The sequence below is a fragment of the Zalophus californianus genome, chromosome 8, assembly GCF_009762305.2.
Source record: "Zalophus californianus isolate mZalCal1 chromosome 8, mZalCal1.pri.v2, whole genome shotgun sequence".
NCBI lineage: Eukaryota > Metazoa > Chordata > Mammalia > Carnivora > Otariidae > Zalophus > Zalophus californianus.
Window position 1 is genome coordinate 16,113,215 of NC_045602.1, and position 120,736 is coordinate 16,233,950.

Below are 120,736 nucleotides of genomic sequence, written 5' to 3' on the forward strand. Positions count from 1 at the left end.
TGCTAATGCAAGGCGATTTACATACATCATCTCCATAACCTGTCTCAAATCCTTTTTTAGAACCAGACTAGTCATAAAGAATCTCGCATTGTCATACCCATCCCGTAAGGTAGGTATCAGCTTTCCCATTTTGCAGCTAAGATTCCTGAAGAACAAAGTCAAGTGACCGACTTGAGGACAGAGTTCCAGGAGGTGGCAGAATTGGGATTGTACCTGGGGGCTATGGCCTGAATGTTTGTGTCCCCCCCCTCAATATAGGGTATTAGGAGGTGGGGCTTTGCGGGTACTTCCTTAGGTCAAGAGAGCAGAGCCCACATGATTGGGATTAGTGCCCTTGGGCAAGAGACCCCAGAGAGCTAGCCTATCCCTGCTGAGATGTGAGATTACAGCCAGAGGCACTGGCTATGAACCGGAAGGTGGGCTCTCACCAGACACCAAATTTACCTGCGTCATGACCTTGGACTTCCAGCCTCCAGAACTGTGAGAAATACGTGTTTGTTGTTTATAGCCACCCGGTCTCTGGTATTTTGTTATATCATCCTGAGCAAACTAAGACACTGGGTCTACCTGACATTTGAGTCATGATCTTTCCGGAACATCGTAACTGCCTGTCCCAGTCAAAATGCCCGAGAGAATAACTTCCTTGGGAAAGTGAGTAAGAGAGTAGTCTTTCCGCTTCTGAAAACTGGAATGCCTGCTCTCAAATTCTGCTTTGACAGATTGAATCACCCAGATATTACAACGTTCCAGAACCTAAGAAGGAAAGCTTGGGAGGAAGGAGTGTACTTACATTTTTCCATAGCAGAGAACCCTGAGAGGCAAAGGTTGTCCATTATCATCATCCGTGAGTGTTCTGGTGACCTATTGCTCTGCTAATAAGCTCAAATCTTAGTGGCTTAAAACAACTACAGTTGACCCTTGAACAGCGTGGGCTTGAACTGCATGGGTTCACTTATACACAAATTCTTTTCAATAAATGTAGTACAGTACTGTCCGTGTATCTTTTCTTCCTTATGATTTTCTTAATAAGTAACATTTCCTTTTCTCCAGCTTCCTTTATTATAAGAATGCAGTATATAATATATACAACATACACAATATATGTTAATCAACTGTTTATGTTATCAGTAAGGCTTCTGGTCAACTGTAGGCTATTAGTAGTTAAGCTTTGGCGGAGTCAAAACATATACAGGGATTTTCAACTGCATGGGGGAGAGTCAGTGCCCCTAACTCCTGTGGTGTTCAAAGTCAACTGTACAATCATTTTATTATCCCTTTTCCCAGTTCTGGGGACAGGCTGGGCTCAGCCTGATGGTTCTCGCTCAGGAGAGGAAATTCTGTCTGTCTGGAAATTACAGTCAGATGCTGGCTGGGTTAGTCATCTGGACAATCTCCTCACTCACACAGCTGGTCTGGCTGATGCTGGTGGTCAGCCGGGACCTAGTGGGATCTGCCGACCAGAACACCCACATGTGACCTCTCCAGGTGACCTGGGCTTCCTCCCAGCATGACTGCTGGATTCCAAGAGAAAGAGCGCCAAGAAAATAGGGTGGACGTGTATGGCATTTCTCTGACCTAGCTGCGGAAGTCACACAGTGATTTCTGTGGTGACTTCTGCTCATCAAGGCAGTCACAAAATCCCATCCAAGTTCAAGGAAAGGGGACAAGTGTCAAGAAGAGTATGCAATCAAAAACTAATGATGTAATGTATGGTGATTAACATAACAATAAAAAATTATTTTAAAAAAGAAGAGTATGCAAGATGGGATATGCCACAGGGGTCATCTTTATAAAATACAATGTGCCTCATGGCAGGCCCTCCTGGAAGAATTTTCTATTTGAAGGAAAAAGGTAACGTGAATTATGGCTCGGACAAGGGCTCCTCCCTGTAGTCACGTCTGACGGTAGCTCCTTCGGGGAACCGACCACAAGAGACAGGATTGGCAGCAAGATTTACTGCTCTGCCAAAGCTGTCATCAAAATAAATAGGATTAGAGCTGCAGTGACTTCACCATCCGGACTGTTCTAATAACATGTAATTTGCAGCCATGCTGTGACCAGCAAAGCCGCCAGGGCATGTGAGTGGGAATGCCTGGCCCCCTCTGGGATGGGTGCATTTGCTGGAAATCTTGCAGGCCCTTGACTTTGTCCACCAGGAGACAGATCTTAAATCTTCCCATTACCAGCTTTTTTTTTCATGCCGACAAAAGCTCTGCCTTCCCCAGCCCCCTCTCTGAGGTCCCAGTCCCAAGCCAGGGAGCTCTAGAAATCAAGTCAAACCAGTTGAGAGCTTTCCTGCTGGAGACCACAATTGTGCTGGGGCCTGGCTCTCAGGGGACCTATGTCCAACTTCCAGGCGGGCTTGGTAACCAGCCACGATCCAGTCTGGCAGCCCTGTTATATGGTGGCGCCTAAGCCACAAGCTACAGGATTCGGAAAAGACCTCCTACCTCAGCTGGCCCCAGTCATTTCCCCACGGCCCCCTGACCCAGCCAGCTGCTGGCTACCTTCTGGTCTCTCTCACCTCAGCTCCCAATCCCTGCTGTGTAAAGCACAGCCTCCTCCTAACCCTAGCACCCAAGGCCCTCTTGGGCACCTCCTCCCTCCCAGACTTGGTGTTGCTCTGGGCCCTGCCCCTTCTGGTCTGAGCAGTGAGAGGCAGGAATGGCCTTCCACAAAGACCACAGATCATAGAACGCCTTCATCACATCCTTGAGGCTCAGGCTCCTATGGGCCCGTCCTGCTCACTGGAGGCGTGGAGTGAGACTGCTGGTGAGCTGAGGGACTGAGGAGGCCCCTGGAGGAGATGGGTTGCTGCCCCTGACTGTGATTTCACTGCCTCTGGTTTGCCTCTCTTGCCCCTGCAGATGCTCATCCCACTGTGGGCTCTTCTGATCTGATCCCACAGGAGGTTCCCCTATCTAGTGAATTGCCCTTGATCTCAGCTCCCCACCTGTGAACTCTCAGTACAGAGCAGCAAGGAAATCCAGAAGTTTCCTAAAGTGCTGGGTGGCTGACTTCACCCAGAATACCCAGATCTAGAGGAAGGTTAATAACAACTACGGCACTTACTGAACCAAGTACAATATCAAATGCCCTCTTCTCTCCTCACTATTTAATCCTCACAATAAACCCATTTACAGGTGAGAAAACTGAGGCTCAGAGAGGCAAAATACATTTCTCCCTGTGTCATGCTGATAAATGTGGGAGCCACTACATGAGTCTAGATCTGTTTGCAATACTCCACGAAGTGTTTCTGACATATCCTGGGCCTTGGCAGGCAGCCCCTGCACCCATAAAATGACCTGACTTGGGAGCTTCCCATCCCATCTTCAGTCCCCTTTGCATGGGACAGAACCAGAACCAGGGGGCTGGGGCAAGGGGCGCCTGGCAGAGTGGCAGGCAGGCTGGTGGGCTTTGGCGGGTAAGAGGAGGGGCTCCCCACCATGGGAAGTTGTAAGGGGAAGTCTGCCTCAGACACTAAAGACCCAAAGGTGAGGGTCTCCTGAAGATGAATCTCAAAGGCTAGAGGTGCTGCTGTCAATTTTGGACAGCTTAGCTAGACCCCAGGGGAAAAGCCCCTCCCCGTGACTGCCCCTGAAAGAGCTCCTTCCTCTTTCCTTCCCCCTCCAGGAAGCACTCCCTTCAGCAGAAAGTGCATGGACTTTAGGGTCAGGTCCGTGATGGGCCCCTTCCTAGCTGTGTGACCTCAGGAAAGTGTCTTAACCTCTCTGCACCTCAGTTTCTTCCTCCGCAAATGAGGATACTATTACTCACCTGACTGTTGTTGGGAGGATCGGCGATCTCGAGCACGAAGCCCTCAGAGCCGAGCAGATGGGAGGCATGACCATGCGGCATGATTGTCCTGACCCCCTCGGAGGGCAGGACACCGCGATGGGGTTGATCCAGACCAGTTGGCAGTGCGGAGGAGCTGCTCCACGACGACCAGGTGTGGTCAGGTTTCCGCGCAGGCGTGGACGGGGCTCTCGAACAAGCCCCAGGGGCTGGCTAGCGCGCACAGGACAGACCTCCGCAGCCCGCACGGAGCACCTGCCGTCTCAGGGGGTGCCCCGATGCGGTTTGACTCCAGGAGGAGAGGGGCCTGCAGGAGCAAGAAAGACAGGCCCAGGGGAAGGGCAGGGAGCCGGGCAGCCCCGTTCAGCAGGGTCAACGCCAGAACGAGGCTGGGAGGTGGAACTTAGCCCAGCAGGCTCCAAGGAGAGCACAGGGGCTGCTGGCCTGGGGCGCAAGGGGACGAGAGCAAGGGCTTCAGGAGCCTGGCCTGACTAGGCTCGGTGAGCAGCCAACAAGACAGGTTGGCAAGGGGGGGTCGGGGGTCGGGTCAGAGATATCCCTCAGGGCTCAGGACTCTGAGGCCTGGGGGGCGGGGGGAGGAACAACCAACCAAGAACAGCCCCCAGGGTGCCCGGTGCTTTTGTCTATACCTTCTCAAAGTATCCTCACACCAGCACTTGGTTTTACAGATGAGAAAATCAGGCTTGAGAAAATAAATGGCTTTGCCTCCGGCCCCAGTTAGGAAGAACCAGAGCCAGAATGTGAACCCAAGGCTGTCTAGCACTTTCCTTTGAACCAGGCAGACAAGAAGGAAAAAGCAAGTGGGCCCCCTAGGGTGAGATGGTGTTTGTTGGGAACCCAGCCCCAGAGAGCTTTGTGGGAGAGTTGGTGCGATTGCCCTGCCCTCACCCAGGGAGCCTGACAGGGGCTGGGAGGGCTGGACAGGAAAGGCAGGTTTCCTGCGGCCTTGGCCTCGGGCTCTGGGGCAGCCAGGCCAGACCAAGAAGATCCGGCAGAACAGGCCCATTTGCGGCCGCTGCTGCCTGCCAGGCCAGCCACTCACAACCCCTAGACATGATCACCTCCCCGCACCCCCGCCAGCCCCTGTCCCCCGTGATAGTCTCTGATGTGTCAGAGCTTAGAAAGCTACCTTCTTCAACGACATGGAGGAAAGGGAGGACCGGGTTGGTGCAGCCAGGGTCCCCTGGCCACCCTCGCCCCTCCCGCAAGTGGGCCAGGTGCTGTCCTTGGGAGGGGCGGTGACAGCACATGATGATCAGCCCTGCCACATCCACTCATGGGAATGGGGGAGTTCCCAGGAGCCCCTTCAGCCACCCAAAGGCGGTCCTGGGATCCCACATAGGGGGACAAAAGGCATGGAGAAGCGGCTACCGCGGGGCCCTTGGAAGCCTGGTTTGCACAGAGGCGTCCATCAGAGGCCGCCCTGGTATTGGGCCCTCGATGGATCCCCCCCCCCCGCCCCCGCCATGGCCAACTTCCCTCACATGGGGCCCAGCAGGGGCTAAAGGCCACGTTCCCACGCTGCTCCTGCTGGAGTCCGGCCAGACCCCAGTCAGCGCCTTTCACTGCCGTGCCAGCTCACAGCCCGGAGCACCTCAGGGTTTGGTCTGAGGGGAATCAGGCCGTCTCAATTACCTGCCAAGAGGTCTCACACAATCAATGCCTCTTTATTTCCTGAAAAGCCCCACACTCACAGCAACAGCCCTGGTCAGACCTGCAGTCTCTTCCCTTGCAGGCAACCCCCTGTGGGGTCCTGGAAGGGAAAATGGAGAGGTGTCCCCCTCGCACCTGCACCAAGTCCTTGACCATGCCCCCCAGTGGGAGGGGCTCAGAGAAGGGGATTTGAACTACCTGGGGACCTGAATCCATTCATCCACAAGGATGCTTGAATGTCCACCACCTTCCAGGTGCTGTGGTAAGCTTGGGGTACAGCAGCGATTAAGACAAACCGAGTGGCAGCCCACGGACCTGACATGAGCAAGTGGGTTCTCTGGCCCCATTTCCACACTGTCAGTAAGAGGATCTTTAGGGGACCATCCGGCTGGCAGTGGTTGGTTACTATGTGCTAGCCTTGGCAAGGCCAGGCCTTAATGATGGGGCTGATTAGAAGAGATCCCAGGTAGCCCAAGCCATCTGGGGGTTGGGGACGAACTCATAGGCTGCTGTGGTTAAACCCTAAGTTGCAGATGGGGACCCTCTGGGTCCCTTTAGTGCTTGCTTGGCTGGAAGACACTGACAATCAAAGATAAGCAGACCTCCAGGCCCACGGTGCTCCACCCAGGGACCCCTCACTGCCATGGCCAGGTCAGGAAAGGATCTGCCCTCTGGCCTTTCATCTGCCATTGCCATGGAGGAAGGCACTGGAGAGCTTGAGTTCCCTGGAAGTATCTAGATGAAGCTTTCCAATAGGAAACCAAAGCAAGGCCTCAGCCGGTCAAGGCTTCCCTACTAGGTGGGACCAGGCAGGGCTAATTCAAGGAAAGGCTTCTTCCGGCTTCCATGATAAACCGGCTAGTGTCCTGAAGACTGGGCATTCTGGCCTCCTTGCTGCCTCTCCCACCTGACCTTGCGTGCCACAGCCGTCATCCCTCCATGGGCGGGCTCCTGGTGAACTGAGCCTCTTCATGCCCACATGGAGGGACCAGGGTAAGGCCCCAGGGTACAGGGCTCTCAGGCATGGGAGGGACAAAGACCCCAGAGAGTAGGGACAGAAGCTGTCAGGGCAGAGCTGTGGCGGGATGGCCCACCCCAGAGGGACCCACTCAGGGGAAGTCTCCAGAAGCCAGCACAGGGCGTCTAGAGGGACTGGAAACAAGCCCTGGCCTCTGGGTGCCAGGACCTGTCTGACCCTGGGCAAATCAGGAGCTTGTCAGAGCCTGAAAATGAAGTGAGTCAAGGAGATAAGACAGTGCATCAGCCAGGAATCTTATGGGCCTCGTGAATCCCTTCAGCTCCAGGGAGCAGCTTGCCACCTCCCTTTCTTCATCACACGGGTAGAGAGCACGCCGGTGCCTGCTGGGGGCTCCTCCAGCTGTGTGGTGTGAGACCTTCACCCGTGACCTCACTGGAGAGCGTGGGGCAGTGGACCAGGAGCACCCAGGCCACCACGGCAGCCTGGGGAGAGGTGCCAGGGCTGCCCCTTATCTGACGTGTGGCCCGGGCAACTTCCTACAGCTCATCCATAAAATGGGCCAGTAATGGCTGTCCTTCTCCAAGGCTCTGGGACAAATCAGGTGAGCCAAAGGAAGTGGGCCTGTTGGGTAAACAGCAGGCTGCTATGCCTGTGTGCATGCATGCACACACACTCACTCACACACACACACACACACACATACACACACATACACACACTCACACAGACACACACACACACAGGAGGAGCTCCCGCTTCTACTGTTGGTGTTATTATTATTTGGGCCCAATTATTTGTTCTACGACATGCACAGTCACAATCAGGATAGCCTTCCCATAGTCACTGTGTCCCCTGAAATTCATATGTAGAAGCACTGACCTCCAGTACCTCAGACTGTAACTGGATGTGGAGAGCGGGCCTTTAAGGAGGAGATCAAGGTTAAAGCAGGCCCTAAGCCAATCTGGCTTGTGCCCTTGTAAGAAGAGAGAGAGACACCAGGAAAGGCCATGTGAGGAACAAGGAGAAGGTGACCGTCTGCAAGCCCAGGAGAGAGGCCTCAGGAGAAACCAACCTGTTGACACCTTGATCTTGGACTTCCAGCTTCCCTGTGAGGCTGGAAACTGTGAGAAAATAAATTTCTGTTGTTGAAGCACCCAGTCTGTGGGCGTTGTTGTTCCGGCAACCCTAAGACAGGAATACACTTAGCGAAGGGATCACCCCCGTGGGGCCTCCTTGCTTGTCCTGGAAGCTCCTCTAAGGTCTTCTCACAGGTGACATTTCCCTGGACCTGGCTGCTCCCTCAGCCCTCCCCCTTTCTCCTCAGCCCCGGCCAGGCCATCAGCCCTCTCAAGCATCCCTGGCACTCAGGGCCTGTCTCCCACTAGCAGCCTAGCAGCCGAGGCCCACCCCCACCCAGCAAGGCACTGTTCGCCCCTCCAAGGGAGTCTGGGGCCAGGTGTGGGCACCTCTCACCTGTACCACGTCTGGGCCCTCAATCCACCTGGCCTTATTCTCTCTCCTGGCTCCCAGCCAGATTGAGAACCCCTCCAGGAGGGCTCAGCAAGTATTCCCTGAGGTTGATGGCTCAGAATTCTTCCAGAACACCAACTGGGGTTTCCATTTCTCACCTAGCTGACCAGGGTATCCTGGTGACAAAGGAGAGGCGAGATGGATAGAGGAACAGGAGAATGGGCATGAGGGCCCATCTCCCCACAGGCCTGGTCCCCACGGGAGGCAGGTCTTCTTCAGCAATCCTGTGGGCTTAAATCAGAACTGGGAGCCCTGCCGGAAATGGCAACTGCTTCTTGGTGGGATCCCTGACTGGCTGACCTCTTGGCCCTACAGGTGGCCATTCTCTCCGAGGGCCCTCAGCCTGAGGTCAAGAGCCTCACTACTGCTGGTGGAGCTGGGGCCTGTGGACCAGAGGCTGCTCTGGCCACCAAAGGGTTATGACCAGGAGGTCATGAGAGAAGGCGGTCAAGCTGATGCCCAGCACGGCGTCCAGAACTGAATTGACACCAGGCCCTTTTGTACCAGACTCACGGCAGGGAAAGGCTTTCTTTCTTTCCTCAGCCCCTGAGAACTGTCTCTGCCCTCCCCTCTCAGGGGGAGCTTCCTTTGAACCTGGAGACCTTCCTGCTCTGCCTGAGTCGGTCTCGTTCATCCTGGCTCCACTGCAGGGAAGAGATGGGGGAGGGACTGCTCAGGATCTGGCCAGGCGAAAGGCAAGGGTTTTCCTGCCTTGGATGGATGGTTGCTTTGATGTGTCCGCTCATTCATTTGTTCAATAAGAATTTATGAAGCATCTTTCTGTGCCAGCTACTGTGCTAGGCCCTGGCCCAGGGTGGGTGAGAAAGCTGTGGAAAGGGCCCGTTGTTTGTGCAGGGGTGGATGACTAACCCAAGGGATGAAGCAGCCCTTTCTCCAGAGGCAAGTGGGTGCCTGACAGTGAAGAAGAGAGACACACACATGCACCCCAATAAAACTCCTCTGAGAAGCTCTTTGTGGCTGGGCTGGGTCCCAGGACAGCCTGTTTGTCAGGGGCCAGGGCCCAGCCCCACACTGTGCTATCTTTGTGTTCCCGGGTCCACCATATGGGAGTGATTACTCTGCGCCGTGCCTGCGCGGGGGTGAGGAGGGTTGGGTGAGCAGGAATGAGCATTCCATTCAGTGATCTCATGCTTCCATCCCGCCCCCAGGTAGTTCCCCCAGCCGTTGAGAGGGCTGACTCTGAACAAAGTGGGGGCTGGCAGGGATGGGACAGACTTCTCCGTTGGTAAGGCCAAGATCAATGAGAACATTTGAGACACTTCATCTTCTCAGTCAGGCCCAAACCCTGGGTTGTCCAAAGGCCATACACTTTGACTTTCTACCTCCTCTCTGCCTGCACCCATGTGGCGGAATGTGGCTGGAGAGAAACACGCACTGCGTGATGGCACCCAACTGACAGAATTCTCAGATGGGCACCAACATGGCGTTCTCCCTATACATCTCTGGCATTTTCACTCTACCTTCTCATCCCCAAAGGCCACTTACTCCTCAGCTGATCACTTTATCCTAAATGACATTAAGAAAATAGACATGCTTCATTCTCCTACCACTAAAGCCATAAGCCTCCTTGGATCTGTACCCATCTACTCAGCCCAATTCCTATCTAAAGCCAGCTCGGTCTTGAGCTCTGGATGCCATCTTTCTTGCCCCCTCGAGATCTTCGCTTGTGAAATTCTCTTTTTATCTTCCTTTCTCCAGCATAATTTTCCCTCTCCACAGGATTTTTCCCATCAGCATATATAAATGCTCTAGGAGCTCCCATCTCTTTAAAAGCAAAAATCAAAACAAAAACAAAAGAAATTTAAAAAGTTTCCCTTGGACGCCCCATCTCCCCCAGCAGCTTCTGCCCCAATGGTTTGCTCTCCATTACAGTGAAATTCCTTTAGGAAGATCTCCCCACCAGGGGCTCTTACTTCTTCACCCCCGTTCTCTCCGTGCCCACCCCCAATGGGCTTCCATTACCAACACTGCGCTAAAACTGCCTTGTCAAGATCTCCAGCAACCTTCACATTGTGGAAACCTGTGTCACTTCTTTGCCAACTTGTTGGATCTATCCGCAGTGCTGGAATGATTGGCTGTGTCTCCTCATTGAAATGTTCTCTTCTCTTGGTTTCAGGGAAAACCACCTCCCTAGTTTTCTTCTCCTGTGTCTCTCTCTCTGACCATCTCAGGCCCCTTTGTTGGTTTCAGTCAACCTCTAAACGTTGTCATGTGTTAGGGCCTGGTCATCGTTCTACTATTCTCTAGACATGCTCTACCTAGATGATCTCATCCAGGCTTTAAAACCATCTGTATGTGATACCTGCTACACTTGTACTTCAACTCTGACCTCTCCACTGAGCTACAGGCTCATATCTACTTGTCATCTCTTTTGGATATCTACCAGGCATTTCAAAATTGACACAGGCAAAACAAAACTTTTGCTTTCTGTCCCCACCCCAATCTGATCTGTCCCGTCTTCACAACCGGCACCCGCACACACTCAGTCTTTCAAGACTAGCAGGCCTCCTGGGTTCCCCCCTTTCTCTTCCGAGCCACATGAGATTCATCGCCAAGTCCTGTAAATTCAACTCAGTGTATCCTGGTCCATCCTTTCTTCCCCATGTCCATGACTGCCCACCTCCCCCCGTGTGACTGTTAGCCTCCTCTTGTTCCATCCCACCACAACAGCCAGGATGATTTGAGAAGATTTTAAATAGGAGCATGGCACTTCCCTATTGTAACTTGAATAAAACCCGGATTCCTTGCCACGGCCTGCAATTCTATAAAAATAGGGCCCCAGCCTGCCTCTCTGACCTCAGCTCTCCCCACTCCTCCTCTACATCAGCCTTCATCCTGCTGTGCAAACTTGGAGGGCAGGGTATATTGTCTTCCTTGGGGGAGTACGGCAACTCTTCCTTAAAATAGTCTCCCCCAGATTTCTGCCAGTCTCCACTCAAACATCGGCTCCTTAAAGAGGCATTCTCTGACCCCTCCAGGCTCTCGAGGCTCTCAGTGGTGTCACCAGGATTTCTTGCCTTTACAGCACTTAGCCTCATTGAAATGATCTGTTTCTGATCTGAGTATTTGTTTGCTTGTTGGTTGTCTCTCCCCCGACCCAACTAAGGTGGAGGCTCCACGAGAGCAGGGAGCTTCTCTATCATGTTCATTTCCACATCACCTGCATCCAGAACAGTGCTTGACACATTAGTGGGTACTCAATAAGTAACTGTCGCATAAATGAACAAATGGAGACCAGGCAGTGGAAAGAAAACCAAAATAGAATCTGACACGATCCCAGCCCCCAGGCATTCAAACATGGAGGCCCAATGGAGACAAACTGGCATTTATCACGCAATATGGTAAGCACTTCCATAATTTCCAGGACCAGTGCTGGGGGCGGGGGGTGGGGCTAGAAAAAGCACCTATCCGGAGTGTGTGTGAGCGTGTGCAGGGGCTGGCTTCCCAGGGAAGCTGTGTCCAAGTTGAGACCTACCGGATGGTAGGCTGTGCAGGATCGGGGGAGGTAGAGGAGCGTGTCTCAGGCAGGGACACCTGACCATACAAAGCAGGAGGAGAGGAGAGCACAGGGAGTGGGTCAGAGGATCACCCCTGCAGACCACTGACCTGCCCGACTGCAGAAGGGGTGTTACTTCCTCCGTGGGCTGCTTGAAGGAGGGGAGGCCATCATCTGATGCAGAGCATTCCTTCCTTCATCAACCCCTTCCACATGACCCACTGGGCTCTGACAACGTGCCAGGACCTGGACTAGCTGCTGGGGAGACAGAAATGAAAGGGCTGAGGTCTCTGTGGCTGAAGAATCTGAGCTGAGCTGTGGAGGTAAAAGAAGTCTCAGCCAAAGGCCACACCACGAGACTGCAGCCACTCTGCGGAGGGCATTTCTGGGTTCCTCTGCCACACACATGCCTGGCCTTTGAGGCTGAAGCAGGGACACTCCTGCCAGCCCTGCAGAGAACATGTCCCCAAGCCAGTCTCACCGCCTGTCTTTCTGTTTCCGTGCTCACACGTGCAGGTATGCACATCACCTTTGCTCTGGTCACACGCACACACCCACACCTGTCCTCATGCCCTCATACAGGTGCCTATGTCCTCACACACCCACCCACCGCCCCCCCCGGGCAAGGAACCCCATATGCAGGTCTCCACAGCTCACACAGCACGCTCCAGCCCTCCAGAAACTCCCATGCTACTTGGAAGGACCCCATGGGTTCCAGAAACACTTACTCCCCAAAACGTTTGTAATATTACAGACAAAGCAGTACAAGGTAATGAAATCAGAACCACATGTATGCTATATGATGGGGTTACTCAAGCAGGCCTCTTGGAAAAAGAGAATTTGAGTCAAGTCTTTAAGTCAGTTATGGAATGGTGAAAATGGATAGAAAAGAGGGTTTTTGGTTTTTTGGTTTTAGACACACTGAATCAGGCTACAAAAAAGATAATGTATTGATTGACTCGTGGAACTGAAAAGTCAGAGTTGTTCTGGCTTCAGGCAGTGTTGGATCCAGAGGCTAGAATGATGTCTTTCTGTATTTCCTAACTCGAGTCTCCCCATGTGGGAAGCCAGACTGATTTTAGCAACTTAAGTGGATAGAAACGATCTTTGCCAAGAAATCCAGCAGAAAAAGCATGGAGGACTCTGATCGGTCTTGTCTGAGGTCACCTGCCCATTTCCGAACCAGTCCTGATGGTCAGAGATCTGGAGTTCTCTGACTAGCTAAGCCTGAAGCATGTATCTACTTCTCAAGCAGCCCAGCCCCATCCAAACCACCTGGAATAGGTTTCTTAAGGGGAAGAAAGAAGGGTCCTGTTATCAGAAGTGAGGAATGGCTACTAAACAGATAAACCAACAGAAGTCAAATATCCCTTCCTTAAATTTCAGTCCCTCCCTCCATTATAGCATTTTACACTTTTAAACTCTTCCACATAATTTATCCAGTGTGCTTATCAGGAGATAATCTTGAGCCAGGCACAATTACCACCCACATTTTACTCTAGATCAAGAGCACTTCCAGACTTGATTGAACTTGATTTTTCTTTTCTGCTATAATAGAGAGTCAACTTGGAGTCCATTGAGCCATCTCCTCTTTATAAGGACAAGTGAGCTTGGAGCTCCCGGTTAAAGCTTCCCTCAGAAGCAGGAGGTGGGGGATTAGTTCTTGACACTGAGTTTGAGGTGCCTTTGGGACATCCGGGTAGAACAACCCAGGAAGCAGTTGGGTATATGAGCCTGGAACATCCCCCACGATGGCCGGACACTCACTCCCATGCTCGAGGCTTCTTTCAGCCTATGCGTTAAAGGGGCCAGTCAGGGGGCACCCATTCCGAGGACAGTGGGGTCAAGGCCCTGAGCACAGGCAGGATGGGTGGCTGGAGCAGGGAGGGGCTGTATAAAGGAGATCTGTCTAGTCTCGGCTCTTCCATGCCAGAGAGCCGAGATCAGCATGGGGTCGGCAGGGGAGAGGATCCATCACGGACATCACAGACCACCCCTCACGTGAGTCCCTCCTTGGTGCCTCAGCTATCACCTCCATCGCTCTGCAGGGCTGTGTAAGCTGGTTTCCAACGAGGGTCCCCAATGACTCACACTCAGGCCATGAGGTAGTCCCCCTTCCATGCTGAATCCAGGTTGGCCACACACTATTCAATGGAATGTGGCAGAGGTGATTCAGTGCGGGTTCCAGCCTTAGCCTTTAGGAGAAACAGCAACTTCTACTTCCTCTCTCTTAAGATCCTGGAGTCACCATGGAAGACATCTGGCCACCCTGTTGAAGGGACCATGTGGAGAGTCCACGTGGAGAGGAAGAGAGGTCCAGCTGTTGAGCCTGCGGATGACTTTGGCCCCAGCCTTGATCTGAATGCACCTGCATGAGACACCCCGAAGTAAGACCAGCAGAAGAACCAGCTGGCTGAACCCAGCCAATCCACAGAACCACGAGAGAGAATTAAATAGTGGTTGTTCTAAAGCCACTGAGTTTTGGAGTGGCCTGTTATGCAGTGACAGATTAACAAGAACATTCTCCCTTTGGGGAGATTGACTGGTATTCCTGAGTCTTGTGCCCCCTTCCTCACTGCCCCCTAAGACCTAACAGGGTTAAGTCAGGTCTTGGTTAATGACCAGGTGAATTATCATATTGATAACCATTCCAAGCAAGCCGGCCAATTTTTAGGACAAGTCTAGAAATGGATGCATACATGCTGTCAGACTCTAGGACTGAACTTCCAAAAATCACAAAACACCCAGTTCCCACAGGGCTGGAGACCAAGACGGGGGACTGTCTCGCCACCCAGCTCCATCTCTGAGTGCTAGCCCAGAGAAGCAGATGGTGAAGCTCAGGTACCACTCAGATGCCCTTGCATGGCTCTGAGATGGAGGGCGTAGTGGAGGGATAGGAAGTTGAGCCCCCTCCCAGCCTGGCTGACAGAGAAGTGGGCCAACTGAGCAGAGCCCCACTGGCTTGCTCAGGACTAGGTCCCTCCGATATTGTCCCACCACCCCAGACCCAGTGCTTCTGCTGCAGCCTCCATGCTTCATCGGCCCCGGACCAGCTCTTTGCTGACTCCTGTCTTTGCAGGCCTGAACACCGTCCCTGCAACTATGGTCACTTCTCTGTGCTCGGGACTCTTTCCTCCAGATCTCCAGGCTCACAGGGTCATTGCCATATGTGGCTTGTATTCACTGAAATGTGTCATGTGTGACTCTTCTCCCACCACTAGACCCTGAGCTTCTAGAGGGCAGGGCCTATGGCTTCGTTTTTCCCTCTAATACATTCATTCACTCAACAATCTATCTGCCAGTGCCTGTGTTTGGTACAGAAGGTGAAAAAGTATTGTGCTTGACCTGGAGGCGTGTCTGGTCCAGTTGGATGGACAAGCGTGGATATGCGCAGTTATTACTAATATAAGGCTAGGATGAAGGTGTGTACACGAGGCAGTGGGGACACTGAGAAGTGCCCGGGTCAGCCTTGGGAGAAGCAGGCTAACAGATGAAATTCCCTAGGGGTTATTGCATGCCAGGCTCTGTTCTAAGCACTTCACTTATTTTTATTTATGTTTTCATTATTTTGAACTGCTTAGAAGAGTCAACTATTATTATTTTAGAATAGGTAAATACAAACAAACTGTACAAAGTTCAAAAGGTGCTAATGCTACCCGAAGAGGCTCCCCAGAGGAGCACATCCTTGCCCATATTTTGTGCTTTTCAGACAGACTATATTTTATGAATCTAAGTCTGCATGCACAAGTGTCCACATGCACACACATCGCACACACGCAATCTTTGTATAAGCGGTTGCACAGTATCCTGCATTGGGTTTTTTTAAATTTATTTAACGTATCTTAGAGCTTGTTTCATACCACTGTAGAGATACCTCATTCTTGGTTAATGACAGCACATTATCATAGTATCCCATTGTATGACTACACTCCAATTTGTTTAACCAATCACCTATTAATGGCAATTAATGCTTTTCTCGAACTGTTCACTACTTCAAATGATGCTACACTGAATAACCCTCCGATTATGTTGTTTTGAACAAGTGTCGTATGTTTACAGGAGACATTCATAGAAGTGGAATTGTTGGGTCAAGGATAAGTGCATTTAGAATTCTAATGGTCCTCCATCTGACATTTCGTTCTTAAAGACACACTACTAAGCTTTACGAAGCTTTTCTTCTAATCTCCTACTGCAACTCCCTTCTGCCATGGCCCAGAGACCCAGGCCGGCAGAGGAGGAAGAGAAAGAAAGGGAACAGCATTTCCTTTAAAAGTCTCTCCTTTTTCCTTATCTTGTAAATATAAAGTTCACATACAAATGTTCTATGTAAATTTCATATTTGTCTATGAAATTCATATTTAGAGTATAAATAAATTTAATAATATTTAATAATGCAAATATTATATATACATAATATAAACATAAATATAAAACTTGATATGGGAGGGTGTGCTCCAGAGCAACTTGCAGCTGCCTTGGGACCACAGGCCTGGGCCGCCTGAGAAGGGGGCCAACATGCGGCGTTTTTTGCTCACATCAGTTTGGGTTGAGCTTGCTTGTCACTGCCTCCAGGAGAGACGGTGCGAGGCTGCCGGTGGTGGTGGGAGAGCCGGACGGTGGAGGGGCCCCCTGGGGGCGTGGATGTTCATGGGGTGCCACCCAGGTGCTCAGGAGGGATGAAGCAGGCAGATCAGGAGTGGGGAAGGTGCCCAGACAGAGAGCCAGATGTCTGCTGAGGTGAGGAAGCAGGAGGTACTCCGAGCCCCCTCTAGCATCCCACGTGGGGCTTTGTGATTAATCCGATTCATCATGATCCTTCAGATGAAGCGACCAGACTTTCACCCAAGCAGTGATCACAGGTGTCAACAAAAAAATCGGTTTCAGTTTCCCGCACTCCCTGAGCATCCCCGCCCAGGGTTCAGATCTGCGAGACCCGGCTGCCCCAAAGGACAGTCACCTTGGGACACCGGGCATCAGGTAGTCCCCGCAGGGCCGCACCTAGGGCGCCTGTGACTGCTGAGGGTGAGCCGCCTCACCTTGGCCCTGTGAGGAAGAAGGCAGATGAGGAGACGGGCCACGGGCAGACCTGAACCCCTCCCGGTGTCCGTGTGTGCATGCGTACGGGTGTGCACATGCTGGAAATACACAGGGGGCCAATAACCGTCTCCCAACTGGACCCTCAGGAACATTCTCCAGCATTTGCTATTCCTCCAAAGTCAATACCTTATCTCAAGTGGCCCTTTGGAGCTTTGGCCCCACGAGTGGGCGAGGCAAGGAACGAGAGGATCAGGCAGGAGAGGACTCTGCCCTCTGTGCTGTCTCTCTCTTCTCCGACTGAAGAGGCCCTTGGTAATCCCGGAATACCTCTCCTGTCTCCCTTCGCAGCCAGTCTGGGCTCCAGACACGATGCTCTCCAAAAGCACCATGGCTCAAGCCTGAGCTCCTACGGCACAAACCCCCGCAGACACAGTGGCTCAAAACAGCACAGGTGGATTATCTTCCAGTCCCAGAAATTGCAAGTCCAAAAACAGGTTTTAAGGGGCTAAAATCAAGATGCTCCTTCTGGAGGCTCTAGGAAGGAATCGATTTCCTGACCTTTTCCAGCTTCAAAATGTTACCTCCTCCCTTGGCTCAGAGCCCCTTCCTCCATCTTCAGAGCCAGCTGGGTAACCTCTCCCAGTCCCTCTTTTCCTGACCTCTGTTTCTGGGTCACACCTTCTCTCTCTGAGGCTGACACTCCTGCTTCCCTCTTATAAGGACCCTTGTGATTGTCTTTAGGGCCGGCCCAGATAATCGAGGATCATCTCCCCATCTCGAGATCCTTAATTTAATTACATCTGCACAGTCCCCTTTACCATGGGAAGCAGCTCATTCACAGGTTCCGGGGATCGGGACGTGGACATCTTCGGGAGTCATTCTGCCAGTCAGAGATCGCTCTGAGCCGTGGCACCTGCAGGCCGCTCCGCACGGTGACGTGCAGAATAATGGCTGACCACGCATTCTTCAAGACTCAGCTCAGCCCAGGACATTTCCCTAACTTTCCCTGGTGGTCCCCTCACACTCCCAGCTGGGCCAGTCACCCCTTCTCTGGGCTTCCACTCTACCCTAGACTTTCCATACCCTGGCACTGACCACAGGGCACTGGGAGTGTCTGTAAGTCTGCCTGGGCAAGATCTGAGCCAGGGCCCAGCCCAGAAGCTTCCCCCTGGTGCCCTGCTGTTCCCCAGGCCCTGTCATCTTTATTTCCAGGGGGGGCAGATGCCCCTTCTAGGGTCTGTCAGCTCCTGCCTTCTTCATCTTCTCTGGTACAGGCCTCAGATGGGGCTATCGAGTCCCCACGAGGAAAGTGGAAAGAAAGCGGAGGCCGTCCTTGTCTCAGCAGTGCTCCCAGCCCTGGGGGGAGCCCACCTCCTAAACGCAGAACCCCAGAGTGCACTGTGAGCAGCTGAGGCCTTGCTGCCAAAGGAGCCCCTGGCTGTGGCTGAAGGGACATTAGCCAGGGAGGTGAGAAAAATCAGGGAGGCTGCATGGAGGAGGCAATCTCCAGGAAGGGGAGAGGAAGGAGCAGAGAAGGACAGACAGGGATGCAGACTAAATGAAAGAGGAGCTTTCCCAGCCTCCTCTTTCTTATTTTTTTTTTTAAAGATTTTATTTATTTATTTGATAGAGAGAGACAGAGTGAGAGAGGGAACACAAGCAGGGGGAGTGGGAGAGGGAGAAAAGCAAGCCTCCCGCGGAGCAGGGAGCCGGATGCGGGGCTCGATCCCAGGACCCTGGGATCATGACCTGAGCCGAAGGCAGACGCTTAACGACTGAGCCACCCAGGTGCGCCGAGTCTCCTCTTTCCACCGAGGTGCAGAGAGGGGAAGGTCTTGCCCCAGGCCCCCCAGTAAGCCTCCAGCAGGGCAGAACGGGAGCCCTGGTGTCCTAGCTCCCAGCCCCCTGCTGTGCCAGAGACCACCCTTGTTCCTTCCTCCGCTGACCCTCCTCAGCCCCCGCCAGCACAGCCCCACTCCCCCTACTTACACACAGACGACGGGTACCTCACTCTTCCCCCGAGGGCTCCACTCGAGCCCCTCTCCTGGGCTCCAGACCTCCCCTAGTCCTCTCCCCTCCCCTTATCCCACTTCCCATGCCCCCCGTCTCTCCATTTTTGTCTTTCCCTTGTCACTCTGTCTCTCTCCTTGACTGTCCATCATGGACCGTCCATCTTTCCTGGGGGCAAAGTTCCAGATGAATCTGAGTAGATTCATTGGACGGGTCTCAAAACTCATGAGCCCCTCCTGGAGCTGGGATCTGTGCCAGAATGGGGGGCAGCAGTCCCTGACAGAGAAGGGGTGGGGAGGGAGCAGAGACCCCAGGATGAGCAATAAAAATAACTGCTTCCTCCATGGCCACGCCCCACCCCCCTGCACCCCACCCCCCAAGAGCTGTTAGTACTCCAAGCCAACCCCATTCATCATGGCTGCACCGTGGGAAGTGTTTGGGGACAGAAAGAACTTTGCATTATAAAAATCCAGGGTGGTTTTCTACGGTGACAAACCTCCCCAAATCTGGAAAGTTTCACAGAGCCACTTGACCCAGAAGGGACCAGTCAGGAGGATATGACTATCATTCTCAAGAGAGACGAGGAGGCCGGCGCAGCCGCAGTGGGTAGGGCTGCCAGGAGGGCGCTGGCCGAACTTGGCCCCTGGAGGAACCCCCGGTGAAGGCAAAGGATGGGGGTGGGTGGGGGGGCCCAGGATGTGGATTTGGGAGCTAGGGGAAGGTTCCTAGGAAGAACATTAACATAAAGGGCTACCTGCCATATCCCCATTCACAGCTCTCTTAGTTTGGGATAGCCCATTAGCAGAGCCTAGGACAAGACTTGGGCTCAACAAGTTTATTGGGACGGTGACCCCAGGAAGAAGTAGGGGTGGCTCGGGAGGGCTGGTTCCTGACATGGGCACCTGGGGCTCAGCTCCAGGGGGTTTGCGTGGAGGAGGAGAGTCCGGGCATCTCTCCATAAAGTCCTCACCGCCCCCCCCACCACCCCCATGTTGAGGGTGGCCTCTGGGCGCATTAGCCACCCTTCCCTTGCAGGGGATGCCTAGTTTTTGTAGTGTCAGAGGAAACCTTCAAGGACAAAAATGCAGACAGCCGCTGAGGCCAAGGCTGAGGCGGGACCCGAACACGTGCCTGGCAGTGTCCACCGTGGCTGTGCCGGACTCAGGCCGATCGCGATGCTGTGGCCCCGCACCCCAGAAGCATCAGCCCAAGCCCACACCCACTGCTCCTCTGAAGAGGCCACCTGGCCAGGGGCTCCCCGCTGCCTTATGCCCACGCCTGCCTTGTGTGGGGGGCGGGGGGCTCCGTGGTCTGGGACGGCAGAGCCCACGGATGGCCACTGTAAGCAGACAACAGGGATCCGGCCTGGATGAAGAGGGCAGGAAAGCGGGAGGGCCAGATGGCTTGGAGTAGGGCATTGAGAAGAATCTGGGGTGTGGCCTGGCCCTCGTGATGGGATGAGGGCCTTGGAGGGGGGGCTCGGAGGGGTGGGTGGAGAGGGGGACATCCAAGCAGCACTAGGGGAGCTGAGGAGGAGGAGGAGAGGGCCAGGGAGTTCCTGCTCTCAGGACGTGCTGGGGGGGCTCATGCAAGACGAATACTTGAGGGTTTCAGGTTAAAGTTTCAGCTTGAACATACACATCTAGGGTCACTTTTCCCCCAGATCTCACTGAAACAGCAAGAGGGGAAGCATGAGGAAAACCAAAGAGGAAAGAACCACAGGCCAACCTGGGAAGCTGGCAGATGAGCAGTAACTGGCCTAACCAACAGAGAAAGGCTCTTCCAAAGCCGGGGGCGGGGGGCGGGGGGCAAAGGGGGGCACGTGGGATGCTCAAAAGGCTCAGAAACTGGGGTAGTGGGACTCTCTGCAGGTGGAAGGGGAGAAGAGGGAGTTACAAGGGGGGATGGGTTGGAGATTGTTTAAGGAACAGTCAGATGCCTGGACCCGTAACCCCTTCTGCATCCTGCTGGGGATTAGGCACAAATGGGGGGATGCTGAAGAGAAGGCAGGGAAATTGGGGAATTCTGTGCATATTGTGACCCTACCCCCAGCAATCCCTCAGCTCCAAGCACCCTAAAATGCTGGCAGATACAGCCTTCCCCTCTGGGCAGGAGGTTAGAAGAGTCTTCTCTGGAAAGCCTGGCCTGCTCAAGAGGAAAACCTTAGTACTGATATTTGGGGCTGTCCTGACAAATGGCACACCCAGATCTCTCCACAGCAAAGACAGTGTTTGGCCAGCCCCACCCTAGAGTGACTTAAGAAAATGAAAGCTCTGAGAACAAAAACAAAACACTGTTGGAAATTAAAAACATGATAGCAGCAGTAGGAGGTTTGGAAGATAAAGGTGGAAGAAAAAGTTGAGGAATTCTCCTAGAAATCAGAAGGAAAAAAAGATGACACAGAAATGGAAAGTAGGAGAGAAAGGATTTCAGCTGTTGGAGGATTGGCCCAGGAGATCCGATATTGGCGGGACAGAAATCACAGAGAGAAGAGCCTGGAGGAAAGGTGAAAACAGACCCGCGCCAGGCACAGCTGTGCAACACTGCACACACCCAGGGCTATGACACACTTCTCTGAGCATTAGGGAGTGACAGAAAACAGGTCACATGCCAAGGAATCAGAATGGCTTTGATTGTCTCATCAGTAGTACCGGGACACAAGAAGACAATGAAGGAATATCTGAGATGGTAGAGGAAATGCTCTCTAATCTAGAACCCTCCATCAGGCCAAATGACCAATAATGTATGAGGATAAAGACAATTTGAGACGTGTGACATCACAATCCCTCCTGGGCAATAGGTTTTCAGGAAACTGCTGGACAATATGTCCCCCAAACTTAAGAGTAAACTGAGGGAAAAAGAAAGGACACAGCAGAGCCCACCCAGATAGGAGGCAGAGAGCCACCCCCAGGAAGGCTGTCCGACCACCAGCAAGCCCACCGGCACTGGGCTGTCTTGCCATCCTGAGGACAGAGGCCTGGGTGAGCCTGGTCCAGATCTGCTCTGCCCTGGACTTGACTTGACCATGTGCTGGTGAAGCTCATGGCTTCTTGTCCTGGTCTGTGGCCACCGGACAGGACTTTCTGGTTTACCCTGCTCCCGAGAACAGGACATAGGCTATAGGGAGCTTATAATGAATGGAAAAGTGTAAAGCAGCTCACTTTTCTGCCAGGTGTCCTGTATGTGGCCCACACCGCAGCCCCACCAGATGCCCTTGGCTCACTCATGGCCTTCTCCAGCAATGTCTCCAGAAAGGGCTTTTGTAAACTCTTGGTGATTCAGAAGCCATACAGCGCCCCAAGGACTCTTTCAGCTTATCTTTTCTATCTTCAACCAACACCAGCAGCCTTTCCCTTAGATGCCAGGTTTGTGTTTGCCACTCTGGTTCTCAATTCTGGCTCTATCTGCCCCCTCTCCCTCACCTAATCCAGATCCATTCTTCACCCTTCTCCATCCCACTCCAAACCCAGGAGCTGACCTTTTCAGTCACCTGGATGGGCTCCCTTGTGCGCTGAGCTCACTGGTGTCCAGTTGGGTCTGGCCAATGGAAGTAGCAGCAGGACGTAGAAGAAGGAGAGTGAGGCCAAGCAGATTGGCCCTGGCCCCTTCTGGTCCCATCACAGAAGGTGGCTCCACCATCTATTCAAGGCCCCAGCGTGGGTTCTCTCCCTCCAGGTTCTGGGAACTGCTTCTTCCTCTTGACTCCTCAGGTCTAAGAGTAGTAATGTTACCAGCCCTGGCTTCCCTTAACTCTGCTCACACCCTGTAGACAGTCTCTTCATTAATCTTTCCCCTGGTTGCCCTGCTTGTGCGCTGTTTCCTGCCAGAGTGCTGATGGATACAACCACTGGACACTCCACTATCTGGGAGGACGTAATACACACAGAAAATCAAACGAAGGGATTGGGGGTGGGTGGGGCGATATGACTGGGGAGTGGCACACAAAAGTATTCTAAGGTACTAGTAACACCACATGTAACACACACACACACACAAGTGCTCATCTCATGATTGTTCTTCAGATTGCATCTATGCATTCAACACACTTCTGAATGTACAATATATTTCACAATACATACAATACAAGGGGCACATGGGAGGCTTCTGGAGGCAATGTCTTATGTCTTGACTTGGGTGATGGTTACACAGATGTTCACTTTAGAATAACTTGTTAAGGGGCGCCTGGGTGGCTCAGTCGTTAAACGTCTGCCTTCGGCTCAGGTCATGATCCCAGGGTCCTGGGATCGAGCCCCCCCATCAGGCTCCCTGCTCGGCGGGAAGCTTGCTTCTCCCTCTCCCACTCCCCCTGCTTGTGTTCCCTCTCTCGCTGCGTCTCTCTCTCTCTCTCTGTCAAATAAATAAATAAATTCTTTAAAAAAAAATAAAATAACTTGTTAAAATATATATCGATGTTTTACGTGCTTTTCTATGTGTGTCTACCATGCTGTTATGTGATGTCATCTCTCTTTTCTTATTCCTAAATTTCATTAAATTCTGCTCCACAGCCTGTATTGGTGGTCTCAGCCTTGTTGTGGTGGTCCTTTGGGGAGCAGAGGGAGCCCAGAGGGAGAGGGGAGTCTGGGCTGAGGTGATGCGATGCAGAAAAGGTGGAGAGGAGGACAGTAAGGACTTCAAGCAGAAGCAGAACACTGGAGGCAGACCGGAATAAACCTCATTGTTCCCAAGACTTCCCCAAGACACTGCGGGGGGGACATCTTGGGGTCTTAACCTTATCTGTGATAGGGACTCAAGCCAATGCATTTAAATATTACAGGAAAGGGTAATCCCATAATCCTGGAGAAGTTGGAGGTGCGCTAACAACTCAGAGATGGGTCACACAGGAGCAAGTAAGATGGTGGATGTGGACATGCTTTATGAGCACCAGCTAGTTTAAAGGGTTAATAACTGTTAGTATTGGCTGGGATTCCTTCTCTGTCCCTTTCTGGGGTGAGTTTTCTAAGAGTCCTAGTGGGGAGAAGAGGTAAACCAATCTGGGATCTGAGTTGCAAACAACACAATCTACTCTAGCTAGATTATGCAGAAAAGTAAGTTATTAAAAGATATAATGAGGCTCACAGAACCCCCAGGAGGTCAAAGAGTCAGACTTGGATGCCATGAAGCCAAGAACAATACAGCCAAGCCACAGAGCAGGAACTGCCTAGAGAAGACAAAATGGTGCCACCATACCACACGTAACCCTGCTCTAGGCATGGCCCCAGAAATTGCCACTGCTGCCCAGAAGGGCCAGATGCCCCCACCACCGTGCTTTCCCACAGAGGACCCCTCCCATGTAGGGATGTGTAAGCAGCAGATCCTGGTCATAGCAACTGCCCCTCGGCAGGCAGAGGAGCAAGTTCTGACTTCTACCTTACTTAACTGGGTGGACTCATAACGTGGAAAATTCTCCAGACATAGGAGGTATATGCAAAAGATACAGGAAGGCCAGAGACATGACAAAGCCTACTGGACGGGTAGAGCAGAGCTGCTGGGTGGCAGTGGTTATTTTTGAGCCCGAGGCAAAGCCAGGAAAGCAGAAGTGAAGGGAGCTGGGCCACCCACGGACTCTGGGCTCCCCATCCTCGGGTCCTGCCTGGCTTCAAGCTCCTATCCTGGGACCGTGCCCCCAAGACCACCCTCGCTGCTCCATGTGCCTGCTGCCCTGCCCGCCCTCCCTTCCGCTGGCCACCCCTTACCCCCAGGAACCTACCATCTTCCAACACACCCTGCTGCGCACACCACACTACCTATGTCCTCGGGCCCAGAAAGCCTCTCCCAGCACCTGACCAAGGGACCAGAGGCTGAGGGCAGTCACGGAGCTGCTGACGGAGGCTGCGGGGCAGGTCAGGAGAAAGGTTTTCGTAGGCTGCAGAGCATTTCAGGTCTGAGGGCAAGTCTCTGAGACGTCTGGCAGAGCTGGTCCCCGAGAGGGGGCCTGGGGGCAAGGGCAGCCAGAGCTCTGGGAACATCTGTGGCCTGATTGGGCAGGGGACGGCCCTGACAACTGAAGGGCCTTGCTGGGCCAAGATGTGCACAGACCTTTCAGGAAGTGGGCACTTCTTCCCCAAAGTCCGTCTGTTCTGTGGCATCACCATCCTTCAGGCTGGGGCCTTTGGTGTAACAACAGGGAGTCAGGGCCCAGAGCAGGAGAGGGAGGTTTGGTAGGGAGGGGAGAGGGGGGGAAGGGAAGGCCACCTTCCAGGGAGCACAGTGTTCAAGGACTTCCAGAGGAACATCCCAGAAGCGGGACAGGTAGGAACCATCCGTGCCGTCTCTAACTCCAGCCCCATCTGTGAAAGAAGTGCCTTGCATGGCCTGAGGTCTGAGATAGGGGCTGGGGGACGTGGGAGAGGGGCCAGCCCTGGCCTGCACAGCTCTACTTCTGCAGGCCTCTGCAGCCCACTCTAGAACCCTCGAACAGGATGGGAGGCTGGCAGCTTCTCCACATCCGCCGGGCCCCCGGGGCTGAGGGCTGAGGCGGCCGGCCTCCTCCTGCCTTCCTAGGATGGGGTGCCTGGGGCCAGGCTGCGGGGGCCGAGGGGCTGGCGGGGCTGTGCAGAGCCAGCCCTTCAGAGGGGCGGAGGCAGCAGGAATGAACTCATTTTTTCCTCCACTCAGGCGCCCTGATCATAAAACCAGGACGCCGAGCAAATGGCCCGAGGTGTGTGTTCTCCCAGTTTCGCTGGGATAATAGTCAGGAGCTGCAAGAGGCTGACCTGGTTTCGAGGGAACGGCTCTTGCTCTGGCACACTGTGGCTCTGCTTCTGCTTCTCTCCGCCCCCCATCTCTCCCGGCTCCACCTGCTTTCGGTGGGGGGACAGGTCTTCACTGTAGCCCCAGGGAGCCCTGGCAAGAGAACAAAGGGGGTGTTCTCAGAGGGGCCCTGGAAAAGCCCCTTCCTTAGAGAGGCTCCACCAGGAGACGCCCAGAGTGTCCAGAGAGGGAGGGACAGCACCTTGCACCTCCCTCGAGGGGCCTCTCGCTTTCAGTCTCTTTGACTCACTGACGACTCCACAAAGATCTAGAATCAGATGCAGCAGGACCCTTGTCCTCTGTCTCTAAAACTGCTTCCTTTTACAGTTGGGGAAACTGAGGCCCAGAAAGGGGAAGGGAGCAGTCACAGTCAGGTAGTGGCAGAGCCGAGATGGCTCAGCTTTCTGAACTTCCAGCCCCATTCTGGTCCCTCCGGCCCCCATGGAGCAGCATGAAAAGCCAAGCAGAGACCTTCAGGAGGGGCTCCCAGGCTGCTGAGAGTGAACGGAAGCCATTCTGCCTGAGGGAAGCCTCAGGTGAGGCTCTCAGAGCCACCTGAAATGGCGTTGCTCCTAAGACTCCCTGGGAACAGCAGGAACCTGGCAGTGGAGCGGGAAGGTCCATGTCTGCCCAGGTCTGGGGCAACAGGGACCTTCCCTCCCCAGTCTGTGGTCCTCAGTTCCTCCAAAGCTGCCCCCCACCCCACTTCAGACCTCACCTCGAACACCCCAGGGTGGCAGGGAGAACACTCCCCTGGCCCTCAAGAGACAGGAGAGCTTCCCATCCTCCTCTGCAGGCCCTGGAGGCAGACAGCCTACCTACCACCAGTTACATGGGATTCTGAGAAGCATCCTTACCAACCTCAGAAGACCTCTACCTGCCTCCCCGACCCTGCTGGTCTCACGGCCTTTTACCTCCCAAACTCCCAGGATAATCCCACCTCCTTCAGGAAGACAACGCGAGGAAGCAGAGGCTTTGGGGGCCCACAGACTGAGGAGGCCTGACTCCTAACTGGCCGCCAATAGCTCTGTGATTCCAAGGTGCCTGGCCTTTATGAGTGAGCTTGCTCAAGCTGTCAAGTGGGGCCATAGCCCCCCAGCCCTGCATGGTTTCAATGAGGACTGGAGAGGCTCACAGAGAGTGGGCTTTTAGATCCCACTTAGTGACTGTTATTATTAGGAAGTCCCTTCAACACCCCGACCCTCAGATTCCCAGGCCCTGCCTTTCCCAGGGTCCCATGGTGCCATGGGGTCAGGCTCTGGCCTCCCTCCCACCCACCCCGCTCGGACAGGGTGAGAGAGAGTGAAGAGGGCCCCTTGGTGTGACAGCCAGACACCCAGCCTTCGGGCCGCCTCAACCATCATATCCAAAAATGGGAAAAGTAAACATTCATCAGCTGGGGAAGGGACAGTGACTCTCAGTAATGAAAAGGAACAAAGCAGTAACATACCCCAACCACACAGGTACATGGCAATAGCTTTAGCCAAAAGTTTCACGGCTAAATGGAGGGAGACTAACGCCAAAGTTTACATGTATGGTTCTGTGTACGTGAACTCTAGACAAGGCAAAGCTGGAGCTCCTGAAAGGATCTTTGGGTATAGATCCTGAATATCTTGTTCCGTGGTAGGTATATGGCAATTTCCATCTGGTGGGACGTATCAAACTATATGCTTAAAATGGGTGAATTTTACTATATGTAAGCTATACTTCAGTGAAGCTGCTGGGGAGGAGCTCCTTCAGCATGGAAAATGGGGTCCAGGCCATATACGTGAGGAATGGTTTCTCTACGTAGAGAACCCTGAGGAAGTGTCTAGTACTTCCCAGAAATAAGAGATTGGGTGACCAGCAAAGATGAGGGAGGGTTTGAAGAAACACAATAGCAAGGCATCCTAGAACAACTGACCTTACAGAGGCCCTACAGACAAATGGACTCTGGCCTCAGCGCAAGTATGCCCCACTTTTCTGCTTGAATCCCACCCTCGATCCCTTTTCTAAAGATTTTATTTATTTATTTGAGAGAGAGAGAATGAGAGATAGAGAGCACGAGAGGGAAGAGGGTCAGAGGGAGAAGCAGACTCCCTGCTGAGCAGGGAGCCCGATGTGGGACTCGATCCCTGGACTCCAGGATCATGACCTGAGCCGAAGGCAGTCGCTTAACCAACTGAGCCACCCAGGCGCCCCTCGATCCCTTTTCTGATACCCTCATTCCTCCTTGCTCTGCCTGAGAGAACCTCATCCATCCTTCATGAGTGATAAAGAGCTAGCCTTTCATGAGTGAGACACTACTGTGTCTCCCCAAAGCCAGCATGGCTCACTTGGGTCACCAGCCTGGGACACAATGGCGTCTCTCTCCTCAGCCTGCTCCCGAGGCATCTCCAGGCCAGCAGGGCAATGTGGGCCCTGGTCTCGTCTCTCTGCCTTTCTGGCCCAGAATGACAGCATCTTCCGGCAACTGTCACTTTGGAGTGTTGGCTCCTCGCTGCTGCCCATCCCCCGAAGGCCCAGCGTGGGAGAGGCGTGGAACACCCCACCGATGCTTGAGAAAAAATGTCCATTTCATCAACACTGTCATTCCTTCGTTTGTTCGCTACTCACCTGGTTCAGGAGAGAAGCCCAGGTCCATCTAACTTAAGCCCAAAGAGTATTTAGCGGGGCACAGAGATGTGAAAATTCGGCCTTTTAAGCTAGGTTTTGCAATAGCTGAATTCCCTCCCCACTCTTCTTCCTCCCCCTCCTCTCCCTGAAGTCTCTCTGTCTCCAAGTATCCTACATATACACCTCCCTCCTCCTCCTTCAGCCAGAAAACAAAAGAACACCACATAATAAAACCCTCATACAATTTGACACCCTGGACTGAGGGAGTCTAGGACTTCAAAGCACGGCCTATTATTTTGTCTGTCAGTTCCAGCTGGGTGTGTATCTTGCCTGTCTGCTAAACTGGCCTTGCCGCCTCACGGTGCCCAGCTCCACGCAGGGCACAGGACGACCCCTCGAGGAAGGACGTGACACCGGATCTGGGTGCGGTCAAAGGGGAGAGTGAAAGAGGTCAGGATCAGGGTTGGGTCAAGGCCGGGGGCTGCTGCAGAAAGATGATCCTTAGGAGCTGTTAATTCTCACTCTTGGTCTTTCTATACTTGAGGTCCCAGAACAGGACCAAAGCCCTGTCCTCCTCCCAGACCCCTGCATGGCCAATCAGCGTCCGCCATAGCAGCTGGGGCGGGAACGGAGTCCTGGTCAGCATCAGCCGGGCTGATGCCAATTAAAACCCAGGCATCCCCTGCCCCTAACCCTGGGCTCAGATCAAAAGACCTTGGCCCTCAGATGAGGGGCTCCAGACCATAAATCTAAAGGAGCTGGGCCTCCAGCTAACAAGCTGCCCTGGCTCAGACCGGAGCAGGATCCCAGGTCCTGTTTCATTCTGGGAGAAGCCAGCCTAGAGTGGGGGCGGAGAGGGGGTGTACAGAGGTCCCCCTCCCCGACCCGCCCAGCCCAGAGAGCCCCATCCCCCACAGCACCAGCTTGCTCAGTCAAACCTGGGGTGAGTGTCCTCGAGGGCACTTGAGAATCACATTCATCCCCTGGGCAGCTCTGTCCCAAGGGGCCTCAAGAGCCGTGATCAGCGCCCATTGTCTGCCCCCACAAGAATTTTAACTGCAAACAGCTGGGGGCCGGAGCCTCCGGAAGAGCAAATGTCTTTACCTCCTTTGATTCCCTGCATACAGAGGGCTTTTTAAATTTTAATTTGAGGTGCCCTTTGACCTGAGTTCCCATTCCCATAGATTCCAGATATTTCCTGTGCCCTCAGATAACCTCCCAAGCCAGCCCCCACCTGACCAGAAGCCCCTGCTAAGGGGGCACTGCCTCCCCCAGCCATGACCCACTTGGAGATGCCCCCCCACCTCGGGTTCCCTCCCAGTACCTTCTTTACTCTCAAGGGCCCAAGATGCCTGCACACCCCCAAACATCTCCCCGGGGCTCTGGGCCCAACTCAGCCCAGCCCCAGGAATCCAGGGACGCAAGCCCTTTCGCTCTCCTGCCTGCCGTGGTGATTTGCACTAAACAACAACAGGACTGCTGGTGTAGCACCCACCCTGCGTCAGGAAACCCGGTCACTCAGGACTAATTGCTCCAAACTTACAGAGGAGGAAACCGATGCCGGAAAAGAAAGGGGACCTCAGGAGCATGCATGTGTGGCAGAGCTGGAGCCATGAACAAGGTCGGGGAGCCACGAGCCAGGTGCCCTCTGGGAGGGAAGCACCAACCGCAGGCCCCCGGGCTGCCTGGCCTTGGAGCTGCGGGAGCATGGGTGCGTCTCCACCTGGTCTGTGAGACTGGGAGGCTAAGGGGCTTTCACCTGGGTGTGCCGGCCCCTCTCCACATGGTGACCAGCACAGCAAAGCACCCGGGGTCTCTGCAAAAGCCACAACGGGCAGAGAAGGGTCAAGGGCAAGAAGGATGGGAGGGAGCAGGGCCCGTCAGACCCTCAGCCTCCAACCCAGTTGCCTTTGGACTGAATCGGACTGTCGGTCCCCACATCGTGTCCTGCGTTGGGCTGAGCTAAGCCGTGCAGGACAAGGCAAAATGGGGGACTCCTGGTCCCTGCTTTCGAGGCACTAAGAGACCAGCAGAGGAGCAGGAACCTTCGTGAAATGACCCCAGGACTGGAGCGTCGAGCAAAGAGGGTCAGGCAAGCTCGTTGCCGGTGAGACTTACCAGGAGGGCCTGGCTACACAGAAGCCTCCCGTAAGTCGCCCACACAGTCCCGGGTCAGGGCTCCAGCACTGCCTTAAAGATCCAGCCCCCCGGGCCAGAGGCTAACTGGCCCCAACGCCCAGCCCCACCGCCAGCCCCAGCCTTCAGCCTTCTCACCAGCGGCTTGACCACATGACTCCTCATTAAAGCCTTCCCTGGTTCCCCAGCCCCTCCTTGTCATGCCCAGTGACTCACACTGCCTTCCCAGGCCCAGCTCACCACAGCTGACATCACCTTCACCCCACCCCTTGCCAGCAAACCCTCTCTTTTCTCTAATCCATCTTCTCCTCGGAGTCAAGAAATGCTAGAACAGGGATGGGTCTTTGGGAGTATCTGGGGCAGCTTCCCTTTAGCGCCGGGGGCCCTGGGGCCCTGGCAGGGGCAGGAGCTCCTTCCAGCATCACAGGCTGTGATGCGCTTCGAACCTGGCCCTCCCACTGAACGGGGCTGATTTAGGGCTGCATTGGGATGTCAGGGGAAAGAATCACTGCTCAGCCAGTAACTAAGCTCTTAGTCCTTACACCTGCCAGGAGGGCCCAGAACCAGGGTCCACACTCCCTGGGGTCTGTGGCTGCCCCTTGGGCACAGAGGTGCCAGGGGCAGTAGGAGATCAAAGGACCAACCCAGCTCCTACCACTGCCCAAAGCAGGGAGTGGCCAATCCTTCTTCCTCAGAGAGATCAGCTGTTTCAGAGAAACCCGAGAGTAGAAGGAGGGAACAGGTGTAAAATCCTACCAGGCAGAGGAGATTGAGTGCACCTCACAAAGGCCTGGAGGGATAGTGTAAGGGACCCTCCAGGGACCGAGAGCTGACAAGGAGAAGCAGACAGGAACCAGGTGTCTGCCACCTCTCAGGGAATACCTTGTGCGTCAGGAGGTAAGAACAGCTCACGGAGCAGGGCTTTTAAGAGTGTGGTCGCTGGTCGCTGGTCCCTGGTCCAACAACATCAGCAACATGTGGGAACTTGTTAGAAATATAAAATGCAAATCCTCCAGCTCCACCCCAGACTTAGGGGTGGGCCCAGCAAGCCTTCCAGATGATTTGGACACACGCTCAAGTTTGGTTCTTCTTCCTGCCATAAAGAATAGCAAAAGCCATTAGTAGGTCTGGTACCTGGTCCGTACCTGCCAGTCCTGGTCCCCGGTGGGGCTCACGGATGCTCCCGCAAGCCCACTCTGCTGGCCCTTGCTGGGATCCCTTCCCTCTAAAGCAGGCAGGACTTCTGCAAGCGGGACATTCCAGAGGGGTCTCATGGCCAGAGATATGCCCTGAAGGCAAGGGTAGGCAAACCCTCCAGGCACACCCTCCAGCCATTTGCCTGCATCCTTGCCACTGTCCATACAAATAGGATGCTGCCTCAGTTTCCCTGACTCGAACGCCAGCTCACTACTAGCCTTAGAACTGGGCTCTGTACCATGCCATACATGGGACTGCTCTCCTCACTTGGGCACCACAGCCTGCTCCTGTATCCCCAGGGCTGGCTGAGGTCATTTGTGGACAGCCATCCGTTACTGTCCTGGGACTGCCCAGGGCCTCCAGATACACATGCACAGGCTGCATACGGAGCAAGGGCAGCTGTCCGAAGGAGCCAACGGAGAGAGAAAATCCAGCCCACACTACACTTACGCATGTCCCCTAGTGCAAGGAGGCATCCACCCATTTGGGGCACCTTTTCCTAATTTGCACAAATGCATGATATGGGCCAGTGTTTGGGCTTCACACCTCCCTTCCCCAAGGTCCCTTCGTTCTGAGCTGGACCTCTGCTTGCCTCTTCCATAGCTCTACCAGCTGGACCTGCACTGTCTCCACATGTCCACATCAGCGGGAACCCAGCCCTCCCAGGCTGCCCACGACTGTCGGTGGCACGCATGCCCTGATTGTCTTCTCTCCTTGGAGCCTCTCGGCTGGACTAGCTGTCCCTACCTTTTCTTTCCTTGCTGCCCATCCTCACTAACTCTCCTGTCCTGTTTAAGATGATGTAATCAGATCCAGACAAAACATCTTTGTCAGTTGAAGTTTGAAGTCATTTCATTACAGCATTTCCTAAGACGTCCCATTCACAGACGTGCTGGAAAGGCTTCCGTATATGGCCTGCCTGACATGTCATCCCTTGTAAGTCCTGCGCAGTAGGGACCCTGGCTCCCTCTGCTCCATAGCAGTCCTCAGAGACTTGGAAATCATGCTCCACACCTGGCCCCACCTGCATCTTCTGTCTTCCTCCCCTTTAACTAGCCCCCCGTGGCTCGGTCTCCCTCATCACTGTGGGTCAAGCTCTGCTCTGCTGATTCTGCTAATTGATTTTCTCCAGACAATTGAACACACACGAGTAGGCACCTAACTTCTCTATTTTTTAACCATTAGTGATTAAGAAAAATATTTCCATCTCTTCTAATATACCATCTCTTCTTTATCCATTCATCTGTCGATGGACATCTGGGCTCTTTCTATAGTTTGGCTGTTGTGGACATTGCTGCTCTAAACGTTGGGGTGCAGGTGCCCCTTCGGATCCCTACATTTGTACCTTTGGGGTGAATGTGATCTCACTCATATGTGGAATTTGAGAAACAAAACACAGGAGCATAGGGGAAGGGAGGGAAAAATAAAACAAGACGAAACCAGAGAGGGAGAGAAACCATAAGAGACTCTTAATCATAGGAAACAAACTGAGGGTTGCTGGAGGGGAGATGGGTGGGGGGATGGGGTCACTGGGTGATGGGCATTAAGGAGGGCACATGATGGAATGAGCCCTGAGTGTCATATAAGACTGATGAATCACTGCACTCTACCTCTGAAATGAATATTAATAAATAATTAATAATAATTAATATTCATGAAATTTAAATAAATTTTTAAAAAGAAAGAAAAATCTTTCCAGGGGCACTCGGGTGGCTCAGTCGGTTAAGCATCTGCCTTTGGCTCAGGTCATGATCTCAGGGTCTTATCTCCCTCTGCCTCTCCCTGCTGCCCCGCACCTAATGTGCACTCTCTCTCTGAAATAAATAAATAAAATCTTATAAAAAAAAAAAAGAAAAGAAAAATCTTTCTAAAATACAATGTATTCTTCTCCACCTCCTGGAACAGATAGATGAGAGCAGACATAATGCAGCCTTTCCTTGGGACCTCTAGATAATTATTTTTTTGAGCCACTATAAAAGTGTTTTTTAGGGGGCACCTGGGTGGCTCAGTCGTTAAGCGTCTCCCTTCGGCTCAGGTCATGATCTCAGGGTCCTGGGATCGAGCCCCGCATCGGGTTCCCTGCTCCGCAGGAAGCCTGCTTCTCCCTCTCCCACTCCGCTGCTTGTGTTCCCTCTCTCGCTGTGTCTCTCTTTGTCAAATAAACAAACAAAATCTTTAAAAAAAAAAAAAGAAAGAAAGAAAGAAAGAAAAAGAAATTCCCTTATTTAAAAAAAAAACAAAACTGTTTTTTAGGGGCATCTGCCTTCAGCTCAGGTCATGATCCCAGGGTCCTGGGATCGAGCCCCGCATCGGGCTCCCTGCTCCGCCGGAAGCCTGCTTTCCATCTCCCACTCCCCCTGCTTGTGTTCCCTCTCTCGCTGTGTCTCTCTCTGTCAAATGAATAAATAAAATCTTTAAAAAATAAAAAAATAAATAAAAATAAAAGTGTTTTTTAGTAACTCAAGTAATTACATGAGTTTGTACTATAGGAAAAAAATGGAAAATACAGATAAATGAAGAGAAAAAAGAATAGTATCACCTGATATCTGACCAGCTAGAGGCAATGACTAATGACTTTTTGTTGTATAACTTTCTGGACTTTTTCCTAAGCAAACACACTTCCCTAGTTTGGGGCTTAAATTCAGTCACTTCTATTTATTCAATAATCACTTGAGCTCCATCTACCCATATTAACAGGAAACCTCATCCCACACCCACTCCCCCACGGAAGTTGGGGGCATACTCAGTCCTAGGAGTAATTCTGACTGCAAATGGCAATCGGAGACACACCGGAAAATCAAGAGGTCCTGATTCCCGTTGCTTCTGGAACAGCATTGTGGTGTCTCTCTGGAGAATGGTCTTGCGCTCTGCCGTGATCTGCCCTTCACCGGGCCCTCAGAGGGGCCCAGCGTCAGGCCGAGCGCTCACTCTCTGAACGTAGCTGTGTTCCCACACACAGCGCGACCACGGCAGAGACAGCTGAGCCCAGGGAGGATTCTACTCTCAGCCACACTTCGGGCCTAGGCACATAGACGCCCTGAAATTAAGCCAGGCCACGAGTTCTGACCCCCCCTTTCTTCCTGGTGCCCTCCCCTGTGGGCAGTGAACCTCCCCTGCAGGGGCAGGGGCACATGCTCAGAGGAATTCCAGCCTCAACATGGAAGGGGCCTTTGTCTCCACCCCTTTCTTCCCAGATGTTCCTTGGCCCCGAATGAGTGAACTCCCTGCTCCTCCGCACAGGCACATAGAGGGGCATTGCCTTTGTAGGCACCCTCCACCCCCCCACCCCCCACCCCCGAACCGGCTCCATCCTTTCCCCAGGGACATCAGGACCCACTAGCCTAACCTGTGGGCAACCATGAGGGGCCACTTGTAGGCAGTTTCCTGAACAAAGAAGTCGCTCTTACCCAGTTGTCGAGACAAAGAAGGAGCTGATAGCAACTTGCATTAGAAAGAAGGGAACGTTCTGGCCTGGTAAACTACCTGGAACCAGCAAATGTGCAGTACGCCCATTCTCCAGATAAGGACATAGAGACCATCCACTTACCTCTTGAGAGACTGAAGTCCCAGTCTCCAGCACTGAATATTCTATCACAGAGCTGCACACTGACGCGTCAGGAATTCCTCTCCTCCTCTCCTGCTGGGAGGAACCGAGCTGCCCTCTGGCCCCAGGCTCCAGGCCACGGAACCCAGGGCTGGCCTACACGCTGCCCTCCTGGCTCCAGGTGCAGCTATGGTCACCCCTCGGGTCCAAGGGCTGGGAGAATGTCGTTTCCAGGCCAGAGGCAGCCACACTTTGTCCCCTGCTGTCTTGGCCAGGGAGGCATCTTGTTGTCAACTCCCAGACACGCTAGAAGCCGGGCTGGGACTGTCCCTGCAGCCAGTGCCATCCCTGGCCACCACAAGGGTAGTGCAAGGGAGGAGCAGTTTGGTATGCATTTATGTGTTGATGTTCTGAGATTATTTGAGATAATTTAACATATTTTCCCCAGGCTGGAAAGGAGGGAAATGAAGAGGTGGAGTGCTTGGAAGCTGGTCATTCCGCTCTCCACTTCCTCTCCCCTTCCCAGCCTCCCACCCCCCACTGCGGACCACGTGTTCGGCCTGAGGGCACCCCTCTGTGCCCCACTGGATTCCGCTAGGGAGCACAGCCTGGTGGTGGGGAGGTAGGGGGGTCTGCGTCTTCTTTCTCCCACTCCAGCTCCTGGGCCATCACTTTCTGCTTTGGGGATCAGGGGACATGGAGGGCAAAGGCCTGACTCAGTGCCACCTGCTGGGGTACCAGCTTCTGAGACGGGGAGGCTGTGAACTCTCCTGTTCACAGCCAAACACACCCAGTTCTGGGGCCTCGGGCTGTGTGGGACAGGGGTAAATCTCACCTAACAAGCTCTACGAGGCGGGAGACAAAGGGAAAGAGAAGGGTTGCTTCGGAAGCTGGAGAAAAGAAGGACTGGGGTCTTCCTAAGGGGCAGAAACTCTCAAGGGAGTAGTGGCCTGGACATAGCAGGGCTGGGGCAGGGCACCAAGGCCGGCTTCCTGGGGTTCTCACAGTTCACAGATGAGCAGAGGCAACTGTGCAAACAATCCTCAGAGGACCTCCCTACGAGAGGCTGCCTCGGGCGCTGGGGGAGCCTGACTGCCCCCCCCCCCCCGCCGCCACTTCTTACCTTCGTGTAGAAGAAAGAGGCAATGACTCAGGGAGTGGACTTGTCTTGAAGCAAAGACTGCCCAGCAAGTGCACCTTTTATTTAAGCGGCAGGTGTACTTGGAGTGGTCTTGGGGGTGCACCTCTCATTCCAGCACTCCATCTGCCTTCTCGCTGTCTCCGGTCAATCCTGCCCAGATTCCTGTGCCTTCCTGCCTCTAGCCTCTCTCCTCCAATCTGCCTAAGCCTGCTGTTTCCTTAATCTTCTTAAAGCACCAGTTTTATTAGGTGTCAGTATTCTGCTCCAGAACTTCCAACGGCTCCCACTTGTGATGAGGTGAAGCACAAATCCCACAGCCCACGTTCAGGGTCTTCTGTGGTTAAGGTGACCACGCAGTCCAGTTTGTCTGGGGTGGTCTGGTTTATGCCTGCTGCCCTGGCATGAATTTTTTTTTAAGATTTTATTTATTTATTTGATAGAGAGAGCACAAGCAGGGGAGCGGCAGGCCGAGGAAGAGGGAGAAGTAGGCTCCCAGCCAAGCATGACATGGGGCTCAATACCAGGACCCTGGGATCATGACCTGAGCCCAAGGCAGACGCTTAACTGACGGAGCCACCCAGGCGCCCCTGCCCTGGCATGATAATTAACAACACCTCCTCTCATGCAAAAGAAGTGTCCCAGTTTGGACAATAGGTGATGTGACCAACCTGTCTCCAGTCCACTCAACCTCATGCTCCAGGCTAATGTCCAACAGTCTCTCCTCAGATCCAAGTCAGTGGTTCCTGATTCTAGCTGCTCATTAGAATCACTTGGGGAGGTTTTAATAAAGATGACTTCCTGGGGTCACCCTCAAGCAATTTCATTAAAACAGAATCTTGAGAGGCAGGGCTCTTGGGAGTTTTTTTAAGTCCCCAGGCAACTCTGATGTGCAGCCAGTGTTCACGACAACAGACCTAAGTAAGACAGGTGTCCTGGTACTCTGTCCCTGAGCTCCTGTCAGACATTTCTATGACTTTTCGGTAACTTGCTCTCACTGTAAATCACCCATTTAAGTCCTACCCAAGCTGCCAAGCTCACTTCTAAGGCTACCTCTCCCTTCATTTTTTCCAGTCCCTGAGCTGAAAGGGGCCTCCCCCTTCACCCCCTCTGCCTCACCCTCCATGGATACCCTGTATTATACTAATTTGGGTCCATGTTTTGCCTCCTTCATAGTCTGTGAGCTCTGTGGGGTGGATCACATCTGATTCATCTCTGGGACTTCGGGGCCTAGACCCAACCTCCAGTAAAGGCTGAGTGATCCGTCACTGTGGGCCCTGAATGTGGGCAGCATCACCCACCACCTGGCTGGGCACCATGCTGCCTCTCCAAGTAATTTTCTTTTCTGATGTGTGTGACCTCTGGTTCATCCGTTCATTCATTCATTCATTCATTCATTCTTGATTCCCTGCACTATTGGAGAGAACCCATTTCCATCCTCTGGGCAGCCCAACAGACCATCTTGCACATAAATGGTACTCGGCAAATATTGATTAATAATCAATTGATGAATGGATAAAGAAAATGTGATGCATCCATGTAAGGGACTATTACTCAGCAACAGAAAGGAATGAATTCTAACGTGCTACAATATAGATAAACCTTGAAAATATTATGCTCAGTGAAAGACGCCAAACCCAAAAGCCATAAGTTATATCGTGTATATGAAATATCCAGGATTAAAAAAAAAGAAAAGAAAATAAATATCTAGGATAGGCAAATCCGTAGAAACAGAAAAGAGATTAGTAGTTGCCAGAGGCTGGGGGAGGGGGAAATTGGGACTAGCTGCTAATACGTACAAGGTTTCTTTGGGGGAGGGGGACCGTTAGAAATGCTCTGAAATCAGATAGTGATGGTTGCACAAACTTGTGAATACATTAAAAAGCGCTGAATTGTACACTTTAAATTTTATGGCATTTGGATTATATCACAATTAGAAATATTGCTAAAAAAAAAAGAAAGAAATACTGCTGATGGGTTTTTCTTCCTTTACGCTGTTCTCAGACATTAATGTGTACAAGAATCACCTGCAATGTTTGTAAAAGTGCAGTTTCCTGGGCCTCCCCTTGGAGCTTCGGCGTCAGTGGACGGACACAGAGCCCAAGAATCTGCATCTGATGGTGGTATTCTAAGTGCCATCACCCTGTTCCCAAAGGACTTGGGTCAGAGCATTTCTGAGCCAAGCTCAGAACCTCAGAAGACAAATAGAATTCTTTAACCTATTATTTCAGAAAAAGAGCTGAAGATTTCAAACACAACCAAAACTTTGTTTTTAGTCTGCTTCTTATTAAAAACAGACTGGGACCCAAAGAAACCCCATCAGGGGTAGGTAATGAAGTAATCATGATCATAATAAAAGAACAGAATGGAAAAACTGCCTGGCCTCCAGCAAACCACAAAAAAATTGTCTTCTGCCTCCAGTGCTCAACTGAGCCATTCAGATGAAAATATCCCACTAGCCACATGGAGAGCTTAATTTGGGGAAGGAGAACTAAACATTAGTAAATCTCCGCTCACTGCCCCTACACAAATACATCCTTACAGACACCCACTCCTACACAGCCAAAAGTCTCAGTTTTGGTATGCGCCCCATGATTAGGGCTTTCTTTGGGGTTACAAGGAAGCAGAGTTGTAAGTTGGTATTAGAATGTGATCAAAAGGAATGTCTGTATGCAATTATTTTGTTTTGAGACCAACGTTCAGAGGCACCGGCTTTAGAGCCCTGACGTGGTCACGTGGCTCGCTCTCACATACATACCCGCACATGACTTTGGTCCCCGCGAAAGAGGGAAGACAAAGGCCTGGGTTTGATCTTCGCTGCTTCTTTGTTACGGAATGAAGTCTCACCCTTAGAGCTCGAAGGTCCCCCCTCCACCACCTCCGCCAGCCAGTCCTGCACCACTGCAAGAGGAAGCCTTGCTAATAACCTCTTGCCCCGGAAAATAGCAGTTAACTGTAATTTGAGAACAGACAGCACTTGCTTCACAGAAATTCACTTAACAAAACTCCAAACTGCATAGGGGTAAATGAGAGGCGATAGCTTTTGGGATGCCCGTCTCCCGAGTCCCAAGTCCCGAGCTCCGGGTACTGTGCCGGGCGGTTCCACACGCATGTCCGCTTTCCCATGTGTCATCCGACGCCACAGTGGAGGTATTACTATCTTCCATAGAACAGCAGAGAATCTGAGGCCCGGGAGGGTTGTGTAACTCGCTCATGGTCGCAGGTTGGTAAGCAGCATTGTAAAAGCAAGTAAAAGATGTCCTCAAAGAAACCACACACACACACACACACACACACACACACACACACACACACACACACACACACACTCTAGGGAGTGCGGAGTCCCGCGAGTCGATCTTGCGGTGGCCGGGTGCTGAGGATGCTGCCAACTGCCTCACACGCACGTGGGAAAGCAAAACCCAGCTGGTCGGATGACGTCTGAAGCAATCAGCCCATTGCCAAGTCCAGCAAGCCACCATCATCAATGGGTATAAAGCCGGTGGGTGGCACTTGGGAATGGGACCATTAAGGCAGATGTGCTCTGATGGTTGCATTACTGGCATCTGAAGTCCCAAGGCTCTGGTCTGGGCCCCTGTCTACCAGCCCAGCTTCTTTTGTGGCTGTCTCTCCCTTTCTGGGCCCCAGCCAAACAGCACACAGCTGTCCCTTGAGAGTGCCATGTTCCTTTCTGCCTGAGGTCACCCTCAAGCAATTTCATTAAAACAGAATCTTGAGGGGCAGGGCTCTTGGGAGGTTTTTTTAAGCCCCCAGGCAACTCTGATGCGCAGCCATGGTCCACGACAACAGACCTAAGTAAGACAGGTGTCCCGGAACTCTGTCCCTGAGCTCCTGTCAGACATTTCTATGACTTTTCGGTAACGTCGGGCCCTTGGTTCCCACTCTCCCCCTGACTGCCCTTCTCATGACCCCAACGTCATTCATGAACTGTGACTAGAGGGAAGCTCCATGAGGACAGGGACTTTGGCTGGCTGGCTCATCACTGCATCCACATAGCCTAGAAGGGTGCCTGTAACACAGTCAACATTCAATAAATATCTGTAAAGAAAATTAATTATCTATCAGACCTCAGTTCACACCTTACTTCCTCAGTGCAGTTTTCTCTGGGTTATAACCCTCTTATTAAGTGCTCTGATTCCTGACCTTTTCTTTATTATATGTGTATATATGTCTGTGTGTATATATATATATATATATATATACATATATAATTATTTGTCTAATGTCTGACTCTCCCACAAGACTATAAGCTCCATAAGGGCAAGGATACCATGATATTCTTAGTGACAGTTGTGTGGTAGGTATTTAATAAATCTGTGATGGATGTGTAAATAGCCAAGCAGTTCTTAGAGAGGTCAAGTCTTTCTGAGCTGCTATTTTCATAATAAAATTCTCAGAGGAACTGACAGAAAATGCATCCGAAATCAACAGATTAAAAAGGCAATAATCTGATTTAAAAATGGGCAAAGGACCTGAATAAATATTGTTCCAAAGAAGACATACAAATGGCCAACAGGTATATGAAAAGGTGCTCAACATCACTAATCATTAGGGAAATGCAAATCAAAACAACAAGGAGAATTCATTTCACACCGGTTAGGATGGCTATTGTTAAAAAAAAAAAAAAAAAAGAATGTTGGCAAGGATGTGGGAAAAAGGAACCTTGGGAATGTAAATTGGTATAGCTTTTGCGGAAAACGGTATGGAAGTTCCTCAAAAAATTAAAAATAGAACTACCATATGATCCAGCAATTCCACTTATGGTCTATATCCAAAGGAAATGAAATCACTGTCTCAAAGAGATATCTGTACTCCCAGCATTACACGTGCATTGCAACAAATATATTTTTATTTTTATTATATGCATAATGGAATATTATTCAGCTACTAAAAAGAGGAACTGTTCACTGAAGCAATATTCACAAGAGCGAAGCTGTGGAAACAACCTCAGTGCCTGTTGACAGAGGTGTAGATAAAGAAAATGTGATTGTATATCATGAAATAATCATGCAACCATTAAAAACAGGAAACGCTGTCATTTGCAACAACATGGATAAACGCGGAGTACATTTTGCTAAGTGAAATAAGTCAGACAAAGAAAGACAAAGACTGTCCCCTTTATATGGGGACCCTAAAGAAAAAAAAAACATAGAACTCACAGACTCAGAAAGTAGAGTAGTGGTGGTCAGGGCTGGGGCTGTGGGGGGAAATGGGGACATTTTGGTCAAAAGCTACAAACTTTCAGTTATAAGATGAGTAAGTTCTGGGGACCTAATGTACAGCTTGGGGAATATAGATAATAATACTGTGGTATACACTTAAAATTTGTTAAGAATAGATCTTGACACACAAACATACACACACAAGTAACCATGACATATTGAATGTGTTAATTAACTTGATTGTGGAAATCATTTCACAATGTATATTTATATCAAGTCATCACCTTGTACACTTTAAATATATACAACTTTATGTGTTAATTATACCTCAGTAAAGCTGAGAAAAATCATGCCTAAATGATGGAGAGCATATTCCTGGTTTCAGAATGACAATCAGTGGGAAAATGAGGTTCACTTAAAAGCCCATCGCCTTGTAGCCACTTTGATGGAGTACATGTGTTCCATTAAGTGAGGGGACCCTCCCGAGATTAATCTGATTTACGGCTCTTGCATTTCCTAAAGCACATGGTGGCGGGCAGAAGATGTGGGCTGTGGGAGTCTGGAAGGATGTATAAAATCTGATGAGCCAAAGACCATTTCATTTGCATGGTTTCGTTTGCAGGGTCTGCTTGGCAGATCCCGATGCAAACCTCAGCTGCACGGAGCAGGCTTAAAACCTGGACATGTGGAGGCCAGAGACTGGGCTGGAACAAGCCATCAATTTACAAACAAGTTCCCCTCAGATCCTCCTATTTTTTTTTTTTTTTATTTGTCACTTCCTATTTGCTGGCAGAAGTTCTGCCCGTGGTACCCACACAGGGACTATCTTGGTTGTGGGTGTGCCGAGAGGCACAGGAGGCTGGGTCCTCTGTGGCTCCAAAAACTTGCAGACCTCCTGGAAATAGGCAGGACTCGTTAGAGCACCGAGCATGCAGGATCAACGTGCAGGCACTAGCAGCTGGTGCTCACTGAGGATCCAGACACCAATCATCCAACACAGCTACCAATTTTCACCTCTGTGCTAGTGCTGACGGGAGGAGGGGGTATCTTTGGAAACAAGATAGATTTTTCTTTTAACCTGCCCTAGTAGTCTGGTGGGTCCTGCTGCCAGGAAGAAAGATGAATAATAAATCCCCTCACTCTTTTTGTAGGTATGAGGGGATAAAATATATACAAAATGTAGCATTTGCCGTTTTAACCGTTTTTAGTTTTACAGTTCGGTGGGATTAAGTACATGTATGATGTTGTGCATCCATCACCATCATCCATTTCCAGCACTTTTTAATCATTCCAAACAGAAACTCGGTCCCCATTAAACAGGAACTTCCCATTCTTCCCTCTCCCCAGCCCCCAGTAAGCTCTATTCTACTTTCTATGAATTTGCTTATTCTAAGTACCTCATGTAAGTGAAATCATACACTCTTTGTCTTTTTGTGTCTGGCTTATTACACTTGGCAGAATGTTTTCAAAGTTCATTCATCCACACTGTAGCATGTGTCAGAATTTCCTTCCTTTTTAAGGCCAAATAATATTTCATGATATGTATGTACCACCTTTCATTTAAACATTCATCTGTTGATATTTAGGCTGTTTCCACCTTTTGGTTGCTGTGAATAATGCTGTTATGAACATGGGCAAGCAAATAACCCTTCAAGATCCTACCGTCAGTTCTTTGGGACATCTACCAAGAAGTGGGATTTCTGAATCATATGGTAATTCTATTTTTAATTTTTTTTTTTTTTTGGTGGAAGTGTTAAGCAAGGTCACCAGCTGGATGTAAAGTGGGTAAGGGATGCGGGAGAGGTGAAGAGGGGGAAGATACAAAATAATAATTTTAGAAAGAGAAAATAAATTTACTAGGGAAACATTTTAGGATTACCAGGCTGTGTGGCATGATCATTTGAGGTTTGTGGTCATCAACTTAAAATGAAAATTACCTCCAGGAACTGTGTGTGTGTTTACATGAATGGTATCTCTCATGCTCTACGTATTATTCAGCAACTTGCTTTTACTACTTCCAATGCGCTATATGCACACTAGTCCATAGTGACTTGTGTCACCATTCCCCCAGTGATGGACCCTGAGGCCATTTCCAGTTTTCACCATGAGAAGGGAAGCTACAAGAAAGCCCTTTACCTGCTGCCTTGGGTACACAGGACAATTGCCCTAAGAATGTACCAGGAAACGGATTGACTGGATCATAAGGTAAGTGCATTTTAAAGTTTAATAGATTCTTTCAATTGCCCTCCAAAGTGATTCTACTAATTTATATTCCCACCAACAAAATATGAGACTAGTCCACATCTTTATCAGCCCTACATCAATCAAACTTTCTAGTTTGCTTGCCTGTTAGAATAAAAAGTGGCTTCCCATTCTTTTCATTTACGTCTCCTTTATTATTGAGATATTACACCCTTTCCTGTGTTTCTTGACCATTTGGATTTCTCCTTCTGTGAATTGTCCTTTCATATCCTTTACACTGTTTCCTTGTGTATTGTTTACTTTTTCATATTGATTTATAATATACTTATATTTTTGAATATCAACTGTGTGCATATTATAACTCTTGCAAGTATTTCCCCAAGTTGGTTGCTGGTTTTCAGTTTCCGTGATAGTGTGTTTTGATGCAGTTGAATTTACTGATATCTCTTCCTCAGTGGCTTCTGTGTGGAGTACCTTGTCTCACAAGCTTTCCCCGTCACAAATCCATAAAAATAATATCTTATGTTTTTCTCTAATTCTTTTGTAGCCATTGTTGTTTTTAAAGATTTTTATTTTTTTCTTAAGTAATCTCTACACCCGACATGGGGCTCAAACCCACGAGCCCGAGATCAAGAATCGCAACCTCCGCCAACTGAGCCAGCCAGGTGCCCCTCATTTGTATTTGTTTTAATTCACCTTTTTATCCCGAGATAATTGTAGATTCACATGTGGTTGAAAGAAATAATACGGAGGATCTCGAGCCTCCCTTACCCACTCTCCCCCAGTGGTAACAGCTTGCAAAACCTAGACATTGACACTGGGGCAGATACAGAACAAGTCCCTCTGCACAAAGAGCCCCCATGTTCCCCCTTTAGAGCCACATGGACTTCTCGCTCTCCTACGCCCCACCCCACTGCCGCCCTATCCTTAACTCTGGCAACCACTAATCTGTTCTCCATTTCTCCAATCTTGTCATTTCAAGAAGGTTCTATGAACGGAATCACACAGTATTCCAATTCCCCTTTGGGAACTGGCTTTCTTCACTCAGCATAATTCCTCAGAGAATCATTCGAGTTGTTTTGGGTGTCAACAGTTTGCTCCTTCTTATTGCTGAGACATATTTACTTCTTGGTGTGGATGCACCCACTTTGCTTACCCTTCATCTGTTGAAGAACATCTGGGTGGGTCATTTCCAGTTTGGGGCTAGTCCATATAAAGTTGTTAGGAATATTTGTGTACAGATTGTTCCAAACTACAACTCTTAGGTCGAATTAAAGTTACATGTTTAATTTTTTAAGAAACTACCAAACTTTCCCAGTGGCTAGACCATGTTACATCCCACCTGCAAAGTACAGGTGACCCAAGTTCTTCTCAACCCAGTCAGAAGTTGAGGTTGTCACTATATTTCCTTTAGCTATTTTGATAGGTGTGTGGTGCTATTTCCTGTGGTTTTAATTAGCATTTCCCTATGGCTCAGAATGTTGAAGATTTTTTCATATGTTCATTTACCATAAGAATATTCTCTTCAGTAAAATATCAGTTCATGTCTTTTGCCCATTTTCTAATTTAACGGGTTGGTTTTTTTAGTGTTCAGTTTTGAAAGGTCCTTATGTATTCTAGATGATAGTCCTTTGTGAGATACGTGTTTTGCAAATATTTTCCCCGCAGTCGGCAGCTTATCTTTTTTTTTTTTTAAAGATTTTATTTATTTGAGAGAGGCAGTGAGAGAGCATGAGCGGGGGGGGGGGGCGAAGGGGGGAGGGGCAGAGGGAGAAGGAGATGCAGACTCCCTGCTGAACAGGGAGCTAGACCCAGGGCTCAATTCCAGGACCTTGAGATCGTGACCTGAGCTGAAGGCAGCCGCTTAACCAACCGAGCACCGCCCCCCCCCCCCCCCGGGGGCTCCTGCAGCTTATCTTTTTATCCTCTTTCCCGGGCCTTTCACAAAGCAAAAGTTTTAAATTTTGATTAAGCTCAGTTTATCAATATTTCCTTTTATGGAGAGCGCTTTTGGTGTCAAGGCTAAGAACTCTGCTTAGCCCCAAATTCCAAAGATTCTTCTCCTATGTTCGTTTGTTTTTCTAAAAGTTTATAGTTTTATGTTTCACATTTAAGTTTATGATCCATTTTGAGTTAATTTTTATACAGGCTATGGGGTCTAGATCGAGGTTCACTTTTTTTGCGTTTGGATTGTCCGATTGTTCCGCACCCTTTGTTTCAAAGGTTGCCCTTCCTCTATTGTGTTGCTTTTGCTCCTTTATCAAAACTGCGTTGGGCATATTTGTGTGGTCCCTTTTCCGGGTTCTCTGCTCTGTCCCACCACCTGTGTCCTTCACACGGACAACACACAGCTTTTCATTACTGTAGCTGGGAAATTGGGTAGACTGACGCTCACTTCGTTTTTCTTTTGTAAAATTGTTTTAGCTATTCTGGTTCCTTTACATTTCCATATAAATTTTAGCATAATTTGTCTCTATCTACAAAAAAATCGTAGTTTTTTTTTCATTTCACAAGCTTTCCTGACCATAGAACCATAAAAATAATCTCTTACACTTTTTCTGTTCTTTTGTAATTTTTAAAAAATGTTTTGTTCTTAAGTACCATAGAGTTTTTTATGATGAATGGCGTGGAGTAGGGTGCAGACTTGATTTTCATTTTTTTTGTACTTATTTCTCTCAACATTTTTAATTGAATATTTTTTCACTCATTTGCTATACCAACTTTATCATATACTAAGTTCCTATATGTTTGCAGGTCTGTTTCTGTGCCCACTGTTCTATTCCATCAGTCTAATTGTCTATTTATTGTTATGTTGTTCTTAATTCTATAACTTCACAATATGTTTTGATATCTGACAGGACATCCCCTTCCCCATTCTTTTTCAAAATAGTCTTTTCTTCTGCATCTTTTCTTCCATGTGAATAATAATAAAACTGTCCATTTTAACTAGAAATCCCAGGGAGATGGCTATTGGGATTCACTGAATTTATAGATAATTTCTACAGTGGATATTTTCATAATATGGAGATTTCCAGATATAGTATATACCCCCCTTTTATTTGAGTCTTCTCTTATGTCCGTTATTAAGTTTTATGGATTTCTCCACATAAGTCTCTCATTTTTTCTTAGGACTAGTCCTAAATATGCTGTGAGTTTTCATTGTGTTGTAAAGAGGATCTTTTCTCACATATATTTTCAAACTGGGCACTGTCGTGTAGGAACAAAGCCTTTCCATGTGACTGTTCCCGTAAGATACACATAGGAACTTTTTTGTGGGAGGCACTGGAGTTCAAAGAAGGAAGCCCAGGGCCAAATGTAGGTCCTCTGCCCCTTAAGTGCCTGGAACTGCCTGGAAGGCTCTGGAATGGAGGGTGAGGAGGATAGCAGAGCTGAGGGGTCTCTTTTTCACTTGCTGAGTGGGGACCCAGCTCATGGCTTTACTTAACTTGGCCTCCCTCTCAGTGTGGCTCCTAGAAGACTTAACTACAGCACCCCACACCCTACCTCCCCTCCCCCACCTTTCCCTCCCCGCTGTGTTCCATTGGCTTTACAGCTTGTCTCTCCCAGGCCAGTCCTGCGCTTCTACCTATCTCTGTGACCAAAGCCTACTGTATGTAGGTCCTAGAGTCCAAACTGGTAAGTGGATGCCATGATCATTAAAAGGTTAAAGGATCATTACACCATGGCATTGATAATGGGGGCCAAGCCACCGACTGACCATTCCTTGAAGACAAGGTGAAAGGCAAGAGGTGAGTATGGAGAAGCCTGATTAGAACTGAATCCTTAGGTCGGGCAGCAAAGGGTTCCAGGGATGAAGGAGACCAGCCCTCAAGCACTAGGGTGTAGGGTGACACCCTCAGTGGGAAGGCAGGCCTACAGCTGGAATTGAGGGGCCTGGCCGGTGGCCTCTAAAGTAGCCACCATCTGAGGTGGGGTGTGGGGAGGAATGGCCTGAGAGCCTGGAGAGCAAGAATGCTGTGAGTCTACATCTCCGAATCAGAAGTGTGCGGGAGGAGCTTAACCGTGTGTGGGACACTCGGCTTCTTTGTGTCCATGTTTGTCTCGTTCAGGATTCATCATGGTGTTGGGAAGAGTCGCAGCCCATCTTGGCTGAGTCAGGAGTCTGAGGGAAGGAGAACCCAAGGGAGTACAGAATGACTATCCTGGGGGCCAGTGTGGAGGTGTCAGAGGGAAGCAGACAGAGAGTCCCTCAGAGGGAATGAAGAAGACTCAGGCTAGAATCTGCCCTACGCTCTTCCTCTCCTGAAATACTGGTTTCAGCTGCACCATGCAAATTCAAGCTTTCTTTAGTAAATGAAGGTTATTCACCTCCTTAGCTTTGTGACCATTGCTATTTTCTCATCCAAAAAATAAAGATAGTAATTCAACAAAGTGCCCCAAGTTGTAGAACGCTTATTTTACGGGAGGTATTGGGTGGTATAATAGGTTATTTTACATGGAATGTGGCTATACCCTTAAATAATGATGAATTTCATGGTGATAAATGGATTCCTTTTTCTTTTTTTTTTTTCCTCCAGTTCTTCGGATTACGTAAGGAGAAAGTCTCTGGTACTTGTTTAAGTTGGGATGCTTTTGCTGCAATAGTCAAACACTCAAATTAAAAGTAAATAAAACAATGAGGAAAATGCATTGCCTCATGTAACCTTACAGGGGAAGGCAATTCCAGAGAAGTTCAACAGCCCAGTGAAGTCATCAAAGGCCCACGTTCTTCTCATCATTCCTCGTCTCCTCATTGGCTTGGTCCTTCGGCACCTTCCTTTGCAGCTACAAAATGGCTGCCCCTGCACCAGGATTAGTATGTATCTGTAGAGACATGTACTTTATGTTCTTACACTTTAAGACATATACTTCAATGTTATTTAAAGACATTAAGAGTAGCTCAAGTTGTGATTTGTTTGTTTTTAAAGATTTATTTATTTATTTGAGAGAGAGAAAGAGAGCATGAGCAGGAGGAGGGGCAGAGGGAGAAGAAGAGAGAGAATCTCAAGCAGATTCCACGTTGAGCATGGAGCCTGATGCAGAGCTCTAGCCCATGACCCTGAGATCATGACCTGAGCCGAAACCAAGAGTCAGACGCTTAACCAACTGCACCACCCAGCCGCCCTTTGTTTGTTTATTTTAAGGCGCGCACACACACATAATGTTTTACTGAAGTGAAATTCACATAAAATAACCATTTCAAAACAAATTGTTCAGTGGGTCACAAGATTGTACAACCACCACCACCATCTAATTACAAATTTTTTTTATCATGGTAAAAATATCTATAACAAAATTTATCATCTTTTTAATTTATTTTTCTTTAAATTTTTATTGTTATGTTAATCACCATACATTACATCATTAGTTTTTGATGTAGTGTTCCATGATTCATTGTTTGTGTATAACACCCAGTGCTCCATGCAGACTGTGCCCTCTTTAATACCCATCACCAGGCTAACCCATCCCCCCACACCCCTCCCCTCTAGAACCCTCAGTTTGTTTCTCAGAGTCCATCATCTCTCATGGTTCGTCTCCCCCTCCGATTTACCCCCCTTCATTCTTCCCCTCCTGCTATCTTCTTTTTTTTTTTCCTTAGCATATATTGCATTACTTGTTTCAGAAGTACAGATCTGTGATTCAACAGTCTTGCACAATTCACAGTGCTCACCATAGCACATACCCTCCCCAGTGTCCATCACCCAGCCACCCCATCCCTCCCACCCCCCACCACTCCAGCAACCCTCAGTTTGTTTCCTAACATTAAGAATTCCTCATATCAGTGAGGTCATATGATACATGTCTTTCTCTGATTGACTTATTTCACTCAGCATAACACCCTCCAGTTCCATCCACGTCATTGCAAATGGCAAGATCTCATTCCTTTTGATGGCTGCATAATATTCCATTGTGTATCTATACCACATCTTCTTTATCCATTCATCTGTCGATGGACATCTTGGCTCTTTCCACAGTTTGGCTATTGTGGACACAAAATTTATCATCTTAACCATTCTTAGGTGTATAGTACAATAGTGAATGCCCATTGTTGTACAACAACTCTCTAGAGCTTTCTCATCTTGCAGAACTGAAACACAATACTGAATTAACAACTCCCAGCCACTATTCTACTTTGTTTCTAAGAATTTGACTACTTTAGATATTTCATAAAAATATAACTGGAATCGCACAATAGTTGTCTTTTTGTACCTAGCTTATCTCACTTAGCATAATGCCTTTAAGGTCCACCCATGTCGTAACCAATGACAGGATTCCCTTCCTTTTTTAAGGCTGTGTAATATTCCGTTGTGTGCATAGACCACGTTTCTTTATCCATTCATTCTTTCATGGGCATTAAAGTTGCTTCTGGGGTGTTTTTTTTTTTAATTTTTTTTAAAGATTGTATTTATTTATTTTTGAGAGAGAGAGAGAACAAGCACACAAGCAGGAACCAGGGAGGGGCAGAGGGAGAAGCAGACTCCCCGCTGAGCAGGGAGCCCAATGCGAGACTCAATCCCAGGACTCTGGGATCATGACCTGAGCCGAAGGCAGACGCTTAACTAACAGAGCCACCCAGGCGCCCTGTTTATTTTTTAAACAGAGAAGTAAATCCCTCCCAGAAGGTCCCAGTAGATTTCACTCAGCTTTCAGGGGCCAGAGCCTGGCCATAATCCCATGCTGACTGACGGGAGGCTGGGAAAAGTATAGCACGTCTAACCCCCCTCGGAGGAGGAGGGCTCTTCCAGCAAGAAAGGTGGTGTGAAGGCTGTACATCACCGGTTTCAGTCACAGTGAGCCTGGAACCTCTCAATAGTTAAAATACCTTGGAATACCTCTGCTTCCAATCTCCCGGTAGGCAAGAGTATCCAGCAGACAATATAATGGTAACATTGCATTTAATTGTGCAGCTATTTATAACAAGTGCTACCGGATATAATTTGCTTTAAAAATAAGTGGATTTAAATTTTTTTTTTAAAGGAAATTGAGGGCACCTGGGTGGCTCAGTCAGTTAAGCGTCTGCCTTCAGCTCAGGTCATGATCCCAGGGTCCTGGGATCGAGTCCCACATTGGGCTCCCTGCTCAGTGGGGAGCCTGCCTCTCCCCCTCCCACTCCCCCTGCTTGTGCTCTCTCTCTTTCTCCCTGTGTGTGTGTCAAATAAATAAGTAAAATCTTTCAAAATAAATAAGCAAATAAACAAATGAATAAATAAAAATTTAAAAAGGAAACTGATCTAAAGAGAAGAACTAAGTAAAGAATAATACAAGGACTGGGCGCCTGGGTGGCTCAGTTGGTTAAGCGACTGCCTTCAGCTCAGGTCATGATCCTGGAGTCCCGGGATCGAGTCCCACATCGGGCTCCCTGCTCAGCGGGGAGTCTGCTTCTCCCTCTGACCCTCTTCCCTCTCGTGCTTTCTATCTCTCATTCTCTCTCTCTCAAATAAATAAATAAAATCTTTAAAAAAATGTAAAAAAAGAATAATACAAGGACTATATGCTGGTTAACTGAACATAATAAAAGAAAAGAATAATACAAGTGGTACACAAAAGATATGGCAAACATCTTAAAGGTGGTAAGTAAATCATTCAGATTTGGGTTGCAGGGGAATGGTGAGGTTTAAATGAAATGATGTATGCAAAGTCTCAACCCGTTGCCTGGAACACAGAAGGAGCGCTCTCAACAACTTGTGACAAAAACCGTGGTTCCCTTCAAGTTCAAATTGCCCCTAGATTCCACAAATAAAATCAGAGGACAAGGAGTTAAATTTGAATTCCAGATAAACAACAAATAACTTTTTTAAGCATATCACACGCAGTGTTTGGGACATACTCGTACTAAAAAAACAGTTACTCATTGTTTAACTGAAATTCAGATTTAACTGAGCAACCTTTGCTTTGTCTGGCAACCCCATTTCACCCGCTTTCCCTGGAAGGAGGAAGAGCTGGATGTCACCAGGCTGCCCTCCACCGGGTAGTTGGCCGGGAGATGAGGGAATGGGGAGGCTCCTTGCGAGGCTGGAGAACCTATGCCCAGGAGCAGCCTCTAGCCTGAACCCTTCAGGCCTGGCCCCCATGTCCCCCCCGACCCTGGGACGGACTCTGCAGCCCCCTGCGTCCCCACCTCCCGGTGGCTGTGACGTGGGAGGGGACCAGGTGGCCTGGGAGGGAGGTGTTGCTGGGGCAGCATGTTATAGACAGCCAGGATCTGATGAACACACAGGAGTCTCCCTATACGACTTTAAAGGCTTACCGCAGGGACCTGGGCCCATAAACACTCAGACAAAGAGGTTTTATGAGTGTTGGGCTGGACCCATCCTCCCCTCACCTCCTCCCCCTCCCTGTCTGCACTGAGACAAGCCAGGGAACCTCTTCCGTCCAGAGAAGGGCACGGGCTTGGCCCACGTGCTCCCAAAGCACAGGGAACTCCGGATGTGTCACTTGTCCTTTCACCACCCTCCTTGGCCATGCTGAGCAAGATCTGATTCCCCCCACCACACACACACACACACACACACACACACACACACACACACACACACACACACACACACACACACGGAGCATCAACTACAGCAAAACATGCCTCATCACCTCCATTTGCTGCCTCAGCTCTCTGAGGGTGTGGGGGACACTTTAAACCAAGAGTTCCAGGCCATCAGTCTCTGGGACGACAGGCCAGCTCATTGGTCATTCCCACAGCTAACCCCAGCAGCCGGGCAGGAGGATGGTGTGGTAACTACGCAGGCCTGGGTACTCGGTGCCCCCTCTCCTGCCACACTTCCATACTCTACCACAGACCCTTCAACTCTCCCGGTCTCCTGGGCACTGACGCTGCCTGCCACTTATATTGTAGGAAAGATGCATTTCAACTCGATTCACCCCAGACAGCAGGAGAATCTCACGATCTCTAGGGAGAAAGACCTCAAAATTCTATGGATCCTCATGTCTGGAAAATGGTGGCTGTGATTCACACCAGGCCAAGAAGAAAGAGATTCCTGAGCCCAGAGCACCTTCTGTTTGTCCCATGGCATTGCTTAGCCCCATTACTCACACCACAGACTAGGGTGACACAGCTACCGCCTAGGGCTTACTCACGCACTGCTTATCCCCTGGGTGTCTGGCGTGGGGGTGGGGGTGGGGGTGGGGGGGTGGGAGGGTGTCCTTCCCAGACAGATTGAAGCCCCCCAGGGCAGAAAGATCTTCTTCCTTGGTGGCTCCGCGGAGGTACAGTAAGTACACAGTGATGACGGCCGGCCCTGCTCAGGGCTTCTGTCTGCAGCATACCTCATCCCAACAGGGTGTGTGTGTGTGTGTGTGTGTGTGTGTGTGTGTGTGTGTGTGTGTGTGTGTGTGTGTGTGTGTACACACGCATGCGTGCACACAGATGTGTATGCCAAGCCCCCAGGTCTAGCCCCACCATCAGCTGTTAACGGTCTTATTATTATCGTGTCCATTGGCTGCATCCAGAGAGCCCTGAAGCAAACACAGGCACTTATGTCTGGATGATGTCTACCAGCCCCTGAGGAGGCCTGGCTGGAAAGGGGGGTCTGCTGTAGCCCTCTGCTCCATTCCACTCACCCCTTCCTTCTCACAGCACCCTCCTCTTGCAGATTGCAGGGGAGCAAGCCCCCACCTGCTCAGGCTTCTCTCTTCTGTCCCCTGGCATGGCCGCTCAGGCTCTTTGCTCCTCTCCCTTCTGGCAGGACCCTGACCCTTGTCCCCAACCACTGGCTTGTGTGGTCAGCTCTTGCACTCCATCTGGCCTCACTCTAAAGATGCCCCGAGGGCGGGAGTCTGGCTTCAGATCCCACCGCTACAGTTCTCCCGGATCCACAGGCCACGCGCATCGCCACAACGGGCCACCTACTATCACGTAGCTGGTGTGAAATTACGCTCAGGACCTCCGTCTGTCTTCACCGTGAGTCCAATGGCCCGTTTACTACCCCAGCCTTGGTGTGCGCCAGGGATAAGGTGTTTGCTGAGCCCCAGCAAGGGGGATGTGGGCAGTGTACGAAGAAAGGGAAAACCCAGCCCTCAACTTGGGGACACAGGAGTACAGTGGGCCCCACTGGCCTGCCCAGCTCATGTTGCCTGGCCTCCTGCGTCTGAGCGAGAGTTACCTTTCCAACTGAGGGCAGCAGGCTCTGAGAGCATCTGTCCCCAGCACTGCAGAGCAAGCGGGCAGGCAGGAACCCTGGGACTTGTGATCTGCAAAACCTCCCCAGCTTATAAGGTACCCCCCAACTCTGCCCCTCCCCCTTCCTGAAAGCTGTGTGGTAGTTCCAGGCAGGAGGTGGGCCAAGAGTGGAAGACCCAGAGGACCCAGGAGAGCCCCCCAGCAGCTGTTCTCCTGAGGTGAGGGACACCACCCCCCATGCCCACTGTCAAGTCTGTGCTCCAGGGAGAGCCTGGTCCTCACAATCTCTGGGCACCCCAGGGTTGGCCCCGCGGCCAGGCGAATGTCATCTTCCTTGCCCCCTTGCTTCCCGCTGATTTCAGACAATCAGCTTGCACTCCTGCTGCTGCAGCCTCGGCCCACACTCCACTCCCACGAAGATGCCTCGGGAGCACTTCTGGCCTGAGAGCAATCACTGAGACACGGCCGTGTCATACAGCACAAGGCTGGCCTGCTCTTCCATCAGGGCAGCTCCACGATCTCAGGCCAAGACATCTTGCGGTGGGGGTGGGGGGGGGATGAAGAGAGATGTGCACGCGGGAGAGTCACAGCCTCCGCATGGAGACCGACCCAGCTGCGCAGTGCTCCTCCGACAGCCCCGTCCTGAGTCGGACGGGCTGCTTTTATGTTGATAGTTAACGTTTATAGCTATTTCTCCGGCAGCAAGTTAAATCGCATCTGCTCGGGCAGACATCCAGGCACAAGGCAGGCAGGCAGACAGAGCAGCCAGGGCCCCGGGGTCCAGAAGCCTGGCGGGCAGGCCTTCCTGCTGTAAAGCTCTGGGTCTACTAGGAAGGGCAGGCTGGCGGAGGGGAGGGGGGCAGCCAGTTCAGTGGTTCAGTGCCCCCAGACAATTCCGCCTGTTCTGCGGTAGCTCTTCACGTGGATTCTGAGTTCTGGGTCTGGGCAAACCCCTTTCTGGGAAAACAGCAGTCAGAACTGATATCAGACTGTGGCTTGTGGGATGAGACAGGCAGGGAGACAGCTGTGACCCAGCAGGGGATCCAGACGACCGGCCCAGCAGGCAGCACAGGTCCCAGCAGTGAGTGGGGAGCTGGTGGGGAGCCCAGCCACGGGATCCCCATCCTACAGGACTGGCAGTGCTAGGCAGGTTACTGCCAAGGGATCTGATCGTAGAATGCAGGGCTCAGAGCAGGCAGGAACCCCAAAACTAGGCCTGAGGTCAGAGTGCTGTCCCTCGGGGTCTCCTCTCCCCACTGGGAAGGCGGTTGGGGGGGCTTAGAGGTCTCCCACTCTGGTCCTTCTGCCACCAGCCCAGTGAGCTTTGGGGAGCCATTTCATCTCATAGCCAGCCCGTGCCTTGTTCCCCGGCTGTGTGGTAAGATGCCCAGAGCCCTTCAACACACATTTAGTGGACACCACACTCCTGCCAGCTTGTGTACTAAGTTCTCGGGTTACAACATAAATAAAATACAGTGCCTTCCTGGTTGTGGTGATTAGGAGCAGCAGACAGATCTGCAGGGGAGCAAGGGTAACAGAATGCAGAGCTGGTCTAGGAGGCACAGAGGGGAGGCCCCAGACTCAGGGTGAGGGTATAGACCCCAAAGGGCCGAAGGGCAGACTGTGGATCCTGCGGGGACCACCATCCCCCCAGCCCAGCCTCAGCCCACCGCTCCCAGGCCCTCCTCACTCTCCCCATCCTTTCCTGGGAAGCCTGCTGGGAGTAAAGCGAACAGGACAAAGAATACCCTCTCTTTCCACACTTACCCCACAGGGCCTATTTCTGGCCTGGGGACACAAGCCCCCCTTCAAGGCACCAGCTGATTGGCTGGGCTGGAGTGATGGACACTAGGCACCTCCGGAAAACCCAGAGTGACTTAGCTAAACAGAACTCCCAGCAGGAGTGACCAGGTTCTCCTGTCACGTGACCAACAGTTGCTCACACCCACCCCAGTTTCCAGATCACATGTATTGAGCTTCATTGAGTGCCTGCCATGTGGAAGGTATTGTGCTAAGTGGTGCTTACAATGTCCCTCAAAGATAGGCAGGGTGTTGGGTTATCATCTAATGCTGCCTAACTAACCACCCAAACACATTGACTTCCTTGTGAATGTGTAAAGTGAGCAGGGCTCAGTGGGGCCAGCTTGTCTGTGCTCCACTCGGCATTAGCTCGATGGCTGCGTGCACTCATCATCGGAGGCCACTCACATGCTGGGTCTGGCCTGGGAAGAGCCAACAGCTGGCGGCAGGAGCAGCTGGGACTCCTCACACCCACCTCTCTCCGTGGCAGCTGCTGGGTAGCCAAGCTTTTTCCATGCACTTGGGACTCCTGGGCAAGAGAAAGCTGGGCAGACACCATATCCCCTTTTCCAACTTAGAATCTGGGGCCGCACCGTATCATTGCTGCCTCTCTTCATTGGAAGCATGCCATCAAAGCCGCCTGATATTGAAGGGAGGACAATTAGATTAACCCTTGAATGGGAAGCATGTCAAAAAATATGTGGACATGACTGTGAACATGTTTTTAACTCACCGCACAAGACAAGGGCTATTGTCCTGTTTTAGAGAGAGGCTTAGCATAAAGTGGCTTGTCCAGTTCACACAGTAATTCGGAATCGGGTGAGAACTCTAAGCCATGGCTCCCAAAGCAAACCTTCCTTCTATCCACCACCTGGCTCAATGACAAAGGACTGAGTTATTGCAGCATCTGATGAAACTTATAGATGATTTTCTCAGGGGGAAAATGTCGATATATAAAAATGTGTGTCTATAAACTTGTGAGGGCACTTCCTCTTTCCCACATGTACAAAGCTACAAGTCACTACTCCTAACAACAAGTAAAAAGCCGGACAGACTGAAAACTCAACACCTCTTCTTATCCTTCAGAGAGGTGGAGCACTGAGCAAACCACTGCCCCCAGAACTGGGAGTGTGATAGGGGAATGCACTGCAGGTGGCAGGGGCAGAAACTTCCATGGGAGCCTGCTGGTCGGGGAAACAGAATGGTGATGGACAGATGGCTGGAGGCTCAGTGAGGACAAGGCTGAGAGAGAAGAGCTGCAGGGGACCCAGTCCTGGGGAGAGGGGTACTTTTGTGAGTTTTATCTCCAAGGGCTCCCAGGTTCCCACAGTGAGAAGCAGAGAAAAATCCCCTTGCTTCTGGCAGGGAGAGGGGAAAGGAACCATTTTGAAAGTTCTTAACAAGCCCTACCCTGGGGGAAACTAGCTAAGCAGAACCTAACCTACTGGGGTTTTGTCAGAGCCTTACTGACCTAGGGGAAGGGAAATACCCAACTCAACCCAGTCTGGTCATCTTGTCCCACCTAAGCAGGGAGGAAAAACGGAGAAACACTTGTGAAGTTCACAGCCCAGAGGCGCAGGCTCACTGAGAGACCAAGACTTAATCACAGGACCATAGAACATTCCCTTCACTCCATACCTCACAACCACATCACTAGAGACCTACTTATAGTAATTTCTTTTATCCAATACATCATGCACAGCTAGCAAGAAAAAGTTACAAGGCGTACTAAGGCAAACAAAACAAAACACAGTTTGAAGAGACAGAGCAAAAGCATCAGAACAGACCTGGCTAGAATGTTGGAATTAGCAGACCAGCAATTTGAAACAACTATAATTAAGATGCTAATGACGCTAATAAATAGACACCATGCAAGAACAGATGGGCAATGTACAGAGATATGGGAATTCTAAGAACCAAAAGAAATGCTGAAGATCAAAACCACAAACAGAAATGAGGAATGCCTTTGATGGGCTTATAGTAGACTGGACAGAGCTAGGCGTCTCTGTAAAGCACGGGGAATGAAGCCGATGGTATTGCAGTAGTGCTGAATGGCGACGGGTGCGGGCTACATTAGTTGCGAGCACAGCTTCACGCTCAGAGTGTCAGATCACTATGTTGTACACCCGAAACTAATGGCATGTCGTGCATCAGCTATATTTCAATTTAAAACATTAAAAGAAAAAAAAAGGAATCTCTGAGCTTGAGAATATCTCAGTAAATTCTGGGGTGCAGAACAGCCTGACCCCAAATCAGGCCAATCGATTCTGAACTCCACATGCCTCCAGCACAGAGCCAGAGCCAGGAGCAGATTCCTGTCCCCACACCTGCCCAGCAGCCTGGAGGCCTCTCCTGGGACCCACCCTGGGGGGCTCGGGGAAGGCCTCGCTTGTGGTCACCCTCGCTCTGGAGTTGACTCTGCAGGTGCACCACGGTGCTGTGTCAACCAGGACCTCACATGGAGGAAAAGGAGGGGTCCCCTTCCTGCTCCTCATGTGGATGGCCTCCAGGGGCCCGAAAGGAGAGAACCAGAACCCAGAAGCCCCTCAAAGCAGCCACCAGTCTCCTTATACCTCGGAGCAGCCTGGCCAGGGTCCCAGGGCAGCCACACCATTGAACAAGGGTCCTCTTGGCCTTGATACAGTGAGGGGTGGTATGGTTGGTCCCGGAACTCCTTTCCTGCCGATCACGCCTGAGGGAGGAATGTGTACATCCCCATCCTGCAGGGGTAGGGGTTGTCAAAAAGTCCTTTGGGTGATTGTAATAAATAACCCCCACTCATCCTTGCCGTCAAGAATCATGTGAGTAGTAGAAGACATAGAGGCTTGATACATGGAAAACTGTGGTACTGTCCCTGGCACTGACCACAAGTCAGTGGGACTTCAACAAGTCCCACTCTGGCCATGTTCCCGGATCATACTTAGGGTTGAAGTGAAGTGGGATCCCACATATGCAGGGTGAATGGGAAGGGCCCCCCTAAACAGACTCTCTGGACGAGACTGACAGTGAGTTTCTTTGGCAGTCCTATGGGTATCCTTTTCAGTGAGTAGGTTTGCCCAAAGGTTTTCTTTTCCCCTTTCATTTATTTGGGGAGGCGATGGTGCCGAAGAAGGGAAGCCTCCGGGGCAAGAGGTATTTGGCTAAGGGGTGGGGAGAACACAGCGCCATGGGGGGATGTGACCTCTTTTGGTCCCCGGGCTAGTTTTTGAGGCTGTGTGGACATAAGGATTAGAGACAAAAACTGAAAAGAGTTTTGTCTCATTTTATTTTTCTGAAATAAAGAACTTTATGACAGCCCGACATCAGCAGCTAACTACCGTAAGGCCCAGGTGACAAAATGTGACGCAGACTGGAAAGAGAGAGGACCTGCCTGGGGGGCCCAGCCCCGAGGTGGTGCCTCAAGGGTTCTGCCAGTTTGGAATGCATGGGCCGCAGAAGTGGAAGGAGCAGGTGTCAAAGGAGACAACAGGCAGGACAGATGCCCCCTGCAGGGAGAGAACACGGCAGTGCCCAGCAGGTGCCACTCATTCCTGAGCACGTCTCACCCAGTGGGGGCAGGGTGACTCTGTGCTGCCCGGAAGTCCTGCCATGCTGTGGAGTGGTGGAAGGCCTCATTTGTGCCCCTAGGGTGGCAGAGCAGAGAAATTTCATCCCACAGGGTTTTAAGAAAGGGATATGCAGCGGGCAAGTGAAGTTGGAAAGAGCAAGAGAGTAAAACCTCACATTCGTTTGGGAAAGCGACATTGAACTTGGTCTTGAATGACCACCAGAAGGGCTGAGACACACAGATGAACAGAAGTCAGCTCATTCCAGGTCGCATATCCAGGGATACATGAAAATGCTCCATTCCAAGTATGGCCCTTGCAGAGTTCCTACAGAAATATTACAAGTCTCTGACAAGGTGTTTTGCAGGGCTTCTGTGGGGTCCCTGTGGCATCACAGTGGGGTGGAGATGCTGGATACCTGCTGGCCTTCTGCTGAGGGTAGGAAATGTCCCCAAAGCCTGGCATGGACATGCTCCGAAATGCGACTTTATTCCTGGTATCAGAGATGGGGAAGTTGGTCCTCAGACCCAACAGTAGCCCAGAGAGGCTCAGGAGGGCAGAACGGGAGTCAGGCTTGGCCTGGCTGAGGCGCTATCATAGGCCCGTGGAAGGCACTGTGAGAAGGAGAACAGCAATGGACCCAACAAGGCCCTGCCCACCAGCTGCACTGTCCATGTGGGGGGCGCCTGGGTGGCTCAGTCCACTGGGTGTGGGACTCTTGGCTTTGGCTCAAGTCATGGTCTCATGGGTCGTGGGATGGAGCCCTACTTTGGGCTCTGTGATTGGCGGGGAGTCAGCCTGAGAATTCTCTCCTTCTGCCCCTTCCCCCACTGGTGCATGCACGTGTGCTCTCTCTCAAATAGATAAGTCTTAAAGGGGGGGGAGGCACCTGGGTGGCTCAGTCGTTACACGTCTGCCTTCGGCTCAGGACATGGTCCCAGGGTCCTGGGATCAAGCCCCGCATCGGGCTCCCTGCTCCACAGGAAGCCTGCTTCCCCCTCTCCCACTCCCCCTGCTTGTGTTCCCTCTCTCGCTGTGTGTCTCTCTCTCTCTGTCAAAATAAATAAATAAATAAAATCTTTAAAAAGGGGGGGGGAGGACCACACTCTCCATTCAGTTGCCCACAAGCCACATTTGACAACTTGTATTTACACTAATTAAAATCAACCAAAACATAAAATTCCATTCCTTAGGCACAATAGCCACATTGCAAGCGCTCAACAGCCACCTTTGGTCGGGGGTTATGTGCTGGATGGTGCAGACTCAGAACATTTCCATCATCACAGAAAACTTTGCTCCAGCACTGGCCCTGGAAAGAAGTCAGATGAAATGAAAAGCAGTGCTCAAACCCGCTGGAACTGAGCCACATGCGGAGGAGTGGGTCTTGGAGGAGGCCATGAGGGCCAGCAACCCAGAGCAGGGCCCACCCCCAGGCCCAGGTCCTCCCTCCTGCTCCTCCTGCCCCTCCCGCCGGGCCCCAGCCCCAGCCCCAGGCCTGACCTGGCCCGAGGCCCATCTGCAGCAGTCCCCATCACCCAGGGGCGGAGAATGGGGCTTGTGGGGACATGCCAGCATGCGGCAGCTGGTGACTGTGGCCCAGCTGGCGTGGGGCCGGCAGGAGCACCCCCGCCTGCCCTCATCCCAGAGAGCTTCGAGGGACACAGACCTAACGCTGGGGACGGGAGCTGGCTGGGGGCTGCAGGCACTTGGATTCTGTTTGCCACCCAGAAGATGCTGGCCACCAGCCCCCCACCCCCCACCTCCCCCCCGACCCCCCATCCCCGACCGCTGCCCCCGGGGTGGGGGGGCACTGTGTGCTTGTTTCAAAACATCTTCAATGGTCTCAGAGCCTTTGATGTCAGAGGATGTCCTTGGCTGTGCTCCCCATGTGCTGTTTGCTCTGGGGTTTTCCTTTTATTCGTTTTTAAATTCATCTCGTTAAATTGGTTGTGTAAAGAGCAAAAGAGGGAACCCAGCGGAGAAGAAAAACGCTACAATTTATAGGGGAAGGGGAGGTGAAAGCCCATCGGTGGCGAGTGGGGCACAGCTGAGAGCAAAGACCTGCTCATCCACCTCGTCCTTCAAGGCGTCAGCGCTTTGACACATTAAAATCTCTTAGAGTCTTTATAGAAGCCGCGTAGACTTCTCCCGGATGAACATAAAACCCTTAGGAGATGCTAATGGAATCCATGTAGAAGCTTCATAGAACCCTTTCAGAAGCCATATAAAATCCTCATAGAATTCACCAGATTGCTCCTGGAAGCCTAAATCCCCACTGCCACACACGCACGCACGCACACACATGCCCACGCACGCACACACGCACACACACACACACGTGCACACGCACTCACTCCCGTCCCCACCAATAGAAAAAGCAAGTCACCTTGAACGGGCCTCCTTTCCTCAGACAAAAGCCACGGGGCAGATTTCTCTCTTGTGTCACCATAGGGGCTGCAGACATCCTCTGCCCAGGGTAAGTGGTTAACGCAACCTATTGTGGCCCGACCAGGGCAGGCATCTGTCTTCAGGCCCTTTGTTCTGTAAACCTGGTCCCTTGGGAAGAGGGGAATCGTGTTCATGAGAATCCCAGGGCTTCCGAGAAGAGAAGGAGTCCCAACACCTGTATGAAAACCCCTCTTCGTGGCCTGGGTGCAGTGCCCTCCTGAATGTGAGCCCACGGGCCAGGGAGGTTGGTCTATATTGCTTACCCAGGTCCCAGCACCTGCTCCTGGGCCCGGCACAGAGCGGGTCCTCAATAAATCTTTGTTTAGGGAATAAATGAACAAAGGTGTGTTTGCAGAAAAGGACTCCAAGGGCTCAGAAGGGCGCCCACCAGGAGGACAAGGCAAACGTGACCCTGGCCACAGGTCAACACAAGGCCTGGGCCAGGCACTGGCTGGGGATCGGGACAGAGAGGTAGACAGAGAGAGACTTTCTAGACGGGGTGAAGCCAAGAAGTGGGATTCCGGAAGCACCAGGGCCAGGTCTATCTTGAAGGCATCTTGGTGATGGATGGCCAGGACCCACAGGGCTGGTCTCCGGCCTGTCCTGGGCATGTGGGGTGAGCCAGAGCTGAGGACCAAGTCCTTGAAGGATGTGGAAGACTTTTCTGGTTATGTTTTCATTTCCTCTCAAGCAGTAAGGCTTGCTGTCATTCTTCGGAGTTGCGTTCTGCCAGAAGCCCCCAAATTCAACCTTCAGGAGATCTGTAGAGGCACGTGGAGATGGGGTCACACTCCACCAGTCTGGCTCAGGAGCTCGGTTTGCCAGAGAGGAAAGAGATTCTGCCTCTTCTAGCCAGAGAGGGCAAGACTCCGTCACTGGGGGCCCCTTCCAGAAAGCAGCAGGGCTGACTCTGGTCAAACAAGGCGAACTCTGCATGTCTGTCTGTCCATCTGCATTGCGGGGGACGGCACCAACTGCCCCAGCAGCTCTCTCTCCATGCCCGGCAGGGCCACAGCCCCTTCACCGGGCCTGCCTGAGCACGGACAGGGGCCCTGGCATCCAGGAGGGAGTCCTTTTAGCCCCATGAGAGCAAAGCAGCCCCTGGATATGTATGTTTTAAAAAAGAAAGGAAAAAAAGAGACAAAAAAAGCAATTCAGGCACCTCTAGCCCAGCACTTTTTTTACAGAAAACATCGAACGTCCTATTTCCGCCCACATTCAAATTCAAGTGCCTGGAAGCGACAGGTAGAACTTAAGTGAGCAAAGAAACCACACCCCAGTCAGTCCTGGTGGCTCCCTGCACGCACAGCCCCCCCGTCCCGTGTGCCAGCAAGGCCTTTGGGCAGCAGGGAGCAGGGCTTGGCCTTCTCAGGAGGTTCCGTCAGCAGACAGAACCTCAGCAGCCGCCGCAGACGAACTATGGGAGGATAAGCAGAGCACATGGGACCATATCACGGGGGTCTTGGGGTCTGCTTGAGTCAGGACTTTGTGCTTCAGCACTGGGGAGCCTTTGGAGGTTTTTGAGTAGGTGACTTTTTTTTTTTTTTAAGATTTTATTTATTTATTTGACAGAGAGAGAGACACAGTGAGAGAGGGAACACAAGCAGGGGGAGTGGCAGAGGGAGAAGCAGGCTTCCCGCCGAGCAGGGAGCCCGACGTGGGGCTCGATCCCAGGACCCTGGGGTCATGACCTGAGCCAAAGGCGGACGCTTAACGACTGAGCCACCCAGACGTCCCAGAGAGTGAGTTTTTAGACATGTGCATTAAAAGTGTTCTATTTAGGGAAACCAAATGTTCCAGTGTGCCTGGCTCCATCCTGGTTTTCCGGTACAGTCCCGATTTATGCCTGCTATCCCCATTAACTCCCTGTTACACTCTCAAAAGTATCCTGGTTTTGTTTACTGGATATTTTATGATCTTATGGAATTATTTTTAATTTTTCAAGATAGGAGCATTGCGGTTATGTTAAAAAAAAAAGAGCTCTTATCTTTTAAAGATACACACTTCAATATTTATAGATGATTGTCTGAGATTTGCTTCCACATAATCTGAGGGGTGGGATGGCAGCAGGGAGTAGGCAGGAGTAGAGATGACACGGGGTTGGCTGAGTTAATAATTGTCAAGGTTTGGTGTGGATACACGGGGGTTCATCATGCCACTCTCTCTATTTCAGGATTTGTTTGAAATTGTGTTATAAAAAGTTTAAAAAGAGGGACGCCTGGGTGCCTCAGTCGGTTAAGCATCTGCCTTCAGCTCAGGTCCTGATCCCAGGGTCGTGGGTTTGAGCCCCGACTCAACTCGTTGAGTCTCTGGGCTTCCTGTTCAGCGGGGAGTCCGCTTCTCCCTCTCCCTCTGCCCCTACCCCCCCCAAACACACCCCCATGCTCTTTCTCTCTCTATCTTTCTCAAACAAATAAAATTCCTTTTTTTTTTAAGATTTTATTTATTTATTTGACAGAGAGAGACACAGCAAGAGAGGGAACACAAGCAGGGGGAGTGCGAGAGGGAGAAGCAGGGATCCCAATGAGCAGGGAGCCTGATGCGGGGTTCGATCCCAGGACCCTGGGATCATGACCTGAGCCGAAGTCAGATGCTCAACGACTGAGCCACCCAGGCGCCCCTCAAACAAATAAAACTCTTAAAAAAAAAAAGTTTAAAAAAAAAAGCATCCCAGACTGGACAATAAATATGGGTCACTCTAGTTCAATCGCCAGGAAGGATTTTGCCCCCAAGGAACAGTTGGCAACATCTAGAGGCATCTTGAGTTGTCACGAAGTGGGCTGGGGGTGCATGCTACTGCATCTCGCGGGTACAGGCCAAGGAAGCTGCTGAGTGTTACCACGCACAGCACGGCCCCCACAACAAAGCATTATTCAGCCCAAAGTGTGAGTGGTTCTGAGGCTGGGGGACCTGGGCTAGTGCCATTGTCTGTAATTTACTTTAAAGCACCAATCCATGAACAGGAGGGATGGTGTGTTTGCGGAGGAGTTCACTGTAATTTACGCTCTAGGGATGATTAGTTAACACTTAAAGGAATTCACACTACAGGAGTGGCTCGCAAGAGCTTCAAACACAGTTATCTTAAATCTGCTCCCCAAAATTCATTAGTTAGCATGAAAGGTGTTCTAGATAATTTCTCATTGGTGAAGTAAGTGATATTCAAAAAATGTGTTTGGCTAGAAAGATGGTACAGGCACCTATGCCTTTACTTGAACAAGCCCCATGGACTAGTGCTCTGGGTCTGTTCCCGTTTGGTTCTGGGTCTCTCTCTGAGCCCCAACCACCCCCCAACTCCAATAGAAGTTTCTGTCTCCTGATCCAACTGGAAGGTGGGCTGGTCCTGCTGATAGCACATAGGCTTATCTTTGGGGCACTGAATTTTTCATGCGTGTGCTTGCTGGCATACCTAAGGACAAAGAAGGGGGATACCCCCAGGCCTAATGGAGAGGGTCAATGATTGTTTCTGTGCCTACTAGCTATTTTTTTAAAAGATTTTATTTATTTATTTGAGAGAGAGAGAGAGAATGAGAGATAGAGAGCACATGAGAGGGAAGAGGGTCAGAGGGAGAAGCAGACTCCCCTGCCGAGCAGGGAGCCCGATGCGGGACTCGATCCCGGGACTCCAGGATCATGACCTGAGCCGAAGGCAGTCGCTTAACCAACTGAGCCACCCAGGTGCCCTTGTGCCTACTAGCTATTAAAAATAGGTCACTGTGGCAGAATCTGGTCTGAAATTTGCTTTCATTATAACATCCCATCACCTGAAGACTCAGAACCCCCACCTAGTCCACGGGGACACCAACGTTTACTTAAGAACCTGAGAATCAGGGAATGGCCGGCCATGTTGACTGAGATCAGGATAATGCTGGTGGTGTGTGTGGGGGTCAGATGGCAGAGGAGACTGGACCTTTTCCGTCCTTCTGCATCTTTCTGATATCTTTCTAATATCCCTTACCACCCTGGCACCAGTACTATGTCTCACACTTCTTCCCATCCACCAGGGTCCCACCCATGTCTCCCAACACCCACATCTGTGGCCTCAGCTACGGCCAGGAATGGTCTTTTTGTGCCCAGGGCCTCCAAGGCAAGGCAGTAAACACCCAGGACACCTCTGGGGCCCGAGTCTGGCCTCTGCGGCTGGAATTCGTCATGGTGGCCAAGATTGGCTTTCAGCTTCCTTTCATCAGTTTCCAGTCCTTTCTTCTAGGACACGGAGGCAGGAACAGGCTGCCTCTGTGTCCTAGAAAGCCAGGGGGCCTGGCTACTCAGTGCCACACTTCCTGCCCCCGGCTGAGCTGGCCTGGTCATAAGTGGTCGCCATGCATCTAGGGGGCAAGGGGGACCATCAGGGAACAGTGAGAGTGGCTGGGAAGGCCACTCAGGAAACCTTCTTTTCAGCCCTCAACAGCTCAGGGAAAGTGAGCTTATCAGAGCACATTCTGAAAGCCTATGTGTCTGGAGAGAGGTGGAGAGGGCGCGGAGCACTGAGTGTTCGAGTGGGAAAAGGGGTGGGCATCGCAGGGGAAGAATGCCAGCATCAAGGGAGGTGGGAGGATGTAGAGAGAACCTTCTAGAGCTGTCACGAGATGAACTCTGCTAACGTCACCATTCTGAGGAGAAGCACTGCTGCCCTAGCCAGTCCCCAACACACGTGTGCGCGCGCACACACACACGCACCCCAAGAGGTCCCCGAGCTGCATTAGTTGGCCTCATGGCCCTTTCTTTCCCAAGGTCTCAGATTACATGTCTGACACGGAGTTTTCCTAGCTGCTAATCCCACGGGGTGCCGGCTCCCATGGGGCCTCCCAAATGCTCCCACTGGCCCAAAGACGAGCTCCCTCGAGGGGCACCTCTTAAAACAGACAGAAGAGTCCCTGCAGGAGGCCGAGACACCCCTGGAGGCGTGTGTTCTTCTATTTATCAGGGATCTCTGGCACAAGGCCATCATGGCCAAGAGTTGCGCCGTGGGGAAGCTTCCGGTGGGAGAAGGGGTTCTAGGCCTCCCATCATCCCCATAGTCCCCTTCCCCAAACCATGACAAATAAATATATACTGTAACAAAACAAAACAAACCCCAAACCAGTATGCTGCTTCCAGGCCCTTTTCCCACCAGCCGAGTGGGAAAGATCCAAGTTCCGCCAGATCCCAGCCCACAGTAGCACTCGGATTCTACAGGGCAGGTGCATGGTACTTGCTCTGGCCTCATCCATCTGGGGTTCCCTGAGCATGGGGACAGGGCCGGGGCTGGGTGTTGTTGATCTCTGTCTTTCCCACAACAGAACTCAGTCCCGAATCCCCTCGCCCTGTCCCCACCCCCGCTCCCACGCGCAGAGGATGTCAATGAGTGTGGGCAGAAGTTAATTGCCTGGCAAGTTTGGATTCGCATCTTTGATCTGCAAACCTGGCAGTGCGGGTAGAGGAGAGAACTCAGGATCTGGGGGCAGACAGACCGGGGCTTGCATCCCGGCTTTGTCACTCACACCGAGTGACCTTGGGCGGTCGCTTCACTCCCCTGAGCCTGGCTGTCCTCGTCTGGGAAGTGGGGACAGTTGTACCTAACTCACAAGGGCCCACATGAGGGGCGATTACCCAACGTGCACAAATAGCCCAGCTCAGCGCCTGGTGGCCTCTTGGCTTCCTCTTGGGGATTAGCCGTGCCCAGTCATGAGTGTTTTAGTCTCGGTTTGGATACCGGGCTTTCTGCGTTACTGGCACAGTAAGCACTTTATGTAGATGCTAATCCTCACAACGGTCCTTTGAGGAAAGCATCATCATCAACAACAACATCATCTTTTCAGAGCTCAGGAAACAGGCCCAAAGAGCTGATGATGCTTGGCCTAGTCACAGAGCTGGTAAGTGGCATCACTGTGGTTCGAACCAAGGCATTCGGTGTCGGTACCTGCCCTCCTAGCTCCGCGACCACACTGCTCCAAGGCCACTCGGACTCAAAAAGGAGATCGACAAAGGGACGTCCTTTGCTGCGATCAGACATAATGGCTGAGTTCCTACTAGAGACTTAGGGGAGGTGGTCTCAGGCCCACCTTTGGATGCTCACTGTGGGGTCCTGGGGAACGGCTCCAGCCCAGGCCTGCAGGAGGAGCTTTGCTGAGACCTGGCGGGGGTGGCCCTGCCCATCACCTCTTCCTCTGCAGCCTCTTTGCCTGCCAGGGCCTTTGAACAATGATTAACTGCAATGGGCAGGCCAGTGCAGGCCGGGACGGGCTCTGTGGGTGAGCTCACCCCTTGCACAACGGCTGCCGCACCCACCTGCCGGGCTCAGGGGCGACCCAGGGGGGCAGGGCCAGGCAGGATCCAAGAAGCTGGGGAGACGGCCCCAGGAAGGACAAGGGACCGCCTGGCTGCTGGTGATCACCACCATATTCTGAGCCCCTGGTCCCCAGCTTGTGGGGCCGCTTCCGGGCGCTCCCGTGTGTCCCAGGAGCAGACTCCGGCCCCAGGGCTTGGTGGGATCAGCCTTGCTGGAGATATTTTTCAAATCCTATCACCTGAGCCTGTCCCCTCCCCTCCAGCCACAGATCAGCATACCCAGATGGGGCTGGAGGAGGCAGGAGCTCACCCTGGGGGTCCCCCCACCCCCACTCGGGGCCTTTGGCTAATGGAGCCCCACATAGCTCCTCAGCAACCCCTCCCCTGTCCTGGCTACACCAGGAAGCATAGGCACACGCAGGTTCCAGGTCTGGCGCACCCACCCACGCGTCACCCCCAGGGCCCCTGCCGCAGGAGCACCCTGGTTCCTGGAGCGGTGGTGGTAGTGAAGTCCGTTTAGACTGGGCCAAAGCTGCCTCCAGATGTGCTGCTGGGCCCACTCCCCCGTGCCCAGCCTCACTGGAGGCTACGCCTATTCCTTAGCTGAATGGACTAGGCATGTCCTTTGTCCTGCATAAAGGCTGTGCCCATTTCAGGTCTGGCTCCACCATTTCAGAAGCCCAGGGAGGGCTGAGCTATGTGGGTGGGAGATAGGGTGAGGGAGTGAAAGATAATTTCTCTGAAGCTCAGAGGGGGTGCCCCCCACAGGGCTGATCCTCTCCCCTGCCTCAATATTCCAGGAAGGCCAGGTCTGCTGGGCCAACGAGGTGTCTTAGCTGGCCTGCGGGTGCCCCCCACCTCCCTACAGTCCCCAGCGGTGGGGGCACTAAGGAAGGCTTGGGCCTGGCTGGGCTGCCTGGCCTCTCCTCGCGATCTGGGGACACCGTGACCGGAGGCTTTCCAAAAACTTTTCAGCAATAAACAAAGGGTGGGCCCCTCCTGACTACTTTTGTCCCAGATGCATCTGCCCAGCCTCAGGGAACTCAAGTTTTGAGCCATCCTCGTAGCGCCATCCCACGCCCGAGCCTGGGTCTCATCCTCTCAGGGCCACGCGAGACCCCTGCCCGCACCCCTCCCGCCGACCCTCTTAACAGTAAATCCTTTTCTTTACTCGACACCCACTCCCGATGTAAAGAGAATAGAACGTGCTCACTGCCCCCAGGAGCACGTGACCTCGTGGCGGGGACAGGCACGTGAACAAATGGCAGAGAACAGGTCAGAATTTCCATGAAGGAGGCCTGTCCCAGCTGCTCTGCCTTCTACACAGCACCTTCTGGATACCGGGCCCTGTTCTAGGCAGGTCCCATGTAGTTACTGGTTTTTATCCCACGAGCTTCACAGCAGAGTATGCCCCCCACTGTAGCTCATGAGGGAAAAGCAAAGAAACTGAGCAATTTGCCCAAGGAGGTAAGTCGCAGGGCCAGGATTCAAACCTGGGCACCTGTGCTCTTAGCCGCCATGGTAGGCCGCCTCGGAAGCGGCAGAGGAGAGAAAGGGATGGCCGGTGGTTCCTGAACCAGACGGCGGCAGAGCTGGGCCTGAGGTGTGAGTGGGAGTCTGTCCGAGAAGGAGCATGGGGCAGTCGGGATGGAAGAAATAGTACCGGCAACCCCAGGGAGGAGACGGGGACAGGGGTCCGTGGACGCCCATCCCCCCGTCTGGTCTGAGTCTCCCATAATGAGCACATATTTTCGTGTTGCAGGTAAAACTGAAACACACGGGATAAAGACTGAGTAGCATGTCAAAAAGCAACACCCCGAAGCAAGAGTTGGCAAACGTCTCTTGTAAAGGGCCAGATGGTAAATATTTGAGGCTTTGTAGGCCATACTTTTCCTGTCACGACTCTGTTCTGCCATGGGAGCTCCAAAGCAGCCACAGACGGGATGTGAACAAATGGGCATGGCTGTGTGCCAATAAAACTTTATTTATGGACATGGAAATGTCACACGACTTTCACATGCCGCAAAATAGGATTCTTTTAAATGTTTCGCTCCTTTGAAAGGTAAAAGGTGTTTTTAGCTCACGGGCTATACAAAAACAGGCAGGTGGGGAGCCATGGGCCACAGTTTGCCAACCTCTGACCTAAAGGCTCACAGAGGTGAGAGCAAATGGAAGCTGCAGAGAACGGGTTACGCGGATTGGCTAGAGCCCTGGAGCCTCAGGAGTGAGGAATGGGCCAAGATTGGGGGGGATCCAGAACCACCCCTGCGGTGCCTCGAGGGCCCTGAGAGGAGGTATTGTCACAGCAGGGTCAGCCCCAGGCTCCGGTTCCAATGTCACCAGGCCCTAACTGTGAGACCCAGGTGTTTGCTTCTCTGAGGTTCAGTCACTTCAGCTGTTAAGATGGAACATGCCATTGACCTTGCAAGTCCTATGAATGGGACCAGCTGGGGTGGGGTGTGGGGGAGTGGCCCTTAGTAATTCATACCACTGTTTTGCAGATTTTAGGCGGGAACTTAGTTCAGATACAGGTTTGGGAAACATCTCCCTGGTGGCCATGTGAAGAATGGGTCAGCCTAGGTGTGAATACCTTCCATTTCGCCCTCCAGATCCCCCCTCCACCTGCTGCCCTGGGCTGGGGAAGCCCAACCGGTGTGGACAGCATCAGCTGACTCCTCCACTTCCCACCCCCCCCACTGCTAGACAGACTCAGCCAACAGGGAGCCCCAGCAGGAGGCGGGGGCTGAGAAAGAGACTAAGGTTCTCAGCATTAACTCCCTGCAGGGTGTCTGCAAGCTGGCTGAGCCCATGAGGGAAAGCCAAGGCACTAGGCCTGGCGGACCTCACTAGTTCTCAATGTTTTCCTACCCCTTGCTCACGTGTTTGCAAATTCTTCTGTTTATCTGAATGTGAGTGCAACCTGGCTGATTGACTCAAAGAGAGTGAGACAGGACAGAGATACCAGTTAGGAGGTGAAGCAATGGGACTGTGAGGGGAAGGAAGAGCTGGAACTGGGAAGACGCAGATGCTCAGGAACCCCAGGAGGTACCCAGGGGGAGAGGATACCCAGGGGCAGAGGCAGGCATTCGGAATGGAAACGATGAGTTTGCAGTAGTACCCGCAGGACACCCAGGTGGCTGGATGCACAGGTGTACCCCAGCCCTCCTGCAGTCCTGATTTTCTGCCCAACCATTAACCACCACCCATTTCATTGTCCCAGGCGAGCCACCATGTTGGGAAGAGCCTGGGAGCCTGGGAGAGGGGTCAATGCATAAATGGTCGCCAGCCCTTTAGATGCAGGGAGAAGGCTCTCAGATCCATGAACTTAGCAGGGAGGAGTGACAGGGCATCTTGGGGCCCTCAGGAGAGGCCCAAGGAGGCCTGCATCCCCAAGGGGCCACGGGTGAATTAAAGCCGGGGCCACCAGCCAGTGATTTGACAAGGGATGCTTCTGCCCATCAGCCAAGGATGTTGAACACGATGAGGCACCTCAATTTGAGATATATTTGGTTTTAAATCTTCCTTTTAACCACCCATCCTTGTGGCTTGTAGGAGGCAGGAAGTTAGATACAGGCTTTCCTCCAGAGGGGGTCCTGGTGTTGGCACATGTGGGGGGCAAGGGGAGGGGTACCTCCTTCAGACCTCTCCAGGGCTCCATCTCCTTCATAACTGCACTGCCTTCTGATTACATTGTCCTTCCCCAAACAAACACTTGATTGAATATTTCTCAGCTGAGTCACTGCTCAGTTTTCTTCTCCCAGGAAATCAAACATACTCTGGCTTTGCCTCTTCATCATTCTGACCATAGTCATGCCTGACCTTCTCCTGGGCTGGGCATTTAGGCTTCTCTGCTCTCTCTCACCCACAGAGCACTGGGCAGTTAGAGTCTTATCTCAGATTCACTGACTTTGAGAGCTCAGCAGTTTGCCCAACACCTCTCTCCATGTGCCCACGATGAATTACCACATCTCCTTCTCTTGAGAGGCTGGCCTGCCTTCAAGACCCCACCCCCACCACCTAAGCCCCAGTCCACAGGTCTGGTATTCATTAGTGTCTAGTCGAGGCCTGATTCAGACACATTGCTCCACAGGCCGCCCAGCGGGCAGACAGCTAATGCCTTAGGCAACCCAGGTCTGACCAACTGGTTGGTCAAGTCGGATGGTCATGGAGCTAACAGGAACAGCTATGTGGACCTCAGCCTTAGGAGGCTGAGACAGGGCCTGTGGAACAGCCCCTTGCTCTGACTCACCAGGTGATACTGAAATCTTGAAACACACAGGAAGGCCTTTTCCCAGAGAGCCTTCCTGGCTCTGCCATCAGGCCTGGGACCTCTCCTTAGGGCAGGCACCCAGCAATCACTCCTGCCTGGTCCGTGCAGACCATAGGGTGTTCGTTGGCTGAGCACTGCTTTCTGGATCATTCTTCTGTGACATGCTAGAGACTGCGGAGGACTTGAGCTTTCCAGAAGATCCATTAGGTGCTCAGCTACTGAACCTACAACTTAGTGGGCATGAAGTCATTAACCCGTAGCTCAGTTGCGGGGGTCAGGGTGGAGGATGGAACGAAAAAACGTTATACAAGTTCGTTCATCTTTGTTTCGGCCAAAGCATCTTCGGCTCAGACTTCACGCAAGAAGCGGGTTTCCCACCACAAAATTCCCCAGGAGCACCGAGGTGTGCCCCACAGACTGCAGCCCCTGGGCTCAGATTACAACTAAGGGCTCCACATCCCATCGCAGAATAGCCCGAGTATCGCAGAATTGGAGGGATGCAAGTCTCCATAGCAATCAGTTGCTAGAGACTTTTTCTTAACACAAAGCATGGACATCCCAGCTCACACAAGATGGTGTTGAACAAGGATGTTTCTGATGAGAATCAGCCACCCTGATTAAGGCTTCTCAAAGACTCCTTGGTGTGAAGAGGGTAAACATCCCTCATGGTCCAGTTCACGTAAGGAAGGGTGACACAGGGGTCCCCATAGAGTGTGTGCTTCATCAGGCATTCTCGGGAAACCCACTGGAAATCAGGAAATCTGACGAGCCCTGTGGAGCAGCCCAGGGCACCTTCACACTCGGGAGCCTTGAGGGCCTGGGGATTTGGTACCAGCTCCCAAGGCTCTGTTTGGGATCCATTTTCCTAAGTGCCCCGAGGAGGGGGGGAGGGGTGTAGGAAACACCTTCCTGATGGGAAGATCTGCTTCCCGTTGGGATTCCCCTGTTGATCTCCCGAGCCTCGGGGTCACCAAGCAGCCTCTGTGGCAAAAAGTCAGATGAGCCTGGATTCTGGTCCCCAGGGTCGGCGCGGCCTGCTGACAGCTCTTAGGAAACTGTGACCCCCAGGGATCGTTCCAACTGCACGCACGGGACACTTCCAGAGGTCAGGGGCCCCGGGGGTCATTTGAACAGGAAGTTCTCAGGTTACATCAAATGTTCCATGTCACAAATCCCCCACTGAACCCCTTTTCAGGAAGTCATCAGTCTCGGTGGCCTGGTCAGGGAGGGGCAGGGTATCATAACTGTCACGAGTAGGTAGCGTCTAGCTGTCCCCACCACCCCCCGCCCCCCACCCCCCGTCTGCGCACTTGGCTACAGCACCAGCTCTCCGCACACCGCCCACGACAGCACAGCACAGGGACAAGGCCCGAACTGACATCACCATCACCAGGAGCTCCAGCAAAAAGCTGAAAAGAGGGCGTCTGGCAAAGGCACCCCGAGACACTGGTGTGAGCGCCAGGGACGCTCCTGCGTTCGGGATGGCGGAGGCAGCAAGGAGAGATGGCCTCACCCTCTTCTCTCTCTGTGCCCATTCCTGTCTCTCCCTCCCTCTGGCTTCTAAGTCCTCCTGCCATGTCCCCAGGCAGCTGCCCCAGACCCGCAGATCCCACCAGGCAGACGCAATTCTTTGTCCCACAGACTGAGAACGCCTCAAACCCGCACCCCGTTCCCACTGTGCTTGAGGAGAATCTGTGGGTCTGTGTAAGGGTGGGTGATGAGGAGCAGAGCTGCTTCCACTCAGCCTCAGCCCTGCCCTGGAAGGCTCCCAGAAACTGCTGGAAGTTTCTAGCGTTACACAAGGGTCCTCCTAGCACTCCAGGATCCGGCTGAGTGACACCTCCTCCTGGAAGCCCGCCCCTGAGTGCGGGCAGTTTTAGAATCAGTGAGCAGCTGCTGAGAAAGTAATGAGGGGGAGCAGAGGACGGAAGAGTGTGTGGGATGAGGAGAAGCCACAGGGTCCATCCTGGGCTCTTGTTCCCTAGGAGGCTGGCTCCACTGGTGTGTGGCCCCAGCTCCCACGGGTCCTTCTTCCAGGTGGCCGCCTGTGGTACAGGCGGCACTGTGGGGACAGGCAGCAGGTTAAGAGGGACGGCTTTCCTGGACAGGACAAAGGGAGCATCCAGAAGGCCACAGGGAAGCTGCCCCCGCCCAGGAGGTGGTGCTGGCTGGGTGGGGGACACCCTCACTAACTATGGAGTCTGAGTTCCCTGCCTGGGGGCCCCCACAGAGCTGACCCCTTCTTCCTGAACCTTCTTCCTGAACCCTCACAGGACGTCTTCCCCGAACAAGGAGGGAGTGCTGGGAATCACGGGCCGCTCCTGGCCCCTGACGCACTAGAGCTCATGACATCACAGTCCCCTGCACCAGCATGCCCATGGGGTGGCCTGCTTTGGCCACTGTAGCACCTGCTACAGGGAAACTGCTCTTGGAGAACCAGCACCCACTTCAGCACTGCCCAGAAAGGCTGGAGCCCCCCACCAACTCACTGCCCCCGCCAGGCTTGGTTTCTTAGTTCCTTATTTTTTCTTATCTCTAGACCTCTCCCAATCAGAAATCCTACCCATCCTCCCAGACCAGCCTTGAGAGCCACCCCCATCCCCTACCCCCCGACACCCACAGCCCTCAGCAGGCTTCTCCCTCCTTCCCTGGCTCCTACAGGGCCTGGAGTCAACTCACAGTGCCAAGTGCTCAAGTCTGATGGGTGTCTCCCCAGCAGGACCGTGGGGTCCCTAATGGTCTATTCCGCTGGGGAGCCTGGGGCTGGGCATCCTGTAGGCGCTCAGTGGGAACTCAGTGATGGACCGAATGCTCAGCTGCAGCCCCTCCGCCCCCTCCCCCTCCGCAGTCCCCACGCCTGCTGGGCTCAGGAATGCCTGCCTGTGGGTGCAGCCCTGCCCCAGGCTTTGCAGGCAGGAGCCCGACTGCACGAACTTGGGGCCTGGTCTTAGCAAATGACCCGCCCAGGGAACTCTCAACCACTTCCCACCGGGCCCTGGCCACAGCTCCTTTCTCTTCGAGGAACTAACTGCTATTCTGTGAGTCAGTAACTGGGGACAAAGGGAAAGGGTGGCCTCATGTGACAGCTACAGTCATGGGGGAAGGCGCATCTGCTTCTGCTTCTCCAGAGAGACCGTCCCCTCCGTCCCCACCGGCGGGAAGGAGGCCCCAGTCACGATACAGGTGCCACACGCATGCAGTCTAACCAGACGGGGTCCTAGACAACCACCCAAACAGCGGAAAGACACTGTGCTGGGAGCAAGGGGACCCAGGAACTCTTGGCTCCCCCTCTGAGTAGTCAATCACTCCCCTTCTCTGAACCTCCGTTTCAAGGGTATGGCCTTGAGAGCCCTAAGAATCCTCCGGGTTGTGATTTCCAGAAATTCATGCATGTGGAGAAGCGCTGAGGGGCAGCCACGTCCTAAAGGATCCACGAGGGCCGTGTCCCAGGCAGCACTGCCTGCCCCTCTGGCTTCAAGGAAGCCTGCAGCCGTGGCTGTGGGTTCCACCCTAGCGCCACCTGTCACTTGCCCGCGACCCAACTCTCTGAGCCTATTTCACGGATGACGAAACCTGAAGCCCAGTAGGGCAGGAATGTCCCCAAGACCTAGAGCGTGTCCCTGAGCCTGCTGGTCTGAAGCTCTGGGCTCCTCGTCCCTCTTCCCCAGAGGACGCACCCTGAAGGGTCAGTGTCCTAAAGAGGACCAGGATGGGGAGGGGCTTCCGGCTTTCAAGAGCTGGGATGAAGGCACTGCCTCTCACAGCCCAGCTGGTAAGGCTAGTTCCTCTGCCCCGGAGCGTTTATGGCTACGCTGGTGACTCCATGTGTCTGGGGTGGGGTGGGGGCTGGATGGGACCACATGGCACCAGAGGGAAACCCTGGAGGGGCGGCTGGGGCCGCAGCCGGCCCTATGCCTTTCATCTCCAGATGCCGGGGGCCTCCCTCCCCACATGGTGCCCAGAAGGAGCAAGGGCCTTCCCCTCCTGGAAGGCGGCCTGAGGCAGAACCGTCAGCGGCGGGGGGGTGGGGGTGGGGGGGGTGGTTAGAGTGGGGTTTCCAGTGGGCTGCACCTCCCACAGCCCTTGAAGATTTCTGCATTCAAGGGCCTCGCCTCTGCCCCGCAGCCCCCTCCCAGCCTTTCCAGGGTCGGGTCTCCCGTTTTGGGTCTCAGATATTCCCTCCGCCAGGCATCCCAGGGCTGGGGTTGGGGGGCACAGATGGGGAGGCCGGGGGTGGCCAGAGGATGGCAGAAGGGCAGAGAGGGCGGAGTTGCGTGTGTGCAAGGGAAACCCTCTCCTCTGGGTTGGAGGGTCTCCTCAAGGCTGACAGTGCCTCTGTGCCCACTGGTCACACCTTGAAGGAAGTGTCTTCCTTTCTAATGACAAAACCAAGGCATGTCCCCCTCACCAAGCCCTCTGCCCACAGAGCTGGATCTGTCCAGAGGGGGCACTGCTTCTAATGTGCGCAGAGATGTTCTGTCCGCCCCGGATGCCCTGAGGCTGGGCTGGGGGTCACCAATCCCTGGGTGGGAATTTGCGTAGGGAGGAAGGTTTGGAAGGCACACAACAGGTGGGAACTCAGTTCACAAAGTGGCATCCTCTCGGAGCCAGAACATCTTTTTCCCAATTTCTGACGCACCTGGTTGTTGACCCCCAGCACTCCCAGCCAGGAGACCAAGGGTTCAGCCAGTCAGCACAGGGCCTGTGAGCCCCATGGCTGCCGCCCGGCCAGTGCTGAGCTATCTTGGGAAGCCAAAGAGAAATGCGTGGTTCGATGTGCCCTCCCACCCAAGGCAAGTCCTGCCCTGTGAGCACCTCCCTCAAGGGAAGGACAGGTGGAGGGCCTGGAGCCTAGCCGCCTTCCCACAACCACATCTCCAGGCACTGAAGCCCTCTGAAGGCCAGGCTGGGCAAGGCCAAGCCCCAGTGGGCTCTGGGATCAGCCAAGCCTCCCGTTTGGGGTCTCAGATAGTCCCTCCCCCTGGCATCCCAGGGCTGGGGTTGCGGGGCACAGATGGGGAGGGCCTCAGCCTTCTCCTCCCTGCACTCTCTCCAGTCAAGTCCCCACCCCCACCCACCCCCAAGCCTCTGTGGGGAAGCCAGGGGAGAGCCAGGACCTAGCCTGCTTGTGGCTCTGACACATGGGACCTTCCCTAGAAACCTAGAATAAGCACCCACACAACCAGCGCTTTGGCTCAGGTGATCCCTAGGGGCCCATGCCCCGCGACCCCTCCCGCGCCTCCTTCCCCACCTCACTATGCTCACCAGCCCAGGCCCAGGGAGTCCAGCGGAACACTTGCAAGAGATGTAGCACGAGCAAAAGAAGGGATGGGGAGCCAGGTCCTCCACGCTCACCCTCCATCGCTCACCCTCCCGTCCCCGGCTCTCAGCCCAGCCAGCAGAGCCCAGGTGTTTCCCATTAAGGCTTTTATTGCGGAGTCTCGGGCTCTGGTTGAAGAAGGCCCAAGGAGCTACCCTATCCTCCACGCCCCCCACCCCGGGCTGCGCCGACACGGTGGGGCCTGTCCTCTCCCACCACCTAGCCCTTTATGGGCAGCCTCTCGCCCTCGCTGGGAGGTCACCCAGGGCCCGGCTCCAGGCTCCAAGCCCATTCCTTCCACCCGTCCTTCACACTGCAATAGCCAGAGCGTCCTTCTGTGGAGCAAAGCTAATTATCCCATGCCCTTACTATTAAATCCACCAAAGGCTGCCCTTTGTGTTTGTGTGTTTGTGTGTGTGTTTTTGTTTGTTAAGAACTGGCTCTGTTTTGTAGCATTGACCAGGTGCCATGGTGTAAATATTCCCACCTCAGCTGATTTCAGAACAACAGCGTGAGGTCACTGAACTCGTGCCCCATCAGCAATCACAGGCCAGGAGTTGTTAACCTCAGCACACAGCCATCTCTACCCCTTTCCCCTTGACCTAGGATGCAAAGTCCGCCTCTACTGGCCCCCGTTGTCCCTCCAGCCCCATCTCTCACTGCCTTCCCACCCCCCACGCAGATACCGCACGCAGGAGGGCACCTGTGGGTCCCTGAGTGCACCCAGCACTTGCCAGAAACACCATCTCCCGTGTGGCCTGGCCAGCTTCTTTGGTAAAACCCAAAATTCAGATGTTTCCTCCTCCAGACTGTCTTCTCTAACTCCCCAAGCCCGATTAGTGCCCTTCCCCTGTGGCCCTAGAACACTGCCCTTGGACATCTATATTATTTAATAACGCATGTCTGTCCTTGCCGCAAAACTGACGGCTCTGCAGAGGCCAGTGCTATGTTCTGGGGTCTCTGGGTCTCAGCCCCTGATCCGGAAGGGGCCTCAAGACTGAGCTGAGGGAGTGAGATGCATGGAGTAGCAAGCTTGGGGCCCAGGGTTCCATGCGAGGAGCTACCCGGGGACTCAAGGCAGCCCCTTGGATCTTTTCCAGCAGAGCCCAGTGCCACCTTCTTGGCCAGCTTTCTAGGAGAGCTGCAGGACAGAGACAGGGGACCTGGCCCATACTGGGGCGAGGGGCATCCTCCCTGCTCCTGGGTCTGAGACTCACCAGGTGCCAGCCCCAGCCTGCCCCCTGGCGCAAAGGGGCACAGAGCTGGCGGGTACTGGGGCCGAAGTGACCTGCTGCCCCTCCCAGTTGTTTGTATCCTGGTGGCCATGGTTTCCTGTAGGGCGGGCTATCATTATTGACTTTGGCACCAGCACCCAGGCATTTCGGGGAGGCCACCCTTTCCCATGCCTGGGAAAAGCCTCAGGGGTGGCTGGGGCAGCCCCGGCCTGGAAGAGCCCCCCACCCCCAGGTCCTGCCCAGGTGGTCCTTTGTGACCAGAATGGGAGAGACAGGAAGCAGTGGTGGTACAGGGAGGGCCCTGGGCTTCCGAGGGAAAAAGACTGGGTTTGCATGTCAGCTTGGCCACTCAGCAGCTGTACAAAGTAACGGCGTGGGGCCTTGATTTCCTCATCTGTAAAATGGAGGTAGTTATGCCTGCCTTTCAGGGCTTTTGTGAACATAAGAGTAACATCCACTGTTTATGGAGTGCTTTCGAAGTGTCCACAGCAAAACGTACTTGACTCACAATTACTTATGTAATCCCCCCGGAGCCCTATGAGATCAGACCTATTAGCCCCATTTCACAGATGAGAAAACAGCAAGTGACGTATAACTCCAAAGCTCCTTCTCCTACCACTATGCTACCCCAGTGTCCCTAAAATTAGAGGGCAGGTGTGTGGGGGGCCTGGCACATTCTAAGCACATGATAGATGGTAGCTCTTATCAATAATTATCCAAAATCCTGCTGTCTGGCATATATCAGGAGATGGAATTTTTTTTTAAAAATCTCTTTCAAAGTTTTATCTGAACCAGAAGGTAGGCAGTTGTGCTCCTGGTTTTCAGATGAGGAAAACGGAGGCCCGAGGTGGTGTGGGCTTCCACAGCCCCGCAGCTAGTTCCCAAAGACCCCAGCTGAGCACCCGGCCCGGGCTCTGGGCCTGCCCTCTGCAGGGGGAGGGCTGGTGTCTGGCTCCTGGGAGAAACCTGGTGTGTCTGCAGGAGCAGGCCAGGAAGAAGGCTGAAAAGACAGGGCCGAGAAGGGCTGACCGTTGGGCCTGGATCGAGAGGGGGCAGGGAGGCCAGCTCCCCACCTCCTCCCCCAACATCCTCTCTTCTGCCCCTACCTTGGGCCACATAACTGAGTTGGGATGGGGGGCAGGGGAGCATGGGGTGCCTGAAGCTCCAGGCCTGGGGCCTTGCACATGTCTCTCTTCTCTCCAGACCTGCATCCTCACCTGGAGAATGCGAATGCTAATAACACCAGCACCACCCCCAGTCCCAGGACATCATGAGAATGTGAGGGGCTCGTGGTTGTGACTCCCCTGGCTCCACGGGCGGGAGCCCAGCTGGAGAGGGCCCTGCCAGGCTGCACTGAGCCACAGCTGGAGGGCACATCTCGGGGACAGCTCAGCCCACCTTGCACACAGCGAAGCCCTGCTCTGCGTCTGCACTCCAAGGCCTGACAGCTTCTTGTCTGTCATACCAGGAGACGAGACTTCTCTAATAGGTTCCAGTGGTAGCACATCTCATATGCATGGCAAAACATCCTAATTTAAAAAGAAAAATACATAAACATTTCATATAGCTTTGAGAACCCATCGTACAGGGAAAAGCGTTTGATAAAATTCTTCCTCCTTCTGTGGACTATGGACAGCCAGCCACTAGCAGATCTGGAACAAACCCACGTCCTCAGGTTCTGTTGTGGCTTAGGAGTAGCCAGGCTGGACCCACCCGGGAGGCTCAGCTGCTTCTGCACTGGGGACCCCTGGGGCCTGGTGTAGACCTTCTTCCCCTGACCCTCAGGCTGCAGGGACCCCATCCCAGGAGGGTGAGCACCAGGGTCTGCATCATCAAAGCCCCTGGGCCTGGTTAGCAGCAGGTCTGGTCACCCTGCCCTGGCAGGATTCTGGAAGGTATGAGGGGTGATCTCACCTCTGGCTACATCTTAGGAGGTGGGGAGACTGGGTCTGGAGGGAGAGAACACTAGCTGGTGATGTCCACGCTGGGGCCCCTGACACCTTGCTAGCCCGTGGTGCTGTCCCTGGTTTAACCACAGTGTCTGTTACCACAAGGCAGCAACAGACCAGATGCTGTCCACCTCGTACCTTACTGAGGCCTCAGGACGCCCTGTGAGGGAGATCACGTGACTGGGAGATGAAACCACCAGGATTCTGAGCCCAAGCATCTGGTTCCAGTCTTTGTCGCAACCACCATGCTGTTCTGCCTTCTCCATGACCCGTGAAGGGGTGACCACATCTGCTCCTCCCCACACCACCTTCACTTTGGGGGTTAACAGGAGCACTAACAGCTCCCATCCTGAGAAGCCCTTAGACCTGCGGCTGCCGCGGCAGGTGTACCAGCCAACGTGGGTCCTGGCCGCTCATAGCATCCGGCCTAGGAAGGGCTCTATAGATCCAGGATTGAAGATGCTCCCCTGCCACGGTCTCTGGGGTCCAGACCACCCGGTGGATGGCAGGGCGGGGAGGGGGGGTTCTGAGGCAGCCCAGGGATGCCACGCAGGCTTCCTCTGAGGCTCACACAGGGCCTCATGCTTGCTAGCCTCCCAGGTCTGCAGAGTTAGCATTTTGCAGCTTGTGAGCGTGAGAGGCCCCAATCTGGCCTGCCCCTGTGGTTGTGCAAGCATTGCCTGGGTCAAGGAGCCAGCAGGGGCCAATATCCTGTTTTCCAGGTTCGAGGTTCACAGGCCTGGAGGAAAAGGTCCTTGTTCTTACTGGACAAAGGTATAATCCGCTGAGCCAGGCCCCAAATGGGGAGTCTTTTTTAATTCACCAGAGATGCTGCATGGGCGGCCTCAAAGCAGGGGAGACAGTCAGCCCAAGAGCCCCCTGGAGCAGGTGTCCTATCCTAGCCTCTGGCCCGAGTCTCTCTCCTCCCTAGGGGCCTGTGAATCTCGGCAGGTTCTCACAGGTAACTTCTCTCCCTCAGGCTACAGGGATCATGCCTTCTGGATCTGAAATCAGGATCTGAAATTGGACAAAGGCAGTATTGATGTATGAATCTAGAAATAAGGAAATCCTCACAGTTGAAGAGCATTTGGGTTGTTCTAGTTTTGGGGGATTATGAGTAAAGTCACCATATCCCTACCATGGAATACGATTCAGCAATAAAAAGCAACAAGCTCCTGATACACCAACAGCTTGGATGGAGCTCAAAGGCAGTCTCCTAAATGAAAGGAGCCAGACTCAAAAGGCTTCATGCTATATGATTCCATTTATAGGACATCTGGAAAAGGCAAAATTCCCAGGACAGAAAACAGATCAGTGGTCGCTAAGGGGCTGGGCGGGGAGGGTCTTGACGACAGAGGGGCACCAGGGAGTCTTCAGGGTGATGAAACTGTTCTATGCTGTACTTGTGAGGGGGGTTACGTGGCTGTTTGCATTTGTAGAAGAACTGTATGACAATAGGAATGGGTTTTCCTGTATGTAAAATAGATCTCAGTTTTTTTAGAAACAGAAAGAAAATTACATTTCCTTTTCTGCCCCTTTTTCCACTCATTTTGACCTCAACAGAAATTTGAATATCAACGAATCTGACTTAGTGGATATTTCCAGCGTGTCTCCTGTGTGCCAGGCCCTCTGCTCTGCCCAGAGAGGGGAGTGGCACCCAGAAGACTGCGCTCACTTGGGGACACCCCCCACCCCCACCCCTCCTCAGCTTGTGTCATCAGCTCGTACCTCCTCCCACACCTCCCAACATGTGTGCCGAGGCCCAGTGCACCCCTATTTCCCTCTTAGGGGACTCTGGATTGCTTCGGCCTCATGCTGACTGATGAAGGTCAGTCGGTAACTCTGTGCTGAAATACTGGAATTTCTGAGACGTTTCCATGGTTTATGGGACTATAATATTTGAAGTGGGAACCTGCAAACCATCCTTGACACCTCCCTCCTCCTTGTCACCCCGCCCCTCCCACGCCCCACACACAGTCAAGGAAGGGGGGGAGCACAAACTAACAGGCAGGTGTCCTGAGGGGGCTCAGGCCTACGTGGTGGTTTATCGATATGAATCCTATTGTCACAACTTTTGAGGAAGGCAATTGGCAATGTTGTGTTTTTTTGTTTTTTTGTTTTTTTCACTGACCCCAAAGTGCCCTGGACTGTTGTGCCCCCCCCCCAAAAAAAAATCAATCCACTGGCACGTCCTGTTGGTCTTCCTTTCTAAATGTCTTCACACCTCCTTTTCCCAAGACCACCGCTCGTTCCAGGCCATGTACCTCTCACAGGGACCTCTGCACCGGCCTCCCAGCTGACCAGCCCCCCATTCCCTTCACCCTGCAGCCAGAGGGATATTTTGCTCCCTCAAAATCATGGGCACACCAGGAGCCTGCGCCAATCCATTAGGAAAAGACAAAAGGCCCATTCGAGAAATGGGCCAAAACATATGAAGAAGCAGTTGCCCTATAAAAAAAAGAAACACAAATAGCAAAAACCCATACAAACATTCCTAAGTTCATTTACAGTTAAATAAATGAAAACCAAAACAACCGTGTGATACTGTCTGCATCCCCCACCTCCGTGGAAAAGGAAAATGTAACTCGTGGCCAGTATGCGCGGTGACCTGTGAGGGGGTGTCTATGCATCTGTCACACGCAGCCTGAGCGTGGCGACAGCTGTGGCAAAGTGGTGAAACTCTTGGAGGGTCATCGTGAGGGACACCCCCTTCCACCCAGAACCCAGTGCTAGAAAGGGGCCTGGGGTGTGTACTCGGAACAGTGCCCTATATCTGTGTCCTGAGCTGCAGTGTGAGAGCTGCCTGCAGAGGCGGCTTCCAGAAGTGGGTGCAAGAGTGAAAGCCTGCGAACAAGATGCCCCCCAGGAGGGGAGAGTCGAGTCAGTAATGCTCTGTCCAGACCAAAGGCTCCGCAGACATTAAGAAGAACGGAGTAGGGCCGAGATGACCCTGGTCAGGGAAAGGAGCTGCAGATCTCCCCCTGTGAGAACCATTCCTTCGCTTGCAACTCTTGAAAGCGCAGGCTTATCCTCACAAGTGTATGCACGGAAAAATTTCTGGAAGCACGCACCAAAAACCTGTTAAATGAAATTGCCTTTGGCGAGGGAGACAGGTGGGGAGGAGGTTTTCTCTTTTCATGGTGTACTTTGCTGTTCTGCTTGGATTTCTAATCATGGGCACAGAGTATTTTAATTTTTAAAATGTCATCGGGAAATATCTGGGTGGTGGGATGTGAGGCCAATTTGGTTTTCTTCTTTGTACTTTTCTATATCAAAAAGAATCAAAATCAATGTGTTTAAATGTTGCAAAACAAACAAAAACTTTCGCTGCCCTGGGGATAAAGTCCACGCTCCTGAGCTCGCCCTGGGAGGTCGTTTGGCGCCAGCGGCAGCTTCCCCTCCGGTCTCCCGACTCCTGGGTCCTCGCCACAGCCAGCCACAGCCAGCCCCATCCGCTTTCCCCACGCCAGAGCCCCTTGCTCACTCTCTTACCTCTGGGCCTTTGGCCGTGCTGTTCCATCTACCTGGAATACTCGGCCCCTCCTCCGCCTGCCTCTTCCTTCCGCCGTCCTCCTCCAGCCTGGCGCCAGGCGCCTGCCCACCCTCCCCCCCGCCGGCAGTCCCGCCCTGCCTGGCTGGCTCCCCAGCACCCTGGCCTCACCTCTGCCAAGCCAGTGCTCCTATTATGCGCGGAGGGCCTCTCTGCCGGCCAGCACCCCCCCGCACTACCTCACAAGGGCCTGGAAGGTAGGGCCAGGGCGCGCGTCCCCGGCATCCAGGGCCCAGCACTGTGCCTGGCACACAGGACGCTCCAGGAAGGGCCGCTGGCCGAACTGACGGATGGACCCCCCGAAGGGAATGAACACACAACACAGCTGGCGCGCAGGCTCATCCCCGCGGCGGGCCTGGTTGCGGCCTGGGGTCCCGGGGCCTTGGGGCCCGCTGACGCAGGCTGGAGGGGCGGACGGAGCAACCCACAGCCGCGCCGCCCGCTCGCTCCACGCCGGCTTCTATTTCCTCTGCGGCAGGCGCCAAGGCCCTGAACAAATATTTTCCTGGAGTGGAGGAGCGGCTTAACTCCCAGCCCTAAGTGCTGGAAACACCGCCGGGTCGGGCAGGTTCCAGGAACCAGAGGAGGAGCGGGGTCTGGCTGCAGCCGGGGGGGGGGGGGGGGGGGGGGGGGGGGGGGGGGGGCGTCCTCGGGGCACGGTGCCCACCCTCCGGGCCCACTGCGGTCGGGCCACTCCACCAGCCCGTCACCCTTCGCAGGAAGCAGCCCACTTGCTCTGTGCAGCTCACGGCTGGGAAAGGCTTTTGCCCTGGGCCTCTCTGCCCATAAATTAGAATCCTCTGGGATCCTGAAGAAAACGTAGGCCATGTGGGCCTCCCTCGGTTTTGCTGAAAAAGCTACAGTGGGGTCTAAAGGAACTAATTAGAATCTCAGAAGCCCTTTTAAAAGCTCCCCCCAACCCCCACCACCCACTTTAACTTTCTTATTGCAGAATAACATACACAGAGTACACTCATCTGAAGTGTATGGCTTGATGATTTCTTTACACATACACAGACACCCTTGTAATCACCACCTACATCAAGCCAGAGAAACTTCCAGAGAAGGTTCCTTTCATGTCCCTGCTTTGCCTACCCCACACCCCCAGCAGAGGCACCACTGGGTTCTATTAACATCGATTAGCTTTGCCTGTTCCCGAGCTTTATATACGTGGAGTCATGCAGTACGGGCTCTTTGGTGTCTGGTTTCTTGAGCTTTATACATTGCCGTGATATTCATCTATGTTGTGTGTGAAGCCGGTTTGTCCTTTTTGACTGCTGAGTAGCATTTCACGGTATGAATGTTATCAGTTTATTCATCCATTGTCCTGTCTGGGGGTTGTTTCCACACTTGGGCTATGGTGAATGAAGCTTCCAGCACACACACGCGCGCTCATTCTACTTGGATTATATGGAAGGCATATGTTTCTCTTCAATAGATATTGCTCCAAAGGGCTCAGACCCATGGGCTCGCTCTCCAGCCACACGCCTCCCCACGCCCCCCCCCACTATCGTCCATCTCTAATGTCAGCCTTTGTGGTGGGTGTGGTGGTGTCTTGCGCTGTGAATAAGCTTCTAAAGACGACTTGACTTTCAGAGCAATACAGCAGCACCAGGTGGCTCCAATGAGCGCCCCAAAGGCAGACCCCCTCTTTGCAGTGAGCCCATGCGTCATGCTGGATCATAATAAAGCGCCTGCCCTCAGGAGGCACCCAGGATAGCAGGATGCCACTGTGGAAGCAAATCCCTCGGTGACATGGTGAGAGGTGCCCGAAGCTAAGGGGCATGGAGGACACAGGGCCTCTCCCTAGAGCTGTGGGCCCAGGCTCGAAGTGAAGCAGGTGTGTGATAGCAGGGCTCACTTAGGGGTGCGTTTGCCCTCACACCCACATTCAGAGTGGGTGTAGAGCTGGCAAGGCTCAAGGATGGCCCGGGGTGACAGGGTGCAATGGTGTTGGGGAGTGGGAGGAGGCCAGGTAAGGGCGGTGCCCACGGCCAGGCAGGGCTGGCGGGATCCCAAGCCCCTCGAGGGTCCCGTGGCTCAGGACCCTCTCCTCCAGCTCCTGCCCCCACAACTCCAGGAACCAGCGCCCCCCTCTTCCAAGGCAGCCCGCCCTCCTTGCTCCTCTGCCTTGCTCTCCAGGCTGGAGAGGGGCAGGACGGCGTACGGTTGATGGGGAGAGAGGAGGACACGGTGCCCTGGAGGTGGGAGCACGGCCCCACACTCCTCTCTGCACGGGGGCCCCCTGCGGACCCATTTCCCCAGATGCTGCTTGGGGTCCACCTACCAACAATGCCTAGCCTGTCCCTCCTGCCGCCCGTTACCCTGCCCCCACCCTGTGACGGGCCGGCCCAGAGGACAACCTCAGACTCCACTGGAGAAGCGCACCTGGGGGAGGGCAAGGTGACGCCCAGCGAAGTGGGGGCAGGCCTCACAGGTTCTGCCAGTTCTCCCTCCGAACCAGCTCTCAAAGCCAGCCCGTCCTCCCCATCTCTCTACTGTCCCAGGCCTCGGCCCCAAATCCCTCTACAATTCCCAGAGCTGCTCCTCAGAGACCCTCAGAGAAGTTGCACGTGACTTCCTGCCACATCCCCGCGTCACCTCTCCCCACACCTGCTTTCATCCAACGGCAACACCAAGTCTCCCGAGTCCCTGCTTTTAGCCAAAGCCGTGCCTTCCACCCGGAATGCCTCCCCCTGACCCCACCCCCCAGCCCCCTGTCTGAGAGACCTCTGTCCTTCGAGACCCAGTTCCAATGCCACCTCCGGGCACCTCCCCTGACCCCAGCGCCACGCGGGGTTGGGTGCCCACCTTCCCCCACCAGCCCACACCGAGCCCTGGGACCGCGACACCCCTGAGAGCAACACTGCACATCTTTGCTGGAAGTGCAAGCACAGGGTGAGCCGTGAGCTGGAGAAAAACCTGAGAGGCAAACAAGGCAGAAAGTGCCATTTAAAGCAGAAACGGGCTTAAAGGAAGAAAGCAACACCATCGATGTAAGAGAAGATGGTTCATTAGTTTAGAAAATAGCTCGAAAGCACTCTTGGTAGGAAATTCCAAGAGTGCCCCATCCCCACACAATGCCCGGACACATGGCCAGGCGACAGGGCCAGGCGCGCAGGGGCTCGATGGAAAGGTGAGGAGAAAAGGAAATAGCGGTCAAGTGCTCCATCCCCAGGAGTGGGGAGGGAGAGTCTTGGGAAAGCAGAAAAGAGGGGAGAAAGCAGGTCAAGCTCGTGGAGGGTAGGGCAGCAAGCTGAGGCCTGAGAAGGAAGAGGTAGAGAAATTCCTTGAGGCCGGGTGACTGAGGAACTTGGAGACGCCGTGTAACCCCTTCACACTGCAGTTTTCTCCCTCTTAGGCTCCCTGTAAAGCCGGCTTTATGACACCTTCCTGCACCACCCTGTACCGGTGGTGCCCTCGGGTCGGGGTGACCCCGGCAGGGGCTCAGAGCAGGGAGGGCAAGAGAAGCTCTGGGCAGTGGCACAGCTTTGCCCTTCGGAGAGGACAGGAGTGGGTGGCCCGGGACACTGGGTCCTGGAACCTTGCAGGTCCCACGTGGAAGGGTCATCAGCCCTCCTGGGTCCTAGTGTCGCCTCAGTGGGGGCACAGCCGGCTGTGGGCTCAGGAGCCAGGCTGCCTGCTTCCGAAGCCCAGCTCCCCTGCTCACGGGCTTGCAATTGTGAGAAGCTGCTTCCTCCCTGGGCCAGTTTTTGTCTGCGAAGCGGGCATGACAACAGTAGCGCAGTCTCAGAGACCGGTTAGGAGACGTGGGTAGTGGAGAGATAATCCAGGGGTGGTGTCCAGCAGCATCTGGCCCACAGTGAACTCAGTCAGAGTAGGAAGTTGCCTGTTCTACAACCGAACCTTCACTGTCCAGACCGGGGCTGGCAGAAAACAGGCATTCAGGGTTTTTGATGTTGAACAAATGAATGAGCTAAGGACTGTCTCAGCCTCCAAACCCAGGGCCGGAGGGGCGGGTGCCAAGGGCCCCAGGCAGAGAGACCTGCTACGGAGGGGCGGCTGAGGGGCCGGGTGGGCGTCAGCAGCCTGGATGGGACTCTGAGTAAGGGGAGGGCAGCCAGATGTCCTTAGAACACTAGGGCTCCTACAGTGCATTACACGTTTTCAACCTCCAAAATTTTCAGTCGTTTTTCCTTAACATGTAGACATTTGTAGGCTTTTGGCACTTGAGACCGGCTGCTGGTGGGCTTTCAGGAGTTGCAGGGTGATGGGCACACAGAGTAGCTAGCAAACTTTGAGTTGGTAGGGAGCTCTCACAAGGTAGGGAATGATCTAGAAGGACAGCAAGAAGGACGGGCTGGGCAGGAGACAGACCGAGAGCCCTGGGGGGAGGTGAGATGACAAAGGCCAGACCCAGGGCAGAGGGGCACACAGCCCTCCCTTACAGCACAGGGCCCGGCCCTAATCCCGCTGCTCCTCACCAACCGACAGCGCAGGCCAGAGCCAGGCACCCTCCAAGAAGAGGACAGGGGAGGGCACGGCCAGGCCAAGAAGAGACTCAACCACCACCACAGCCCAAAATGACAAGTGCCGTTTATTACAGTTACACAAAAGGGCCTAGCCACAGGCTCGGCGCCATCCCAGGGATGAGCAGAGATGAGCAGTCACGGACCCCTTCCCCACCCTTCTCCCCACACCCCCCCTCCCCAGTCACGTCCAGTCACACGCTCCAGGCAGAAAGTCCCAGTATTGAACACAGAGCACAGGTGCCCTTCGCTTGGCGGTGCATCGCTCTGCGTCACGACGGCCCCCCGCCTGGAACGGCCAACAGAGCGGCTGTAAAGGTCAAATTAAATAGGCAAGCACAGGGGCTCCCAGGAGGGCTCGGCCGGGGGCCTCGGGTCCTAGCAAATGTGTGAGGGGAGGTCCGTCCAAGGTGTCTGAGAGGCAGGCCGCCGGGGGGCCAGTGGTGTCCGCCGAGGCTGGGCTGAGCCACCACAGCCTCTCCAGCCGATGAGGAGACAGTGCTTCGAGCTTGGCAACACAGAAATTTCTATCAGGCCTTCTATAACCTTGGCTGAACCTGCTGACCTTCAGAAGAATTTTAGCAAAGACAAAAAAAAAAAAAAAAAACGAAAAGCAAACCAACCAGAGGGACTCCGATCCCAGAATCTCATCTCTTGGGAAAGATAAAGGCACAGAGTTCTTGGCCAAGTTTTCCCAATATCATCTCTGTTTAGAGAAAGAGCTGGTCACGTCCACACGACCAGCACAGACAGAAGCAGCAAAGGGCAGGAGAGTTTGCGTGACTACTTTATATTAAAGTTTATTACATTTGGAAAATCTACTGTACAGGGAAAAACCCATTGGATTAAGTAGAGTTTTGCCAAAAGCAAAAGACTATCACTCTTTGGAACATTCCTGATTCCAGCCCAGGGCAGGGCCACCGGAGCGAATTGAAGGTGAACCTGGTCCTGCGTGGAATGGCTCCGTGCCAGGTGTGTGCCCAGGCCCCTCACGTCACCTTCTGGAAGAAAATGTCCCCCAGAGACATTTTCTGGGGCACCCAAGGCAGGGCTCGGTCTACGGGAGACTCTCTGGGCCCACTGCCCCGTCTCCCGCCCCACAGTCCTCTCTCCTTGGTCCCTGGCCAGAGGTGCCAGGATTCCATTCTCCCATAGCTCCTCTGCTTTACAGCAGCCTGGCCACGGCGGCGGCCCCATGGCCACGGCCACGGGCACCGCTGCTCCAGCGGCGACTGCCCGTGGGCAGCCGGGATCAGCCAGCCCAGCCCCGGGGCCACCCGGCAGACCTTCCATACCCTGTTGCACACATGAGTGACAAACTCAGAGACAACACACAAACTAGGCCTATATGTTGGCTTCCAGATTTGGTTCTCCTAGTTTAAAAACAAAACAAACAAACAAACAAAAAAAAACAAGTCTGAACCCTGATGCTGTCTCCTCGCTGTAGATTAGGGGAAGCAAGACGGGGGTAACCTAATCAATTTACTTAACTTACCTCAGGAGTAACAAAGTCTACTGGGCTACGAACAGAGAAACTAGAGGAAACATGTGCAAAAACAAGTTGATATCTAAAGGAGACCCCCCACCCCCCACCCCCCCGCAAAACAATGTGAATCCGATGGAGCTCTGAACGCCTCTCCCCGCCCCTCGGGGATGGAAACGCCCCCAGATCAGGGGTCTCCGCCAGCAAGTGCGACAGATGTGCCAGCCCCCAGCCAGCGGCCCCATCCAGGGCCAAAGCGGCAGGGTCCCCTTCCCCTCCAGATTTGGGCCTGGGGAGGGGCTGCTCCAGGTTGGAGAAACGGAGTCAGGAGATGCCAGGTGCTGGCTGTGGTGGAAGGGTCACGCGCGAGAAAGCCCCTGCGCCCAAGTGTTCAGGCAGAAGTCAGAGAAGCAGCGTCGAGAGCCCCCAGTGCGCCCCGGGGGTCCGCGGGCAGGGCGCTGGGGGGCTGCCATGGAGGCAGGGCCTGCAGTTCTTCATGGAAGAGGCAAGCGGGGGCCTAGCAAGTGGCAGGGGGAGGAGGGGCATGGTCCCCGTCAAGCATAGAACTCCTCCTGCTTGCTGGGCTTCTGGTAGGCTCCACCGTTGGCTTGTTTTGGCTCCTCCAAGGAGTAGCTGCCCTCGTCCTTCTTCTTCATCCGGTACAGCATGAAACCCACCAGGCACACGGCAAAGATGAGCCCCACGAGGCCTCCAGCGATGACTCCTGTGCGGGGCAGGGAGGCCGGCTCAGCGTGGGGCTCCCGGGGTTAAGCAGCAGTCTCCCCCCACACCAGGCGGGGCCCCCAAGGCGGCCGTGGTCAGCCCCGCTCCAGAGACAAATACAGCCCCCCTCCCGCCCACTCGAGAGACACTCACCTCCCAGCACTTCCTTCCTGTCCAGGAGGCCCTGTGAGGCCTCGTGGTCCACTGGGGGCTGATTGCGCTGGTCAGGCTCCACCGCTGTCCCGGCCATGTTCTCCCCAGACAGGTCGAAGGTGAAGTCCTACGGGGCGGGGGGGGGGGGGGGGGGGGGGGGGGGGGGGGGGGGGGGGGGCGGGGCAGGGACGGTCTTAGGCTGGGGTGGGCCTCTGCCGGCAGCAGCATCCAGTTTTATTTCCAAACCCAGAAGCAGCTTGGGCCTCCCTTGTCACCACCGCCACCAGCTCAGACGCACCTAACACAGACCTCCTGGACCCCCAAAGCCAGGCACCTCTCATCCTATCACACCAGGCCCTGGACTGTGGCAGAGATACCACATCAAGTGATACAAGGCACATGTATTTATATGAAAACAGATAGGGGGACACCTGGGTGGCTCAGTCGGTTAAGTGTCTGCCTTCGGCTCAGGTCATGATCTCAGGGTCCTGGGATTGAACCCCGCATCGGGCTCCCTGCTCCGCGGGGAGTCTGCTTCTCCCTCTCTCTCTGCGCCTGCCCCCCCCACTTGCACGTGCCTGCGCACTCTCTCTCTCTGACAAATGAAAGCCTTTAAAAGAAAAGAAATACACTCATTTTAATGTAAAGTGTAAAATTACCATGACTATAAGATAGAAAGTTAGACCAGGTAGAACTTTTATACTTGCTTGCTTAAGTTTGGGAAGCCCTCTTGCAGGCGATCTTGAAGAACTTTTTTTTTTTTCAAGATTTTATTCATTTGACAGAGAGAGAGCACAAGCAGGGGGAGCAGCAGGCAGAGGGAGAAGCAGACTGCCCCCTCAGCAAGGAGCCCAACACCGGACTCAATGCCAGGACCCTGGGATCATGACCTGAGCAGAAGATGAGCAGAAGGCAGACACTCAACCGACTGAGCCACCCAGGCGCCCTTGAAGGACTCTTTTGCTCTGGTCTCCTATTTAGTCTGCCCTGCTCTGGGCTCGGCCCTGGAGGCAGGGGGAAGGTGGGACCTCGTGACCCTGTGTTCATGGTGGGGGAGGCGGCGTGCTTACAGGACACGGGGTTCGGTGTGCCCAATGACCAAGCCGGTGCCCCCCAGCGCCAGGCACTATGCTTTCCCAGGCAGCGGCAGCTACCCCGAGTGGAAGGAAACACAGACGACTGCAGCAGGGGGCCCTCACCTGCTCCCCAGAGCCCTCCCCTACTGGGAGCTGAGTGGAGACTCCATCTTCCGTGGCCCTCTCGGTGGCAGAAGGACCTCTGGCCTCCACACTGGGAGTGTGAGGGTCAAGCTGGCTGGGTCCCGCCGGAGCCGAGGGCTCATGGTGCCCAGGCTGCATGTCCCTGTGGGGATGGGAGGTGGCCGGGCCCTGGGCTGTGGTGGCTCTCGCTGTCGATGGCCGATGAGTGGTTGGGTGCGGAGTGGTCTCACTGGGTGGGTGGGCGGCCTCCTTCTCCTGGTTGGTGAAGCCAGGCTCCACCTCGGCCACGAGCACTGCCTCTCCCTCCCCGGGTGCCTCTCCTGTGGGCAGGTCGGAGGTGGAGGTGGTGGTGCTGCCTGCACTGGTGGGCTCTGGAGCTGTGGGCACGGCCGTCAGAAGCGCCACGTCCTTCCAGGCGGACGGGGTCTGCTGTGACAAGGTGATATCTTGCAGAGCACCTGGAGGCCCAGAAGCAGAGCTTGTTGGAGCGGGGAAGGCCCAGAACATCTAGACGGGCCAAGCTCATGTGGTGAGCAAGGCCTGCACGAAGACCTGCACTCTGCTCCCGGGCCAGCATTGCAAACTCTTTCGTGCGAAGCTGTTTCCCCAGGGGACAACTAGAGGCGGCGAAACTCCGCTTTGGAAAACGGACAAAGAAAGTTGCCCTTTGCTGCTGCACGTGCCTGGGGAGAGCGTGGTCTCGGGAGCCAAGACACAGCAAGGCCGTCTGGGAAGGAACATTCCCAGTAGCTGCTGAAGCCCGCTCCCTGGGTGGGGGCATTCTCGGGAGCCCGAATGCCTTGTCCCCGGTACACACACCTCTCCGGCCCCCTCCCTGTTCACCTGCCCTCCCCACAGAAAGGCCCAGCACACCCAAGACAGAGGCCGTGTCCTACCTTCCAGCTCCCAGGCCCCTATCTCGGCCACTTTCCCCACGGATGGTCAGAACCCTCTTCCAAAATCCTGCTCAAGAGCACCTCCTCTGGGAGGCCTCCCTGATCACCTCCCACTCAAGGACTTCACTCCCCCAGGGAAAGGGGAAATAGGAGAAGATAAGGGAACATTTATGGAAGATCTACACCCCACCCGGCTCTGTGTTACCTTACAGCTCCCAACAATCTTACGATGTCAAGATATATTCCCATTTTACAGATGAAGAAATAGAGGCCCAGAGAAGTCCACCTTTCCAAAGTTTGCCTGGGGAGTTAGTAGAATATGAGCCCGTCTTTCTGCAGTGGACAGCCCCCGGGGCCTCCTGAAACCACAACATTCACTCCCCCAACCCATACATGCCTTCTTCTTGCAGCGTGGACCCATTCTCTTTCCTACCATTACCCTCCAGACCCAGCCAGGGGGGCTGCCTGACTGCCATCTTGGGGGAGGCCCTCATGTCAGCTCACCTGCACCAGAGCCGGAGAAGTTGTCAGAGTCATCCCCAGAGCCATCCTGATCTTCGGGGGGCACATTTGTGGCCACAATTTGCTGGAAAAGGATCAGAAAAGGGTATGAGGGGAGGCTTGGCCAAGGCCCTGCTACTCTGGGGTCCCTGTCCTAGACAGCTGGGTGAGCTCCCCCACCACACACACACAGCACAGTGAATAAACCTGTGTGTGTGGCTCCGGGACCCCCAGCTTGGGGCAGCCCTCTGGTCCCCCCCCATACCCCCAAATGCTATGATGACACAGCCCTGCACCAGGTGGTGGGGGTGCAAAAACACACCAGAGGGAGCAGGGCTCTTGCCCCAAGAAATTCAGTCTGGTAAGGGAGCCCCAGACCTCTTAGAAGAGCAGCAGAAGACGCCATTACTGGGAACAGAGACTGTGGCCGCAATGGGACCCTGTCAGCTCACCCGACACTGAAAATCAGGTCCTAGGGCCATTGGCCAGGGAGCTTCAGGATCCAAGACTGGGGTTTTCTAGAGCCCCAGGAACAATCCCCCAGTGACCTGACTCCAGAGAGGTGCTCTCCAGGCATGCTGGGCACCAGGGTACAGACATCAAGGGCCCCACAGGGGGAGAGGTCAGGGATGGGCGAGGGATATGCCCACACAGGACAGCCCAGGCCTGACCACCGTGTTCCTTCCCATACCTGGCCTGTTATCTCATCTACAGGAAGGACTGGGCCCAGGCCCCCTTGGGGAAGGAAGGACAGAGTGCCCATTAGGCTGGGGACAAATGAGACTGATCTCGAAGAGACCCTGCACTCAGGAGGCACCGACAAACGGTCTAGGGGCCTGACAGCGACCTGTGTGCAAACGGCTGTCCCAGAACCCTGCCTGCCCGGTGCAGCTTGGAGCGGCTGCAGAGGCCAGAGGCGGGAGCTGCACCTGCCAAACTAGTGAGCTGGCCCGGGAGGAGGCAAGTCTCAGCACACACAGCCAAGCAGGCTACACAGAAGCCTGCAGCAGGGCGATGTGGGGGTGTGGAGGGCTCCCCAGTGCTAGTTCCAGAACGTCAGTTGAATGGAAGACCCAAGAGCCAAGTGGCAGGAACCGTAGCGATGAGTGTCCTGTTCGGCAACAAGTGAGTTCGTGACACACCCATCTCTAGAAGGCCCGGATGTCAGGGGCCCAAACAAAACACGAACAAAGAGAGCAACATAGCTCAGAGCACACGGGGTTAGAGACCCCTGACCTTGGCCACTTACTAGCTGAGTGGCCCTGGGGACAACACTTAACCTCTTAAGGCCTCAGTCTCTCCATCTGTAAAATGGGGACAGTAGTAATATCTCCGTTCCAGGCCTGTTGCAAAAACTCCCTGAGGTTATGCACCGACAGCAGCCGCTGCGGTAACTCGGGGAGTGAGAGCTGCTCAGCATGGGTACCGGGCTTCGGGTGCCTGCTGGGAAGAGGTGGGATGGAGGTGGTGGGGTTTCAAGGAGAGGCAGGACGGAGCCAGGTCACAGGAGACCCAAGGCTGGGCTCCAGGGTGTGAGGCCTCCTCAGCCCAAGAGGCCTCACTGGGTCCTGGCCACAGGCCACGGAGTTTCACTCGAGTGGAGCAGAGCAGGGAGGGGACAGACAAGACCTCTGGGCTCGTGAGGCTGCCTGGGGCAGAGCTGGACCAGGTGGAGGCTCCGCATCCAGGGGCTCAGGTCAGAGGGAAGCTTCCGACACGTGTGGAAACCACCAGGCTAGAAATACCACTGAGCTTCCTCTGCAAGTACAAAACCCAAACGCTACCTCTCCCCCTACCCCCAGGAAAAAGGTTCTGGCCCCAGAAGGGCCCGTCTGGGCTCTCGTGGCCCATGCACATGAACTGGCTTCGTCCCTGTCCTCCCCCTGCACCTCAGGCCACATCCTGCCTACACTGTACCCAGGCGGTGCTTCCAACACCTGTCCCGTCTCCACAGAGCTTCGAAGCTGCCCCTCACCGCCCCCAAGCCTGTGTACCCTTCAGACGCAAAGAATACTGCTCACCAGGCAGGCAGAGAGTGGGGACCCCCGCCCCAACACACTCCCATCCCAGGCCCACAGGGCATCTTGGCAGGGGGCGGGGGGGGGGGGAGACACAAGCATTCAGAGGACACCCACCCACCCACACTCCCTGAGATCCCACTTCCCCTCACCCAATGCTTCTGCCCGCCCTCACCGTTCCCAAGGAGGCCCTAGGAGATGAGCAGAGCACCTCCCCCAATGCACTGCCTCCGTCCCTTGGTCCCTTGGAGAGGATGCTCAACACGGAGCAGGTCAGGGCTCCAGCCAGAGCAGCCTCCGCGGCACCGACCTGAGAGCCAAATCCTCCAGAAGCAGCCAGAGTCTGGGGCCCAGGCCCTATTTCACAGGTGAGGGGAGGCAGACACCGAGGAGGCCCAGCCTCTCACCTACCCCGAGAAGCCCCAACAGGTTAGCAGTTTCCCAAGAATGGGGCCTCTTTCATCACCAGATAAGACTGTGAATCTGCCCAGTCCCTAAAAACAATTTGTTCCCTCACCTCTGCTCAGCTTATCCCTGTGCGATCTTGTTTACACAACAAGCTCTTAAGCAAACGCTTTCTCTGCTGAAACCAGCTCCCTGGCCTCGGGGCAGCCCCTCCCCTCTCAGGGCTGGGTCTCCAGCCAGAGAAGGGCTGCAGTGACCTCCAGATCCCCTCCGGCCTGAACCTTAGTGAGGGAGGGCCTCAACTCCCTGGGGAGGAAATCAGCAGAAACTGCTGAGTCTGAACTTGAATCACTAGTACCAGATGACTGGCATTGTGGGGTGAGACTTCCGGTTTCACTTAGGCAGCTGTGCTAAGAGCCTGTGGTCAGCTGCCCCCACGGCCTCCTGCAGGGCTCTCCACAGCCTTGCCTCTGCCCTGGGTCCCTCGGAGACCACCACGTGGCCACAGCTCAGGGCTGCTTGGGGACAGGTTGGCCCAGCGTGGAACCTACTTCAAGCAGCCTGGGAAGGTAGAGGCAGGCCAGTTCACACCTTGAATGGGGCTCTTTAACCTCTGCAGAGTCCCAGAAGCTCAGCTTTTCATCTAACACCCCAAACCCTTATAGTAAGATCTAAACATTTGCACATTCGGTTTGCTCAAAGTAAGGGCCAATTTGCCGCAGAGCCTTTAGGAACCCACCGGCCTAAAGGGCCAAAGCCTGGTTTGGCTCCAGTGGAGGGCGGGGGTCGTGGGGCAGACACATGGAGGCTGGGGGACAGGGAGTATGAGATAAGCTTAGCCCATCTCCATCTCGGCCACACCCGAGCTGCGTGGGAAGGACTGAGCGAGGGGACCCGGGGCCGGGGCTCCAGCAGAGCAGGGAAGAAACTGTGAGAAACTGAGGCATTCTCGCACACTGGAAGCACTTTCTATCCCTTTCCACCTTTACCCTTCTATTTGAGGAAGGCAGGCCTGAGATTAGCATCTGGCACAGATGAGGAACTGAGACAGACAAGGTGAGGGACTTGCCCAAGGCCACGGGACGTGGGTGCACGTGCTCCCCTCACCTACCTAGCTCCCCATCCCCAGCTCCGAAAGACCCCCTGGCTGACCCATCTGGTTTAAGGTGCCTGTCTGTGCTTCCGCAGCACATGCGCAGACACCAGTCTTGTTGACGCAGCCGCCGGCCCCGGAGCCCCGGAGCCCCGGGATGAGAGTGTCGCAGAGAAAGAATTCCTGATCCCTACCCCAGCAGCTGAGGGGACCGAGGTGCCAGCCCCCACCTCACAGCTGCCGAGGGCTGGGAGTCTGCATCGGGCTGCTGCCGGCCATTCCCAAGAACAGATCGGGAGCCTGTGGGCAGAGGGCTGGCGGAGGAGCCTCAAGGAGGCAGAGCCTCGAGCCAAGCCCAGCAAGCTCCCACCCTGCACTGGCCATAGACAGGGCCACTCTCCTGGGCAACCTCCATCCGAGCAGCCCCCTCACGCTGGCTGGCCGAGAGGCCCGAGGCCGTGTGGCCCGAGGCCGTGTGGCAGCATCCTTCCAAGACATCTCGGGGACAAGAGCTCCATGGTAGGGTCACAAGTCAGGATAGTGAGGGGACATTTCAGAGAGGTTCAGTTGAGGATGGCAGACCCAGGGGCTTCTAACTCCAGACTAATGGAAGAGGCTGCCTGTCCACCTGCTTCCTAGACTCTTGCCACCCCATCAGCTGCAGCCAACAGGTCCAAAGACCTGTGGTTTCCAACCTACACCCTGAGTCACTCACCGTGTGTCACCTGCTGCCTGACTTAAGTGATGGGTAAAGCACGGATCGTTTAGAAAGCATTACTGAGTTCACAGGACTGTGTTACTCTCTCAACCAACACACTGCTAAAAGTACAATATCGTGTAAGGAGGTCACAGACTGATAATAAACAGGGTCCTTGACATCAAAACTCAGGGGATCACCACCTAGGGGCTTTGGAGAGAAAAGACATGGTCTGGTCTGGTCCTAGCAAGCTCCCAGGGCACACAGCCAGGAATCCCACTTCAGGCTTCCAAAAGGGTGGCTGGGGCACAGAGGGTGACTTTCCAGGGGACACTGAGGCTGGGCCTTGAAACCCCCCAGGCAGACCTGGAGAGAATAAGACAATGCTCAGCCCCAAGTCACTAGCCTCGGCAACACTGGGAACCTCAGGAGTGTGGCAGGCTTACACGCCCAGCAGGGAGGAAGGTTTAGGTATCTGTTGATCGTTATTTGTCCCAGTGGGACGACAAAGCCTGGGCTGCTGTGGTAGGAGACAAGTCACTGAATCCACAGCCCTCCTAGTCTAGAGGAAAGCCAAAGATAAAGGGGCTGGCCACAGCTTTTCCTAAGCAGCCAGCCTTGGTGCTGGCTCTAGGGCTGTTGACCGGAGGGGCCCTCAAGCTGCTCCAGGAGCCCAGCTGTGGGGTCAAAAGGCAGGTGGGCCCCAAAGACATGCCAGGACAAATACCTATCATTCCCACCCACTGAGATCCTACGAGGCAGCAGACATTCTCAGGAGGGTTAAGAGATTCATATTTTCTTTAGAAATTTTTACACCCTCAGTTTCTTGGTCAGATCTATGGAACTAAGGGAAATAGGTTGATTCCCTGCCCCAACACATACACACACCCCTAGAGTTCATAACTCTTGGGGCCTGAGGACTCAGAATCCAGGCTTTACCCCCACCTATGCATCAAGATGCCAAACTGACCAAAGGGGACATTCAAACCATCGCCTTTGCCCAGGCCAGGGGCTCTCTTCCTCAGGGTCCCTGTAAATCTCCAGGAGACAATCAGATATGAAGTCTTCTGAGCTCCATCCCTGAGGCTGATTGAGTGGGTCTGGGGCAAAGGCGTTGAAAAAAGCCCCCGATCCTGTAGGTGGGATGCAGACTATACTTGGAGAACACTCATCTGGACAGGAAAACATCTAGCCCGGAGTTGCCCAGAACCTGGGCGCTGGGGGAGGCAAACCCCTACAAAGGTCCCAAGACCCTCACTCAGGTCGTGTTCAAGGAAGAGGTACCAAATAGCAACAGAGCCCCATAAACAAGCCCTAGTGGCAAAGGGATCCAAGATGGCTCTGGAACATTCTCTGCATTTCTGATGCATCCACTCTGCAAACAATACACCACAGCGCCTGCCTGGTCTGCAAAAGAGCCTCACCGGGGAGCAGAGGAAACCCTGACCTTCCAGAGGCATGGGCCCTCCAACTGCTAGCAACAAGCAGCAGGGTACAAAGCTGAGCCTCCGTCCAGCCTGCCCTGCCTGCCCAGGGCTGCAGGACCTCCGTGGTATCTCAGGCCTGAGGCACTGACCTGGCAGCAGGAGCGGGGTAGGGGAACAGGGGCTGCAGAGCTTCACTGCAGTCTTCCTGGGGCATCTGCCTGCCTGACGGGGGCGGTGGGGTGGGGGATGGAGTGGGTGACGGGGGGGGGGGATGGAGTGGGTGATGGTGGGGGGCGGGGGCACGGGGCAGGGAAGAGAATGTTGCAGAACACGCAGCCCCACCCTGCGGCTCACCCAACACCCTAGCACCCTAAGGCAGTGGGGTTTGTGACTGCTTTCCTCGTCTGGGGCACCGTTTGACCCCCCCCCTCCTTTAGCCCTGGCTAACATGGCCTAAGCACGGACCCAAGGAGCCAGGCAGGTCAAACCCAAAGCATCCTGGATCCAGGGTCTCAGGGAAAGGACCCGAGCCAGAGCTGGCGGGGCAAAGAGCCTGAGCAGGGTGGCTGTCCCGGGGCACGTCTAGTTCTGCTCCCTTGCTGGGGGACCTGCGCAGCAATCTGCCTCTCTCAGACAACAGAAGGGGCTTGGCTAAAGTACCCGAAACTCCCTTAGTGCTCTGACGGGCTAGGTTGGCATGTGGGAGCAGCAGCCCCAGCTCCTTGTCAGTGGGGCCGGAGCGGTACAGGGGTGTCATGGTGGCCGCAGACAGCCACGCGGGGTAGAGGGAGGGGCAGGACTACAGGCCAGGGCCCAGGAAGACACGGGGCTCCCTCCTGCCCCAGGCTACCCGAGTGGTGGCAGATAAATCCCTTTTTCTCCGGAGGCTTCCTTCCTAACTTGGGAGCTGCCAGGGAGACGTGCTTACGACACCGAGAGGCACCGATCTCCCAGCTTTGGCCTCAAGACCCTGAAATCTCTCCCACTGAAGACACTCCCAGGAGGCGGGGGCCCCACCAGTGCCTCGGAGCCGCCTCAGCATTTCCGGCCTGACAGGCACAGTGATTTATCAGCTCAGTGTCTCTCTACCAGAACCCAGTCAAGCTGGGACTCGCAGAGGGCGTGATGGGCCTGGCCCGGGGCACAGCAGCTGGGTGACAGGGGACTTATCCTGCCCTCACCCTGAGCAGCCATGAGGACCCCAGGGCCCCCAACCCCCATCAGCACTTCCACTGGGAGGAGCACCTTTCAGGGTACCACCCTCCCCCATCTTCACACACACAACCCACCTGAGCTGTCCCCACACTGCCACTCGGACACAGGCCTCACCGTGTGGGTGACTCCAGGACAGGGCCGGGGTGCAGGGCGGCATCCATACCAGGCTCAAAAGCCCCTCCGCAGTAGCACCTCCCACCACACTAAATGTTGGCCTTTCCAGATGGGAAACCTGAAGTCAAGGTCGCAGAGCCCTTGGCCCTGGCCCATTCTGCCTATGTCAAGTACCCAGAGAGGACAAGGCTGCCTTGAGGGAGGGAGGATCCTGGCAGCCAGGGCCAGGCCCGATGCCCAAGCCAGGTCAGGGCTGCCACCAGCAACCCCATACCCACCCCTCCCCAGAGCTGGCGCCCGCCTCACAGCCCACGTGCTGGGACTCGTCTCAGAACGGGCCCAACTGAGGGCTGGGTGTGGGGCCGCAGAGCTGGAAGACCAGTTCCTCAGCTTCCACCCCCCACGCCCCCACCCGCGAGCGCCCTGGGCTGGGCACTGAGCAAGGCCGTGCAGCCTGGCCCGGCCAGCCTTTGTGGCCAGGGCTGCCCTGGGAGCCAGATAAGGGCTGGCCAGGGGAAAGTGACCAAACCCAACACCAGGAAAACCTGGTTGTAGCCTGGGCTCTGTTCCCAACTACTGGATGACCTTGGAAAAGATACCATTTCCAGTTCCCCATCTGTCCAATGAGTGACGGCAATGGGGCTCCTAGTTCCCAGTCTATGGCTGGGAAGTCAAGGCCGGGCCTTGAGGGGCAGCCAGGTGCAGCGGCCACAGCAGACGCCCCCCCTCCAAGGGGTGCACCACAAACACGGTGCTCGGTGGGGGGAGGACCCACCGTGGCTAGTGGGGAGAAGGGCTCTTGATCACAGGGACTGGGGGTCATTGCTCTCAGCTTCCCAAGAAGGGTTATGGCCTAGGCAGGATGCTGGAGATGTTCTAAATCAGTGGGACTCTGGGATGGCAACTGGCAAACCCAAGAGGACAGAGGGAGCAGCTGAGGCCTCCAGAGCCTTGTCCCTCCCCAGCCCTGGCTATCCCAATAAGACAGCTAAGACCAGAAGCTCAGTGCAGGGTTCCCCAGAGCCCTCCCAGGGGCCCCTTGCACTCCTCTCTAGCTGACTAACCTCCAGATTCCACCAGGCTTGGGGGCCTGACACCTCTGGCACATGGGCTTCTAGAGACACCCTCCCCCTGCTCTGTCTAAATAAAGTATCCTCAAGTTTCACAGAAGCAGAAACTTGTAGCTTTTGACACACCTGCAACCAGTCAGGGTTCCAGCTGTGTATGCAGGGAGGGTGAGCTCTTCATCACCCAAATTTACCCAATCAATGTCCCTGCAGTTGCAGAGTATCCCCACTAAAATGCCTCTGGGAAGGCTAGCGGGTGCTAGTCACTCTCACTAGAGTATAAAGCAGCTCTATACAGGGGAGGGGCTCATGCTGGAAGTGGGGCACTGTGGGTGGGTAGGAGCTATGGAGGATGGGAAAGGATTACAAAAGAGAGGCTGGGCGATGCCAAGAGCAAATTTTTTAACCTGTGTCAGAATATGGTTGCCAGCCAACCCCATACCCAAGAAAGACTAACTTCCCTTTGTTCCCACTTTGGAGCTACAGATGTACAGGGCTTCTCCTCCCACATGCAGAAGAACGGGCTAGCCTGGGAACCTGCCTCTGGGATAAAGTACAATTCAGACTGATTAGGCACTGAGGCTGCTAGAAGCCCAGACAAAGACACAGGAAGGGCAGTGTCGTTGAAGGAGTCCCCTGGGGGTACCATGGCAGAGTGAAACTGGGAGTTTGGGGCCTAAAGCAGCTGAAGGGAGACTGTGGATGCAGCCCCAGGTCTTAGGAGCTCAGAGGCACCCAGGAGGGGGAGAGTAGCCCTAACTCCATGCCCAGGGTTCAGGGATAAGTCAGGGGTGCAGGAAGAACCTCAGGCTTTAACCTGGGCTGGGGCTTACTCGAAAAACAGAAATACCCAAATTAGGCCCTAGGGGAAAAAAATTAGTTATCACAGTGAATATTTATTGTGTACTCTGTGCCAGGCACTAATCTAAGCACTTTAGCTGAATTAATTAATCCTCACAATAACCTTAGATTCTAGGACCATATCCACCCTCCAGATAAAGAAACTGAGGCAAAGCAGACAAGATGTTAGTCCCAGGGCACACAGTCAATAAAGCGCCAAGGAGAGGGTTTGCAACCAGGCAATCCAGCAGGCACGCCGTCAGCCACCCTTCGGTGAGGACCACGTGGCTCTCTTACCCTCAGGAAGAGCCTTCAGTTCCATGGGAGGTGGCAAAGGGGAAAGTGCAGAAGGAAGGACCACAGAAGTGGGGCCCTCCCTCCACCCCAACATCCTGCAGCCCAGCCCAGCTCCTTCTCCTGGGCGACCTTCAGTCTGCAGTTCTGGGGACAAGCCACTGTCACCCCTGCCCCAGTCTGCTCAGCTGGCCTGAGCCCCTGCCCAGGGGCCCTGGTGTCCGGCCTCCTCCCACCGCCCACCAGCCCAGCCCACACCTCCTCGGGGTCAGGAGCTGGCCCCTGGCAGAGGCTCAGGCAGAGGCGAGCGGAGTCTGGCCTGCCAGTGAAGGTTCCAATTTCTGAGAAGGGGCAAAAGCCCTGTTTTCAGACCCTATGATATCAGCACACTGGAGTAAGACCAGCCAGCCACTCACATGAAGTGACGACATGCCCAGGCCAGGTCTGTACTCCTTCCCCCAGTCACAGCCACCAGGGGCTCTCCCCAGGGGACCCCCTACACAGAGTCAGCCCCCAAGCTCCCCCAGACTTACTCCTCTGAGCCCAGGCAAGGCAGAGGCTCTCACTCATGCCACATACATTACTTCCTGGGATCTTGTCCAAAGCCCTCTGTGGCAGACAAAAACCCCCAACTCACAGAAGAGGAAACTGAGGCTTAGGGGCAGGTGAAGAAACATGCCTGAGGTACCCCCTAGGTAACTCCATGTCCGGTGCTCTTCCCAGGCTCCACAGGACACCTCTCCCTGCTCCAGTCCCCGGGGACACTCACCTATACCCACTAGCCCACCAGTTATAGAGCCCACCTGGCCTGCCCGGTCCCACAGCTTCAGGACCCCAGAACCTACTCCAAAAAATAGGCAGACCTAAGCAATCAGACTCAGGCTGTTGCCGTCACACTGGGAGGAAAGGTGGACCAGGGTGTCCCCTGGATGCCCAGCCCCTGGGTAGGGGTCTCGAAGAATGGCCCTGTTTCGCAGCGGGTTGGGGTGGGGGGGTTAGTGAGGTCACAGGTTCTCTGCTCCTCACACAATTGCCAAGACCAGGACCCAGACCTCAGGGCCTTCCCAGGACCTTACAACAACCAGGATGACCCCAGGAAAACGTGGCAACTATGCTCCTCCCCCAGACCCCCAGAGTGCCTGTGGGAGGCAGGTAGAGGACACAGGGGCAGAGTCTGAGAAGCTCCCTTTGCCGAGGTGTGCCCATTCTCCTAGCCTGGCCCACTGCCAGCTGGGAGGTCCTGCTGCCCCGAGAGTCCCTGCACGGCACCCTGGAGGAGGTGCAGTCCCCACAGACGGCAGCACCGCGCCCCAGCAGTTCTCTCTGGGAGAAGGCGGAGTGACGTCAGCCTCTGCCACAGTCTCAGAGGTTCCCAAAACACCCGCAGCCTGCGGCCCTGCGAGCCCAAACCTGATCACATATCCGTCGGGGACACTCCCCAGAGATGGGACTCCAAGGCCCCAGACCGTCTCCCGGGCAGCAGGGATGCTGACAAGCCACGGGGAGAAGAGCCAGTGCTGCCGACACAGTCCAGGCCCCAAGCAGGCAGGCGAGGCCCCGGGCACCAGCGGCCACCATGGTGCAGGTGGCCTGGAGACAGCAGTCCTCAAGTCCCCCAGGGCCATGCTGGGTCTGGGGTAGACAAGCGCACCTTGGCCCTGCAGAAGGTCCCTCCTCGCCTCCCCACATTCCACCCACCCAGGGCCAGGGGACCCCAACGAGGGCCGGCATGGACACAGAAAGTGCCAGGCAGCCCTAAGTGGGAAAGACGGTGAATTCAACATCGTTGTGGCGGGACAGGTCTCTTTAACACCGCTGGAGATCCGCGGTGCCCATGGACACTCCCAGAGCAGGACTGGCCACTCCCACTGCCCCCATCAGGGCACCACCTCCCCAGATACTTCCCACGGCCAGAAAATGACCTGCGAGCTGAGGTCTGAGCTCCTGATTAGAAACTGCTGAGGGATTCTGGGATGAACCCTGTCTCAGTGAATGACCTTTACTGTCCCGGCCCCTCTGGCCTGTCTGCACGGGCCAACCCTCCTGTCTGGTCCCAGTCACAGCCACCCTCCCTTGCATGTGCCCCCGGACCAGGCGTGGACTGCTCCCCACCTACACAGGGCTACGTACACGGCAGGTGCCCAGGCTCTGGGCTTTAGACCTGGTCAAGCCAGGGAGGGCTCAGGCCCCTCAAGGAGTGAGGCAGCCGAAGCGGAGGGAGGTCCTGCCCAGACGCTCACCAGTCCTGTGACACAGCAGGACATCACAAACACCCCAAGGCAGGATGGTCACCTTGGTTTCTTTGCCCCCTCCCCCCATTTCACAGATGGGCTCACTGAGGCCAAGACAGGCCCTGGCACAAAGCCACTCAGCAGCAAAGAGGAGGGGCTGGGGCTGGAGGCCATGCAACAGAGCCTTAGTCAGCCCCGCTGGGCTGCTCCCCACCCCATGCCTGGCACTAGTGGGCTCACGGTCAAGACTGGTTGGGCCAGTCACCATGACTGTAGGCCTGGCACTGTGACTCAGCTGACAAGCGGAGCGGTAAACATGCCCGCCTGCCCCACTGCCCCAACCTGCCCGACATGGCTTCCGTTCCTGCTGCTGAGCGGTCCGGACCCGGGGCACGTGGCCAGGATGCCTGGGTGTGTGCAGAGAGCCAAGCCTGACCTTGCCCAGGGTCCCCTGTCCACTTTTGGTTCCCACACTGAGCTCTAAGTCCCCCTCCTCCAAGCAGCCCGCCCTGCCCTCTGCCCCCACAGGTGACTCCTCAGGCAGTGAGTGTCCCTTCAAGGCCCCAGAAGAATAACAGCAGAGGATCCTAAGCCCCTGCCAAGTCCCCCTCCCCAGGACAAGGCCTCTCTGCAACCACGTGGCCATCAGAGCTGAAGAAGGGGACGGAGACACCCCGAGCAGATGAGAGAACCAAGGCACAGAGAGGCAAAGACCTGCGCAGGCCAGTCAGGGGCGAAGGCGGGACTCGTAGGAAGGACAGGGGTCCTGGCCGCCCTTCTCTGTAGGAAGAACTCCCAAAGACTTCTAACGCCCGCGATGGGGGAGCGTCAGAGCTGCAGCTGAAGACGGAAAAGTCCGCCGGAAAAGGAGAGAGAGAGAGGAAGAGCACTTGCTGGCTTCTGAAGAGGAAGCTGCAGACAGGTGGGAACCAGGTGCCCCCCGAAGCAGACCAGCAGGAAGGCCCAACAGGGAAACAGAGGCAGGACCCCCCAAGCAAAGCTCAGGTGCAGCTGCAACCCACGCTGCGGGTCCACCACACACACACACACACACACACAGAGAGAGAGAGAGAGAGAGAGAGTCTGGTGAGGCTGCACCCCTCAGGTGAGTCACGAGGCCAGAGGAGAAGTAGCCTCTACATATGAGCAGGCAGCCCTTGGAGCCACAGACAAACGCCAGGAGGAAAGAGACCCCCAAGGAGCTCCAGAGGCAGAAAGGGGTGCATCTGGAAGCCTCCAAGTTCATGAGTCACAGGAACCACTGGGCAGACAACAGAGTGGAGGAATAGGTCCAGCCACCAGCCTTCCACTCTTCTGACCCCGTGGCCCCAAGCCCCAAGGATGCCCACTGCGCTCCCCTCCCCCATAAGCCTGCCTCCACGCACCTGTGCCCCTCCAGACCCCCTGGCTCCCCAAACCTGCACAGCAGGACAGGAAGCTGGACACTTTCCAGAGGAAGCTTAGCGCACCTTCCCTCAGGCCACCCCCCATCACCGGCTCACTCCTCTGGGCCCCAGAGCACTGAGCTGACTGGGTTCCCCTGTCTCAGGCCCAGAAATACAGGGGATCTTCTAGAGCCTACTCCCCACCCAATGTAAGCTTCGTGAGGACAGGCCGAAGCAGTGCCATCAGCCTCCCAGAGGCTGTACGGGACGCTCCTGTGTCTCCTGGATTGGAAGTCACACAGTTACTGAGGTGACCCGGGCGCAGGTCTTGCCTTTGGGGCCTCAAACGGGCCTCCCTTGTGTTGAGGGATACGTGCCTGCCCTCCCTCGGCACCATCAGGGCACTCCCGGCCGGCTCAGAGGGAGGTTCCAGAAGGCACACTCCCATCTAAAGCCCCACGTCTGCTGGAGCAGCTGAGAGAGAAATGACACCGTGCTGAGTCTGTTCCAGGAGCAGGATCCTGGCGCCAAAGGCCTTCTTTCCACAGACTCCCTTAATCCCGTTCCTTCTCTCTAGACACACTTAGGCAAGCCCTCGGGGTGGGGGGCGGAGGCGGGGGACGGGGGGGGGGGGGGGGGGGGGGGGGGGGGGGGCTTTCAACCCAAGCCTCCAAAATGGGTTGTTGAAAAGAAGGAAGAAATCAGGAAATCGTTTGTTCTGTAAAACTAGCAGGGCTCCAGGACCAGAAATCACTGAATGCCCAGTTCGCACAGGGCTGCTCCTACGGCAAGAGAGCGGGAGGGGGCCAGCAGGGGAACCCAGCACGAGAGCCAGGAGTCCTGGGTATCTGGTCATCTGGCTGGTACCACGGTGCCTGCCTCCCAAGCTTAAAAACGGTTCTACCAATTCCGAAAATGTCTCCCCCATGCCTAAGACGAAAGTCAAGGGAGACTGCTTCCCCGGGGGACACTCACCCCATCAGGCCACTTTGCACCAAGCCAAGGACATATGGCCCCTGCACTGGCATCAGACCTGGGAGCATGTCCTACCCTCCTCTCATGGGTCCCACTGTTTCCTGACCTAGGCTCTGTCCCTGAACCATCAGGTGAACCCAACCCAAGCCGAGGATGCTAGCCAATGCTCAGGCCAGCTCAGCCCAGCTCACTGCCCCCTCCCCATCCAAAACATGCACACCCATGGTTCTCTGGGATGGAACAGCAAAGACCCACAGGGCCTCGCAAGTTTCAGGCAGCCTCCTATACTGGGCTTCGCTGCGGAGACTTGAGAGTCCATCAATTCATTCATGCCATACACATATGCCCCCACACAGGTACAAATCCTGGTTCTTCCACATCGGCCCCTTAGAGGGGCTCACCGCTATAGGCCTCAACCACAAAAGGAGGGCAATGACATATCTCATAAAGGTTTGGGGTAAAGATGAAATAAGAATGTAAGGAGGGCGCCTGGGTGGCTCAGATGGTTAAGCGTCTGCCTTCGGCTCAGGTCATGATCCCAGCCAGGGTCCTGGGATCGAGTCCCGCATCGGGCTCCCTGCTTCTTGGGAGCCTGCTTCTCCCTCTGCTTCTCTCTCTCTCTCTCCCTCTCTCTCTCTCTCTCCTCCTCTGTCTCTCATGAATAAATAAATAAAATCTTTAAAAAAAAAAAAAAGAATGTAAGGAAAGCCCTGAGCGCTCGACAGCAGGCACTCAATCAAAGGGACCTGTAATTCTATCGTTAGCTCCCTTTTTCTCTGGCACTTTCACTTCCGAACACTTTCAAGCGCTCATTATGAAATGAATATGCAAATGACAGAAAGAGGACAAGGAAAACAGGTACGGTGTCCGCTTTTCAGAGGACATCAAGACTTGGCCGTGAAGTGACTCACTCAAGATTACATGGTAAATCAGTGGCAGGGTTGAGACTCGGTCCTGGGCCTCTACTTAATCCAAAGCGGTTTCTGGCCTGCCCAACAGTATGGGTGCACTAAGAAAGATGCACTTCGATCCAGATAAAACATGGTGAAGAGATGGAGACGGGACCCATGCTGAGAACGAGGGCCCTTCCAGTTAAGATTTATAGCGACTTAGCCTCACCAGGTCCAGGCTACCTGTGACTAGAGTGAGTCACTTACAACTCAAGCCAGATGGAGGAACTCAGAACACAGGGGTCATCAGGTGCCTCCTCCCAGAGGTTGTTTACACCTGTTCCCCGAGGGAGCCTGTACGCACTTCCCTTGACAGCCTGTTATTCTGGGTACTATCGGGGATACTGCAGAGGTCCCCGCTGGGTCCACAAAGGCACAAACTGCACTTGTCACAGATCATGAACATTACTCACAAGCGAAACTCTCACTCAGCACTGAAAACTCACGTCTCAGAAATCGTTCTCAAAAATCTGATTAGTGTCTTAGCTGCTGGAGAAAAGTGCAAGTTAGAACTGAGCAGAAAAGCTGCTTGCTACACTTCGGCCCACAGCTATCAGAGCTGGAGGGAAAAAAAGAGCAAGCCAGAATTCAAAACGTACCAACCCGGGGGCACCATGCACAAGGGGCAAAGTGGTCTTTGTAGTTCAACAGACCCAGGAGTTTAAATGCCTAACGTAACACAGTGACAACAGTGAGGACCCCGGCATCCCCAGATTAGATTATGTTTCATAGTCCTTCTTGTTAATAAAGAAAGGAAAAGAAATACTGCAGAGTCCTGCCCAAAGTAAGAATACTTTTGAGGTTAATATGGATTCTCAGCTCACTAAGAAAACCTGGATACCAAGGATACCTCATTCCCAAGGGATTTCAGAATCCAAAATTCTGCAGTAGGAAACAGTCCTCTATAAAATACTACAAAATTCAAGCTTTTCACTAATTCTTTCCAGGCCTCTCTTCTTTCTCATCCCTCTCCCCACCAGCCTCGGTTAATAAGGTTTTATTGGAACCCACCATGAGCCACAGGTAGAGACTTAAACCAGCTCCACCCTCCCTGTGGTGCTGAAGCCAGGAGTGACATCACCTCGAGAAGGCTCTGAGCCCAGGAGGAGGAGGAGGCAGTTAGTGCCTCCCCCACCCCCCACCCACCTCGGCCAGGCCTTTGGGAAATGTCTCTACTAGCCCCCATAATTAGGGCAAAAAAAAAGATTTTATTGCCTTTTCAAGAAAGAGAAAAGGGGAAAGAGAGCAAAACAGCAAATAACTACTCCAGAACAAGCAATTTTTCTGGCATGGAATAAACAAAAGACCACGGGAAACACACACACACACACACACACACACACAGAAACCTTTTTAGACAAACCTGTTCTTGTCTCTTGGGAGTGGTTTCAAGCAACCTTCTGCCCTAGCAGCCTTCCTTTGCCCATTCAAAGTCAGGTGCCCAGGATCACGCCCTACCTCACTGGTCCCCAGGGGGGTTCTGACCTGCTTCCCACTGGGACCAAAGTGAACCCTGAGAGAGGACCAGATTTCTGCAACCTGTAGACACCTCCTCCTATTTCAGGCAAACCCCATTGCCTTATTTCTTTTAGGAAGGGGGGAGGGGAGGGTACTTTATGCCACTTTATGTCCCCAGTTTTAACCCAACATGGACACCCACTGTAAGAGGAAAAAGGCAGGGCCGGGAAAGAGAAAACAAACTACACTTCATAAAAAAAAAAGGAAAACCTGAGCTCCAAGCCAAGGTCTGACTCCAAAGCTTAGTGCTTTCAGGCTCCACTCAGCCACCCCCTCCAGGAAGCCCTTCCACCACCATATTCTAATGAGACTCCCTCCTTCCTCCTTTCCCCCTTGAGACTCAACTGCCTCCCAGTCCTGTCTCCCTCTGTAATGTGTCAAAGTTTCTAGGCAAGATATAATGCCTCCTACTGCAGCATCTAACCTTACCCAGTACACAGGAAACCCCGGGAAACACGGGCTACAGAGAACCTCCCATCCCATCTGCCTCTGCCATGTCAACAGGCACGCTGGGATGCCAGCCCATGAGAATGCCAGCCTCCACCAAGGCGGGCAAAAGAACCACCACCCCGCATTTCTCTGATTCTGCTGGAACTAGGTGGAGAACCCCACCTCAGCAGTCTCTGCTGAGGCCCAATCTTGGGCCTGGAAAGAGTGCAGCAGTCAGGTAAGGCCACATAGGCCACGGCAGTAAGCCACACACCTCCACTCTCTTCTCGGCGTATTAACTCGATTCAAGGCACAATCTGAGTCCCACAGAAGCCTGCAACCCTAAAGAGAGAAGCCAGAGGGGCGCCTGGGTGGCTCAGTCGTTAAGCGTCTGCCTTCCACTGGGGTCATGGTCCCAGGGTCCTGGGATCAAGCCCCACATAAGGCTCCCCACTCCACGGGAAGCCTGCTTCTCCCTCTCCCACTCCCCCTGCTTGTGTTCCCTCTCTCACTGTGTCTCTCTCTGTCAAATAAAATGTTAAAAAAAAAAAAAAGAAAAGAAAGAAAGAAACCAGATGCCAACTTCTTGGACCTGAAAGCCAGGACTGCACTGGAGATGGAGCTCAGAAATCCTATCAGTCCCCACGGCTCGCCAAGATTTGGCACCCTCCGCCCCCCACCTCCAACTCATCAGCAATTCAAGAGGCATCAGGGACCCTGTTCTGGACTTCAAAATACTTCCAGACACAACAGTCGCCTGTAAAGCAGGGAGGGCACTTCACAGAAGAGCCTGGAAAACACCTCACCTGAGCCAGGCCCTATAAACTACCCCACAGCTCTCAATACCTGGTAGGTTCTATTATTGCAGACGGACCTGCTTCCAGACGGTCGGCATTGCTGAGACTTGTGCAGATGCCACATTATCAGGGGGAGACCCGGCACCTTCCCCCGACCCCCGGCCGCGATTCTTCTCTGCCCACGTGCCTCCCTAACCAAGAGCTAGGGAAGTCGAGCGGTCCAGATGTGGTGGCGAGAGACCGCCACTTCCGGAAGGCGAAGAGCCCCCTCGCTCCGTCCGCACCTCCCCTCTCCAGCCCCGGGGATGGCCGACCCAGCCCGCGGGGAGGGCCCCGGGACTCTGGCAGCGGGCGTGGGGGCTGGGGGTGGACGTGGACACCCGGCGGCCAGCGCTGACACCTGGCGGCCGCCCAGGTCCCGCCCGGCCCACGGCAGGGCCGGCGCTGCGGGGCGGTTCCCAGGAAAGGGTTACAGGGGCCGAGAACAAAGCGCCCCATTGGGGAAGGCGGGCTAGCGGACGGCGGCGGGGGCGGGAGATCACTTTCTGGGGGCCCTCGGGATGCTCTTTGTCGGCCAAGTCCCTCTTTAAAGGGGGACCCACCCCTCGCCAAAGGTGGACGCTGGAGTCCTACCCAAAGGCCTCCTCCCCCAGCCATGGGCTCCGCATTTGTCCCTCTTTCCCCCCGGCTCCACTGGGCGGGCCAAGGGACCCGCCTTCCCTCCGCGCGGCTCCAGCACAAAGCCAGGCCGGGGGAGGGGAAGAGCCATTCCGGGGTCCACTCGCGTGGAAGCCGCAGCCCGCGCCGGCCGTGCCCCGCCCCGCACGCGCCCCTTCGCGGGCAGCACAACTTCAGCAGCCCCAAAGTTGGGTTCCTACGGGGCTCCGGTGTTCGGGGGCCAACTTCCCGGAACCTCCCGCTGCCAGCTCGGCCCGGCTCCCTTAGGGCAGCCGACGCGAAGCCGAGGGCCCCACCTCCGCCGCCCACCGCGACCCCCGCGCAGCCCTGGCCCGAGCTCCTCTGCCAACGCGTCGGCCCCGCAGCTCCCAAACTTGCCTCCGCCGAAGGGGCCGGGCGCCCGGGCTCGGCGCGTCTGCTTTAAATTAGGGTCTGCGGGCGGGGCGTTGTGGCCGCGATCACTGCATCTTCCCGGGTCTCCGGCGGGGACCCCGGCCGCTGCGGTGCCTGGGGTGACCGGAGGGGAGCCGGCGACCCCGGGCGCCGCCGCAGGCTGGCGGGCTCCGACGCATGTGGAGCGGGTTCACATAATTGAGCGCGGGGCCCCGGCGCAGGCTCCTCTCCGTGGGGCGCCCGCGCCCCCGGCCCTTAGCGGCGGAACCCGCGCGGCGCCCACCGACGGCGGAAGCAATTGAGGCGGGAGCCCTGGTTTCGCGGTCACGGTCCCCGGCCCGCCGGGCTAGCGCGGGAAGGCAAGTCCCCGCTTCCCCTCCCCCTCCACGTGCCGCGGGCGGCATCGGCGGGTCTGCAAGCACCGGCTTCCCGCCGCTCCCTGCCCGGCCCCGGGCCGCACTCACCGGGAGAGCCGGCTGCAGGCGCAGCCCCAGCGCGCAGAACCAGAGCCAGAGCGCCACGCGCCTCATGCTGCCCGGACCGGCGGCGGGAGCGCGGCAGGCTGCGGGGATCGGGGCGGTGCCGCGCGGCACGGACTGCGCGGGGCTCCTGGCCGGCTCCGCGGGGTCGTTGCGCTCCGCACCCTCCGGCGATGCCCCGCGCGCAGCTGTCTACGGCGAGGGCTGCGGGACCCGCCGGCTACAGTCCGCTCTCTACCGCTGGATTCCTCTCCGCTCGGCTCCGCTCGGCTCCGCTCGGCTCCCGCCCGCACCACTCCCGCCGAGCTCCGCCTTATCATAAACCCACAGGCCCTTAGTCCTTGCGAAAACTAGCCCCCCACCCCCAGCTCGCCAGGTCTCCCGGCCAGCCCCAGTCCCCACCCCCTAGGACCCCGCCCCCTGAGCCACCCAGCGCGGCCCCCTTGGAACGCCCCACCCCCGGTATCCTGGCCCCGCCCCCAGTCCCGCCCCCTCTCGCCCCGCTGGGCAGAACCGCGCCTTCCTCCGGAGCAGTGGTCCCCACAGGCCGTTGTGCCCGGCGTTTCAGCTCTGCTGCTCCTGGATGGCGGGGTCCCAGGTGCACCCCCTTCCGCCCCGGCCCAGTATAGTGGGGCGCCGGCCGGGAGAGGGGCGGGGGGGGGCGGGCATCGCTCTTCGACTGTGGGCGCCAGTCTGCAGCGCCCTCTGGGCGTGGGCACCGAGCGTCCTCCAGGTGCGTTAGACTCCCCAGATGCTGGCGGCGGGAACACTTTACAGGCTGTGCGAGAGCCTCGAGGTAATGGGGCCTTAAACCGATGGTGCCCTCTCCCCACTCCTCTCCTCCGGCTTCGGAAGGGATCCCTGCGTCCCCACTTCCCCAAGGACAGGTTCCCACATGCCCTCGCCTTCTGCCAGCACTCCAGAAAGTGCTGAAAACTTGGCGCCTTACTTTGAACAGCAGGACATGCTCAGGACTGGCTGTAAAAGGAAAAAACAAAAAAACCCAAAACGTTTTCTGTGTCTTTCTATAGAAGATTGCCCTCTCTCTTCATCCTCTGAGCTAAATGGAAAAATAAAAGCTTTTCTTCCCAGGTCGGACCTCCTCTGGCCTGCAGATCTGAGGAGAACCACTTGAGTTCCTGCTCCTTCGTGATTCCCTAAGAGGCCCTGCGCCCTAGTGTGTCCAACACCCATCAGGCACCTCTGTGCAAAAAGGCTATGGAAGGCCTGTGGGTGTAGCACAAATGGCCTTGAGAGAAAAGGGGAAGAACTGCCAGCCCTGCCTGCAATCTGGTAGGCGGTAGAGATGGTGCCAAATGACCTTCGTACCTGGACCTGGAGACCAAGATGGCGTCTTCCTCACCCATCTTCTCCGGGCCAGTGGGCAAGGACGACCTCAGTTGGCCTGAACTGGGAACCAAGAAGGTCTCCTGAAGTGTCTTGGCCTCTCAGCAGTCCCCCGAGTTTCTCTTTATATGATTTAAACATTCCTGGGTCTTGGTTATACAGGGAGGCCTGAACAATCGGCTGCGGGCCCCTGGGTTCTCCACCCACCCAGCAGGTGTGTCCAGAGCTATGCAGCCTCCTGCCTCCCCATCTCAGTCACACTCCCTGGTCAGAGCACTAAAACATGATGCCCCCTAACAGCACTCGGCCCTGTTTTTGTCCCTGCTCTGAATACCTGTGTGACCTTGGGCAGCTCCCCATTTTGGGGTCTGTTTCCCAAGATCTGTCTTTGGAGGATGATGATCCTCATCAGGGTCTTGGGGGCCTAATGTGGGGTCCCTGAGTGCCTTGGTATCATGGATCATCCAATAGCATGGCACCAGGCCGGGTCTCTCTGGGAACTCAGGGAGTCCTGGTGAGATAAAAAGCCCTTTTAGTAGAAAGGCCCTGTCTCCCCGGGGGGGCTGGCTCCATGGGTCTGAAGTTCATGCTTTAGTCCTTTCAACCCAATGTGGAGGAAAAATAGGTCAGTTTGGAATCTTGCTTTTCCCTACTGCACAAAATAGAGAAAATTGGGGTGGGGCAGGGTGGGGGGCGGGGTTGATGGAGTCTTCAAAAATCACCAGTTTAGTGTTTCTTTCCAACAGTACATTTGCCCCAGGTCAATGTGGATTTCTTTGGGCAGACCAGCAAGAGAAGGGACCCAACAGAGGGGCCCCAAGGAGGCATGGACAGAAAGAAGGGAAGTAGAGGGTCAGGGCTCACCTTTGGCCCAGCTGCCCCCTGGCCTGCTTGCTTCTCCTCCAGCCCAAAGTCCGCAAACTAGCCTTTTCCCTGAAAGCTGTCTCAGAGCTACAGGCCTTTGGAACGCCACAGTGACATCAGCCCATATGCACAGGTATGGCCATCCATCCCTGCTGTGAGTACAGCAGCCTCCTGCCTTGGGACCCATCCCCACCTCCTCCAAGACCTTCATAAATCACGCAACTGAAGTGTTAATATCTGGCTGAGCAGGGGGCCTCTAGCCTCCCATCTGGAGGTACCAAGGCAGGGTCCTCATCCTGATTTGTGTTGCTAACATGGATTATTAAATATGTTCAGGATCATCCCTGGTGAATCCCTAACTGCCTTAAATGTTTCTTCCTTTTCCCACTAAGAGAAAGAAAGTTCCAGAAAGGCAGGGCCAGTGTCTCCCCCACCCTATTTCTCTCATTCTTCCCCTGGGCACCCAGGACTTCATCATGGGAGAAACGCACACTGCTGCCGCTGGGATATGCGGGGCCCTGGGTGCAGGGCTGCCCTTTGCTGTGGTAGGCGCCTGAACTGGCACAGGCATCCTAAAGCAAGTGGACCTCTATCAACACTGAAAATGCATTTAGCCTTCCGCTTGGCGAGCTTACTCTTCCCAGTGTTTTCACTAGTGTCCAAACAGACATGCCTAAATGTTCACCGGTAAAGGAAAAGTGAAATAAATGTGAGTATTCCCACCCTGTGGAAAAGTATACAACGCTTTTTATTTTTTAAAAAGGATTTTATTTAGGGCGCCTGGGTGGCTCAGTCGTTAAGCGTCTGCCTTCGGCTCAGGTCATGGTCCCAGGGTCCTGGGATCGAGCCCCGCATCAGGCTCCCTGCTCCGCGGGAAGCCTGCTTCTCCCTCTCCCACTCCCCCTGCTTGTGTTCCCTCTCTCGCTGTGTCTCTGTCAAATAAATAAATACAATCTTTAAAAAATATTGTATTTATTTGAGAGAGAGTGAAAGAGCGCACGAGCAGGGGGAGGGGCAGAGGGAGAGGCAGACTCCCTGCTGAGCAGGGATAGGGTGGCGGGGGGGGGGGGGGGCGGGGGGCGGGGGGCGGGGGGCGGGGGGGGATCTGGGATGGGAACCTGAGCCCAAGGCACAGGCTTAACGCTTAACTGACTGAGCCACCCAGACGCCCCATACAACAGTTTTTAAAATAAAGCATGTGTTTAAGTCCTGACAAGCAACATTTTTCAAAGCCTCTTTTTAGGTGAAAAAAAGCAAGTTAAATAGTGATCTTTTGGGGCGCCTGGGTGGCTCAGTCGTTAAGCGTCTGCCTTCGGCTCAGGTCATGGTCCCAGGGTCCTGGGATCGAGCCCCACATCGGGCTCCCTGCTCCGTGGGAAGCCTGCTTCTCCCTCTCCCACTCCCCCTGCTTGTGTTCCCTCTCTCGCTGTGTCTCTCTCTGTCAAATAAATGGATAAAATCTTTTAAAAAAAAAAAAGGTGATCTTTATATGGTATGGCCACAATTTTTTTAAAACAAAAACGTGTGTAATGTACATTGATTATGTAAGTAAAAAAAATTTCCTCTAGGGGAGGAAAATGGGATGGGGACAGTGTAGGAGAATTTTTTTTAAGTTTACTCAGTTTTTTAATTTTAGATATATAGATCTATATATAGATCTATAGAGAGAGAGAGCATAGGTGGCTCAGTCGGTTAAGTGTCTGCCTTGGACTCAGGTCGTGATCCCAGGGCCCTGGGATCGAGTTCTGCATTAGGCTCCCTGCTCAGCAAGAAGTTTGCTTCTCCCTCAGCCTGCCGCTCCCCCTGCTTGTGCTCGCTCTCTCTCTGTCAAATAAATAAAATCTTTTTTTAATGGTAAATTTTACATTATGTATATTTTACAATAAAAAGGAATGCAAAAATCTCCACCTCACTTTCAATACCTACCCCCCAAAATAATAATAAACACCTATGCAACTACTACTGTTTATCAACTCTTAACATGATCTTTTTTCTTTTATTATTTTTGTATGAAACGAAACATTATAGATTCCATTGAGTCTTCTCAATTTGTTTTGAGATTTATCCATGTTGGTACATGTGGCTCTGGGTCACTTACCTTAATTGCTGTGTTATCATTTATTGTAGGCATATATCACAGTTTGCTTATCCATGGACCTTTGGTTGTTTCCAGTTTTTCAATATTATATACAATGTTGCAGTCGATTCTTGTACCTTTCTCCTCCAGTGCATGGGAGACTTTCTCTAAAAGTAGATAAAACTGGGTTTTAGATACAACTATATTCAGCTTCTTAGGAATTGCTCTAAATTCTCTAATTGCTCAAATTGCTCTCCAAAAGGGTCCATAGCAATTTATACTCTCAGCAGGAGTTATGAGGGTTCCCATTTTTCTACATCTTCTATATAACTTGGCATTTATTGGACATTTTATATTTTGCCAATCTGAAGCAAGTAAAAAATCTCATTGTCATTTGATTTTGAATGGCCAGGGCGCCTGGGTGGCTCAGTCGGTTGGGCGCTGCCTTTGGCTCGGGTCGTGGTCCCAGGGTCCTGGGATCGACCCCCGCATGGGGCTCCCTGCTCGGCGGAGAGCCTGCTTCTCCCTCTCCCTCTGTCTGCCGCTCTGCCTACTTATGCTCTTTCTCTATCTCTGTTAAATAAATAAATAAAAATCTTTTTTAAAAAAAAGAATGATTTTGAATGGCCCTACTGTTACGAAACGTTTTACTGAAGCCTTTTATTGCTGGCTGCTTGGGCCTGGTTACTCTTGGTTACTCCCCATATTTGTTTTCTTCTCCTTTTTTCAGTAAAACCACCCCTACATTTCAACTGGCCTCTTGGCCATTCGAAATAAAGACTCTCTTTCGCACCATCACTTACAGCTGTATGTCGCTGCCTGATGAGGATTTTGCCCGTGGGACGGAGCAGAGATGGTGTACATACATTGAGGGAAGTGTCAAAGGGAGGAACAGGTTCTTTTCCTTTCCTGTTTTCATGCCTCCTGGCTGGGTTGCAGATATGATGGATGCAGCTGGAGCAGTCATCTTGGACATGAAGTGAACTTGAGAACAGAGACCGTGCATGGCAGAGGACGAGGTTAGAAGGAGCGTGGGTCCCCAGCCAGTGATGCAGCACACCAGCCTGGGACTGCCTATGCAGCTGTGTGCGTGATGGAGAGCCACACTTCTGCGTTTCTTCAGACACGATTATCCCGGATTCTCTACCCCCCGCCGGGGAATCTAATTCTGACAATACACTGGTCAATCCGGCCTTCTGCATGTGACCCAAGAGAGTGTGGGGAGCACAGCCATGTGTGGGGAGGTGGGAGAGGGACGGTTTGAAGGTGCTGCCAGTAAGTGCCCAGGGTGGCGGGGTGTGTGTGTGACCCCACTAGCTCCCCAGTCCTGGACTGTATTACATTCTGGATCTGACTCGTGTCCCCTAACAACCTCTGTCCCCAAAAGAAGTCTTTTTTTTTTTTAAAGATTTTATTTATTTATTTATTTATTTATTTGACAGAGCGAGACAGTGAGAGAGAGAACACAAGCAGGGGCAGTGGGAGAGGGAGAGGCAGGCTTCCCACGGAGCAGGGAGCCCGATGTGCTTAACCACTGAACCACCCAGCCACCACCCCCCAAAAGAAGTCTTGATGAGAAGTTTTTGGAGTGATGGGATGTTTTCAGAGGCTGAAGCCCATGCGGTCCCTCCGCTCTGCTCATGCGGCTGGGACCACTCTCACAGGGTGGCAGGCATGCTAAGGGGGCTCCACAGGAAGCCCTCACCCCGGTCTGCAGCGCTGCTCTGCTTGAGTCCATGGGGACCCTTGAAGAGTGAAAGGCCAGGGGAAGGTTTTGTTACTTCCAAGCAACTTGCATGTTTGTTTTCATGGCTAGCGAGAACTCCGTAACTTACATGGGATCTGTTTGCACTTCTGTGCTCAGGAAGCGCTGAAGGAGGGGTTGCGGGGGAGTATTGTGAGTGTACTGAACTTCTCTGTGCTGCTTCTCTGTTGCCATCCCCAACCCCTGCCCCACCCGACACCACCTATCCATTTCTGATGTATAGTTTTGCTGCCCATCTAAATTGCCTCTGATATTTGCTAGAATGTTAGGAGAAAAAGAGCATAAATGCGCCCTTTGTAAATATCATTGGCATTTACACATCCACATCAGAGTTACTTCCCTAAAGCCTTCCCCTTGGGGGATGATTGTGTTTATCACCTGATGCTGCCCATCCCACCACCCTAAGGAGACCTAAGGACTCTTTGTTTATGAGGGTTTTTTTTTTTTTTTTTTTTTTGGAGGAAGGTGGACTGTTGCTCCTTCATTTGATAAAGCGTGTCCGGAGCTGCCATGCTGCCCGGCCACCTCAGGAGCAGCCTTTGCTGGAGGCTCAGACGGGAAGCTCTCAGGCAGGTGAGCCAATGCCAGCCTCGCCCTCCCAGGTGCCGACAGACTGATTCACACGGAGCTACTTCCTGAGCTGGGGTTGCTTGTCTCTGGCCCACAGCCGCCCGTCCCTACTTCCCAGCGACTGGGCCTTTCCCTGACTCAGCCCACTGTTGGCAAGAGGCTCAGGTGCTGATGTTCCTAGAGCAGGGAAGCTGCACACCATGTCTGTCCCACCCACCCCCACCGTCTCAGCTAGCAAAAAGACGCAATTTCCTCCGACACATTCTTAGCATTGCCTTAGCTGTGTGACCTCGAGCCAGTAAATTAGCCTCTCTGTGCTTTGATTTGCTCCCCTAATACTAGTACCTACTCAGAGAGTTGCAGTGAGGATTAAGAGAGAAGCACCGTGAAGGGTTTAGCACAGTGCCTGGCACACGGGGCCTGCATGTGAGTGATGCTGAGGATGTGACAGTGGGCCTGGGAGAGCTAGGTAGAACCTCAGCTTCGTAGCCCTCTCCCCTGCGACCTGGGCCAAGGTGCTTAAGGCTCCTGAACTCAGATTGTAGTGAAGGTTACTGGAGAGAATGCCCGCACAACACTTAGCACTTCACTTGGCCCCAGGCCTGGTAAACAGAGCTAGGAGAGAAGTGAGGCATTCTAAGGCCTCAGGGGAGACTGTGGGGTGGGCTCTGAAGAGGAAGGAGCTCACAGCAGCCCGGCTGTGCAAGGCACGTTGGGATGTGGATGCAGGTACACGTGTGGCGCACGTGCGCGTGGCAAATTCACCCCACAGATGTGGAGGCACCTTTGCATTCCATTACGGGGACTGTATTCGGCAGAGATGGCAAACAGCTCCCAAGGAGAGATTTCCATAAGGAAATTGCATATGAGAATCCAGATTTCTGATTTTCTAGCTGAATCAGAAGAGCTAGTAACCCTGGACCCCCATCCCATCAGGGCTGCGACCAGCTAAAGCCACGACTCGTGAAGTGCATGCATTTCCAGCACATCTGCCACCTCGTGGGCCCTGCAGGAGGCTGACGTCCAAGAGCCTCCGCACAACATCGAAGCGTGTTGGCTCTGGCCTGAGACTGCAGGTGCGCTCTGGCCCTGCCTCCCTGGACAAGTCATACAAGCCCTCTAAGCTTCAGCTTTGTCATCTGTAAATGGCATGTAAGACTAGTCCCTTCCTGGGGCGCCTGGGTGGCTCAGTCAGTTGAGCATCTGCCTGCCTTCGGCTCAGGTCATGATCTCCAGGTCCTGGGATCAGGCTCCCTGCTCAGTGGGGAGTCTGGTTGTCCCTCTCCCTCTGCTCCCCCCCCCCCCCCCCGGTGCGTGCACAAGCACGCACTCTCTTCTCTTTCTAGCTCTTGCTCTCAAAATCTTAAAAAAAAAAAAAAGCAGGGGGCACCTGGATGGCTCAGTGGGTTGTCTGCCTTCAGTTCATGTCATGATCCCAGGGAACCCCGCTTCTCCCTCTGTCTCTCCCTCCCCTCCCAGCTTGTGCTTTCTCGTTCACTCTCAAATAAATAAATCAAATCTTTAAAACTATATATGTGTGTGTGTATATATATATATATATACACAGAGAGAGAGGGAGAGACTAGTCCCATCCTAATACAGTTGTTCTGGGGGCAATGGGATAATATATGCAAATCACTTAACACCTTGCTGTTACTGCTTCTGGTACCAGCTCATGATTTCGGGATCAAAACTGACCTCGGTAGGGGCGCCTGGGTGGCTCAGTCGTTGGGCGTCTGCCTTCGGCTCAGGTCATGATCCCGGGGTCCTGGGATCGAGCCCCACGTCAGGCTCCCTGCTCGGCGGGAAGCCTGCCTCTCCCTCTCCCACTCCCCC

The 120,736-nt window shown here is 53.9% G+C and overlaps 1 protein-coding gene and 1 long non-coding RNA gene across 5 annotated transcripts; both read right to left on the reverse strand.

Annotated features, from left to right (window-relative positions):
- Positions 1–59,951: 59,951 nt before the first annotated feature.
- LOC113938059 lies at positions 59,952–83,866 on the reverse strand. Of its 2 annotated transcripts, none has more exons than XR_003524803.2 (3): positions 83,749–83,847; positions 61,154–62,316; positions 59,952–60,076 (listed from the first exon to the last, which is right to left on the reverse strand). It is a non-coding gene; the product is annotated as an uncharacterized LOC113938059 (long non-coding RNA). The 2 variants fall into 2 exon arrangements; XR_003524802.1 differs by lacking the exons at positions 59,952–60,076; positions 61,154–62,316 and adding exons at positions 79,189–79,307; positions 79,706–79,836 and having other exon boundaries at positions 83,749–83,866.
- Positions 83,867–88,348: 4,482 nt separating this feature from the next.
- On the reverse strand, positions 88,349–112,631 carry SDC1 (syndecan 1). 3 transcript variants are annotated; one of them, XM_027624050.2, is made up of 5 exons: positions 112,263–112,631; positions 93,276–93,357; positions 91,855–92,333; positions 90,656–90,782; positions 88,349–90,503 (listed from the first exon to the last, which is right to left on the reverse strand). In XM_027624050.2, the coding sequence occupies exons 1-5, from the start codon at positions 112,326–112,328 to the stop codon at positions 90,334–90,336; spliced, it is 924 nt and encodes a 307-aa protein (XP_027479851.1). In that variant the 5' UTR covers positions 112,329–112,631; the 3' UTR covers positions 88,349–90,333. The 3 variants fall into 3 exon arrangements, with proteins under 3 accessions (XP_027479851.1, XP_027479850.1, XP_027479852.1); XM_027624049.2 differs by lacking the exon at positions 112,263–112,631 and adding an exon at positions 110,777–111,037; XM_027624051.2 differs by lacking the exon at positions 112,263–112,631 and adding an exon at positions 110,805–111,036.
- Between the last annotated feature and the right edge of the window lie 8,105 nt (positions 112,632–120,736).

Coding starts and splice junctions, on each gene's coding strand:
- SDC1 (XM_027624049.2), bottom strand. CDS start 110,851: ATGTGGCATCTGCACAAGTCTCAGCAATGCCGACCGTCTGGAAGCAGG. Junction 93,358..110,776: donor GCAATAATAGAACCTACCAG/GTATTGAGAGCT, acceptor ATCCTTTTCCAG/CAAATTGTGGCCACAAATGT. Junction 90,504..90,655: donor CAGGAAGGAAGTGCTGGGAG/GTGAGTGTCTCT, acceptor TGCCCCGCACAG/GAGTCATCGCTGGAGGCCTC.